The sequence below is a fragment of the Manihot esculenta genome, chromosome 10 (assembly GCF_001659605.2).
Source record: "Manihot esculenta cultivar AM560-2 chromosome 10, M.esculenta_v8, whole genome shotgun sequence".
Classification (NCBI taxonomy): Eukaryota; Viridiplantae; Streptophyta; class Magnoliopsida; order Malpighiales; family Euphorbiaceae; genus Manihot; species Manihot esculenta.
In genome coordinates this window covers 28,840,259-28,962,154 of record NC_035170.2, presented here as the reverse complement: position 1 = coordinate 28,962,154, position 121,896 = coordinate 28,840,259, and the positions used below count along the sequence as shown (strand labels likewise).

At 34.2% G+C, this 121,896-nt stretch overlaps 8 protein-coding genes and 4 non-coding genes across 23 annotated transcripts; 10 read left to right on the top strand and 2 right to left on the bottom strand.

Annotated features, from left to right (window-relative positions):
- The first annotated feature begins 3,410 nt into the window (after nucleotides 1–3,410).
- LOC110624770 (transmembrane 9 superfamily member 1) lies at nucleotides 3,411–12,334 on the top strand. The gene is made up of 12 exons (XM_021770079.1): nucleotides 3,411–3,711; nucleotides 6,200–6,392; nucleotides 6,514–6,618; nucleotides 7,485–7,502; nucleotides 7,601–7,698; nucleotides 8,379–8,531; nucleotides 8,675–8,809; nucleotides 9,159–9,325; nucleotides 9,726–9,820; nucleotides 9,906–10,279; nucleotides 10,863–11,136; nucleotides 11,833–12,334. The coding sequence occupies exons 1-12, from the start codon at nucleotides 3,601–3,603 to the stop codon at nucleotides 11,898–11,900; spliced, it is 1,791 nt and encodes a 596-aa protein (XP_021625771.1). The 5' UTR covers nucleotides 3,411–3,600; the 3' UTR covers nucleotides 11,901–12,334.
- Nucleotides 12,335–12,972: 638 nt separating this feature from the next.
- Nucleotides 12,973–13,654, top strand: LOC110625170 (ferredoxin). The gene has a single exon (XM_021770720.2). It carries the CDS (start codon nucleotides 13,058–13,060, stop codon nucleotides 13,496–13,498), a length of 441 nt encoding a protein of 146 aa, XP_021626412.1. The 5' UTR covers nucleotides 12,973–13,057; the 3' UTR covers nucleotides 13,499–13,654.
- A 297-nt stretch (nucleotides 13,655–13,951) lies between these two features.
- On the bottom strand, nucleotides 13,952–15,645 carry LOC110625169 (DELLA protein GAIP). Its single transcript, XM_021770719.2, has one exon. The coding sequence runs from the start codon at nucleotides 15,439–15,441 to the stop codon at nucleotides 14,077–14,079; it is 1,365 nt and encodes a 454-aa protein (XP_021626411.1). The 5' UTR covers nucleotides 15,442–15,645; the 3' UTR covers nucleotides 13,952–14,076.
- A 24,330-nt stretch (nucleotides 15,646–39,975) lies between these two features.
- LOC110625068 (multiple organellar RNA editing factor 1, mitochondrial) lies at nucleotides 39,976–42,705 on the top strand. Of its 4 annotated transcripts, none has more exons than XM_021770581.2 (6): nucleotides 39,976–40,456; nucleotides 40,535–40,632; nucleotides 40,721–40,786; nucleotides 41,250–41,369; nucleotides 41,436–41,977; nucleotides 42,186–42,705. In XM_021770581.2, the coding sequence occupies exons 1-6, from the start codon at nucleotides 40,074–40,076 to the stop codon at nucleotides 42,195–42,197; spliced, it is 1,221 nt and encodes a 406-aa protein (XP_021626273.1). In that variant the 5' UTR covers nucleotides 39,976–40,073; the 3' UTR covers nucleotides 42,198–42,705. The 4 variants fall into 4 exon arrangements, with proteins under 4 accessions (XP_021626273.1, XP_021626272.1, XP_021626270.1 ...); XM_021770580.2 differs by having other exon boundaries at nucleotides 41,403–41,977; XM_021770578.2 differs by having other exon boundaries at nucleotides 41,250–41,402.
- A 2,346-nt stretch (nucleotides 42,706–45,051) lies between these two features.
- On the top strand, nucleotides 45,052–59,254 carry LOC110624526 (phospholipase D delta). 3 transcript variants are annotated; one of them, XR_006352224.1, is made up of 11 exons: nucleotides 45,052–45,342; nucleotides 47,164–48,428; nucleotides 48,929–49,045; nucleotides 49,546–49,740; nucleotides 55,401–55,673; nucleotides 55,753–55,821; nucleotides 55,987–56,134; nucleotides 56,308–56,456; nucleotides 56,830–57,003; nucleotides 57,971–58,086; nucleotides 58,701–58,840. XR_006352224.1 is itself a non-coding variant. In XM_043960543.1 (11 exons), exons 2-11 carry the CDS (start codon nucleotides 47,469–47,471, stop codon nucleotides 58,992–58,994), a joined length of 2,577 nt encoding a protein of 858 aa, XP_043816478.1. In that variant the 5' UTR covers nucleotides 45,054–45,342; nucleotides 47,164–47,468; the 3' UTR covers nucleotides 58,995–59,254. The 3 variants fall into 3 exon arrangements, 2 of the variants coding, with proteins under 2 accessions (XP_043816478.1, XP_043816479.1); XM_043960543.1 differs by having other exon boundaries at nucleotides 45,054–45,342; nucleotides 57,889–58,086; nucleotides 58,701–59,254; XM_043960544.1 differs by lacking the exon at nucleotides 48,929–49,045 and having other exon boundaries at nucleotides 45,055–45,342; nucleotides 57,889–58,086; nucleotides 58,701–59,254.
- Nucleotides 59,255–59,824: 570 nt separating this feature from the next.
- On the top strand, nucleotides 59,825–59,898 carry TRNAR-UCG. The gene has a single exon. It is a non-coding gene; the product is annotated as a tRNA-Arg (tRNA).
- Nucleotides 59,899–59,983: 85 nt separating this feature from the next.
- TRNAR-UCG lies at nucleotides 59,984–60,057 on the top strand. The gene has a single exon. It is a non-coding gene; the product is annotated as a tRNA-Arg (tRNA).
- Nucleotides 60,058–60,141: 84 nt separating this feature from the next.
- On the top strand, nucleotides 60,142–60,215 carry TRNAR-UCG. The gene has a single exon. It is a non-coding gene; the product is annotated as a tRNA-Arg (tRNA).
- Nucleotides 60,216–60,322: 107 nt separating this feature from the next.
- TRNAR-UCG lies at nucleotides 60,323–60,396 on the top strand. The gene has a single exon. It is a non-coding gene; the product is annotated as a tRNA-Arg (tRNA).
- A 77-nt stretch (nucleotides 60,397–60,473) lies between these two features.
- LOC110624826 (cleavage and polyadenylation specificity factor subunit 3-I) lies at nucleotides 60,474–65,345 on the top strand. Of its 6 annotated transcripts, none has more exons than XM_021770177.2 (6): nucleotides 60,474–60,659; nucleotides 61,131–61,288; nucleotides 61,400–61,497; nucleotides 62,240–62,285; nucleotides 62,372–62,521; nucleotides 63,530–65,345. In XM_021770177.2, the coding sequence occupies exons 2-6, from the start codon at nucleotides 61,139–61,141 to the stop codon at nucleotides 65,168–65,170; spliced, it is 2,085 nt and encodes a 694-aa protein (XP_021625869.1). In that variant the 5' UTR covers nucleotides 60,474–60,659; nucleotides 61,131–61,138; the 3' UTR covers nucleotides 65,171–65,345. The 6 variants fall into 6 exon arrangements, with proteins under 6 accessions (XP_021625869.1, XP_043816886.1, XP_021625867.1 ...); XM_043960951.1 differs by having other exon boundaries at nucleotides 60,474–60,686; XM_021770175.2 differs by having other exon boundaries at nucleotides 60,475–60,659; nucleotides 61,102–61,288.
- A 939-nt stretch (nucleotides 65,346–66,284) lies between these two features.
- On the bottom strand, nucleotides 66,285–69,312 carry LOC110624501 (putative pentatricopeptide repeat-containing protein At5g13230, mitochondrial). The gene has a single exon (XM_021769681.2). The coding sequence runs from the start codon at nucleotides 69,068–69,070 to the stop codon at nucleotides 66,596–66,598; it is 2,475 nt and encodes an 824-aa protein (XP_021625373.1). The 5' UTR covers nucleotides 69,071–69,312; the 3' UTR covers nucleotides 66,285–66,595.
- Nucleotides 69,313–74,546: 5,234 nt separating this feature from the next.
- On the top strand, nucleotides 74,547–79,990 carry LOC110624932 (uncharacterized protein At4g06598). Of its 2 annotated transcripts, none has more exons than XM_021770404.2 (5): nucleotides 74,547–74,722; nucleotides 75,950–76,705; nucleotides 77,232–77,307; nucleotides 77,420–77,546; nucleotides 79,280–79,990. In XM_021770404.2, exons 2-5 carry the CDS (start codon nucleotides 75,978–75,980, stop codon nucleotides 79,486–79,488), a joined length of 1,140 nt encoding a protein of 379 aa, XP_021626096.1. In that variant the 5' UTR covers nucleotides 74,547–74,722; nucleotides 75,950–75,977; the 3' UTR covers nucleotides 79,489–79,990. The 2 variants fall into 2 exon arrangements, with proteins under 2 accessions (XP_021626096.1, XP_021626095.1); XM_021770403.2 differs by having other exon boundaries at nucleotides 74,548–74,722; nucleotides 75,964–76,705.
- The last annotated feature ends 41,906 nt before the right edge of the window (nucleotides 79,991–121,896 follow it).

Below are 121,896 nucleotides of genomic sequence, written 5' to 3'. Positions count from 1 at the left end.
ATCTTATAAATTAAAAAATAATTATTCTTTTATTTTATTTTACCAAAGTATTATTTGTTGTGATATATTATTTTATATGAATCCATCAATTATTATTAATTATTATAATTTATTACTATATTTAGTCATAAATAGGTATCGTATAAAATTTATTAACCTAAATAAAAAAATTAACAATTTTAATTTTAAAAAATTAAACTTTTTAAAACTTATGAAAATATTTAAATAAATTTTTTAAAATAAAAGATTAATTAATAATTTTTTTATATTACTGTGATTAAATAATAATTTTTATATTTTTATTATCTATCAACGGCAAGTTATTTTGAATAAATATAGTGACTTTCGGTTTTAAAAGAGGTAAATTCATTGACTAAATAATTTAATTTTTAAAATGGAGATCAAATCATTGATAAATTTAAGGATAAAATAGTAAAATTTCCAATTTAAAAGGAATAATAATTTATCTCAAAGAAAAAAAAACTCATCATTCATTTAATTATTAATTTGTTTTAAAAACGAAATTATAAGATCAATCTTATTATATAATATTAATCCCAATACAGGTAGTGATAATATCAATATTAATGTAGATATGTTATTTTCTGGAATATGAATATATTGATTATATAATATATAAATACAGGTGTGACTTAGTAGCATTTCTTTAAAAAGAAAAAAATTGTTACACTGTCATTGAGAAATTTTAGATTTTAATTCAGAATTAACAACATTATGATATAATAATAATAATAATAATAATAATAATAATTATTATTATTAATGTGATAAAAAAATGAATTGTCTTCTATTGATTAATCCGAAAAAAAAGGAATATGTGAATAGTCGGCATTTATAAGCGGTCACTCTCCTTAGAATCAGTAAATTAGAACAATATAATAAATGGTTTTAAATTCAGAGTGAATGTGTAAGAATATATATCTTGATTTATGGGCATATTTATTTTTATACTGTAATTAGCTAGAGTTAATTTATCAAATTTTCTGAAAATTCGACTGTTATCGGCTAATAAATAAAGTCTGCAATGAAAATGCAACTACAAATATAATAGAAATCTACTATATTATATCCGCTAATTGTAACTCATCATGAGTACTCAATCTGTTTAGGGCGAGTTTCAGTAAAAATTTGAGCGTTATGGTGTGATATTTTTTTTATAAGTGAAATTTCTATAATCACGCGTAAGTTTATTAGATATTTGCCACATAGTTATATTTTAGATTGATTGTTTACTGTTTTTTTAGTGATTATTATATTACATTAATATTAATTATTATTATTATTATTATATTCAAAATAAAGAATTTATTTTTTTAATTTAGGAAAAAACATTTTAATGGACATCAAGCAAAATTATTTAACAATGGTATTAAACTATTTTCGTACATATTATTTTATTTCAAACAATATGTTAGGAAAATAAATTGTTATTACTTATATTAAAGTGTTAGTTGTGAGTAATAATAATTTTATTAAAAAAATAGCTTCTTTTATTTTAATTAATTGGATGTTTAAACTAATTTATAGGGTTTAATTTTAATTACAATTTCCTTAAGTTCCATGAAATTCAATTTTTTTTTTTAAAATCTACATGTAATATTAAAATAATAAGAGTAATATTAATAAATCTAGACTTATGGGTTAGCCTACATTAAACCAACGAATAGTTTTATGGATATTTTTACGGTTACAAAGTTAAATTTGTCTCAAAATTATATTAAGATTAAAAATATTAAATTTTTTTATTTAAATTAATTTTTAAAAATGTATTAAAAGAACAAATAAATTTAAATAAAATATTAAAATTATTTAACTTTTTAATGATAATTTAAAAATAAATTTAAATTAAATGAGATTTGATATTTTTAATATATTATGGATAAATTTGATATTGTTATCATATTTTTGTCAATATTTCTCTTATCACTGTCCAATGAAAGGTAATAGTAAAGTATAATTTTATAATATACGATTTTTTAATGATTTTTATATATTTTTTATTTTTTTTATGTGAAATAAACAGTTTTTTTAAAGATATTTAAACGTTTTTAACTGAAGATCTTGGATTGAAGATTATCATGAATCTCATAAAAACCTTATTTTACAAGATTTCACCAGATTCAATGTTTTTAAATTTTTAAAAGCCTTCCATTACTTCAAAAAAAAAAAAAAAATCATTTTCGAAACAAAGGGTAAAAGTTTTGTTATTATGTATTGGGCTTTTATGGTTTCTACCTTCAATTCAAGTTGGGTTCATCTCTTTAACGTTTTATGTTTTCTACTATTATCTGTCCAAGAACTTTGCCTCACTTTGAAATCAGCCGTTTAAAATTGAATTAAATTAAATAAATTAAAATTTTAATATTTATAAAAATTAAATTAAAATAATTTTAAATAAAAATTAAATTGAATTGATTCGAATTAATTTAATTGATTAAAATTTTTTAATAAACTTTCTAATTTAATTTTTTTTTTATCGGTAAATATCTATAATTTATTAAATATGTTAAAATACATCTTGCTTATAGAAAAAGAGTAGCAAAGGCGCTGTAGCAGTGAATTGATGGTTTTTTTGTTACATTGTCTGAAAGTTGATGCTGTAAAGGTCATGAGAAATATAAGCTCTCAATCCCTCTAATGGCTAAGAGAATGAATGCTGTTGAAGATAACACTGTGAAAATAATATTTTTGTTGACTAAGAGACTCATTAGTGTTTTTTTTTTTTCAAATATATAATAATAATAATAATAATAATAATAATAATAATAATAATAATAATAATAATAATAATAATATTTTATTAAAGGCCATCGGGCCTAAGAAATACAACCTAGAGACCTAAAGCCCATAATGAAACAATTACATGAAAATGAGTCTAAAGGCCCAAATAAGGAAAACCAAAGAATTACAACAATCCTAGACTCGCAAAGAGAAATTGACCTGAAATCTAATCTGAATGAATTTGCCACTCACCTCCTTTGCAACTCCCAACGTCTTTGTCGATAAAAGATTAAGAGTGGGTAACTCCAGACAATATCTATAGTTCTAACAACACACTAAAGAACGGGGGATAAACCACGTAAGAGCAACCGAATATTAGAAATTTTATATTTTTTAAAATTATAAAAATTAAATAATAAAATAATTAATAATAAAATTAATAGAAATACTAATTAATAAATTTTTTAAAATATCGAGATGTTTTATTATTTAGTGATGAATTAAATTAGATTAGTCGGAATATATTTATTTTTTGGTAGAATTTTTTACTTTGAAGATTTATTTTATTAAATGTTATAATAGTTGGGCTTATTAGGTAAAACGGGCCCATCATTAATAGTACATAAAAATTAATATTTTTAAAAAAAATAAATTTCTATAATTTCAAGAAATTCATAGTCTATGTATGTCCCAAATCTAACTATCAACGCACGAGCTCTCCCTATTTCTCTATCTGATTAAAAAGGAAAGCCAAATCGCAGCTTAGCGAGAGAAATCCATAAATACACCAAAAACTCCAAGCGAGACCTCAGATTGACCCCAATCTACTCTCAGATTCCACTGTCGACGGCGATCGCCATGTCGGCATCATCCTTCCCCGCCGCGGTCCGATCCCCCATCTTCCCTCTCTTCGCTTTCATTTCTCTCATCCTTCTCTCTCCTGCTCTCGCCTCTGAGGCGGATCACAAGGTAAATATTCTAACACTGCCTCTTCCTGGTTGACTCCGAGTTGCTCTGTCGTGAGGAGATTCCTAGATCTCGTAATTGTGGGATTTTTTATTTTCGGAGTTTGGAGTCAGATCTGCATGGTGTTTGAATTGTGCAAGGATACGGTGACTTGATTCGCTCAATTTTTTATATGAATGGGTGCCGTGCTAGAGATTGGGGATTATGGCTTAGACATTGTTTCGGTTTTTCAGTTTTGGTTTTCGCGCGCCCATGCGAATGCTAGAAAGCGTGCTAAGCGTGCTTGTAGAAATGAGATATGAATGAACGGCAATGTTGTGGTCAAAGTTGGACTTTTTTCTCTGGAAATTATGGTGTTTGACCTTGTATGATGATAGCGGGTCATGGTGTGAGTTAAAAGTGCCGCCACCTGTTTATGCTTAAAAACAATATGCTATTGAACTATCACATAATGTAGCACATTTAGTAACACGATCATTAGATTGGCAAAGTTGGTGGTTTGTTACTCTTTCAGTGTGAATTGCATTTGATTACTGTCTCATATATGGTTATCAATTTTGAGAAAATGGTTTTGCTCTCAGTAGAATTTGGTAAGGAACAGTTCAGTAGCTTATTGAATTTTCTAAACTGAAAACTGTGAACATATTTGGTTTTACTGATCCAGTTTTAGATCCCTAGTTGACCTTTTTGAATGTAGCTTGAAGGCGACTTAATGTCCTTCAATAACAGTGTTATAGTGATGGTGGTGCTGACTTGTAAGAGTAGGAGCTCTTTGGAAGGGCCATTATTACTCTAAAACGTGCACAAGGTATATTCATATTAAACACGCATGGTGTATCTTGCATTTGTGGAGCCATGCCTGGCAAAGCTTGGATCTAAATCTTAGTATGATGTTGTCCATTAAGACTCACTGTCAAAATTTGTTTTAGGCATCGATTGATGGAGTGTGAATACCAGTTGAAGGGACACTGCATCTTAGTTGCTCCTAAGACTGGAGAGTAGGGACAACGTCTTCTGTTTTAAAATGTGTACTTGTTCCATGGCAACTCTGAGACTAGGTTGAACACAAGAAACTCATCCTAGGTTAAACTGTGTCAAGAAAGAATTGGAAAACACTTCCAATTATAAGTATGGAATATATCAGAGATATTAACTTTTACATTATTTATTGCCTCGTACCTTCTTAATCATACCTGTGAGACGCATCTTGTAGGTATTTCATTTTATTTGATTCGATTTTTGAATTAAACAAATCGGAAAGAAAGGAGCAAAATTCACTATGACATCGTTTGGTGATTAGGAGAGCAGATTAAAGTATAACAAAATCATTTGGAACATGAGAAAGATAAATTCTCTATAGTCAATACTAGGGATGTGCATGATTCCTTGGGATCCGAATCAAACAGAAGAATTGTATTGTATCATACTGGAACTAAAAAGGAATAGTTATTGTAAGAACCAAAATGACTAAACCAAACTTATATTTACTATTTTGGTTTGGTTTTGGTTTCCGATTTGGTTCTTCCTCAAGAACAAAAGTGGACCTGTCCCTGGCTGTACCAAACTAGAACCATGCTGAAGAACAAATTTTATGCATAAAATTTTCATTTTTTATGTATTCTATAATTTCAATAAAGTTATATATACATATGTATAGCCTAAATTTTTTTTTTTCATTATAAGTGTATATGATTCACTATGATTAATCTTTTTACTTTCTTAAATAATTTTAATCATAAATGTATTACATTACCTTAAAAATCATAATTTTTTGATTAAATCACATGTTAGTTATAGAATGTTTGTATTTGTTATTAATTATATATGTATATTTTAATCAAAGGTTATATAGTTAAGAAATATGCAGAAGATAATACAAGATTATTATTAAAAACTATATAACACGTTTTGATATTGTTGTTTTGAGATTAAAAAATTTAATATATTTTTCCTATTTTAAACTGAATATGAAAAAATTGTAATTTTATACGTAAAAATAAAATTTAAATTGAAAGTGAAACTAAGGTTGAGATTGAAGTAGAACAAAAATTAAAAGCAGAACTGAACTGAACCATACCAAAATGCTTAGAGCTGGAAACAAAGTTTGTTTCCTAAAAAATTAAGAACTAAAGGTTTTGTTTTGGTCCTGGTTCTTGGCAAGAACCATACCAGAATGGGAATTGAACACCTGTAAAATAGCATCTGTTTGCAACTTATGCAATATTAGATTTTGTTTCCTGGTGATATAGGAGAAGACAGCCTTCTCCTCTAACGAGAGCAAAATGACTTTTCTAATTCTTATGTAAATGCAATAGTGGCAACTAACACAAATCTTTCTTGTGTTCTATTCCCATGAGCATCTTTCCCCCCTGTTTTCTTGTTTGTACAGTTCTATATATTTTGTGTAAGACTCTGTTTTATACGTTTTTCAATATCACTTAATAGTTATATTATTTTTCTTCTAATACTTTTATCTTACATTTTTTTACAGTATCAACCAGATGACCCAGTTACTCTTTGGGTAAATAAGGTTGGCCCCTATAATAATCCGCAAGAAACGTATAACTACTACAGCCTTCCATTTTGCCATCCATCTGGCACTGCTGCGCACAAATGGGGTGGCCTTGGTGAGGTCCTAGGAGGAAATGAACTTATTGATAGCAAGATTGACTTAAAGTTCCAGAGTACGTAACGGTTATGTAACGTCTTTAAGTTTTATGCTGGAGTATGGTTAGATATTTATGCTGGAGGGTGGAGTAAGTTCTGGAGTGTGTAATATTTAGTTAACATATTTTTTGTTCACAGAGAACGTCGATAAAAGGACTATTTGTTCACTTGAACTTGATGAAGCAAAAGTCAGGCAATTTAAGGATGCAATTGAGAACAACTACTGGTTTGAATTCTTCATGGGTATGTTGCATATGCTTCTGATACATGTTCCTATTGAAATGTTGAAGACTGTATTGCTAACAGTTGTAAAATATTTAGGAAATTGGTTGAGAAATCACGAGATCTGTGAAATTTAAGATCTGATTATTCGGAGGTACATCTTTGATAAGCTAAGTTACGGACCACAATTGGTGGTGAAGAGCGGATGTTATCTTACAGTGCTGTTGTCTGAAAGAAGAGCAGCTCTATCAATGTTTATATTGATGGCAATGATGATTAACGTATGATAGTATTAACGATTAAATACTTCCTTTTTTAACCTAATTGTAATTTAATAGAAAATAGTGCTAATGGAATATGCATAAACACGACTGAGATCATGATGTACTTTCTGATTATGCAACCTCCAAATTTAATATTATTCTTCACCATGTAATATTATGAATGTCCAAATTTAAAAGGCCATCCATAGATTTAAGACTTGTAGATTTTATGAACATTTGATGCCATTCTAAGTTATTACATAGAGTTGAATCAAACATGAAGCTTTCTATATAGTCTGAAAATATCTGCCTCCCCATTTCTTTAACTTTGGATCATTACAATAAAATAGGATTTTTGCATATCATTGATTGGTGCACTTGTGTTAATTTATTGGCTACATTGCCTGTAATGTTTGCATCAATGGGGGTTTACATTTACATTTTTATTATGTTTGTCTTCTTGCAAGCATTTGTTGCATGTATGAGGGATTGCATGTTTCTCCTTAAGTTGCTTGTTCTTTTCTATGCATTTTTCACTGTTGCCATGGTGATGTGCTTACTAATTTCTTCTATGGTCTCATGTCTTTTGTTGCTTGATCTCTGATGGTTTGGTTGCATGTCCAGATGACCTGCCATTATGGGGTATGTATTCTTCAACCTATACTTTCTCTTTTGCCCATCTCTTCTCTCAATGAGAATTAATAATTCTCCTTGGTTTTATATTCTTATTTATACTTTAGGGTTTGTTGGTGAGTTGCATCCTGACAAGAACAGTGATAATGGGAAGCATGTCCTTTACACACATAAGAGCATCTTTGTCAAATATAATAAAGATCAGGTTTGTGGTTCTGAAACACCTATATGACTATATAAAGGGTATTTTCTAAGGTCTTGAAACTTGGATTCATACGAGTGCTTGTGGACATAGTGGGTTAAGGTTGTCCAACTGGGAATCAACCTGTTCACTGTTCATCATCTATATCATTCAATAGATATTAAATTATGTTATACAATTAATCATCTTTTATATGTTAATATCATTATATTAAATTCATTTCTTACTTCTATTTATTAAAGTAATATATTATATAATGTTAAACAAATTTTAATTTTTTGTTGTGCAATAATAATTTTTTTATAAATTAATATTGGAGATATGGACCTCGCAATTGCATACAAGATGTCAAAGAACATAAAGCGAAGTTATCTTATATTTTTTGCCTTGAGGTTTGCTATGTTTTAGAGTAAAGAAGATCTGTTTTGTATAAATAACTGGCAAAAGAATTGATTTGTATTTGTCCCCACTTGTAACCATTGACTGGGTGACCACTGTAGTTACCTGGTCAGTTCACTGAGATTTGTACCAGTTTATATTTTTTGCAGTTTTTATGGGTAACCCATATTGGGCAAGGGCCTGATTCCAGGTTCTTTCCTGTTGAATCAACTGAGGCAGTCTAGGTTTTAAAACAGTCTTGACTTTATTAGTGTTTTGTCGTATTAAAACTTCTTTTTTTGTAGATTATTCATGTCAATCTTACACAAGAAGGTCCGAAGCCCTTAGAAGCTGGTAGAATACTGGACATGACATATTCTATCAAATGGATTCCAACTAATATCACTTTTGCACGACGTTTTGATGTGTATTTGGACTACCCTTTCTTTGAGCACCAGGTAAATTTCTTTCCTTGTGTCATTTGAATTCCAAGTCCCATACATGATCTTCATTCAGCAATTTTTTTTTCTTTTCCTATGGAAGTTTTGTTTGCATTTGTTTTGAGTTTCACTTAGTGATGAATGCATCTCCTAACATGCAGATTCATTGGTTCTCGATTTTCAATTCATTCATGATGGTTATCTTTCTCACTGGTTTGGTGTCAATGATATTGATGCGGACGCTTAGAAATGACTATGCCAAATATGCACGGGAGGATGATGATCTCGATTCTTTGGTGATGCTCTTCTTCAATACAAATTTTATGAATATTATTTATATTTTTGATGATTGGTTTATTGTGATTTTTATTCTGTTATTGGTTAATAATTCTTTAAAATGGGAAATATTTTATACACCTAGGCATTGCTCTTTCACTCACATAAAGGTGGGATCCACTTTTCACAATTTATTAATTACTCACCTGCATGTGAGTATAATGAGCACTACAGTTAAGTGCTTCAGGTGCATTTAATAATCTTCCCTTTGAATATTTTTTAAGAATGGATCTTGAGGCTTTTGTATGTCAACAATTTGTAATAGATTCTAGCAATAATTTGCTGCTACCATTGGAATATATTTCTCAGGAAAGAGATGTTAGTGAGGAGTCCGGTTGGAAGCTTGTTCATGGGGATGTTTTCCGTCCACCTCGCTATTTAGTAGTTCTTTCAGCTGTTGTTGGGACTGGTGCTCAGCTAGCACTACTTGTGCTTCTTGTCATCTTGTTGGCAATTGTTGGGACACTATATATTGGGTAAGTTGAGATACTACTCCAGAATAATTGCAAGTCCTTATCAACTGCATCTCTATCCCTCCCATGCTATGCAATCTATTTGATTTATTCTCCTTGTTGATGAATAATAGCTGATAAAGTTAGTTTGGTTGGAGCTGTAGCATTTATACTGAATATTGGCATTCATTATTGTATTTATCTTTTCAATGGTGATATATATTATACATATATTGGTCTGGCCCTTTTTAACCACATTTCTCTTAAATATAACGTCTCATGCTACTTTAGACTTTGTAGATTCTGTTGTCTTGTGGATGATTGCTTTCCTTTGTACTTTGGTTCCACTGTGGTGCTCTTTAGAGAATTTCGTTTTCAATCAGAACATTTAGTTTTATTACATCTTGGTCCTCATGTGGCTCAGGAGGGGAGCAATTGTCACAACTTTCATTGTATGCTATGCTCTCACATCCTTCATTTCTGGTTATGTGAGTGGGGGGATGTATTCTCGCCATGGTGGTAAGCACCTTATCCATTGCTAAGACTGGTTTATTTATTTTCTGTTCTTTTCTAATACTTATCAAGGGTTCAATTCTGTTTCCAGGTAAAAATTGGATAAAATCAATGATCCTCACAGCTTCTCTGTTTCCATTCATGTGTTTTGGGATTGGGTTCATCTTAAATACAATTGCTATATTTTACGGGTCTTTAGCGGCTATTCCCTTTGGCACCATGGTGGTGGTTTTTATAATTTGGGCCTTCATTTCCTTCCCTCTGGCACTTCTGGGCACAGTTGTTGGAAGAAATTGGAGTGGTGCTCCAAACAATCCATGCCGTGTGAAGACCATTCCTCGTCCAATCCCTGAGAAGAAATGGTACCTCACACCATCTGTTGTTTCACTTATGGGAGGACTACTACCCTTTGGAAGCATATTCATTGAGATGTATTTTGTCTTCACATCCTTCTGGAATTACAAGGTGAATTTTGATGCATTATTTGGTTGAAAGAAAAACACCTATGATGGCTAATTAATAGTACTTTTTTTGGAATGTTCAGGGAGACTATACAACCATATCATGATTTTGTTGAGCATTTTTTTTCTTTATCGTTTAAAGGCTTGCAGATGTTATGTTATTGCCACAAGTTATTTTGCCTTGTGGCCACGTAAGAATTCTATTTTGCAATTATATGTGCATGCTTAACTAAATCTGACTTGTGTGTTTCAAACCAATGTAGAATATCGGTAAAAGCTAGGTTTATTGTTTGTCTGCATACAGGATAAAGCATCTTGGAGATATTATGAGAAAGCATAAGATTTGTTCTGATGTTTTTTCCTGAAGGCTCTACTATTTTCTAGTAATGAACTTAGTTTGCTGTAGGTTTTGTATGTGGGATGCATAATGACTGGTGGTTTGATTAATAGATACCTTTGCAGTTTTTTTTTTTTTTTTGTGTGTGCATGTGTGAGAGCACACACATAAAATTGTGTTTATCTTACAGTCTATAAGAAATGCTGTGCATAAAAAGTGGGCTAACCTTTCTTCATATGCTCCCTCACAGGTGTACTATGTATATGGCTTTATGCTCCTGGTTTTCTTGATACTCATTATTGTCACTATTTGTGTAACAATTGTGGGGACATATTTCTTGCTCAATGCTGAGAACTATCACTGGCAGTGGACATCGTTTTTCTCTGCTGCCTCAACAGCTGTTTATGTGTACTTGTACTCAATATATTACTACTACGTGAAGACGAAGATGTTTGGCTTCTTCCAAACAAGCTTTTATTTTGGATACACTTTGATGTTCTGTCTGGGTTTAGGAATCCTCTGCGGTAAGTTTTTTCCTGATTAGTATTTGTATTAATGCCTGAATGTTTAGAAGCTTATCTTAAACTGTTTGTTGAAATCTAATTTATTACATAACCTTTGTTGCTTTGCAAGGTAGACAGATGTTATTCTCTTGGGGATTTTATTATTCGTTTTGTTAGTTAACATTGGAGCGTGTACAGGCTTTTTATGTTTATTATTAGAAAGTCTGCTTAGCTTATATGGGCCATGATATGGTTCTTTGAACCAGTTGTTCAGTGACTTCCAACATCATGCTAATGCAATTAGTTGCCAGTTTATGGCAGTATTTACTGCCTTAAAAGAGCATTAATTGTTTTGGTTAAATGCTTGGCCTTCTAGCCCCTGGTCAACTCATTACTCAGAATTACTCAGAATCACTTGACAGGACTATTCCTGTCAGTGGACAACGGTCTTCCTTTTGAACTCAAATATTGTTATGCTGATCTCGCTTTGGGATGCGCTTAACAGTAAACGTGTCTATAAAGTTATGTTATATGGATATCACAAGTGAAGTTTAAAGATACGAAATATCATACAGCTTGGTTTAGGTACATGGCAAATGGTATTCGCTTGGCAATTAACTTACTGGAAACTTGAGATGCTAAGGCTTTGTCACTCCCATGTCCCAACAAAAATTATCTTCTGAACTCTTATGAGATGGTTGTTGTTTCTTGTTGCAGGAGCTGTTGGTTATTTGGGCTCAAATTTGTTTGTGAGGAGGATCTACAGAAACATCAAGTGTGACTAAAATTTCACTGAGGAAGAGAGCTGGGAGCTTCTGTAGCACAATATTGTTGAGAAAATAAAATTTGAGGAAGCTTCTCGGCATGTGGTGGGATCTGTCAAGCTTAAAAATGGATCAAAATGTTAGATTACGGGGATGTATTCTTCTTTCTCTGGACTAGGGGAAGCCCTGAGATTGTTTTTGGTTTTTTCCCCGGCTGTAAGTGAAATTCTTAATTTAGAACTAAGAGATTGTTATAATCAGTGAAGTTAGCAAAATATACCAAACGTCTGCCATTTTTTTCCTCTCATGTTTTACAAATTGGTGCCCGATGTAAGAACTGATGTCTATTTTTTTTTTCTTTAATTTGTTTTGTTATCTACTCATCTTTCCAAGTAGAAAACTTTTCGGGGGCAAGTTTGAAGAAATGAATCGTGTGCTTCAGATTTATGTGCTTACATCATTTGTTTCCTTTTGTTCTTTGATTTGGTATTGTGGTAAAACACGTCTTAAAAGAAAGATTGATAATGGGATTACGTTGTTGATCAAGTAAAAATTTTGTGGAAACGATTTTAATTTAATTTTTGGCTAGCAATTCACTGTTGGACCTATTTTCCTTATTTGCAAGTCCCGTTCATCGAGTGCATTTTGTGCTTTAAAGTTCTCGGCAAAGAAGTATCTGCAAGAATGTGGCCGAAGTTTCCTCCTATTAAACGTCTAGTGTGGTTTATGACGATTGATGTATGGGCATGTGGTTCACATCTCTGTATAAAAGCTTTCAGATCTGTCAAAGGTTGCCGAATGTCATTGATTAAACCACCGTTTGTGATGTCCACTTAAAATGGTGAAAAATGATAATAAGAAAATTGACAAAATTGTTGGTTTTAGTTCGTTGTTATGTGTGGTAATCTAAGCCAGGCAAATATATAGTGCCAATAAAATCTTCGTCGTAGGCCTGTGGCAGCCACGTTCTACCAATTCTCAATGGTGATGAAACGAAAGATAATGTATCCAGCAAACGGTTGCCACGTGGCAGATAGGGTTCCATGCCACTTCATCCCCTCATTTCTCAACCACTCTATCTCCACAAGCCTCCCATTTATCAACACCACCCGCTCCCTCCTACCTCTCTAGCCTCCTAACCAAGAAAGAATCTCGTCTTTAACCCTTCATCTCTGGAAATGGCCGCCACAGCCACGCTCTCTAGTGCCATGTTTAGCACCTCCTTCACCCGCCAGCAGCCTGCCACTAGCCTACGGGCTCTTCCCAACGTTGGACAGGCTCTTTTCGGCTTGAAATCCAGCCGTGGAGGACGATTTAAAGCAATGGCAACGTACAAAGTTAAGGCCATCACTCCAGAGGGTGAAGTGGAAATAGAGTGCCCAGATGATGTTTATATTCTTGACGCATTTGAAGAAGCTGGTATTGATCTGCCATACTCATGCAGGGCAGGTTCTTGCTCTTCCTGTGCAGGGAAAATTGTAGGAGGAACTCTAGACCAGTCTGATGGGAGCTTCCTTGAAGATGACCAGATGGAAGCTGGCTGGGTTCTCACTTGTGTTGCTTACCCTCAGTCTGATTGTGTCATTGAGACACACAAGGAAGAAGAGCTTACTGCTTAATTCAAATTAACCAAAGTCTTCCATTCTTTCTTTATTTCTTCCTTGTTCGTTTTCTAAGTATGTTGCTTTGTGGGTTGGCTTTAGTTTGTTGTTCAGCACAAGATTGTTATGTTTCTTTTTGAAGTTCGCAATGAAAAGGGGAACTCTTTTGGCTTAGTAATGTGTTATATATGTGGTTGTTCTCAGTAAAACTGATTATATATAAATATATAAATTTATATACAAAATTTTAATTTAATTAATTTTTTTTATTAATTTTAATTATTAAATATTAAAAAATAATCTAAAATAACTTGACACCAATTACTGATTAGTATACTTTTTACTTAGAATTTTTCTTTCTTTCTCTTCATTTCTCTTTATCCAAAGAATTGGGTTAGAGCTTTCTGCTCGCAGCCATGTTCAAACTGAAATGCTAAACTTCATTTTTTACCAAACATTACTAAAAAGCGATGAAAAAGAAGTGCTCGACACTGTTGATTCGTGAGGTTTTAGTAGATTAACATGGAGGAATTCATATGAATTAAGAGTGAAGATGAATCGATTGCTGCATGTTACTCAATAAAGCACCATGCAGATTAGATGCCGGGCCGCCAAGCGGAGGTAGCAATTAGCGGCAGATTGTTCCAGCCCACCATCAAACACCCATTATTCTCCTCCAACGTATACCCTTTAGAATTATCACCAGCAAGTAGACACAACAACGTTCTTGCTTCCTTCAACGCGTTTGAACCAGTATGAGTCGGCTCAAACCCAGCAGACCCCAATCGAGCTCGCCACCCAGTCAGCTTCTCATATCTCTCAATTCTGTTCCACTCTTCATAGGCCAGGATATCGCGAATCTGCAAACCGAAATAGAGATCTGAAGTTCGCTCGTCTTGGGTTATTGTCGAACCCTGCAGTGATTCAAACAGTGCCAAGTAATGATGCAAACAGTTGATGAAGCGGTTCAGGAAAATTGGATCATTAGTGTCAGCTTCTTGCTCAGCTATGGTAAAAATCTCTGGTTTCATCTGTTTCACCATTGACAGGACCTTATCAATAGCTCCTGGTTTGCCCAACAATTTATGCAACTCGAAGATCGAATTAACAGCAATGGATTCAGACTCAGTGGGTCTGAGCTCAAGCATATTCGCATCAAGATCATCCAAACTCTGGGCTACAAATCCTCTATATTCAAACTCAATGTCCAACGTCTCCGCCACCTGAGCCAATTTCCAGCCCACTTCTTGAAGATGATCAAAGTCACTACTAACCCGAGGTCCAATCCCGGTTAACCGAAACTTGGGTGGTCCACCAGGCCTCAGCGCAAAAGCTTGCATCAAAGCAAGCCACTGCGTCCCCTGTCTTATGGAGAAATCAATAATGTGGACTCGTGTTTTGCCTGCAAATGCTTCAAGTATTGCTTGATTAACTGTGAAATGAGCGAGTTTGACATAAGGGCATTCCTCATATAACTGATTCTCGAGACGCGTCGAACAATACCAGCTAGACGGTGGGCCGATTCTGAACATTTTGAAAGATAAGGCATTGGCAAATAACACGGCGATCTTACTTACCGCCCCGACCTGAGAGTTTGCAGAGGAACGGATTTGATTGAAAAGGAAAACTCCGAGAACGAAATTATTTTCTTCAGCGGCTTCAGCAAATGCAACTAGGAGATGGAAGAGTTCTTGAGAGTGAACTGGGAATACTGAAGGAAACTCGGTTAAAAGGGCAAGGGAGCCACCGCCAATTGGAGATGATGATGAACACGATGATGATAAAGCTGGAGATGGGTGGTCTGCGTTTGAGGTTTTAAATCGATGAGACTCTCCAGAAGAGGAGGAATCGGCTTGATTATGTTGGGTATAATCTGGGAAACTGGAAGACACGGTGGTTGCCGACGATGGGGCACCATATGAATTATCCGCAGATAAAGATTGCTGAAAAACCCAATGCATCTTCGAATGTGCTTTTAGTTACTACTTGCCTTGTTGGTGGTGGTGGTGGCCGGTGGGGTGGCAGGGGCGAGAGTGAATAGGATCGTTTGTTTGATGATGAAACATATGAAGATTGAAGCCACGTCCTGGAATTTCTCGGAACTGCTTCACGTTTGTAACTGTAAGATATGGTTTTTAAATACTTGTCCCGTTGACTTGAACCAGGCCAGTAGTTGAAAAGAATATGTTCGCCCGTGCTTTCTTCATTCTTCTGTTTTTTTTTTTTCCTTAAAAAATTTATTATTATGTTATTCAAGGCTTGGGAGAGACAATCCTTTATCCTGGAAGACGTCTAAGAGATGATTAGACAAATAATTTTGGCAATTTTTTTATTAATTCAAATTGGTATTATGTCCCTAACAAAGTTTGCTGCTCAATTACGTTACAGCAAAAAATCTCATCAAATAACATCTTAGCAGCAAGAGCATGGGAAGCTTGATTTCCTTGACGATGAACGTGCATGAAAATTTCAACAAAAAAAAAACATGCATAAAATTAACACTTTATACCTGAGATGTTAATTTGATGTTATTATAATAAAATATAAAATTTTAATAATAAGATATAATTTTATAAATTTTAAATATTATTTTTAATTAAAATAATATCATTCAATTTTACTTTAATTTTGATGTGGTCGGCGATTTTGGTGGCAACTTCAACAACAGACATTATTTTATTTTGAAAAGCCATTGTTTTTTTCTTGGTGAGATGTTTCTTTCTTTCTATATATATATATATATATTATATAAAAATGTGAGTGCGATCTGAGGGTGCTAATCTCTTAGCGACGAAGAGGGGTCTTTGATTGTGCGACGATGATATTCGATTTCTGTTCAGATATATGCAACTTAATAATATATTATAAATTATATATTATATTTTATATTGTAAATTTAATCTATTGAGTATTTTTTTAAAAAAATTATTTTGTCTTTTTCATATTTTTTTAAATATATAAATGTGTAATATATTAGTGTATTCTGATTTAAAAAATTTATAGAACAATAAAAAAATTTTAAACATCATAAATATAGTTAAATTAATGAATCGTCTTAAATATATGTATTATTTATTTTTTATATTTACTTTTAAATTATGTGATTGTTGTTTTTAAAAATTTCAATACTATATAGGGTGATTATCGATTCTTTTCGCACATTAATCAAAGCTACTTTTGCAATACTTTGCCAAGAGATGTTTCCTTTCTGTTGCATATATACTTGTTGGAGTGTTTTAAGTTGTCTATTGCTGTGGGTTTGCTTCTAATTTCTTTGTTTGGTGGTAGTTGGTTGTGCTATGCTTTGATTTATAACTATGGTCGTTAGTGGTTGTGAGTCAGTATTGCATATATACTTATTGGAATGTTTTAAGTTGTCTATTGCTGTGGGTTTGCTTCTAATTTCTTTGTTTGGTGGTAATTGGTTATGCTATGCTTTGATTTGTAACTATGGTCATTAGTGGTTGCGAGTCGGTGTTGCATATATACTTGTTGGAGTGTTTTAAGTTGTCTATTGTTGTGGATTTGCTTTTAATTTCTTTGTTTGGTGGTAGTTGGTTGTGCTATGCTTTGATTTGTAACTATGGTCGTTAGTGGTTGCGAGTCGGTGCGAGAGCCGTGAGACAATATTTTTTAGTTATTTGATTGGGTATTTAATTTGATTTAATTTAGTTTAATTGCATGGATTTCTTTTTAATTTGATTCGATTTGTTGCTAATTTATATTCCATTTGGACTTATTTGTTTTCATATTGTTTATTTTTTTTTTTTTTGAAAATATATTGTTTATTTTAGATAGCCTTTGGTCTCTTTTTAATATCCTATTTGTACCGCTCAATGGACCTTGGAAAATACGATAGAAATGCATTGATAAAAAAAAATCTTATTTATTATTATTGTTGTTATTATTATTATTTTATATTATTTTAATTAAAAAATAAATATTTAAAAATAGTGCAAGTTATATTTATTATTAAAAAATTAATATTTGAGTATGATAGAATCTATTTGATTTTTAATGTAAAGTTATGAGTTTATTTAGATAGGGTTGTTTGTTTTTTAATTAAAAATATAAGGGGTGAATTGATACTACATAACAATTATTTAAAATAAGTTGTGAGCTGTGATCTTGGGACTAGAACACATAGTAAATGTATGATAAATATAAAATACAGTCCAATCCAAAGAGAGGTATACTCGGACATTTTAATATTTAGTTTATCATAAAAAACCTGTCCCTCTCTCGATGGAGCGAGTTTCGGCACGAATTTACATTATCAGGTATAGCCCAATGTATTCTCATTATACCTGTAATCGAGAGATTACTAACCTATTAGCTGACGATGTCTCATATCAAGCAGTCAGCTACATCATTGCCGAATTATAAAAAAATACCACATTTCATTTCCTTCATCTTACAATATAAAAGAAGAAGGATCATAGAAAAAAAAGTACGCTATTCTCTAACACTAAAACTTTAAGCAATTCATTACATTCTCTCTATTTTTCAAGATACCGACTTGAGCATCAAAGTGGCTTCCGTGAGCATCCACCACTATCTTACATTCTCTTCCTTGCAGGTTCTAGCCAATCACAACGCAGTTCCATTTCGATCATGTTATCAATCTAATCTCTGCAATATCATTTGGTTCCGTTGTCAGGAGATCCCTTGAAACTTCACTATTCATTTGGATTACGTACAGTCTCTTACTCATTTTCTCGAAGAGAAACCTCTCTCTCCTTTCACTCTCTAAATGGCTGGTAGTTCTCGAGCTGTTGCTAATATTGCTACCAACGAGGGTGTCATCATTTTTTCTGCCCCTGACAATGGAGAAAACATGCCTCCAGTGATCAATGAAGTAGACCTTAATAATTTAAACAACAAACAGATACTCCAGTACATCCAAAGACTGCAGGCTACGGAAAGAGGCATCAAACATGGCTCTCGGAAGAAGGGAGGAAGCCCCTGTAAAAAGGGCTCAAACAACAGTGGTAATGGGGCCTAAGGGAAAGGCAGAGTCCAAAGATGAATCAAACGAAACTCCGAAAGACATTAATTGGAAGCTAGTATGGGCCATGCAAAGATACCAAAAGGAACAAGAGGAGGATTTCGGCCTAGATGGTGCTTCGCCTCTTTGAAAAGAAATTTTAGCAAAAACCTTGCCCACCAAGTTCAAACTGCCTAGCTTAGACAAGTATGATGGAACGGAAGACCTAAAAAGTCACCTGGCAATCTTCAAGATGACTATGCAACTTGAGGATGACTATGCAGTTTCAGGATGTCAACGATCTTGTGTTGTGTCAGGTGTTTCTATCAACACTCAAAGGTTTGAATCAGAAATGATACCAACATATGAGCCCATGTTTAATTTAAAACTTTACATAGTTTGCCACGTTATTTAAGTCCAGATTTATTACTTGCATACCTCCTAAAAAATTTTTCTCTGACTTACGAAAGATCCGCCAGCGAGAGAGTGAGTCTTTAAGAAGTTTTATCTCATGTTTCAATGCTGAAGCCATACAGGTAGAAGAGTTAAATCATGAGATAGCATGTGAAACATTAAAGAAAGGAACCCGCAATGTTAAATTCATTGATTCCTTAATTAAAAATTCAGCAGCGATGTAGCAACAGTTGATAGATAAAGCCCAAAAGTGTATCAGGCTGGATGATGAAATCCAAGCATTAAATCTCACATTTCAATGCTGAAGCCATATAGGTGGAAGAGTTAAATTATGAGATAGCGTATGAAATATTGAAGAAAGGAACCAGCAATGTCAAATTCATGGATTCCTTAATTAAAAATCCAGCCGCGATGTAACAACAGTTAATAGACAAAGCTCAAAAGTGTATCAGGCTAGATGATGAAATCCAAGCATTAAAAGAAAACAAGAGGGCAAATCAAAAGCAAAGTAAAAGGTTTGAGAGGCGAGGACCCGAATGGGATCACATGAGTTATCTCATCTCTCAAAGGAGGAATGATCAAAGTAAGTATAAGAATTATACTCCATTAAATAACTCACAGACTCATACTTTGATGTGGATTAAGAAAAATGATGAAAAAAATTAGGTAGTCGTTCAAGCTTAACCCCGAGAAAGTAGAGAAACGAGACAAGACAAATTATTATCGCTTCAACAAAAATCACGATCATACGATAGAAGAATATCAACAACTAAAGGATGAAATTAAGAGGCTAATAAGGGACAACACTCTTTGAAAATTTACCAGGAAGGGAAAGGAAGAGGGGAGACCCGAGCTTGAGGAAATAACTCTTAAAAGAACCATTGATCGAGAACATGTAGGGTCATACATGTAATAGCGGAAGGACCTAGGGATGATGAGGGAAAGTAAATAGACTGCAGATGCAATTATTCATCTGGTAAGTTGAAAAGGACCTTTTAAGTCTCAGAAGTCATTCGCTTAGAAGTTTTATAAGCTAGCTAAATTGGGAGCCGAGCGGTCCTGCATTCCTGATATATTTGTAGCAAAAGGACATTCTTTTAATAAAATTAATGAGGTATTTTCACATGTGTTCTTCAGTGATAAGGAACAGTGGGAATGTCTTCCTTAAAAAAATAAAAAGGATTAAGGAGAAAAGAAGAGGCCATAAGGCGGGCTCCGCCAGGCCAAGTCACAAAGTGGGCTCCACGTTGGTCCCACTAAATCAGGCCACAAGGTGAGTTTTGCCAGACCAAGTCATAAGGCGGGTTTCACCAGACCATTCGGGCATTGGTTCCACTAAACAAAGTCACAAGACGGGTTCCGCTAGACCATCCGAGCATTGGTCCCACTAAATAAGGCCAAAATATGAGTTCTGCTAGACCAAGTCACAAGGTGAGATCTGCCAGACTATCCGGGCAATGGTCCTAGTAAACAAAGCCACAAAGTGGATTCCGCCAGACCAGGTCACGAGGTGGGTTCTGCCAGATCATCTGGGCATTGGTCCCACTAATCCAAAGTAATTATAAGGGGCCATAGGATAAGTCTTGCTCGGTGAGAATCCCCTATAGAAAATCGTAAGGGATGCCCAAAGCTAAAAGACATGTTTCGCCAGAACTCAATTACTGAGTGATAGCCCTATGTAAGAAATCCTAAGACATTCGAGGCCCAAGCCACATGATGGGTGTTCGGGCCTAAGGTAGGCATGCGCTAGGCTATGTACCCGGGTGTTATCTCCTTTATCCAAAAGATTACAAGTTATTTATTACTACTATGGGCGAATGTTAGCCTTTAACAATTCTTTAAAAGAAACGTATTTAAAGTCTTGAAAAAAGGGTTGTGAACGAGCACACTGTATAAAGATACTCAGTAATGACAAGATAAGTTTTTATTAGTCATAGAAGATTACATAGGAGGAGGAATATTTTCAAGTTCCTCTGTTGAGTCTCCATTATATCAGTATTTTCTACGTCTGTTACATTATCTGTAGAGACCCGGTCGTTGAAAGTATCCTTAGCACGCCCCTCCTCCTCTTCAATCTCATCCTCCTCCTAAGGAAGATGTCCTCTATCCAGGAAAAATCCTTGAAAGGAAACTACTTTACTAGCTCCTTCCTTACTGAATCCTGGCCTTGAACGAACATCTCTCCACCCTAGGCTATCGTCTCCTACAGCTCTTCCTCAAGCTTAGCCACCTTGGTAAAAGCAGCCCGGGTCCCTTCAACTTGAGCCTGTAGCTCCAAGACTTGGCAATGCAACAGGGCCACCTGATCCTCGGTAGATTTTGGCTGATTCTTAAAGCCTAGCTTGGAAGCATTGGCCTCATCCATATTAGCCCGAAGCTTATCCACCAACTCTAGAGTCTCCTTCATGGTGCCCTCAACTTCATTGACTCGAGCCTTCAACCTCGAACATTCCTCGATCAGGAGTTTCCTGTACGTCTCGTGTAACGACCCGAGAATCGGACCGCTACCGGCGCTAGGATCCAGATCGGCTTAAGGCCGCCGGGACCCGTAGCAAGCCTAACATATAACCTGTAAACCTGTATAATCCCATACATGATCAACAACATGCATAAAAATTTAAAACTTTTCCTTCAAACATCCAACTCAACCTGAACATACATGTACATAGTCATGATCATAATCGTGATCCCTCTGTGGGATCTCATCAATGCCCCAACGGGCGATACAACATGAGATGAGTTGGCTTTCATGAACATTATAAAACATTTTTGATCATGTAATAAAAGGGATACCTCATACACAATGTCAAGCACAATATCTAATCCTCAATATCATTACATGACTGAAACTGTACTTTTACATAACATTAATACATTTATCATGTCCACACTATCTATTACATAAACCAGACTTCATTACTCTTGTAAACCTCCTGGTCTACCCTGTACCTGCAATCCTGGGGAAATGGGAGAGGGGTGAGCTACTAGAGCCCAGTGAGCAGAATAATAAAAACATTTAAATCATATGGATCATGGAATGCATCACATCACAGCTAATCACATCAAGGATGAACTTGTCACCAATAGCCCTCTACATAGTCCAACTGTGCCAGAACGTAGAATGGGTCCTGGTCTTTCCCTTACATATCATAACATAACAGTGTCCAACTGTGCCAGAACGTAGAATGGGTCCTGGTCTTTCCCTTACATAGTGCCAGCGAACGTAGAATGGGTCCCACTGGTCTTTCATTCCGTACCGTACATATCACATCGTCATATCATAGATCGAGGGCTATGGATCATCCAACATTCATCCACATCAACATAAAAATATGCAATGCAACATATTTGTGAATTCTAATGCAAGCAACCTAATTCATCACATGGCATTCATGATGCGTGAAACATGCTGAAAGTTCATTCTTTGCTTTAAAACATAATAAGTTATTCCACTCACCTCTGGATAGCTCTGACCAGACACTGGGGCAACAGACTCACTGCTGGGGTCCTCGGTTCCTCGGGTCTGAACCTACACAGGTGGACTCAAGTGAGGGACCAAACATACACGAACATAACTCTAAACTATTCCCCAAAAACCCCCTAAAACATCATAGAATAATCATAGAAAAACATGCAAGAAATGGCTGAACAGGGCACTTTCGGCGGTAGGTTCGGCGGCCGAAAGTCCCTCCAGAGCCGAAAGTCAGGCAGGTTCGGCGGCACCTTCGGCGGCCGAAACTCCCAGACAGAGGCGAAACTCATGCATGTTCGGCGGCACCTTCGGCGGCCGAAAGTGCCAGACAGAGACGAAAGTCTCCTTTCGGGGGCAAGTTTCGGCAGCCGAAGGCTGCCTCCACAAGCATGTTCGGCGGCCGAAAGTCCCTTCGGCTGCCGAACCTGGTTTCTCCCAGAATGGCAGAAACTCAGTTCCCTTATGCATTTTTGCCTCCAAACTCATCCAAACATGCGTAAACCTATTCTACAACATTCATACACAAGCATACAAGTTCCTAGGGGCATCAACTAACTACAACCCCATCTACAACACATCAAACATACATTTGCAAGCCACATTGTTCAAAATCACACCAAAAACCCATAAACATAACTATGACCTAAACATGCATTCTACCCCCATGAACTTCATAAAACTTACTTAAAACATAACATAAGCTAGAGATCAACTCTTACCTCTTGAAGATCGAGAGTAGAGGCGACCAAACTTGGAGTTGGAAGAGATTCGAGTTCTTGAACCTCAAAGCTCCAAAACTTTGCTCAAAAGCTCAAATCTTCAAAACGAAGTTAAAACAAGTGAAAAACTTGAAAGATCTAGAGGAAAAACATCAAAGATCGGTGAGGGGCGGCAGAAAGCTCACCTTGGCCGAAAATGGGGAAAAGCTCGCCCGTTTTCGGCTAAGGGACCCTTTTATAGTGGCTGGTCAGGCCACGTTCGGGGGCCGAATGTGCCTCCGCATGCATGCCATGTTCGGCGGCCGAACCTGGACTTCCCTCACTTGTGCTTTCGGGGGCCTAAAGGCGCTCCCGAAGGCATGCATGTTCGGCGGCCGAACTTGAGGTTCGGCGGCCGAACCTGAGTTTTCCTCCAAGGTTGTTTTTATGCAAAAACTCATTTCCATTTTACTTAAAACCATGAAATACCTTAAAACATTTTATGAAAACATGAGTCTACCCTACTAGAGGCTTCCGACATCCGAGATTCCACCGGACGGTAGGAATTCCGATACCGGAGTCTAGCCGGGTATTACATTCTCCCCCCCTTAAGAACATTCGTCCCCGAATGTACCTCAACTAGCACATAACATGACATAAGACATAACATACATACATAGCACATAAACACATAGGGATCTAACCTTAAAAGAGATGAGGGTATTGCTGGAGCATGGACTCCCGTGTCTCCCAAGTACATTCCTCCAAATTTTGGTGGTTCCACAGGACTTTCACCATCGGGATTTTCTTGTTTCTTAACTTTCTGATCTGGGTGTCTATGATCCGTACTGGCTGTTCAACATAGGTGAGATCCTCTTGGACCTCCACATCAGGCTCACTAAGAACCTTGCTCGGATCCGACACAAACTTCCTCAACATTGAAACATGGAAAACCGGATGGATCCTTTCCATTGAAGCAGGTAAATCCAGCTTGTACGACACACTCCCAATCTTTTGCAAGATTTCAAAGGGTCCGATGTATCGTGGGGCTAGTTTACCTTTCTTCCCGAAGCGAACCACTCCCTTCATAGGAGACACCTTGAGCAATACCAGATCCCCCTCCTGAAACTCGACCTGCCTTCTGCGGATGTCTGCATAACTCTTCTGTCTGCTTGCAGCAGTCTTGATTCTTTCTCTGATTATGGGTACCACCCTGCTGGTAATCTCTACTAGCTCAGGCCCTGCCAAGACCTTTTCTCCAACCTCTTCCCAGCAAACAGGTGATCTGCACTTCCTTCCATATAAAGCTTCATATGGAGCCATCCCGATGCTAGCATGATGGCTGTTATTGTAGGCAAACTCCACCAAAGGTAGATGCTGCCTCCAAGAACCGCCAAAGTCCAGCACACACATTCTAAGCATATCTTCTATGGTCTGGATGGTCCTCTCTGATTGTCCGTCAGTCTGGGGATGGAAGGCAGTACTAAAATCCAACCTAGTACCCATGGCATTGTGCAGACTCCGCCAAAATCTGGAGGTGAACTGGGGCCCTCTATCTGACACTATCGAAACAGGAACCCCATGCAGCCTGACGATCTCATCCACATATACCTGCGCCAACTTGTCCACAGAGTAGCCACTCCTGACAGGAATGAAGTGAGCAGATTTGGTGAGTCTTTCCACAATCACCCATATGGAGTCCACTCTGTTGGACGCCGCCGGTAACCCCACTACGAAGTCCATAGCTATATTTTCGCATTTCCATTCTGGAATAGGTAGCGGGTTAAGCATTCCAGCCGGCTTCTGATGTTCCAGCTTCACCCTCTGACACACTTCGCAGGCTGACACAAACTGTGCCACTTCTTTCTTCATAGCTGGCCACCAATAAACCTTCTTTAGATCTTGATACATCTTGGTGGCTCCGGGGTGAATGCTGTATCTTGCATTATGAGCCTCTCTCATAATGTCTCCTTTTAGCCCTATGTCGTCTGGTACACATAGTCTGCTCCCAAAGCGGAGGATCCCCTTGCTGTCGAATCTGAACTCACTATCATTGCCTGACTGAACAGTCCTGGCAATCTTCACTAACTCCGGGTCCTCATGCTGTTTCTGAGCCACCTGCTCCAGAAACACGGGTGCCACTCTCATCTGGGCCACCAAGGCACCTGTACCAGACAACTCCATCTGTAGACCTTCCTCAATGAGCTTGTAAAACTCCTTCACCACTGGCCTCCTCTCTGCCGATATGTGGGATAAACTACCGAGTGATTTTCGGCTTAAGGCGTCTGCCACAACATTCGCCTTACCCGGATGGTACTGAATCTTGCAATCATAGTCACTCAGCAGCTCCACCCATCTCCTCTGTCTCAAATTCAAATCTCTTTGACTCAGGATGTACTGCAGGCTTTTATGATCTGTAAAGATCTCACATTTAACCCCATAGAGGTAGTGCCTCCACATCTTGAGTGCAAAGATTACTGCTGCCATCTCCAGGTCATGTGTGGGGTAATTCAACTCGTGCTTCTTCAGCTGCCTAGAAGCATAAGCAATCACCCTCTCATTCTGCATTAGTACACAACCCAGTCCCACACGGGACGCATCACAAAAGACTGTAAAGTCCTCATCACTAGATGGCAGAGCTAAAACTGGTGCTGAAGTCAACCTCTTCTTAAGCTCTTCGAAACTCTCTTCGCACTGGTCGGTCCACACAAACTTCTGGTTCTTCCTGGTTAGTCTGGTTAGAGGAGCTGCTATTTTTGAGAAGTCCTGAACGAACCTCCTGTAGTAACCTGCCAAACCCAAGAAACTCCTGATCTCCGTCACTGAAGTGGGTCTAGGCCAGTTAGCCACAGTTTCTGTCTTCTTGGGGTCTACCTCTATACCATTTTCTGACACCACATGCCCCAAGAATGAAATGCTCCTCAGCCAGAATTCACACTTAGAGAACTTGGCATACAAGCCATGTTCCCTCAAAGTCTGCAGAACCAACCTCAGATGATGGGCATGCTCCTCTGCATTCCTGGAATACACTAAGATATCATCTATGAAGACAATAACGAAGTGATCCAGGTACTGACTAAACACTCTGTTCATGAGATCCATGAATGCTGCAGGGGCGTTAGTTAACCCGAACGGCATTACAAGGAACTCAAAATGCCCATATCTGGTCCTGAAAGCTGTCTTTGGCACATCTTCTTCTCTGATCCTCAGCTGATGGTACCCCGATCTCAGATCTATTTTGGAGAAACAACCCGCTCCTGCTAGCTGGTCGAATAGATCATCGATCCTTGGCAGAGGGTACCTATTCTTGGTAGTGACTTTGTTCAATTGCCTGTAGTCGATACAAAGTCTAAGGGATCCATCCTTCTTCCTCACAAACAAGACCGGAGCACCCCAAGGTGAGGTACTCTGTCGGATGAAGCCCCTTTCTACCAGTTCTTGCAATTGCTCTTTCAACTCCTTCAACTCGGCTGGGGCCATCCTGTAGGGAGGGATAGAGATCGGTCTAGTTCCAGGCATCAACTCTATCTCGAACTCTATCTCCCTAGCAGGTGGTAAACCTGGAAGCTCGTCTGGAAAAACATCCTGAAACTCTCTGACAACTGGCACCGAGGCTGGCTCCCTGACCTGACTGTCTAGCTCTCTCACATGAGCTAAGTACCCCTGACATCCCTTCCTAAGCAACCTACGAGCCTGAAGTGCTGATATCAGACCTCTAGGCGTGCCCCTCTTGTCTCCCCTGAAGACGACCTCTGACCCGTTCTGATCTCTGAGCTTGACTACCTTGTCTCTGCAGTCCAAGGTAGCACCATGGGTAGATAGCCAATCCATCCCTAGAATGACGTCAAAGTCTGTCAAATCTAGAACCACAAGGTCGGCGGAGAGGCATCTTCCCTCAACAAAAACTGGACTGAACTGGCAGACTGACACTGCCACTGACGGGTCACACTTGGGTCCACTGACCCATAGGGGACACTCTAACCCAGAGACTATCAGACCCAACCTCTCAACGGCTCTCAGAGCAATAAATGAATGAGATGCACCCGGGTCCATTAATGCATACACATCAGAACACCAAATGACGAGATTACCTGACACCACGGTATTGGATGTGTTAGCCTCCTGCTGACTCATGGTGAAGATCCTGGCTGGAGCTGATGGACCTTCACCTCGGGAACCAGAAGAAGAGGCTGCCCCTCTCCCTCTACCTCTGCCACTGCCCTGAGTTGTGGCTGGAGCTGCTGGCTGTGCCACACTACCGGAGGCTGTCTGCTGGGGCTGGCCCATAAAAGGTGCTCTAGGACAATCCCGAGCCATGTGTCCCTCCTGTCCACATCTGAAACATGTATTAGTCCCAGCTCGACACACTCCCCTGTGCGGTCTTCCACATCTCTGACATTCTGTACCATCTGAGCCTGAGCTCGAGCCACCGCCAAATCCCAGACCGGATTTCAACTTGTTCCAAAACTTATTCTTCTTCGGCTTCTTGGTGGTGTTATCCCACCTCTTCTTACTTGAGCTCTGAGAAGAGAAACCTGGTCCTCCTTTGCCTGGGGTCTTAACCCCTGAAGACTGGGTCACTGACTGCTTCACTGACCCCTCAACTATAGCACTCGCCTCCATCCTTCGAGCCATATCCACCACAGTGTGGAAACTTTCTCTCTCAGCTGATTGAATCAACGAGGAGTACCTAGAATGCAGCTTCATAACATATCTCTTGGCTTTCTTCGTATCTGTATCTAGAGCTTGCCCTGAAAAAGGCAATAGCTCCAAGAATTTATCCGTGAACTCCTCTACACCCATGTGCTCTGACTGCCTCAGTTGCTCAAACTCAATTATCTTCAGTTCTCTGGAACTGTCTGGAAAAGCCCATCCAGCGAACTCATTCGCAAATTCCTCCCATGTCATGCCGTCTAGTCTCGGGTCCACATAACACTTGAACCATTCCCGTGCCTTCTTGCATTGTAAAGTGAACCCTGCCATCTGAATGGCCCTGCTATCATCCGCCCCTAGCTCATCAGTTATTGTCTTCACTACTCTCAGATACTCAAAGGGGTCATCCCCTGACTTGTATTTGGGAGCATCCAGCTTGAGGTAATCTGTCATCTTTACCTTGCTCCCACCAGCTGAGCTAGGTCTAGGAGGTTGAGTAACTGGGGCTGCTGGTTCTGTAGGTGGTGGAGGTGGGGGTGCAGCATTCCCCGAGGTGGGGTTTGCCGGGTTTGGATAGAAAGGTGAGGGTGGATAAGCTGGGTACTGTGTGTAAGGTGGATAGAAAGGTGGATAAGGCATGTAGGTAGGGTAGGGGTTAAAGCTGGAATAGTCCGATGTACCTCCCATCGGATACCCTGAACCCTGTGGGAAGGGTGGATAATGGGGTGGAAAACCATACCCCGAGGCCTGAACGCCTCCCTGAGACTCCCCTGTCCCTTCTTCCTCCATGCTCACATCCAGGTTCCCATCCCTCCTCTGATCCTCTTCCATAACCTCCCTCACATCTGAAGAACCTCCTCCTCTATCAGTCCCCCTTCTGCTAGCATCAAAAGACCTTCTAGGGTCCCTTGACACTCTTTCTCTGTTGGCTCTACAAGACATTGCCCTAGGCAATGTAGGAGGACGGGCGCTCGTGCCCTCATCCTCAGGTGGCACTCCAGTCAATCGTGCAGATCGACGAGTTCCTCTCATCCTGTTTTCTGAAAAACAGTACACATCATACAAACATTAACATCATATGGTTCATGTGGGCACACATGAACCCTCATCACATATACATCATTCATATCATAGTATCAATGCACATGTATATAATCATGGCATTTCACATCATCATACAAGACAGGACTCCACATCCTATCCTAGTGGACATGATCTTTCCTATTGTGCTTAACCTTCTAGAACATCTATGAGCCCGACACTCTAGGTCCGATCCTATGAAACTAGGGCTTTGACATGATCTTTCCTATTGTGCTTAACCTTCTAGAACATCTATGAGCCCGACACTCTAGGTCCGATCCTATGAACCTAGGGCTTTGATACCATTATGTAACGACCCGAGAATCGGACCGCTACCGGCGCTAGGATCCAGATCGGCTTAAGGCCGCCGGGACCCGTAGCAAGCCTAACATATAACCTGTAAACCTGTATAATCCCATACATGATCAACAACATGCATAAAAATTTAAAACTTTTCCTTCAAACATCCAACTCAACCTGAACATACATGTACATAGTCATGATCATAATCGTGATCCCTCTGTGGGATCTCATCAATGCCCCAACGGGCGATACAACATGAGATGAGTTGGCTTTCATGAACATTATAAAACATTTTTGATCATGTAATAAAAGGGATACCTCATACACAATGTAATACCCGGCTAGATTCCGGCATCGGAATCCCTACCTTCCGGCGGAATCTCCTCTGGAATATGGAATGTTGATGGTGCCAGAGTCTTCTAGAGGGGTAAAATGTGACTTCTAAAATGATTTTTACTGATTTCATGGTTTTAAATGAAAAAGAAGTGAGTTTTGAAAGGAAAAGACCAAGGAGGGTTTTGCCAGGTTCGGCCGCTGAAAGTGAAGTTCGGCCGCCGAACATGAGTTGGTTTTGGGAGCGCTTTTGGCCTCCGAAAGCTATGTTTGAACAAACCAGGTTCGGCCGCCGAACCTCAAGTTCGGCCGCCGAACATGGGGGGGTTTTGCATGCACGTTAGGCCGCCGAAGGAGGTTTGGCTGGCCACCTATAAAAGCCCCTCAGACCGAAAATGGGTGAGATTTCTCCCCATTCTCGAGCTCAGGTGTGTTCATGTCCTCCTTTGGTCATTTTCATATTTTCTCTTCATCTCCTTCATATTTTTATGAGTTCATGGTTGTTTTGAAGAGTTTTCAAGCTTAGATCAAAGTTTTGGGAGCTTGGAGACCCAAGGAGTAGTTTCCTCCCATCTCCAAGTTAGAGCTCGCACAAACCCTCGATCTTCAAGAGGTAAGTGTGGATCTATGCTTTCCTTTACGTTTCATGAAGTTTTAAGAGAGTTTTAAGATGGTTTTGATGGTTGAGTATGGGTAGATATGCATGTTAGGGTTTATGTGGGTTTTATGCCCAATGTATGATAATGTATGTTCTTGTGATGTTTGTGTTGGGGTTTAGGTCAGTTTTCAAGCCCCTTGAGCATATGGGAGAGAGTATGCATGATTGGGAGAGAGTATGTGAGGTTTGGTTTGTTTTGATGGTTTTGGCCTATGTGGGTCATAAACTATCTATGTATTCTTTAGATGTTGTTTTTGGGAGTTTAAGCTTGTTTGAGCTCCTTTGTGCATGGTTAAGGATGTATGCATGTGTTTGAGAAGTTGGGTGCTTGTTTTGGGGTGTATGGAAGGTTTGGGAGGCTTGAAATGCTCAAAGGATGAGTTCTGGATGAACTCAGGTTCGGCCGCCGAAGGTGGTTTCGGCCGCCGAACCTGCCTGAGGATGCAGGGATTGGCCGCCTAACCTTGCCCCCGAAAGTTGAGTTTGGCTTGAAAGCAGACTTTCGGCCGCCGAAGGTAATGTTCGGCCGCCGAAAGTGCCTGACTTTCGTCTCTGGAGAGAGGGTTCGGCCGCCGAAGGTGCCGCCGAACCTGTCTGACTTTCGTCTCTGTCTGGGACTTTCGGCCACCGAAGGTGCCGCCGAAAGTGCCCTGTCCAGCCCTTTCATGGGTGTTTTCTATGTTTGTTTTGAGGATGTTTAGGGGGTTTTTCGGGGAGTTGTTTATGTATTATTTAGAGTATGTTTGGCACCTCACTGGAGTCCATCTATGTAGGATCGGACCCGAGGAACCGAGGTGTTTAGCAGTGTTAGCTGCTTCAGAGTTAGTCCAGAGCTAGCCAGAGGTGAGTGGAACTAACCCTTATGTTTTAAATCAAATGTTTTCAGCATGTTCAAACATGTTCATGCATCATGAATACCATGTTATGCAATAGGTTGTTTGCATTAGAATTCACGAATATGATGCATTGCATAATACGATGACAATGATGTGGATGGATACTGGATGATCCTCTAGCCCTCAGTATGTTATGACTTGATATGGAATGATATGATATGGCATGTACGATATGATATGAGGTGAGAAGTTCAGGTGTGGCCGTATCGCCCCTGGCATAGAGCATGAGAAGTCCAGGTGTGGCCGTATCTGTAACGCCCCGGAAATCCGGACCGCTACCGGCGCTAGGATCCAGATCGGCGTAAGGCCGCCGGGACCCGTAGCAAGCCTAACATACATCCTGTTTACCTGTTTAATCCCATACATGATCAACAAACATACATAAGAATTAAAAACTATTCTTTTTCTTCATACACCAAACTCAACCTGTGCATGCACTGTATTCATCATATACATAAACATTAATCCCTCTGTGGGATGTCATCAAAGCCTCAATGGCAATATATATTCTGTGTTGAGTTGGTTCACATATACATCATAAAATAAGATCATGTACGTACCAAGGGATTAACATCTACTATGGTCAAGCACAACTCTATCCTCAATAACATAGTTACATAAACATAACTGTTCAAACTTTACATTACATTCTTATCATCGTCATGTCCACATACTCTAGCTATTACATACATATGACTTTTCTCTTCTTTTCTTCTCTATCAATCCCGTACCTGCAAACCTGGGGGTTAGGGGAGAGGGGTGAGCTAAAAGCCCAGTGAGCAGAAACTAAAAACATTATATTAAAGTTCATGCTTTCATGAAATGCATCATAACACAGACAATTCACATCAAGGGTGAACCTGTCAGTATATTCGTCTACACTCATGTCATCGGTTTGCCTCAACTGCTCGAATTCTATCATCTTTAATTCCCTTGAACTATCAGGGAAAGCCCATCCTGCAAATTCATTAGCGAACTCCTCCCATGATAGGCTATCCACCCTCGGCTTCACATAGTTTTTGAACCACTCACGGGCCTTTTTGCATTTCAAAGTGAAACCAGCCATCTGAATGGCTCTACTATCATCAGCCCCAATCTCCTCTGTGATCATCTTGACCTTCTCCAAATATACAAACGGGTCATCACCTGACTCAAACTGGGGAGCACCCAACTTCATGTAATCTGTCATTTTAGCCTTACTTCCCCCAGAATATCTACTGTTGTGGGCCCAGAGGATGTTACAATTGGTATCAGAGCCTGGGCCTCATGAGTACGGTGTGCTGAGCGAGGACGCTCAGGCCTTATGGGGGGTAGAAGCCCTATGAGGTGGATTGAAAGTATCCCACATCGGAAAGAGGTAAGGAGGGGGGACGCCTTATAAGGGCAAGCCCCAAGAGACCACAGTAGACGCGTTTTAAGGGGTAAGACGGGCTTAGGCTCTCCCTTAGAAACAAAACCGTGAGGGGTAAGATGGGCCATGGGCTCTCCCAAAGCGGACAATATCTACTGTTGTGGGCCCAGAGGATGTTACAGTATCGCCCCTGGCATAGAGTATGTGAAGTCCAGGCGTGGCCGTATCGCCCCTGGCATAGAGTATTGTTGACTTGTTATGGTACGAGATTGATATGTAGAGGGCTATTGGTGACAGATTCATCCTTGAAGTGATATATTTGTGATGTGACGCATTCCATGATAGCATACGTTAAAATGAACTGTTTTCTTTTATGGTTTCTGCTCACTGGGCTTTTTAGCTCACCCCTCTCCCCTAACCCCAGGTTTGCAGGGGCAGAGATAGTCAGGAGATCAGCAGGTTACGTCCATGGTCTTGTTTATGAAATAGAATAGTAGTGGACATGATGTAATGTAAGGTTATGTATTGTTGTAAAAAGGAGTTGTATTGCATAATGATATTATGTTATATGTTCAGAGTTATAGTATTGTGCTTGGCCCGAGTTGGATAATCCCTTTGTACATGAGTTTTATTTTATGTTGTTACATGTGATGGACCGAGTTTGACATAGGGTATGCTGACCCTAGGGGTTCTATGAGTTCAGTCATAGTGCATACACAGGTCAAACTGGTTAAAGGTAAAGTTTTAAATGTTTTATGGATATGTTTGATCATGTTTGGGATTATACCAGCTGTACAGGATGCATAGTAGGCTTGCTACGGGTCCCGGCGGCCTTATGTCGATCTGGATCCTAGCGCCGGTAGCGGTCCAGATTTTCGGGTCGTTACAGTTGTGCATGTGAGGGTTATGGACCCTTTATGCCTATGTATGCTATATGTTGTTGTTTGTTGGAGTTTAAGCCTGTTTTAAGCTCCTATATGCTTGTTGTATGAGTTATGCATGTTTTTAAGAGGATGGAAGCATGTTTTAGGGGTTTGGAAGGTTTGGGAGGCTTGTGTATGCATGAGGCTGAGTTCTGGATGAACTCAGGTTCGGCCGCCGAACTTGCCTGTGGTGGCTTGTTTTAGCTGCCGAACCCTGCCACCGAAAGTTGGACTTTCGGCTCTGGAGGGGAGTTTTGGCCGCCGAAGGTGCCGCCGAAAGTGGCTGAGTTTCGGCTCTAGAGGGACTTTCGGCCGCCGAACCTACCGCCGAAAGTGCCCTGTCTAGCCTTCCTTTGCATGTTTTCTATGCATGATTTGGTGATGTTTTAGGGGGCTTTTGGGGAGTTGTTTATGAGTTGTTAGAGTGTGTTTGGCACCTCATTCGAGTCCACCTGTGTAGGATTGGACCCGAGGGACCGATGAGTCCATCAGTGTTAGCTGTTGTAGAGTCAGTCCAGCGTCTACCAGAGGTGAGTAGAACTAAACTTAATCTTTTAATATGAGAAAGTAAATGCTTTTAGCATGTTCCATGCATCATGATATGTAATAGGTTGAGTGCATTAGTGCCACGAATATGATGCATTGTATTATTTACTGTTAGTGTGGATTGGACCCAGACGACTTCGATAGCCCATAGATCTGTCATGTAGTGAAAGACCTGTGTGAGCTCCTTAGGGGGCCGGATAATATGTCTAGATCAGTCTTGTGTGAGCTCCTTTGGGGGCTGGACGTTATGACATGTAGTGAAAGACCTATGTGAGCTCCTTTGGGGGCCGGGCACCGACAGAGGGAGTTTTGAGGTCATGTCCAATCCGTGATGTGAAATGTTTGTGCTGTGACGCATTTCATGAAAGCATGTAATGAATGAACTGTTTTTAGTGTTTCTACTCACTGGGCTTTTTAGCTCATCCCTCTCCCCTAATCCCAGTTTTGCAGGTCAGGGGTAGTCCAGGAAGACGTCAAGGATAAAGGTTTTGCTTATGTAATAGAATAGTGGACATGATGTATATTAAAGGAATGTTATGTAAAGTAATGAGATGTATAGATATGTAATGTCATGCAATGGATAGAGTTGTGCTATGCCCTGGTGTATGATTAATCCCTTTGTACTTGATCCTATTTTACGTTTCTTGATGAGAAATGTGTTGAACCAGGCTTAACATATGGTTTGTTTTATGAGTTTCCAGTGAAGGTGTTTTGGGAAGAAAGGGTTTCAATCCCTTGACCCTAAGCAGACAGCATTCACTAGTGTAAGCCCTGAGGGCTGTTTCAGATTGGTATATCTGAGTGTATGCTTAGATTAAGCCTGGTAGGTGGTAGAAAAGTTTTATAATTTTTATGTTTATGTTTGATCATGTATGAGATTTATCAGGTACACAGAGTTCAGATAGGCTTGTTACGGGTCTCGGCGGCCTTAAGTCGACCTGAATCCTAGCGCCTGTAGCGGTCCGGTTTCCGGGTCGTTACACCTCTTAACTTACCTACCTATGCATTGAAAGATTTTGTAATGTTGTTGGTGTAATGATCACATTTTACTTCTGGCCAAAAGGCATGTCTGCTCCATTAAGACATTGGAACCTTCATCAGCCAGTCATAGGTTTTTGCTCTTTCTTTGGTTTCAAATTATTCATGTGAAGCCAGAACTCATAGTTGTGGGTTGACTTTGCTGCATTCCAGAAGTCAGCTTTGAACATTAGTCTTGAAATTTTTTTTTTGAAGTTCATGTATAGGTGCCTACAACAATGTTTATGACAAGCATCGGGAAAAATGTCCCTGACAGCATCAATTAATCCTTATTTTCAATAATTTAATAAAAAGTGTTAGTAAGTCAATAAACATGTAGCATGATAAATTAGATTAAGGAAAAAACATACCTTTTGTCTATATGACATTATGATTTAAGGCTTATCACCAGTGCCCCTTCCAATGTAACTATACAAATTCTCTAAAAAGAATTTCCAACTATCAGCACATTCTGATTCAATAACAGTAAAGACTAAAGGCAACACCTCTCTATTTCTATCCATCACTACAGCAGATAGAAATATCCTACTAAATTGTCATTTCAAATGGCAACCATCCAATCCAATAAATGGCCTACAACCATTTAAAAATCCATATTTTATATCTTCAAACATAATCTAAACCCTTTTGAATACCATAGCATCTCCTTCATTAACAATTGGTTCTAATTTGATCTTAACTATTTTCACTGGTTTAAACATTTGTAGAAGATAAACATATTTCTTCAGCTTCCTAACTATCAAAATGAACATCCTCAGTTTGGTATTTAGCCATACTCTAAGCTTTATAAATTTGCCACATAGGAACTTCTAAAACTCATTTTTCAAGCAGTTCATGTTGCATGAGTTCATAACTTATGTATGGATCTGCTCTAAGTTTATCCTTCAGTTCTTCAATAATTCATTTTGTAGTACAATTTGAGTTCTTATTCCTCATAGGCCTAACACATATGTGCTCCTCTTCTAGACTCTTAATCATAAATATCATATGATCTCCCAAAATAGAGGCATGTAACCTCCATGGACAACCCTCAATGCTACATGTCATAGTAAGTCTCTTGAAGTCAGATTTCTTCCTAACTAATTCAGACTCCCCTTGGATAGCATAATCCCTCAATGCATCTCTCACAGCATATACATCTTTAAAACTTTGCTAAACTCTAAAAATAATTTATTCTCTCTTATTGTATTGGAATGTCTTATAATACATTCCTCTGAATGGATCACTATTTGTCCTCCTCCTATTGCTTTGAACTTCATCTATATCAAAACTTTTTATCTTATATTTTTTTATCACTTTCTATGTCAGATAAACCATTTTCAGATTCAATAGATGAATCAATTGATTCATTTTCAGATTCAACTCCACCTTGTGCTACAAACTCCTCATCCTCACTATTAGAAAATGACATCTCACAATTACTATCAACCACATATTCATCTCCTTAATTAACTCTTTCCCTATACATTGTTGAATTACTGCTATATGCACCACCTCTACTACCGCTAGCACTAGACCCCATTCTACTTCTATCTTCACTTCTCAGCCCCCAAAAACACTTCTCATTTTACTTCTAGAAACACTTCTCCTACTGTCCATTTCAGTAGTAACATTAGGGCTGTAAATGAGCCAAGCTATTCGTGAGCTACTCGAGGCTCGACTCGATAAAAGCTCGACCGAGTTCGGCTCGTTTTTTAAACGAGCCAAGCTCGAGCTCAATTTTGAGGCTCGTCACTTAAACGAGCTGAGCTTGAGCTCCATAGTATTCGGCTCGTTAAGGCTCGCGAGCTGGCTCGTTTTTAGGCTCGCGAGCTGGCTCGTTTTTAGGCTCGCAAGCTGGCTCGTTGAGAAGGCTCGCGAGCTGGCTCGTTAAGAAGGCTCGCGAGCAGGCTCGTTGAGAAGGCTCGCGAGCAGGCTCGTTAAATAGACTCGTTAAATAGGCTCGTGAGTAATATTGTTTAAATAAATTGGTGAACCAATTCGTTAAATAAATTTATAAATAAGTTCATATATTATTAAAAAAATAAAAATAACTATAAAGTTATAAAATTTAAACTATTATAAATACTTGAAAATTATAGTATTGAAAATTACAAATAATTAAGATTAATTATTATAATTAATATTCTTTAAAATTAAATTATAAAAATCTTTTGTATATAATTATTATAATAAGATTCCATAAAATTAATGTATAATCACAAATAATTAATATTAATTATTATAATAAGTATTCTTTAAAATTATAGTATTACATGATAAATTGAGTTGTAAAAATTATATACATTTTAAAATTAAAGTATAATTATAAAAAAATTTTTGTATATAATTAAGCATACAATATAAAAGATGATAATAATTATCAAAGTATATTAATAATAATTAATTAAGGTTATATGGATGTTGAAGTTGAAATTCAAGTTAACTAATTGAACAAGCATGAAGATGATTATGAAGATAATTAAATTATATTAGCTTGTTTCAACTGTTGGAAATTGGAATCAACTTTATTTGTTTGATATTAAACTTTGTGTGTAATCTAATTTTATTATGTTGTTGAATTTATATTTATTTGTGTTATTTTAGTTATAAATTGTGTTACGTAATTTTTTTTATGTACACTCTCTTTTTTTTATATTATTTAAATTAATGATGATTAAAAACTGATTAAAGTGTAATTATTAATTCGAACTCGAGCCTGAACTTGAGCTCAAATCAAACTTTTTAATTTTGAGCTCAGTCTCGAGCTTTTTTAACGAGTTTCTTAATCGAGCTTTCCGAGTTCGAGCTCGAGCTTTATTAACGAGCTTCTTAATCGAGCTTTTCGAGCTCGAGCTCGAATTAGGCTCGTTATTAAATCGAACGAACTTTTCACGAGTCGAGCTCGAATCGAGCTCGATTATAATATTTAATTCTCGAGTCGAGCTCGAATCAAATATTAGAGCTCGAGTCGAGCTTCCAAACTTTTTTAATAAACGAGTTTGAGCTTTACAAAGCTCGGCTCGGCTCGATTCGATTACACCTCTAAGTAACATCAACTGATTGCCCCTCATATTAATCTCATTAACTCTTTCCCCATACATTGTTGAACTACTGCTATGTGCACCACCTCTACTACGCCTAGCACTAGACCCCATTCTGCTTCTATCTTCACTTTTCAGCTCCCAAAAACTCTTCTCATTTTGCCTCTAGAAACACTTCTTCTACTTTCCATTTCAGTAGTAACATCAACTGATTGCCTCTCATTATGAATTTGTGTGTTATGTGCTATAATATCTTTATAAATTAGAGTCTTCAGATACATGATCTTGAGTTAATGAGTTTTTATACCAAATGGTCTTGAATTAAATTAAAGGCTCTTCATTGATTAAAGGTCCTCATGTGGCAAAGAGTCATTCGTTGGTTAAGGGTATTCACGTGACAAGAAGTATTCATTCAACGTTGGACGAACATCACCTAAATTACTATATTAAAAGGGCTTTTTACTTTTTCAAGTAGAAAAAAAAAATCTCAAATCTTGATTTCAAAATTTTTTTTCCGAAATCAAGGTGAAAATTCACTTTACTGCGCTTTAAAAGCACGGTACAGTCTACTGCACTTAGGGGTGAGCAGAATCCGGTTCGAACCGAAAAAACCGACCGAACCGAACCGATTTGAAAATTTGGTTCGGTTTTTTATACATTTCGGTTCGGTTCGGTTTTAAATTTCAGAAATTTTGGTTATTTCGGTTCGGTTCGATTTTGATCAGAAAAAAACCGAAAAAACCGAACCGAACCGATTAGGAATAATAATATGTTTTTTCAATAATATAGAGAAATTAAATTATATTAAAATTAAAATATTTTAATTAAATTTTAAAATACTAAAAATAAAGTGTAAAAAATTAAAAAAATATTAAAAATCGAAACCGATTAAACCGAACCGAATCGAACCGAATCAGACCGGTTCGGTTCGATTCGGTTTCTGACCAAAATCGGTTCGGTTCGGTTTTCATAAAATCTAAAATTTCGGTTTTCGGTTTATTCGGTTCGGTTCGGTTTTGAACCGAACCGACCGAATGCTCACCCCTAACTGCACTCTTAGAGTGCGGTATGAAAGAATAAATTAAAAAAAAAAATTACATAATCGCACTTTTAAAAAAAATTATATGCGCGTTAATTCTGCGTTTTAAAATTTAATTTTTATTTAATTAATATTATATTATATTTTATTAATTTAATTTATTTAATTATATATTAAATTTATATAAATATAATTATAAAAATTATATTAATATTAATTATTTTAAGTTATTTATAATATAATATTATATTTATTTTATTAATTATATAATTTAATTAATTATATATTAAATTTATATAAATATAAATATAAAATTATATTAATATTATTATAAATATTAGTTATTTTAATTTATTTATAATATAACATTATATCTTTCATATTTATTATTTTATTTTATTAATTTTATTATTATAAAAAATCTAAAAAATTATACAATTAATGACACCTAAAAAGAAATTTCGGACTTTTTATTATTTCAAAATTTAAAGAAAAAATTTTAAAACCTTTCAAGAATTAAATATTTATAAATTAATTATAATAAAAATAATAAAATAGAATAATAAATATGAAAAATATAATATTATATTATAAATAAATTAAAATAATTAATATTTATAATAATATTAATATAATTTTATAATTATATTTATATAAATTTAATATATAATTAATTAAATTATATAATTAATAAAATAAATTGATAAATATAATAAATATAATATTATATTACTAATAATTTAAAATAAATTATATTAATATTAATATAACTTTTATAATTATATTTATATAATTTATATAATTATATTTATATAAATTTAATATATAATTAAATAAATTAAATTAATAAAATATAATATAATATTAATTAAATAAAAATTAAATTTAAAAATATAGAATACCGCACTTCAAAAATCGGTAATACATTACCCCAATTTTTTTTTAATTTATTTTTTCTCACCGCACTCTATTTTGTAGAATTAATTTTCACTGATTTTGAAAAAAAAAGTTTCCAAACCAGAATTTGAGATTTTTTTTTATTTTTCAACTTGAAAATATAAAAAGCCCAAAGCTTTGCCCCTTATAACTGGAACAGCCAGCTGCTCTCAATCGCTCTGTACTCTTTAGAACACTCGTAAACCCTAAACCCTAGCTCACCACTGTCACAACCTCTAAGCCATGGCTCTGCAATTTGTCCGCTTCCGTCGAGCTCTAACCTCACTTTCCACTCTCCAGCGCTCTCTTTCCTCTCCGATCATTCCCACTTGCCCTCTTCCTCTCCCGCATGCCTTCATTTCTCCCTCGCCATCCAAGCAATCGCCAGCGTTCTTCATCTTTCAGTCGCGGCCGTTCGCGGGATCGCCAATGTCTCTCTCTTCCTCGGGAAAACAGTACAGGGTGTACAAGGAAGGAGACGAGATCACGGAGGACATGGTGCTTTTCGAGGGCTGCGATTTCAATCACTGGCTAATTACAGTGGATTTTCCCAAGGACCCGAAGCCCACACCCGAAGAGATGGTTGCGACGTACGAGCGTATCTGCGCTCAGGGACTGGGCATCAGGTATTCCAATTTTCTAATCGCTGTTTGTTGAATTACTGGAAAAAAAAGTGTGATTTTGGAATTATTTGGTGGGTTCAGTATCGAGGAGGCAAAGAAAAAGATATACGCTTGTAGCACCACTACTTATCAAGGTTTTCAGGCAGTTATGACAGAAGAGGAGTCCGAAAAATTTAAAGGTCCGTGCTTGTAGCTTCCTCTCATTGTACATTTGTAATAGAATGTTGTCTGGTACTTGTGTTGACTACCTTTTTATTATTTAAACAGATATTCCTGGAGTTGTATTTGTACTGCCAGATTCTTATATTGATCCACAAAACAAGGAATATGGAGGTGAGATTTCCTCTTTTGAAATTCTGTTAAAGAAGTGCAGGGAGGGGAGAGGAACAGTTGCTTGTTTTTTTCTTCTTTTAGTTTATATTCAAAGTAGAGGATAATGAGAATGGAGGGTATTAATCAATTTGATTTTCATTCAATATGTTACAGTCCCATGCCTTCCTTCACAAAGGGAATAAAATTAAATTAAAGGAAGATGCACCTTTTTTTCCCTTTTTTGCGTGTGTGTGTGTGTATGTTGGGGGGGGGGGATCGTTGTGGTGGAGGAATGATCTACAATTTTTACCTCGATTTCCTTGTTAAATGTCACAAGGTGTTAACCATATTAGATTTTAATGTGGTATGTATACAACTCTTTAATATAGAAATAGTCCTTTCTATTTAGCAGTTAGATGCGAATATGGCAGCGATATTAAGTTAGTTTAACTTCCGACCCTCATTGCCACCTTATGCTTTCCAGGAGACAAGTATGAAAATGGAGTAATAACACCAAGGCCACCTCCAGTTCAATATAGGAAGACAGGAAGATTCAATGACAGGAACAGGAATCCTGCCCAGCCAAGATATGACCAGCAAGGAGGTCCTGCCCAGCCAAGATATGACCAGCAAGGAGGTCCTGCCCAGCCAAGATATGACCAGCAAGGAGGTCCTGCCCCAAATCAACGTGGGAGTCCCCAATACAATCAACAAGGATATATGCAAGGTGGACGTGCTAGTCCCCAATTTAATCAAGGATATACGCAAGGTGGTGGGAACTATGGACCTCCTCAAAATTACCCACCACAGCAAAATTATGGCCCTCCTGGACAAGGAGATAGAATGCCAATGAACAATTGGGATAAAGCTCCTGGAGGAAGGGATTCATATCAGACAAATAGGGGTCCATATCAAGGCTCCTATGGCCAAGACCAAAGAGGAGGCCAATATCAGGGGAACTACAGCCATGGTCAGCAGGGAAATCATTATCCTCAAGACCAAAGGGGCTTCCCACAAGGAGATCAGAGGAACTTCAGGGGAGATGGCAGAAACTTTTCTCCTGCACAACCTGGAACTCATGGGCAAGGTTCAAATATTGGTTATGGGCAGGGCTACCCAGGTGAAGGTCAAAGGTTTTCGCAGATGGAGCAGAGAAATATGCATGGAGAGCAATCAAATTATGCACCTGTAGGACAAACTGGAGAAAACCAAGTAAGACATTCATTCTTAGAACCTCTTCTTTATACAGTATCCTGCACAGTTTTATTGCCGCTCTTCTATTAGCAGTTGATCTCACCATTCATTTTATCCTTAAATTCTAAGAATTGATGTCTGAAGATGAAATCTTTAAGCACAAGTGAAGTTGTAGCTTCCTTTTGGTATCCCCAATATTAGTCTAACTGTTATCCTTCTCATGCAGGGAAGATATTAGGGGACTCCCAGATAGTTCATCAAGGCAATGAGGGGGGGAGATTTGTAAATGACCTTTATCTTTCACTTGGTCACCCTCATGAACAAGGAAAGGAATACAATATGAACCTTTTTGAGTGTGTGGTAAATAAGTCGTTTGCATTCATCTTTAATTGATAGTCGTATGCCTACAACTTAATCTAAAGTAGGAATAAGACCTGAAATCAGAATTTTGGTACTGCACATATGTTGTGAATGATGGTGCACGAAGTGAGGAAGCTTGCACTTGATGGTGTTGCTCCTATCCGCTTTTCTTTCTTTAATTACTTGAATCAAGTGCCCATCACAATGGCCAGAGAGTCTCCAAATTTGCACTACTTGTGATGGCACTTTTGCTTCGCGGCGTATTGTTTTAGTGGTCTTGTGGAGGAATCATTTTGGTTTTAAGATGCTCAAAAAGCTTGTTCAATGTTTCTTGACTTTCTGACACAAGTATTCAGTTGAGAATGTTGATGCATGATTTTGTTTTATAGACTCTTAGATCCCACCTATTATAGCAGGATATAAAGGCAAGAACAGGATAGAGAAAAAAGGAATAGAAATATATCAATCTGCTTGATATATTTATCCTTCATGGCTGATGATGCTTTTACAAAGATGGTTTTCTCATTTCTGCATTACAATTTTGCATAAACTAGCTAAATTGAGGCAAGAGAAAGCGCGTTTTAAATGAGTTGATATTAACCTGTTGACCCATTTAAAATAAATGGGTCATTGTGCGTCTACTCGATTTCAGCCATTTTTATATATATATATGGAAAGAGAAGAAACACCAAGTGGTAGGCGATTTCAACTGATTAAATCTGCATTTTTAGCGATCTGTTAATGGTTAAATCTAAATTTATTTGACTATTTATTGAGTGGTGTGGCGTAGAAAATTTCCAATTATAAGTATAAAAATATTTTTAAGACACTAAAAAATTTAATGAATGAAAAATATTTTTTTAATTAAAGAAAAAATAAATTAGTTTTAAAAAAAATATATTATTTAATTTTTATTAACATTAATTTTTATAAATATATTAAAATATTTTTATTTTTTTAATCAATAAACTAATCTTTTCGTTTATTTTATGTGTCAATGACACATAAGAATATTTTTTAAAAATTTATCGAATAAAAGAATTTAAATGTTAGTTAATTTATATTTATATTTTAAATTTTAAATTTTAAATAATAAAATAAGTCTTTTTTAATTTTTAAGAGTATTAAATTGAATTTGAAAAAGTTAGTGATTAATTATAATATAGTTTTTAAAATTTTATATTAAAATTACATTTATTTTATATTTATTATATATAATATTAAATAAATATTTACTATAAATAAAATTTTGACTATATAAAATATCACATATAAATATTATATTCATTACAAATTTATACTCACTATTATGAATTATTATATATGTATTTTTTTAATGTATAAAAAATTATATTTTATATTAATAATATCAAATAAAATAAAATATTATATATTTTAGTATTTAAAGTTATTCCATTATGATTTTTATAAAATTTTAAATACGTTTAAATACATTAATCACCTCTCTTATAAATTATTTAAAATATTTAATATTTTTATTTTATTAAAATTTTTTAATTTAATAAAAAAATATATTTTATATCAATAATATTAAATAAAATGAAATATTATATATTTTATACTAATTTTTTTATATTTTAAATTTTTATTAAACTATGAAGTAAATAATGGAATTTACAAGAAAAATTTATTATTGAAATAAAAATATGTATTTTAAAGACTATTTTATTAGTTAAATAAAATTTTAGGGGTTATATTATAATTTTTTAATATTTTTTAGATTTAATTTAATTTTTTTAATTATAATTAAGACAAAATAAAATAAATTTTATTTTTATTTTTTTGATTTTTTTATTAATAGTTTTTAAGGAATAATTAATAATTTTAAATGACATGATATATATATATATATATATATTACAAATTTAATTTTTTAGTTGAAATTAATTAAGATAAATAAATATGAAAAAATTAATTTTATTATTTAAAATTTAAAATTAAAATATAAATATAAAAAATATCAATGTTTATATTTTTTTTATCAAATAAATCTTAAATAATGAAATATTTGATTTTAGTTTTTTAAATAAAAATTAAATAATTTAAAAAAATAAATGAAATTCATAATTCAAATTATTTGATTAATTACTAAATTTTAAATTTTAAATATTGATATTTTGTTTTTCTTTTGAAACGTCGAGAATGTAAAATTTAAAATTTTTTAAATTTATTTAAATATATTTATGATTAGATTAAATCTATGTAATGTGAAAAGACGATTTTATATAATTAATGCTAATTAATTTAAAATTAAAACTTAATTCTTTAAATGCGATTAGAACCTAATTGTTCGTTTTATTTATTTTTAAAAAATTTTGTAAGATTTTTAACTTTTTTCTTTCACATCATACTTTTGAATATTTTTAATCTTTTAAGTAAAATTTAAATTTAAATTATATTTATTTTATAAATAAATATTTTTTATATTTTATGACTATTGAAGCTTTTAAAAATTTAATAAATAAAAAATATTTTTTGAAAAATTAAATTATTTAAAAAAAGAAATTATTTTTCAAATTTTATTAATAGTTTATATATGAATTTATTGATGTATTTTACTTTTTAAAGTAAAATTAAATAACAAAAATAAATTATTTTGTTAGAAATTTTTTTTTAAAAGTAAAAAAAAATAATTTTCACTAAAAATTAATATAAAAACCATATAATATTGCTTTAAAAAAAAACCATATAATATATATTTTTTTGGCGAAAAATGGATGGCTTTATGCAATTGAGCAACACCATCCTAATCAGGCAGGTGAAGAAAATGGCTTCCACTGATTTGCATGACATGTCCCGCCATTTTCGTTGTGGATTTTCTCCTCTCTTCATGGAGATGGTGGTGACGCTTCTAACCCATCTCTCTTTATCTCAAGGAAAGAAAAAACAGTATTCTCAAAAAGAAAAAGGAAAGAAAAAAAGAGTGGGTCTTATTATTTTCTACCCTCCTCCCCTGTGTCCGTCCTCTGATCCGTCGTCTCTTCTTTGCTTCCTTTCCTCAGGTAACCACATGAACATTGAAAATAATAATAATAATAATAAGCATTCATATTTTTTTTATCTAAGGTTATTTTTCTAGAAACGGGTTGATTAAACATATTCTGGTTGTTTTTCTTTTTCTTTCTTTTTTTTTTTTTTAATTTTTAGTATGAGCATTTTGAAATTGCTATATTCTTCATTACTTTGGATTTTCAAATTTCTCTTGAATTCCAGTTGTGGGTTTTGGATATTGCTGATAACAGTTTTTGCTTGATTCTTTTTTAATATGTATAATGATGGTTGTGGAATTAAATTCATGTAATGCATAAGAAAAGGAAGATGAGTACAAATTTAAAAATAATATGGTCAATGCAATGATTTTCCCAGGAAAATCATGAGAAATGGCGCCCCTAGTCTGCAATTTGTTATTGAGTATGTTGTTAAAATTAATGAAATTAAGTGGGCATGCAAAAGTGTCTCATGTATACTTTTAAATGGACGCTTCATGTTCTGAATCATATTGGGTTCACTTTTCTTTTTCTCTCAGATATCAAAGTTTCCCTGATTTTATTTTTCTGTGGTTCTTGAGAGACTTCAGAATATTTATATTCATCGTCATTAACACTAAATAACTTCTCTTGCTGATGATAAAGCAAAAAGAATTTCCAATTTCCATGTCTAGCTATTTTCAAAGCTTTACTTGGGACTAAGCTTGAATGATTCTTTGAATTTTCCATACTATTTGTAATAACCATGCTCTTCATAGTTTTGCACCTTCAAATGTCCTTGCTAGTTGAAAAAACTTTTCTTCAGCTACTTTTTGAGCATTGCAATTCTCATGCTCGTCATAGAAAAGCTCCTTGAACAGATGATACTAATTGGATTTTATGACTCACTTAACTAAACCATTTTAGAAAATTTTCTTTTCCATTTGAGTTGTGGTTTTAAGAGATGCAATTGAAAAAGTATGATTAAATGCATCAAATAAATATTGCAATTAAGAGATTAGGCCCAGTACAAGAAATTGTTTGAAAGTAAACTGCAGATGATTTCCTGTGTGGTCTTTAACAGAACCTCTAATATAAACTGCAGATGATTTCCTGTGTGGTCTTTAACAGAACCTCTAGTATAGAATCCACGGTAATATAGACTTAGGTATCATAATCATGCCCCATTCTGGATGGAAGAACTTGTGGTTATCCATGACAATCGAATCAAGGTAATTATCCCTATAGCATTTTAGTTTGATTGGTAATATAGACTTAGGTATCGTAATCATGCCCCATTCTGGATGGAAGAACTTGTGGTTATCCATGATAATCGAATCAAGGTAATTATCCCTATAGCATTTTAGTTTGATTCAATACAAACATGTAAAAAACATGATAGTACTTGAATTTGTGCATGATGTATACAGGTTCAAATTTTTTATTAATGATTATCATTAGTAGATCAAAATGTGTAGCATTTTTCTTTTTAACCTTCACATATGCACTTCCTGCAGTTTCTTCCCCTTTGCAAATTGAGTGTTATCGTGAAATGGGGATTCATTCAAACCGGTTCCAATATTATCAAAAAATAATAGGGGGTGCTAATTTCATTTTGATACAGTTTGGGGAGAGCAGAAATTTGGCATGTATGAAAATGTATTCTCAATTTCTCATATCCTTTTTTCATAGAATTTTGGCTGGCATCTAAAAATTGTGAACTGTCATTATCAAATTCTCTGTGTGGAGTGGGGTGTGAGGGGTGGGTACAGATTAATGGTAGTGCAAATTGTTTATCTGTTTGTTAAGATGGTATCCTCGTTTTTTGAAATTTTCTTTTCTCTTTGTTATTTTCAGGAAGAGACAATTTGTGGATCAGCTTATGGGGACTCTTACCTCCGGTTGATAACTTCACAAGTCTGCATTCCGTCTGTCTGAATGGTTGACCTTGTCATGAGCATTGAACTTCATGTGCTTCGGGATGTAGATACAACTATGCAAGCTATATTTGAATAACTAGATTAATATTTTTACATGTTTAGAGAGGACATATTGCATCTCTATTCATACATAGTTAGGTTGGGATCTAGTTGATGAGCTGTGGACCTCTTTTAAGCATAACTTAGACATATATTTTATATTTGCCTGTTCAACAAGTTGCAATGGCTAGTGGTAGTGGAAGTCCCAACAAGACAGAATCTAGTGGGGTTCTGGCTTCCATGGAGCCTGTTTTCTTGCATGGTGAATTGGATGTGCGAATCATCGAAGCTAGGTCTCTTCCAAATATGGATTTACCTGCAGAACATATGAGAAGATGCTTTACTGTGTTTGGAAATTGCACAAGCCCATGTGGAAATAAGGAAACAACGCAGTCACGAAGACATTCAATGATCACAAGTGACCCTTATGTATCTGTTTGCCTTGCAGGGGCAACTGTTGCTCAAACTAGAATCATTGCCAACTGTGAGAACCCATTATGGGATGAGCAATTCTGTGTGCCAGTTGCACATCCTGTAGTAAAAGTGGAGTTTCATGTTAAGGATAATGATGTGCTTGGGGCTGAACTAATTGGAGTTGTAGAAGTACATGTTGAGAAAATCTTCTCAGGAAGTATGATTAATGATTGGTTTCCGATCATTGGCACTAATGGAAATTCTGCGAAGTCTGAACCTTTGCCTGAGTTGCATATCTCCATTCAGTATAAGCCAGTTGGTGAAAACTCTTTATACAAAGATGGTATCGGTGCTGGACCAGATTACAGAGGAGTTCCTGATACATACTTTCCACTTCGGAAAGGGGGGAAGTTGACTTTCTATCAAGATGCTCACGTACCTGATGCAATGCTACCTGAAATTCCACTTGATGGTGGAAACGTGTTCCAGCATAATAGATGTTGGGAAGATATATGCCATGCCATCTTGGAAGCCCATCACCTGATATATATTATAGGGTGGTCAGTATTCCATCCTGTCAAGCTCGTGAGGGAACCAACAAAGCCATTACCTTCTGGGGGAGAGCTTACCCTAGGGGAATTATTGAAGTACAAGTCACAGGAAGGTGTCCGAGTGGTTTTGCTGATATGGGACGATAAAACTTCGCATGACAAGTTTTACTTGAAAACGGTAATACTCATGAACTTGAGTATATATTGCAAATCTCATGTGATTTTTAAATTTTCTATTGCATCTTGGCCAGTGCTAATTCTTTTTCCGCCTGATAGAGAGGTTTATGGGCCAAACTTCCAAACTCTTTATGATTAGCAAACACATTACAAGGTTGTACGTTCAGATGATTTTTCTCCTTGTTTACCAAAATTGTTTCTGAGAGTGACCGAGTCCTTATGGTTAGCAAACATGTTAGCTTCTCCTTTTCCTTTTCCTTTTCTTCTGTCCTAGCTCCTTGACAATGTTTCTCTTTCTGTTCGAGAAGATTATTCATTGACAACATTCCATAAGTAGAAAGAAAATGTCAAACTCTTCCCCGTGCTCCCGACTTATTTTTATTTATTTATTTATTTTGTGATGTTAGGGATGCATAACTATTTATTCACACTTTCAAATTGACATTGTTTCAATTCAGCTGTGACATATATTCATTTTGTTTGATGTGAGCTTGAATGCAGGATGGTGTCATGCAGACCCATGATGAAGAAACTAAAAAATTTTTCAAACACTCTACTGTCCATTGTGTGCTTGCACCTCGTTATGCCAGCAATAAGCTTAGCATTTTCAAGCAACAGGTGTGGAACACTTACGCTCCTTTTGTTTCATGAAAAATATTTTTGACAAATTTTTTTTTCACATTGCTCAGAAAATTGGTGAATGGAAATATTTTCCTCCTTAAAAGGAAATAAATTCATTTTTAATGAAATGACTGACTCCTTTTAAAAGAGAACGTCATTTTCTAGACTTTGAGAATCTTATTGTGACCAGATTTCTCTACATAAATTCATCAACATTCTTTGTATTTTAACATTGCAACCAAACAAAGGAAATGAAGTTGTTTTCTTAGAAAATATCTTTCATAAAAAATATTTCCATGTCTAAGTTATTTTTCGCAAAACAAATGGAGGCTTATTTTGCAGTTCAAACTTCCATGTAACTTTAAGTTACTTATTTGTGTATGGCCATGACAGTATGTCAGTATGTCAGACATCTCTGCCATTTCAAACATAGTTGTTTTGCAGTGTGTTTGGCTTTCGATTCTATTCTCTGATTTGTACTTGTCGCTCTAGTCCAGGTCGTAGGAACTCTTTTTACACATCATCAGAAGAGTGTGGTTCTTGACACTCAAGCTTCAGGAAATAATCGGAAAATTACTGCTTTCATTGGTGGCCTGGATTTATGTGATGGAAGATACGACACTCCTGAACACAAGCTCTTTGGTGATCTTGACACAATCTTTGATAATGATTTTCATAATCCGACATTTACAGTAAGTGGTTACTCTGCATCTCTAGAATTCTCTACATGTCTGATCTTTGTTCTAATGCATGGTTATGATAGTGATTGTAATTTAATTTTGATTGTCCAATATAATTATAAATCATGTAATTAGTTTCTTATGATAAAAAGATCATGACAATAATTACAATTTAATTAATTCTAGAAAAACTAAGAGAACAATTATAAAATATATAAATCAAACCCCCTATTCATTGTCCACTATAACTATAAAATCATTTAATTATTTTCCATGTGGCAAAGAAATTATCAAAATAATTGCAATTTAAATAATTCTGGGAAAATAAAGAGTCATATTTATAAACTATTTAAGCCAATATCACGCAGCAATCAAACTAGTCACCTCTTAAATGCACATAGAAGATACAATATCCAGCAAAAAACACATTTTTTCTCAAATCTACCAAATGGCATTTTAGTAACCAAGGCATGAAAAGGAGATGAAAATTATGCGCAAATGTCACTAAGGAATCTTCATCTTGTAAGAATTTATTTATATACATTTTATTTGCATCTTATTCTTTATATTTTATATTCTTTTTAATTTGTATTTATTCTTCGAATTTTCTTTATTTTCATGTTTTTTTAAATATTTCTTGAAACATTTTTTTCTTAAAATTAAATATAAATAGGAAAAATGCTATATATTCTTATTTCGTTCAATTAAATAATATACTAATAATGATTATTTATTAAGTGTGATTAAAGAATTTTGGAGAATTTAAAAGTATTCTTGTATTTCACTCTTGATTTTTATAAGTGATTTACATGACTATTTATATACAGAATTACAACTAAAGAGGAAGCAAATAATTAAAGAATAATTACAGAGATAATTAAGACTTCTAATTTATGCCTAGAATCCGTAATCAAATCATATCATTAGAACCCGCAAATAAGTCAACACTCCCTCTTAAGTTTGTGTATAGATGTCGCACATGCTCAACTTGCAAATCAGATTATGGTAGATTCTATTGTTGAGCCCTTTAGGAACACATATGTAAGTTGCCCAGTAGAAGTTATATGAACTAAGCTCAAGACACCGTCTGTTAATTTTTATTCAATGAAGTGTTGATCAATCTCAATGTGTTTCATTCAGTCATGTTGAATTGGATTTTGTGCTATAATGATGGTAGCTTTATTGTCACAATACAAAGTTATCTTGTCTCTCTCAGGCAACCTCAGCTCCTCCGATAACTTCTGCAACCATAAAAGTTTACATGCACCTTGAGCCATTGCTTTGTATTATGCTTCAGCACTTGACTGAGCAACAACACTTTGTTTTTTGCTCCTCCGGATAACAAGGTTTCCTCTCACAATTGCGCAGTAACTAGAGGTGGATCTCCTGTCATTGAAAGATCCTGTCCAATCTACATCTGTAAAAGCTTTAACTCATAGGTGATTATGTTTGGAGTAAAGAAGCCATTTCCTTGGTGCAGACTTAAGGTATCTCAAGATGCAAAGGACAGCCTGCATATGAGTCTCGCGAGGGTCATGCGTGAATTGGCTGATTAAGCTAACAGCATAGGCTATATCTGATCGAGTGTGTGAGAGATAAATCAACCTTCTTACCAATCTCTGATATCTTTCAATATCTATGGATTCACCAGTTCCTACTTACATACTGTGATTTCTTTCAATGGTAGATTCTGCTAGTTTATACCTCAACATACCAGTTTCTTCTAAACAGTCCAGGATATACTTTAGTTGGGAGTTAAAGATTTATTTTTCTGATCTGGCTACCTTAATGCTTAGGAAATTTTGAAGTTTTTCTAGATCTTTAATTTCAAATTCTTGAGCCAACAACCTTTTTAGTTGAGCCATTTCCTTTTTATTATCGCTTGTCACCACTATCTCATCAACATACATAACAAGAAGAGTGATCTTACCCTTGTGATGTTTAATAAACAGAATGTGATCAGTGTTGCTCTATTGGTAACCAAAAGATATCATGACTCTGCTAAACCTATCAAACCAAGCTCTGAAAGATTATTTTAGCTCATATAAAACCTTTTTTAATCTGCACACCTTTCCTTGTGTCTTCTTATCAGCGATCCCAGGAGGAATCTCCATGAACACTTTTTCCTCTAAATCTCCATAGAGAAAAAATTCTTCACATCAAACTGCTATAGATCCCAGTCCAAGTTGGCTACACAAGATAATAGGGCTCTGATTGAGTTCATTTTTGCAACTAAGGTAAATGTTTCTTGATAATCCACTCCATAGGTTTGAGTGAGTCCTTTAGCAATCAATTTGGCCTTAAACTATTCAATTGTGCCATCAGCTTTGTGTTTCATTGTGAATACCCACTTACAACCAATAAGTTTCTTCTTAGGTGGAGAGTAACAAGCTCTCAGGTCTCATTTTTTATCAGTGTTTTCATCTCTTCAATCATTACTCCCTTCTATTTAGGATCTGCAAGAGTTTTCTTTCGATCTTGTGGAATAAATACAGAGGAAATAGCAAGTCAAAGGCTCTATAGGAGGAAGACAAGGATTCATAAAAAAACAAAGTTAGAAATAGGGTGTTTAGCACAAGATCTAACATCTTTTCTTTGTACAATGGGTTTATTTAAATTATTAGAGCATTCAAGAGTTGTGGGTAACTCACCAGAAGAAGATTCTTGACTCTGAGGAGACTGCATAATGGCTTCTTCTGCCTTGTCTCTCCTTGAATACCTTTTCAAATCTGGCTTGTCTAAACGCCCAATTCTCTCCTCCCAATTGGACATCTTCCCCTGTCTACTAGAACTCTCCCGTTGAACCATATCACTCAGAATCACGGAATTCGAGGTCACCTCTTTTTACTCATTATTCTCCCTCTGAAGAGGTGAGTGGATAGTACTGAAGTAGAGTTTAGTTTCTCGGAAGGTCACATCCATACTGATAAAGTATTTCCTAGATAGAGGATAGTAACACCTGTATCTTTCTGTGTTGGAGAATATCCAACAACATACATTTAAGGGACTTGGAATCTAACTTTCCCACCGTCCTAGTATGGACAAAGCAAACATACCATAATGTTTGTCTCGGTTTTCCATAATAGTCACAATGCAAACATACCCTAATATCTCCGATATCTCAAGCATGTAACTTCCAGCCTCTAGTGGGAAGACCATGTAACTTCCAGCAAGTCTCCTTGGTATGTCTTGATTTTTCATAATAGTCACAATGCAGGTGATTTTTTTAAGAATTAGGAGGTTGCGGTATGCTCAAACTAGTAGCTAACCCAGCCTTTTCAACTGGTGCAATATAGAGTATAGCATGTCGACGACTTTTCTCTTGCTCTTCTAGAGAAGGATTTTTCCCCAAAACTTGGACCCAAATTCGATCATGTTCGTTATTTAACCCTCTGCATCATAGACTCGTTCCTTTTCAATCATTTTCCGAAATTTGACTGCATCAGTTTGCCTGAAAGTCTTGATAGTAATCAAGTTCTTGCCATAAGCCACATAACTCAGAATAAAATTGGGAGATAATCATTTCTTCTTACTTGGTACCATGAATCTTATTTCAAATATCATAAATTTGGGCATCATTTTCAATCTTGGAATAAGTTAAGGACAAAACTTTTCATATGTTTGCAGCAGTATCAGTTAACAAATAGGACTTAGAGATATGAGGTTGCATAGAGTTAAGTAACCATATCATAACAAAACAACTATCTGAGTCTCATTGAGAAAAATTTAAATCACTCTCATCCGATTGCTTATTACCGGTGATATAGCCCTACAGTCCTCTAGTTTGATAAACAACAAACAAGATCTTGACCAAATAAGATAATTAGTTCCATCAAGTTTGATGGGACTAATTTGCAAGGAAGGATTATCAGAGTTAGGAATTGAGACCCTTTTACCTTCTGCCATAGTAAAAATAAATGAACCGTGAGAGAACATGAGGTACCCAAGGTTGTACATACAAAAGAGCCCAACTGAATCACCAAAAGACTAGGTAGCAGCACGGCAAGGCTAGAAAGACAGTCGAAATCGGCGCCAGAGTGATCGGATAGGCGAAGCAGAGTTGAATGATGTCTCACGCGCCGGGAAAGGAGGGGGCATGAGCCTCACGCATGGGACTTTTCAGTCCGAAGCAGAGTTGAATGATGTCTCATGCGCTGGGAAAGGAGGGGGCATGAGCCTCACGCATGGGACTTTTCAGCGTTAGAGTTGGGCGGTCGGGCCGACGGCGGTCCAACAATTCTCCTGGTGCCGGCAGTGAAAGGTGGAAAAGTTCCTAGATAGGATAGTACCAAAAGGTAGATCTGGGATTTTGAAATCCTAAACAGAAAAAATTAAATTTAAACTCTAAAATCAAGAAAAGTTTTGATACCATAAAGAATTCTGGAGAATTTTAGAGTATTATTGTATTTTAATCTTGATCTTTACAAGTGATTTACATGACTATCTATAAATAAAGAATTACAACTAAATAGGAAGCAAATGATTAAAAAATAATTACAGAGATAATTAAGGATCCTACTCCGTTATCAAATGAAATCATATCATTAGAATCAGTAAATAAGTTAACAGCCATAATATAATATAGTTAAGCTAGAAAATTTTTTGTGGGTGTCAATACTATAAACATTTATTGAATTATAATGAGAAATAATATTTCTAAAATGACATGTAATGGGGTCGGAATGAAACTGTGCTGTGATTGGCCAACGAGAAACAGGACGTTAGGTGGTCTGTGTGTCTGGTCGGAACAAAACTGTGTTGTGATTGGGCAACCTGCGAGAAAGAGGACGTGAGGTGGTGGGTGCTCACAGCAGCCACTCCGACACTCAATTCAGTAAAATGGAGAATAGGATGAATATAAGAAATTGCTTAGAGTTTAAGAGTAGTTGTGTAGGAATTGCGTATCTTTATTTCTGCGATAGTTGGCTTTTATACTGTAAGAGTTCGAAATTATTTATAATATTTTTCGGAAATTCAGCAATGATGTGGCCGACTCGTTGATAAGGAATCTCACCGGCTAATTGGTTAGGAATTACGTGATTACAGGCATAAAGAGAATTTGTTGGATTGTAGCCTTTAACCGTAATGTAAAAGGGTCTGCTGAATTGTAGTCTCTAACGGTAACTTTATGTGAAGAGGTCGAGTATTGAGTGTCCAGGTTCTGTTTCGACAAAGAGCCGAACTGAAGCCGACCTGAAGTGTTCAGGTTTTCTGTCTTGACGAAGAGTCAAACTGAGACCGACCTAAAGCGTCCGGGTCTTTTTTTCCCTTGGTGGGATCAAGTATCGTCTGATCAGACTCTTTCCATGTAATCCTGTCTTCGAGTGCCGGTACAAGGCCTTCTTTGGGCGATTATTATGTAATATCAATGAGTAAATTAATTTTAGGGGGCCAATAACTAAAATTATTTTAAGTTTTTTTGTGGGAATCCCTATATATACAAGATCATTTTAGAAGGGTTGGGAGGGCATGGCTCCCACTTCCCCCTCCCCGCCCTCCCCAACCCTACCCCTGCTAATGGTCTATTAGTAGTTTCTATTGTAATCGTTTAAGGCATTTGCTTTTGTAATTTTTTATCCTGTTGATGACAAAAATGATAAGCTACTGCAATAAAGCAGAAGTGACATATTCTTGGATATGTTTTTGACGGTGGGATTTTATCACATGCCCAGTCCAATGTCAAAAGCCCAAGGCAACCATGGCATGATTTGCATTGTAAAATCGAGGGTCCAGCTGCATATGATGTATTGAAAAATTTTGAACAAAGATGGGGAATAGCAGCAAAATGGCGGGACTTCAAGCTCAGAAAGGTTACTCATTGGCATGAGGATGCATTGCTAAGGTTGGAACGCATTTCATGGATACCCACACCCTCTCCTGGTCCTGATGGTGACAAAAATGTGTACGTCACTGATGAAGAAGATCCTGAGAATTGGCATGCACAGGTGGGCAGGTTGAAGGGTATATTATCTGTACTAACCCTTATGGTGATAAAATATGACGAATGTTAATTCTCTTTTGTAGATATTCCGGTCTATTGACTCTGGGTCTGTGAAGGGTTTTCCAAAAGCTACTGAGGAAGCTGTGGCTCAGGTTAGAATTATGTTCATGTAATTTCTGCTTATTACATATTGAGTCAAGCACAGCATTTTCCTTGACTAGTGAAATTAAAGTTTACATTAATTAACTTTTCTGAAGATTTGGAGTTAAACTGTTTTAAATAAAGACTAAGTTGTAAGTTTTGCTACCTTTCTGCAGAATCTTGTGTGTGCGAAAGACCTAACAGTAGATAAGAGCATTCATACTGCATACATAAAAGCAATTAGATCAGCGCAACATTTCATATACATTGAGAATCAGTATTTTCTTGGATCTTCCTACTATTGGCCATCGTACAAAAATGCAGGTATATAAACTTTATGGTCAGTATTTTCCCCTGGTTAAATTTAAATATATAATTTATTTCTGGAACTCTGTATTTTTTACACTTCTTAGTGTATAATGATACAGAAGTGGTTAGTTTCTTTTTCTGAAAAAAAAAAAATCCCTTGGATGCTATTAACTTTTCCTCTTTAACAGGTGCTGATAATTTAATCCCTATGGAATTGGCCTTCAAAATTGCCAGCAAAATCAGTGCAAATGAGCGTTTCTCGGTATATATAGTAATACCAATGTGGCCAGAGGGTGTCCCTTCTAGTTCTGCTGTGCAGGAAATTTTGTTTTGGCAGGTTAGACTAATTTTCCTTGTGTGGGCCGACTATAATTTTTAGGGTTTTTTTTCTGCTTATTACGTGGTAGTTTTCTAGATTCATATAACTTTTATGTGTGGCTGATTTAGGTTGCAGTGATTTTTGTCATTGATATTTGGCTTTTGGTGGTAGGATGAAAGGGAAATTTTTATCTTCTTTTTTTCTTTTCCTCATTGACAAGGAAATTTCTAATCTTACCACTTTTGGCAGCCCACCATTAGATATATAGATCAATTTCCATTTTCTTTTAACATATTTGTATAACCTGATAAGAACTTGTAGATGAGATGACTGCATATTAAGCATCAATTGTTTATGATTCTGAAGCTTACTCAGAAATAAATGACTGCAGGGGCAAACAATGGCCATGATGTACAAGATTATTGCTAAGGCACTTGAAGATGCTGGCCTTTCTGATCAATATCACCCACAAGAATATTTGAACTTTTATTGCCTGGGTAAACGTGAAGTTTCATCTGAACAAAATCCTTCCCAGATAAACCAACAATCTGACAACCGTACACTGGTATGCTTGTCTTATTTATTCTCAGACCATTATATAAGATATTTTTACCATTTATAGTTGAACACTCAAAATTTGGTGTTTGACTTTAATATGTATTGCCTGGTGTACAATGCCTTGATGTGATGAATAATTAACGTTTCATCTTTAGTTAGAGGTGAAATGAATTATAAAAAATGCATTAAATCTACCTGTTATACTTGCATTAGCAGATGGGCAAAAGTTTAGAATATGGTTTTCTTTAATGAATATTATTTGATTACTTGTTTTACTTTTGTTTGATAAGCTTTAGCTATGTTTCCGGCAGAAATCACATTCATCGTGTCAACTTGGCTTTGAAATGAAGATTGTTCTGTCTTAACACTAATATTTTTTTCGTAAAATGGTAATTAGTAAAATATTTAACATAACATGTTCATATGCTTAGTATCACTAGATAAGTAGTAGAGATGCAGATGTTAAGATGAATGTTTGATACTATGATAATGAATATGATTAGGAATGACACATCTGCCAGAGAGTAAATGTAGCATACATAATAATATGAGAGACTGTTGATAAAAATAGTTTGGTGATATCCAATGTAGAGAACTAAATGCTGCAGTGCATGAAAACGATAAATTAGTCGCGAAGTAGAGAAATAGGAAGACCTGAAAAGCATTGGAAGAATGTAGCACCCAAAGATTTCAATTTTTGAATATTGATGTGAAAGGCAAAAACTGAGCTGAATGGCGAAAACTGATTGATGTAGCTGGTCCAACTAGTGTGGGATTAAGACTTAATGTTTGTTGTTATGGGTTGTCAATATGCTTGACACGTACAAGCCAGTCGATCTTCATAATATTAAAATGGTGTCTAAGACTGCTTTTTTTTTTTTTTCCGTATCAGGCATCAGTTCAAAAATACCGCAGATTTATGATTTATGTACATTCCAAAGGGATGATAGTTGATGATGAATATGTGCTCGTAGGATCAGCAAACATTAACCAGAGATCCTTAGATGGTTCAAGGGACACAGAAATTGCAGTGGGTGCTTACCAACCGACCTACACATGGGCTGGAAAAAAATCTCATCCGCGTGGCCAGGTTTGGAACTATTGCTCTTTCATCACTTGGTAGACATAACAAAAACAACAAAAATTGCAAGCAAATCAATATATTGAATTTTCTCAGGGTTTATTTCTGTTATAGTGTTCTTCAAAGAGTATTATAACTTCAAAATGCCACTTGATGAAACCTCTATCCTTATAAGCCTCTTCAATTATTTTTAGTGCATACCATGTGGTATCCAAACTCCACTGGCTCGACTAATTCGGATTCGCGTCGAGTAATCCTATTAGGAGGCAAAGGGCTTGCTCCTAAGTTTTAAAGATGTCACATATTTAAGACTCGAACTCGAGACATCTGATTAAGAAAAGAGGCATGTCAATTTTTATTTTCTATATTCAGTTTCTAAATATAGTTCTATATGGAAAATCCTGTTGTGTTACTTGCGTAGGGTGTTGGAAAACAAGTGAATGGATGGCAAGACGAAGGACATGATTTGAATTGTCATTTAGAGCTACAAAATTTTAGTTGGAAAAACGAGAAGAAGAAAAATGCTTCTGACTACATTTTAATTTTATTCTATCCTATTCTATTTAACTTAGAATGTGATGTCTAATATAATCTTTGTTTGTTTATACATCACATGAATGCAGATATATGGTTATCGGATGTCTCTTTGGGCCGAGCACCTTGGCATCCTCGAGGAGGAGTTCCAAGAACCAGAGACTTTAGAATGCATAAAGCTTGTCAATACGCTCGCCAAAGACAACTGGAAAACATATGTTGATGAGGAGAACAAAGAGATGAGAGGACACCTAATGCAATACCCGGTTCAGATCAGCAGAGATGGAGAAGTTAGTGCATTGCCAGATCATGAAACATTTCCTGATGTTGGTGGCAAAATTCTTGGATCACCCACCAATCTTCCTGATGCTCTAACCACATAACATTCAGTTAGATTTGCAATGAAGTTCACCAGACATGTAAATGAGTTTATACACTGAAATATAATAGGAAGAACGAGTGAGCTAAGCCTTGAAAAGGCCAAAACACTGAGCAGTAATCTGAGCATGGACATTTCTAACATGTAATTACATCTGTGGACCATAAGTTTGGGGAGAAAACTTCCGAGTGATACTAGAGAGTTGATAATATAGAAGATAGTATAAATGAAAACATGCTTGCCATTCATATTGTGATTGCTAATTGCCACTCTCCTCTTGCTAATTCAATTAACTTTTTTTTAAGAGAATGTTGAAGTCTTTGAATTTTAGTATAATTAATAGATTAGTTTCTATAATTTTAAAATAAAATATTTTAATTTTTATATTTTTAATTTTATCAAAAATGAATTTCTTCAAATCAAATATTAGGTCAGGCGATTAAATATCTTAAAAAGAATATTTTTTTTTCAAAATATCATTTATTCTATTCCTTTAAATTATCAAAAACTGAAATGTTTTAATGAATGATAATTAAAGAAAAAAATGTTTAGTAAATTTAATAATCTGGATTCTAGTTATAATATCAAGAATTAAAGTGTATTATGCAATTATAAATGAATGATTAAAGTACATTATAAAATGATAATTAAAGAATTAAAGTGTTTAATAAAAATTATAATTATTTTTAACTTCTTAAATTTAGAAGGGACAATAAAGAAGGGACTAATTTTTGAACGCACTTAAAATATAGGGATTGATCCTTTAATAATCTTAATATGAAAGAATTTCCCTCTTATCTAATTTAATAAAGTATTTGATTGTTGAACATCTGAGACCGCATAGCGCAGTGGATTAGCGCGTCTGACTTCGGATCAGAAGGTCGTGGGTTCGACTCCCACTGTGGTCGTATTTTTGGTCCCCTCTCGTCGTTTCTTTTTGGTTCAACATCATTGCTTCAAGGTAGGAAAGCTGCCGTTTGTACAAACATCTGAGACCGCATAGCGCAGTGGATTAGCGCGTCTGACTTCGGATCAGAAGGTCGTGGGTTCGACTCCCACTGTGGTCGCATTTTTGGTCCCCTCTCGTCGTTTCTTTTTGGTTCAACATCATTGCTTCAAGTTGAAAAGCTGCCGTTTGTATAAACATCCAAGACCGCATAGCGCAGTGGATTAGCGCGTCTGACTTCGGATCAGAAGGTCGTGGGTTCGACTCCCACTGTGGTCGGTTTTTTTTCCCCTCTCCTCGTTTCTTTTTGGGAACTTGCTGCCGTTATTACGCTTCAACATCGTCGCTTGAAGGTGGAAAACGCTGCCGTTTGTAGAAACATCCAAGACCGCATAGCGCAGTGGATTAGCGCGTCTGACTTCGGATCAGAAGGTCGTGGGTTCGACTCCCACTGTGGTCGTTTTTTTGTTCCCCTCTCCTCGTTTCTTTTTGGGAACTTGCCGTTATTACGCTTCAACATCGTCCCTTGAAGCTAGAAAACGCTGCCGTTTGTATAAACATATAGAATGGTTCATATCCTTAAGCCCTAGAATTTAGCTGCTCTCAAATTTTCTCCCCCTTACCCTTACTTCAACGGCATTCTTTCTTTCATTCCCTCTCTCACTGTTCCAATTTCAGAGTTCAATTTATTTCTTTCTCTCTCTCTCTCAGCTAAAACTAAAGGTACACCTCTCTCAGCTAAAACTAAAGGTACACCTCTCTCATCTTATTCTTCCATCATTTTGCAGTTTTCGGGTTATCTCTCTATCGTTTTTGTACTTAATGACTTTATTTTGTATAAATTTTGGTACTTGTTTTTTCTCCTTCTTTTCTTTTCTTATAATGTTATTCTTTGAAATGCTTGGAATTTGGACCTGAACTTGGCAATTTGGGTAAACCGAATTAATGGGTGGGCAATGGGCCGGGTCACTTACTGACATCCCCTTGAGCTCTAGGGTGTTAGGGTTTTAAATCTCTGCAGAATATATCCTTTGAGCTCTCTTGGTGTCTGTGAGTGTTTTGATCCAGGAGTGTTATGTGCTGTATTGCAATTTCCCTGTATATTATAATGGCTTATTTCGCTGTTTAAATAGGAACTTGGTTCTTTGTATTTGCTGCAATTTAGCTTGTTTGGGTTACTCTGGTTTTTGGAAGCTTTGGGAATGGCTTCAACAGGACAATCCCAATCTCTGAAAAGACGGGATGCACCAGTAACAAGAGAAGGAGATCAACTAACTTTAACTCCTCTTGGGGCTGGCAATGAAGTGGGTCGTTCCTGTGTATACATGTCCTATAAAGGGAAGACTGTGCTGGTATGATATAGCTATAGAGGTTTAGCACTTTCTTATGAGATTATTTTGTTTTATATTTGAATAAATAGCTAATGAACGTATTCTTTATTTTATCTGTTGCGGGTGAAATAGTTTGATTGTGGAATCCATCCAGCTTACTCAGGCATGGCTGCATTGCCTTACTTTGATGAGATTGATCCTTCAACTATTGATGTACTTCTCATCACCCAGTATGTATTTCTTTCTCATATTTTAGCTTAATTTAGTTGCTTATCTTGGGTCATTTTTCATTTGCTGCACCAGAGGATGATATTTTAAGTTTATATAATTGATTTCTATTTCTTGTTAGGGTGTGTGCTAGTGTCAATAATTTAGCTAACATAAATTAGTCATTGGCAAAAGGGTTCCTTCTCATAGTGACTATGTTGAATGAAACTTAGTACTGCACTATGCCTTTTGAGGATGACACTTTATTTTTCACATGAATGAATATTTGCTGGATGTAATGCGATTTTGATGTAACAATTGCATTAGATACTTAGTTCCATGAGAATATGTAAAAGCAAAGATGTACAAGGGTCTCAGAATTAGAATATGTATGTATGTATATGTTTATGTATGTAAGTGTTGTGTGCTTGCTCATTGGTTTTGTTGCCTCCCCTAGAAGCTAGGCATATGAGGTTGGAAGAGTTAGTAGTGGACAGGTAGAAAACTTGGGTGAGGTGTAAAGTTTTATGGAAGCTAATTCTTTTGGAATAGCACTTAGCCCCCCCCCCCCTCCCCCGTGGCCGGAAAAAAATCTCCCTTCTTTATTCATCCCTTTTTTTATTCAATTTGCAGTTTCCAGATCCACTTTCTGCCTTTGCTTTCTGAATCAAAATTCTTTTTTCTTCTCTTTCTTTCCTCCCTCATCCTCGTCTCTAATCTCTATCTTTGCCACTTAATAACTATAGTGATACTTTTTTCTTGTAGCTTTCACTTGGATCATGCTGCATCTCTGCCTTATTTCTTGGAGAAGGTTTGATTTGTTCTGGATGATTTAGTATGAGTTCCCTTGTACAGGTTTCTTTATAGTTAAACTAATATTTATATACTTCCTATCAGACCACATTTAAGGGCCGTGTTTTCATGACTCATGCAACGAAGGCCATCTACAAGTTGCTTTTAACAGATTATGTTAAAGTCAGCAAGGTTTCAGTTGAAGACATGTTGTTTGATGAACAAGACATAAACCGCTCCATGGATAAAATTGAGGTTTGTGTTCTCTAGTTGTTATCTTCTTTTCTTCTTTTCCCCCTTTTCTCTTTTGGTTTCCATCCATCTCTAGGCAGTATCCTTTCCCAATTCTGTTGTGATACGTTCTAAAATTACCTTGCAGCAAGCCAGTGCTTGAGTTTTATTTGGCTGTGCATGATGTTGTCTCCCTGAGTCACGACTTCAACATGTTGGCCATTGTTCCTTAGCGTTCCATCTATTCTTATGTTGTTTCTGTTTATGTCAAATTGATTCCACATTGCAGACAGTAGATGAAAGAAATACGGGCATTATAATATGGGAGTTGATTCGTATCTTGCAAGTTTTATACTCCTTATTATGAATCTTTTAGCTTGAGAGTATATTTGGGATTTATTACTTGCTTGGTTTCTCATTTGGTGTCCAGAAGTTTAAATTGTGAACTTAGCCTAAAGTTTTGTGTCTGATATGCATAAATTTTTATCTGTTAGAAGTTTCTGAATAATATTATGCTTAAGGGGGAAAATGTCTCTGCAAATATTGCTTTTTTTTCCGCCAATCTTTGTAAGTTTCTTTTTCCTCCTTCAAGTTAAATTTAGAAGTATCAATTGCTTTGTGATGCCAGAGTGTGCATTCAAGCAGTTGAGTTTGATGTGTCACAGTAATTGATAGTATTCAGGTCATATTGTCAGTGCCACCTCTATTTTTGTGCTTCTAGCCTCTTTTTTTTCCTATGATAAGGAATTTGTGTTCAATACTAATTGGACAAAGCCTAATGGCTTCAGCATTTTATGTGTTTGCGCGGCAAACTTTCATCTAACTATGAATTTATGGCTAGAAAACTCATTTTAGTCAGGTATTAGTAGTCAACCTCAGGTCCTCAACAGTAAGAATTTCATTTTATTTTACCGGCCTGACATTCTGATACTGTTTGCCATAAACTTGTATCTGTCTTGGCATTTTCGTGGTTGAGAATGTGCAATACATATCAATCTAAATTTAAATTTACTCTCCCTCTTGTAATTGCAGGTTATTGACTTCCATCAAACGGTGGAGGTGAATGGCATTAAGTTTTGGTGCTATACTGCTGGCCATGTCCTTGGTGCTGCCATGTTCATGGTTGACATTGCCGGTGTTCGAGTCCTCTATACTGGTGACTATTCACGTGAAGAAGATCGGCATCTCCGTGCTGCTGAGATGCCACAATTCTCCCCTGACATATGTGTAATTGAATCCACTTATGGGGTCCAGCTCCATCAACCTCGGCACATTCGGGAGAAGCGGTTTACTGATGTCATCCACTCAACTATTTCTCAAGGGGGTCGTGTTCTAATCCCAGCATTTGCCCTTGGTCGTGCCCAAGAACTTCTCTTGATCCTTGATGAGTACTGGTCAAACCATCCTGAACTCCATAACATTCCCATATATTATGCTTCTCCCCTTGCAAAGAAGTGTATGACTGTCTATCAGACATATATCCTTTCAATGAATGAGAGAATCCGCAACCAGTTTGCAAACTCAAATCCTTTCAAATTCAAGCACATATCACCACTAAATAGCATTGAGGATTTTACTGATGTGGGTCCATCAGTGGTCATGGCTAGTCCAAGTGGATTGCAAAGTGGGCTGTCAAGGCAGTTATTTGATATGTGGTGCTCTGATAAGAAAAATGCTTGTGTTCTACCTGGATATGTTGTTGAAGGCACACTAGCTAAGACTATCATTAATGAACCAAAGGAGGTCACTCTAATGAATGGACTAACTGCTCCTCTGAACATGCAAGTCCATTATATTTCATTCTCTGCCCATGCGGATTATGCTCAGACTAGCACATTCTTGAGAGAGCTGATGCCTCCTAACATAATTCTTGTTCATGGAGAAGCTAATGAAATGGGAAGACTCAAACAGAAGCTTATCACAGAGTTTGCAGATGGCAACACCAAAATCATCACTCCTAAGAATTGCCAGTCTGTTGAGATGTATTTCAACTCTGAAAAAATGGCAAAAGCAATAGGGAAGCTAGCTGAGAAGACCCCAGATGTCGGTGAAACCGTCAGTGGCATATTAGTAAAGAAGGGCTTCACCTACCAAATTATGGCACCTGAAGATCTCCATGTATTCTCCCAGCTATCAACAGCAAATATTACTCAAAGAATTACCATCCCATTCACTGGTGCCTTTGGTGTGATAAAGCATCGGCTTGAGCAGATATATGAGAGTGTAGTATCCGGGACCGATGAGGAGTCTGGGGTTCCGACATTGCAAGTGCATGAGCGAGTGACTGTGAAGCACGAGTCTGATAGGCATATTTCACTTCATTGGAATGCAGATCCGATAAGTGATATGGTGTCTGACTCGGTTGTAGCTCTAGTTTTGAACATCAGCAGGGAGGTTCCCAAGGTGGTAGTTGAGTCAGAGGCTGTGAAATCAGAGGAAGAAAATGGGAAAAAAGCAGAGAAGGTTATATATGCGCTCCTTGTTTCACTTTTTGGAGATGTAAAGCTTGGAGAGAATGGGAAGCTGGTCATAACTGTTGATGGGAATGTGGCGCAGCTCGACAAACAGAGCGGGGATGTTGAGAGCGAAAATGAAGGTCTCAAGGAAAGGGTCAGGACTGTGTTTAGGCGAATTCAAAGTGCAGTGAGGCCAATTCCGCTCTCTGCATCATAAGCTTCTTCCAATTTTCTGCCCATGTTTCAACATATTTCTATATTGCTAGGATAAATTTTGTTACTGAACTTTAATTCCTTGTTTGTATAGTTTATTACCAAAGCAGATTCATGTCTCCTTTGTTTTTATTTACTTTCTAATCATCAATTTTATCATCTAATATGCTTCATGGTAAGTCTCATACTCTTAATGTGTTGAAGACACTGAACTTTGAATAATGTGGTAGACCATCTGAAGGATTTATATATTTATCAGAAGATGGAACTTTGAATAATGTTGTAGATCAGAAGCTCTGGATCAACCATGGAACAAAGTACTTTCCATCACCTCTCTATCTCGCTTACAGACATTTCCATTTAACCATCCAGAGTCATTGCCTTTTCATTTTGATTCTTTGAATTCATTGTTATTAAGATCTAATAGCCAGTTACTCATATGCTTGGAGACGTCTCCCTGAAGACCTTTTACTTAAGAAAGCCTTTTCATTTTGGATTCAGTGTCTCTTCTCCTCTTGTTATTAGTTAGTTAATTCCAGTTTGCCAGTTGGTCACAGGGAGGCTTTCCTAAGGTACAACTCGTTTGAGAGTCCCTTGTTTCTTCAGTTAATACCTGGCTGCATATTGTAAAAAAAAAATGTTTCAGCTTTTCAAGGTATGCACCTTCTCCCGCTTCTTCATCTTTCCATTAGAAAATTACGAAAATGTATGCATCACCAGGCTTTCACTATTCAGGCTAGTGAATTCAAGGAGATAGTTAAATGTTAGTTATCATTTGGGGTTATATATGCTTTTCCTAGATGCATTTGATCTCTACCATATTCAATAGTGTATAATAGTGAAGTTTGAGAGAGAGAGAGAGAGAGAGAGAGAGAGAAGAGGAGGAGGAGGTGGCGGCCTTTGATTCTAGGATACGCTAGGTGGAAGAAGCTGCCAACTACAGATGTAAACTAGCAGGGCTAAGCTTATTTTCATAAAATTATACAAGATTTCAATTTTTTTTTTTAAATAAAAAATTTGAAAGTTAAAAAAAAAAAAAAATTAAATTCTTTCATTTTAAACAAGAAAAATTGTTAAAAAGGAAACCAATTCTTGGTTCAAACAGAGGGGAAAAGATGTCAGCAACTGATTTGTATCAAATTGGCTTTGACTTTAATTTTGAGAGAATATAATGCTGTGTACATGGCAATGAAACTCTCCAGCCTTTTCTTTCTTCTTTTGTTTTTCCCCTTTACTTTTTCCACATTCTTTGAGATGAATCCCTTAAGGTCTCAGGACTAGATGAATTCCATGAATCCTTCATAGTTCTGGTACTCACCAAGAAAGCAGCCACTGGTGGCCTGCTTCTTATAATTGACATTCATGTGTTTTATCTCGGAATCCCATCCTGAAAGATCTTTGAACAACAAAGAGTAAATTACCTTGATAATCACCAGTAGTCACTACAAGAGCATATTCCATCATGAAAGTGATGAAACCGATTCATATCCCTGATAATTATATCTCGCTGAACAATCTTTGATGTGAACTTTATTGCGGAATGACAGTCTGCACATATTCGGAGATTTTTAATGATGCGAATGTGGCCTGTAGATGGTGTTCTAATTAGACCAAAAGCTAAAGCCAGTCTTTCACTGTGTCCCCACAAACGGCGCTCCTTTTCATCATCCTCGACATCAAGCAAAACAGCATTAAGATTGGGAACATAACCTGCCTTCCTGGTTTTCATGTTCAACCACTCGAGCATCCCATTAATTAACTTCATGTCAGGATGTGAAGTATCTCCCACAGAGAAATAGTGAACACTGCCTTGGTTTTCAATCCAACTTAATCCTGGTTCTTTTTTTACTCCTTTCTTTTTCATACTTTTCCTAACGGAAGCTACGTTTTCCCAGCTCCTTGCCGTGGCATACATGTTTGATAATAGCACATGGGCTGCCTCATCTTGTGGGTCAATCTCAAAAATACGTTGTGCACATGCACTTCCAAGCTCAACATCATTATAGATCACACAAGCCCCCAGCAATGCACGCCACACCATAACACTGGGCTCAAATGGAATTTCTTCAATCAACTTTGCAGCCTTATCAAGATGGCCTGATTTCCCTAATAGCGAGACCATACAAGTATAGTGCTCCATGCATGGTTCAATGCCATAGTCCTGTACCATAGATTTGAAATAAGTTTGTCCTATATCTAACAGTCCTGCACTACTACATGCAGATAGGATACTGATGAAAGTTAACTTGTTAGGTTTACAAGCTGTTTCCTGCATCATCTGAAAAACTTTTAGAGCTTCTCCACTTAGACCATGCATGGAATATCCTGAGATCATAGCATTCCACGAGACTTCATCCCGTTCATTAAGCATGTCAAATACTAAGCGTGCATTCTGAATGCTTCCACACTTGGCATACATATCAATCAAAGCATTGCCAACCACAACATCCTTGTCATAGACAGTTTTCACTGACAAGGAATGAATCTGAACCCCCGGTTCCATTGCTGCTAAACTAGAACAAGCACAGAGAGCACTAGAGTATGTCACTTCAGTAGCCTGGACTTCAAATGCAAGCATATTTTTAAATAATCTTAATGCCTTCTCTACATCACCAGACTGCACATAGGCAACAATCATTGTATTCCAAGACACCTCATTTCTATTTGGTGATTCCATAAATAGTTCCATTGAGTTCTCCACCCTTCTACATTTAGCATACATATCCATCAGGGCATTTGAAACAAATATATTAATGCCGAAGCCAGACTTAAGTACATAGGAATGTATTTGTTTCCCTAAGTCAAGATTCTCCATAGCTGCACAAGCTGGCAGTACACTAGCAAATGTAAACTGATTAGGAAGGATAAATGCTTGCCTCATCTGACAAAAAAGCTCCAGGGCCTCTTTGCTCTGGTTGCTCTGGGCATATCGTGCAATCATGAAACTCCAAGGAATCACATCAGTTTTGGGAATATCTTCAAATGCCCTCAGAGCAGCATGAGATTCTCCAGAGTTAGTATACAAATCAAGCAAGCCAAGACCCACATAAAGATCAAGCTCATAACGACTTTTTAAAGCACAACCATGAATGCCTTTCCCCACATCAAAAGCCTCTAGTCCAATACAAGCTTTGAGCACACCAGTAAAAGTGAAATGATTAGGTCTGAAACCAGACATTCTCATCTGTGAGAAGAGCTGCAAGGATTCTTCAAAATGATCATTCTCAGCATAGCAAGCTACCATTCCAGTCCAAGAAACCATGTCCTTGTAACCGATGGCATCAAAAACTTGTCTTGCACTGTCAACATAACCGCAAATAGTGTAGACATCAATTAGAGCAGTCCCAACAAAGGCATTAGAGTCATGACCAAGCTTACATATGCAAGCATGGATGCAACAACCCAACTTTGGCCACTCCACACTAACTATCAACTTCAAAATTGTAGTAAAAACAAATGGGTTAAGATCATGACCTTCTCTATGTAACCCAAAAAACAACTCAAATGCCTCAACCAACTGAAATGACTGCGAGTAACCCTGAATTAGAGTAACAAATGATATCGTATTTCTGTCAGGCATTTCGTCGAAAATTTTAATCGCATCGGGTAATGCATCCGATTTGACATAGAAGTCGAGAAGAATATTGCGAGCAAACAAGTCTAGGAAATTACCCTTCTTTAGAATCTCACAATGGAGAGCCTTTCCCACAAAGACATCACCGGTTTGGATACAATCTCGAATCATGGCACCATAAGCATACGAATCGAACTGAGAAGGAGAAATGCATGGTGGTTGGGTGAATTGGGCTGCTTCGGCCGTGAACACACTTCGCCGGAAACATCTCCAACAATGCTTCGTGGAATTTTCAAGTGCATTAGCTCTTCCGGAAAATAATCTGATCATGCAGATTAAATTACGACAAATAGCAATTTAACTTTAAAACTTAGATATTTGAGAGGGAAATTTTAAATTCTGTTAGTACTTGCATGTCAAAAACCGGGTAGGCTACAGAAAAACGCTGCGTTTTATGACACAGATCTATGGCACGGTACAAATCACAAAAACGCTGCGTTTTATGGCACGGATCTCTGTAAATTTAGAAATTATCTTGTAACCTTAAGCCTTTTATTAGTGAATTTTATCTTTGAAAACAAATTTTAATTACAGCTTAAAATTTCAATTTCTTGTTGATGAACAATATATTATATAATATATAGATATTTTTAAATTATTTCTTCAATATGTAATTTTTAATTATTTTAATCAATTCAATAATTAAAAATTAGTTGTATTCAATTATAAATTGTCAACGGATAATATTTGATGTGGCACAAGTCAAAAACGCGTTTTATCATATGATTAGAAATTGACGAAGGTCCATACATACTCCCACAACTTTATTTATCCTTTTCAAGTTTTAGCACGAAATTTATTAAAATAGTATTTATGAACTGAGATCCAGAGAAATAGGGTTTTTACAATGAATTCTGTAAAATTTAGAAAAAGATTCTACATAGAGAGGAGTATTTCTCCTTTTATATGTTTTCTTTAGTCTGCTAGTGACTTGCCAACAGAACGAGTATCATTAGACCACCTGTCCCTGCTATGCTGATACGGACGTACGAGGGAATCAGATCTCTGCTTCATGTGTAACGGCCTCTGATTCTATCTGTGCGAGTGTAGGCGGGTCTACGAGGCGAATGGATGAATCCTTCTTCGGGTTCCGGGTTGGGCCGGAGGATAGGAACAAAGCTGGGCCCAAATGGAATCGGCCCGAGGTGCAGTGAAGACGAGGCCGGCCTGCTGGAGAAAGTCAGATGAGGTCCGGTTGTGAGGCTGAGCGGACTGGACCCTGTTCGCGTGAGTGGCTTGAGGATTTCTAAGTAATGGGCTATTTTCATGGGTCTGGCCTTAGACTGGGGTGGGGTGAGTCCAGAGGTCACCAGTATTTAATTAATACATAATCATTTAAAAAAATAAATTAATTAAAAATTAAAATTTTCTAAAAAATCTAATCCATCATGAAAGTAAAATATGATTTTTTTAATAGAAAATTTTATATTCATGTATTTTAAATAAACTGAATTTAGATAAATTTTTTTAATAAATTAATTATGAAAATTTTTATAGTTAACAATAATATATATTATAGTGTAAAAAAGAAAATAAATAATAATTTTAAAATAATAAAAAATAAATAAAAATTATGGAATAATTTTCCTCCAATATAATCATTTATTTCATAATACAAATAATTTCTCACTATAAATAAATTCTAATTGATACTTCTTTAGCAAGTTAGTATTTATATATTATAAATATTTTAATTGAATTTTTTTCATTTTAAATAAAAATTTATTTAAAATTTTTTTCTTTTAAAATGAAGTATGCCTAACAAAGAATAAAAATTAATTAATTATGATTTCATTTAAAACTATCTATTTTACAAGAAAAAAGATACAAATAAATTCTTATTTAATCATGCATATATAATTTTAATTTATTTGAAAATTAAATTTTTTAAATTAAAAAATTGAATTAATAATTAATATAAATACATATTCTTTATTTTATTTCTCAACAACAATCTTCTTTAAGATCAACTAAAATTTATTAAATTAATATTACCTTTCTCTCACAATATTTATCCATAATATTTACGCTTTAAATTTTATGCATTTAAATTAATAATTTTAATTTTTTAAAAATTATAATAATTTATCTAAAATATATAATATTATTTTTATATATTAATATTAAATAACTTAAAAACTAATAAAGTTATATATGAAAAATAAAATTATCTTGCAATTCTCAAAATTATATAATTTGAGACAAAATAATTTTTGAAAACGATAAATATTGGAGAAGGAGATAATAGTTCAATAGTTTCAGTCATCTCAAATTTTCAATATCTTCTTTTATAACATAATTTATAGTATAGTCCTTGAAATTTAGTAGAATTTATAATTTAATTCATACTATTTAATAATAAATAATTTAGTCTTTAAATTTTTATTTTATTAATAAAATAACTCTTTTATTAAATTTACCATTAATCTATTATTAATTACAAAAATCAACACATATTAATAGATTAAATTAATATAAATATTAAAACTATAAGTTTTAAATTATTATAAATTTTTTAAAAATAAAAATTAGGGATTGAGATAGTAAAATTTAAGACTTCTCAAATTTACTCACATGCAATTATTACCAGATTAAGTCAGTGAGTGTAAATTATTATAAATTATTAAAACTAAAAAGACTAAACGATTATAATTCGAATAGTAAATTATTGTAGTCTAATAATAAATTTAACAGAATAATTATTTTGTTAATAAAATAAAATTTTATAAACTAAATTGTTTCTCATTAAAATAATATAGATTAAATTGTGAGTTTTTGCTAAATTTTATAAATTATATTGTAAATTTTTTTAATCCAAAGAGTGGGGTGCCCTATAATTCATCTTGGAGGCATAGGCTTGGTAGATGGGGCAATGAACAAATAAAGCCCCACATCTAAAGAGACATTGAAGGATGTATGTTGGATTTTATATGTATGGAATTTTGTTGTCTCCTTGTGCACTTTATGCTTTTGAGTTGGTTGCTTCTTCCACTTTTTCATTGAAACCCAATTATCCTCAATTGTTTTAACCTACTTGCTCACACTTTACTTGTACTCCAAAAAAAACTCAGCCTTCAATCCAATCACTTTCCTTCTATCTTTCTTTTATTTCTTAAAAGAATCCTAAGAAAAAAAATCTCATCATGTCTTGATTTGGTATCTCATAAACTTGAAATCGTGATCAGGATGAGTCTCAAAATATGATAACACGTGGCTAAAGAGTTTGATTTACAATGAAATTAATGGATTTTATTGGATAAGTGAGGATTGAGACTGAATCGAATTGATTTTTTCGGCTTTTAAATTGTTGAAAGCTTTTTAGGATTTTTTTTTATCCGTTCTCTCATATAATTGATTAAAGAGTATTAATATATTTACCATTTTAGGATATTCTGACGGATTGTCCTTTCGGCTATAACATTAGCCTGCTTGCTCCGAATATGGGTGAAGTCGGAGAGATAGATGATCTATCCTAAATTCTACAACGATCCTTTCGTAAGGTGGTCAAACCGAGGACCCTTTTCATTTTTGTACACATGTCACAATCTTTAAGGAGTGAATTATTATTATGTTATCGATATTTATTAATTTTTTTTTATATTTATTTTTATTTACAGTAAGATAGATAATCATAGCATAAAATTTTTTATTACACTCTGTTAAATTTGAAAACCCTTTAGATCTATTTTGTTATTGAAGTGCTTAATCCAATAATTTTTAAGCAAAAAATATAAATATTTTTGCATTTTGTTGGTCAACACTTTTAATTTTATCTAATTTTATATAATTTCAAAGTTAACTAAAAATATTAACTGAGATATAAATATTGTTGATTTGTGCAGTCTAATCAATATTAAAAAAATTAACATCAACCCAAAATTATTTTAATTTTTTTATGCTAATTATACATATCAACAAAATTTATAACTCAAAAATAAACTATTAACTATAATTAATACTAATATTTGAAATTAAACAAAATTAAAAATATTGACTATAATTGATAAAATTAAAAAAGTTGGACTATTTCAACCACTTTCACTAGTTTTTAATAAAAAAATACTTAGGGATGAACAAATTAAACCGAAAAAAATCAATTGAATTGAAATAATTTAAAATTTTAATTCAATATTTTATTTATTTTAATTCAGCTTAATTTTTAATTTTAAAAATTTTAATTATTTTAATTTAATTTAATTTTAATAAAAATTTTAAAAAATTAAACCGAATCAAATTATATAGTAATAATAATATATCATTTTTTATAATAAAAAAAATACTATAATTAAAATTAAAATTAAAATATTTTAATTAAATTTTAAAATATTAAAAATAAAATATAAAAAATAAAAAATATATTAAAAAAATTAATTTAATTTAATTTTCACAATTATTAAAATTTTAATTTTTTATTTATTTAATTCAATTTAATTTTAAATTAAATTATTCATTCTAAAAAAACTGATTTTATAGAAAATTTGATTGTGTTTTCCTGTATAACACGTAATCCATCAAATGACAGACATTTTGGCTGTTATAATCACTATTTCAGCAAGTAAAAGCAATCCAACTGTCATTGACAGCTAAGATAGCTTAGAGCTTATTGGTCCCTTTTATATCAATTACCATTTGTGGACCACTATTTTATGACATAAAAAAAAGTTTCCTTTATTACCTTTTTTAACATTTTATTATTTTTTAAATTTAATATATATATTATTTTTTTATTGCAAATTTTCAATTTATTAATCTAATAAATTACTTGGGAACTATCAATAAATATCTGAGCTCTTACCAATAGGATGTTTCCAATATATCTTGCATAATTTTTGTAATAGATGATGCCCTACTACTTGTGATAAATAATGAAAGAATACATTATAATTTAAAGTTGAATATTCCATCTCCAAATCAAAAGGAGAATTCTATGAAAACGAAGTTATAATTTTGCTATTTCAACTTTGGCCCCTTAATTTTCAATTTATCTCCAATTTACCTCTTCAAAAATAGATACATTTAATAGAGATAAAAAAATTTAAAAATAAATTGTTATTATTAATGTTTTGAGATTTAGAAAATATGATTTTCGGTGATTGTGTAAACTTAAATTGAAAATAAGATTCTCCTTCTCTTTTATCATTTTTTCTTTTGTCTATTAGTCTAATCACGGATATGTCAAAATTTCTCTCTATATTAGATGGCTATTTAATTCTCCTGGCGCGCATACGGATGAAACTGCGATTTAGACTGGATCCGTTATTTTCCTTCGCATCACGTCACCGGACTGGATTTCCTCCTATCGGTCCCAGACTCATGATAGGTTCAGCCTACTTCATATGTCCAGATTAAGATTTGCGATGATGGATTGGTCTGCCTAAGAAAAGCCCGATAGATTTTGAATCTGACTTTATTATATGGTAAAAAATTAGGCGGCTATTAATTATAAATATTAAATAAATTTGAGTTTGTCAAAGGAAATAAATTTGAGTTTCCAAAAAAAATTCAATATATTTAAATTCAGATAGAATCATTTTTCCCATGTTGATGATTTTTATGTCCTATAAGGGGCAATTTGTGAAATTTAAATTTCTTTAGGTATATGAAAACAATATATGGTTAATAGAGGGGGACATGTAGTATAGTTGGTTTCATAGGGGTAGAAATTGTAAAAACTAAAATCGGAAGCTTCATAACATGAGAACAACAATGTATATGATTTTTATACTTTTCCAATTAATTTTTTTCGTTCAAGTCCTTTTTCAACCCCAGGACTTCAACGAGAAGAGAGAGAGAGAGAAACACAGACAGAGAGAGGGCTTCATTGAGAGGAAACAGAAACCCTAAGAGAGAGAGCAGAAACTGTCCTCGATTATTCTACTTTTTAATTGCATTCCGAGATCTTAATTCTTCAATCTATAAAAGGTATAAACTTTCTTTTTCCTCTGTTTTTTTCTAAAACAAAAACTTCTTTTTGGTGTTTCAGAACGAATCTGTTTCCATTTTTGCTTCTAATTTCTTAAAGTGAGCTCAGATTCTTATTGGGGTTAGTTCTTTTATCGTGCATTGCTATATTTTGTTTATACATATCACTGATTTTATATCCATCTCCTGTTTTATTTGGACAATCATGCTTCCGATATACATCTGATTTTAAACTGTTCGACTTTTCGTTTGGTTGCTGGGAAAATGCTGGAAATAATAGGGACTTGTAAATTTGAGCTTTTATCCTTCTTCTTCTCCTTCCGGACCTTGATAAATACGAGCATATACTCGACTAAAGTCACTTATTTATTTACTTATTTTATTTTCTCCTTCTCTTGCTTGTCTTTCTGTTAGTAGCTTAAGTTTATGAGAACATCAGGATATACGTGCTTTACTTTTATCTGATTTCCTTTTTTCCTGTTATATTACAGCCTTGCGCTTTCCTTTCTAGTCTGTAAAGAGTATATGCACAAATTTCGGGTAGATGTGGTTAATCTGAAGTTATAGTGACGGTGTGTGGTTCCAACTTTCGACTGAAACCGGTCATTGAAAATTTAGAAGGATTTTGAAAACGAGCACATTCACATATTGTAATCACAAACATTTGAGAGAAAAATTTAGATGAAAACTATTAGAAAACCAAATTCGCTGGTGGATATTGGAGAACGGCCTAGAGTTTCCAGGACACAAACACACACGAAAAATGTACAGCTCATGGAACCAATGTAAAGAGATCAGAGATATGTTGTTCATTTCTTAAAACTTAGTTTCCACACAATATTATTAATTAGGATTAGTAATGGGTTTTGCATAACAGTCAACATTGGGTCGGTAGTGAGCACATGAGTTGCTTTTGAGCTCTGAAGCAAAAGATAAAGGCGTTTTTTCTTTTGGCTCATAAACTAGACTTTGAACTAATTTTATTCTGAAGAAAATGTTGGTCTGTTGGATCAGTGAAATCCCATGGATAATAGTAATGGTTTTCTTGCACAACTATTATTGATGTCCTGTTACATGAGCAAATAGAAAGTGGATATGCTTAAATATAGTTTCTGCATGTTCTTTGTTTATGCAGTTATTATTGCATGTTATGAGCGTATTTATACCTTGAAATTTTTGAGATGATTAGAATTTATATTGATAAATGTCATGCTCTTTCATGATTAGAATTATTACTACAGGTTCTGTTTTGGCTATGGCAAATTCCAAGGACTCATCAAATGTCAGAAATTTTATGTACTCTGGAAAGCATGCATTACTTCCTCCAAAAATTCCATTTCCTAGTGTTACCCCATCATATGTTGATTATGTGCCTAGTGGTGTAATTGGATCAAAAGCTGTTCAAAGGCCTAGAGATGGAAACAGTCATCACCAACGAACATCTTCTGAGACACTTCTCATAGAGGAGCAACCATCTTGGCTTGATGATCTCCTTAATGAGCCAGAGACACCTGTTCGTAGAGGAGGTCATCGGCGTTCATCCAGTGACTCTTTTGCATATGTAGATGTAGCTAATGCTTCTAACATGGATTATGCTGCACAGGATGAGTATAGATACAAAAATATGATGTCAATTCCTTCTTGGGCATCTCAAGACTTTGATTTTTACAAAGATGCTCGACAAGCCTCTCAGTCCCTCTACGCTGACATAAACATGACAAAACAGAAAAATAGAGCTTGGGATTCATCTTTAAATGTTGCAACACGTACTAGTGGGCTTCCTTCTGGAAGGGAGATTACTGTTTCACAGAGCCTGGGCTCATCAGGTGCTCCACAGGAAGCTGATGGTGTTCCAACTTCAGTGCATGAAAAGCAAGATTCAGCTGAATCTGGTCAACACGATTCAAGAAATTCATCTGAAAAAAAGGATAATTCTCATGCTAAGTCTTCAGCATCAGAGACTGATACAAAACGTGCTAAACAGTATGTACTTTATAGAATTATCTTTTCTGTAATTTCCTTGTCCACGTCTTGTTATATTACTTTATGTGCTGCATGGATTAAACTGCACAATACTGCCATTTATTTATTCGCATGTTTATTGTCTAAGAATGCTTGATGCGCTGTTGTTGTAGAGTTATGTTTCAGTTTTAACCTTTGTGATAAGCTATTTTTTAAATTTTCAATTATGTGTTGTTGAAAACTGTCTTAAATTTTAGGTCTTATAAGAGGGACAAACTGGCGCATGCATGAGAAAGAGTAACAACTCCTATCCTAAATAACAATTTCTGCTGTTTTTCACCCTAATTATTTATGTCCTACTCAAGTTTTAGGCTTGTGCTTCTGTTCGTTCTTTTTCAAGTATCATGGCTTTACTTACTTTTGTGGTTTTAAATACTTATATTTTGTAAAAAAGCCTAATACACAAATATGCATAGTTGAAAACTGTGTATGCTCTGGAATAAATTGAAAAGTGATAAATGGATGCTAAAACTGTTATCCAATGTAGGCAATTTGCTCAACGTTCCCGTGTTCGGAAACTTCAGTACATAGCTGAGCTAGAAAGGAATGTACAAGCTTTACAGGCAAGTATTTATGTCTATAAAAACTAAAATGTTGTATTTTTATAGTTCATGTGAAAGAGTATGTATTTTGCATTACCTAAACCAGTCTAAGTTTACATCTTGTACTCCACAGGCAGAAGGCTCTGAAGTTTCAGCTGAGGTTGAATTTATCAACCAGCAAAATCTTATTCTAAGCATGGAGAATAAAGCCCTTAAGCAACGTTTAGAAAGTTTAGCTCAGGAACAGATTATCAAATACTGTAAGTTTTAGTTCCCAATTTCTAGACTTCTAGATGTTGAACTTGAGTTTGTGCACACTGATGTGTGTGGGAATGTCTTTTCTCTTCTTGCTTTGCCTTCGCACAGAACACCCCTGGAGCCAGTCTCCGTAAGTGGCATTCCTAGTAGCAGTAGAAGTATCTAGTATCCCTAGCTTTTCACTTCGATCTGTTACAGATCCAGCCCCATAATAAGGGTATATTCCTTGAAAATATTATCATTACCCTCTCCATGTTTTACTCTGCAACTCAAATGTGTTCAATTCATACAAGTCATAACAAGGTCACTGTGAGAAGCTCATTTGAGTTAGGTCTACATTCATATCTTAATTACCAGGAAAGTATTGAAATAATGTTTGCCAGCTTCTATGCAGCTGAGTTGAGCCTTGCATTATTTAGCTTGCAAGATATTTTAATGCAGAATACACCAGCCCTAATTTGACTACCTTTTTTTCGTTATGAGTGCCTTGTTAAGAGGCTAAGTTCCATTGTTTCTTTTGATTGAAAAGCAAGGCTGTTGTGCATCTTTCCCCTGAATGCTTGAGCTTATTGACGCATTATAAATTTTCATGTCTTCGTGATTTACATGGATTTCTTCATGAACACACATTGGACATTATTGTTCTGGACACTTTAAGAAGTCAGTGTGGAACAATGATGATGGGCTGGGATATAGAACATCAAAGTTAATGTGTGGAATCCTTTTGTTCATACATGAAGCTGCTGCATGTTATGTAATAAACTTAATAAGTACTGAATCTAATATTGATTGCTAGCAATCTATTTGTTGCTTTTGATTTTACTTGGACTTTGGTATGAGTATCAAATAGAGGTGTATGCCTATCTCTGACTCGACTATTTTTTTTCCTTTTCAAATTGCAATAGATTTTACTGATTTGAAGTGTCATAGCATTTTAAGGTGAACACATAAAATTACTGTGGTTCTTTATCTGAAAACTTGAAGATCGTCTGTGGTTGGATTGTGATTTGTGGTTTAGTTTTTATAGTGATGATGATGCTTCACGTGCTATAGGCTATAGCAAGGGGTTTTTGGTAACCATAGTGACACATGAACACTCTCTCTCTTTTAAGGGGATGAGGTGGAAAGTGGGTAGGTAGGAGTCAGTGGGTTTAGAATCATGTGGAGTCATCTAATTACACTTGTAACTGATAACCATGTTGTGTGTTGAAAATTGATTTTCTGCTTTCTGAAAGCGTAAGTTTCCTCTTCATATATGTTGCTTTTCCGAAAATCTTAGGTATAGAAAGTGCATGAAGGTATTAAAAAAAGGCCAATCTAGTCAGGGGACGTCCTTATATCAGTTCGAAGTCTTAGGACCCTTCTAGCCCAGCCTGAAAAATACCCTGGCTTAGGCTAGGAGTCTTAAATCCAGGCCCACCGCAACCAAGGCCTGCATCTAAGTTGGATTGGGCTTGAAATTTGTATACATCACCTGACCCAACCTGAACTGCCTGATGATAAAATATGTTTAACATTTTATGTTTTCTTGCATTGGCTGGCCAGCGCCCAGTGCTGATTCTAAAAATTTAGGCCTAATTGGACTTGGCCGGCACAATGAATAGGTCCTCAATGGAATTTTGCTTATTGCTTTTTTTATTATTTTTGGTTGCTAAACTTTTAGGTCCTCAATGGAATTTTGCTTATTGCTTTTTAGATTATTTCTGGTTGCTAAACTTTTAGATGATGTTTTCAGTGGAGCATGAAGTTTTGGAGAGGGAGATTGGAAGGCTGCGAACCTTGTATCAGCAACAACAGCAGCAACCGCAGACACAGCAACAATCATCTTCCAGCCATCGTCGAACTAACAGCAGGGAGCTTGAATCCCAATTTTCAAATCTTTCCCTGAAACACAAGGATGCCAATTCTGGCCGAGATCCTGTAACAGGTCCAGTCCGCACTTAGATAAATGAATTAACCAGAGACTTGTTGTGCCACCATTTTGCCACAGTTGGGCTGCCACATTAACCGTCATTATTTTCTCCCTGAGTGGGGTAAAGCCAAGTTCCTATAGTCTTCATCCCATCTCTCTGCCTGATTTGCACAATTTGTTTTTCTGCTATTTATTGCCTCTTTCAATTTGATAAAATTAGTATCTTCATGTGCACCTGGTAGTCGTTGCTGGAAATCTTGTTTCCAGGCAATATGACTTTACCGGAGGTGGTAAAACTTAAAAAGAGGTACCATATTTTGGGCCCTCCTGTATGCTCCCAGTGATTATATTTCAGGAAATTTGTGTTGCTCCACTTATACATTTGGAGAATGAGTATCCAGTATGTGGAGTCAAAAGTAGTGAAGGATCTTTAGGGCCTATTGGATATGCATAATTTGTAATGACCCTTGTCCAAAGGAAATGGTTTCTTGTACAATCTGTTAAATGAAGTTCATGTCCTTATATTTGGATGAATGATTAGTAAAGTGATGGAATGCTTATTTGGTTGGGAGGAAAATAACTTGTAATGCTGCTGCTTCTTTGTAATGCTACTGCTTCTGGTTATGGCTGTTGTTTATGGTTCTGCAATTGATGCTCCTGTAATTTCCTCTGAATTGTCTCCCGAGGGATTGCGTTGTTGCAATGCACCATATCACCTACTGCCCTTGATGCTTACCATTGAATTTAACAAGTTGATCATGACTTGCGGGTAAATCTTGCCCAAGAGAAGACACATTGTTTAAAATTATAGTGAGTCCTATTAAAAATCATGGTAAAATTCACTTTCATGTTCCAGAAACCAGTGTTTTCAGGCTACTCTTATCTCCTCCAAGTTAATTTGAAGGGAAGGATGCTGAGCATGATAAAAGAGAAACCCATTTTTAATTCAATTAATCATTTTAGGCAACAGTTGGTGGGTCAAATCAAATCCATTAGAGCCTCGTTGCTTTACCTGCAGAGTCGGGCTGAGCTTGCGTAAGCACTCCCGACGATGTGCTCCGGTGAATCCAAGGCTTCTGTTTCTGTTGCTTGCTTCTTCTCCATCGGCAGTTGAATTTCCAAGAGGCGATACTGTGTTGTCTTGTTAGGGGTTGCTTTCTGTTGCTTGCTTCTTCTCCATCGGCAGTTGAATTTCCAAGAGGCGATACTGTGTTGTCTTGTTAGGGGTTGCTGTGTCGTCTTGTTGGGCGGGGTTTATTTCAATTTGATTTGGTTGGTTTACTCTTTAATTGATTTGATCTTTGGATTTGGTTTTTGGGTTGGGCTGAGCCACTTGGTGGGCCTTGTTTTCTTCCCTCTGTTTGTACTCTTACTCTTTGAACCTTGGAAATAATATACTTATGTTTATGCATGGTAAAAAAAAAAGTCAAATTCATTTCAATTTTTAAATAAAATATATTTTATATTATTTAATATTAAAATAATACTAGAATCTGTTTATATTCATATAATTTAATTAATCATTATGTAATATATATTTTTAATTTATAGTTTATATTTAAAATTTTGAGATTAAATATTTAAATTTTAATTATTTAACACATAATATGAAATTTTATAAAATATTATTTTTCTATTTTCATTATTATTTATACGAACAAGTATCTAATACTTATAATTTGAATTTGATTTACACATTATTTTCTAAATTTGAATTGAATCCAAACTCAGGTATCTACCACTTGCACCAATCTCAATAAGGTCCAACTTCCAAGTTTTAGAACTCAGCCGTGGGTTGGCCCAGCGAATTCGACAAAACAAATAAAATAACATATATGGAAATCTGCAAGCTCGATCCACCTCAGATACAGGCCTTGATTCGTCAGGGGTTGAAGACCTCTACTCTGTGCCCAACCTTTCATATTTTTTAAGGTAACTTATACCATGAATTTTAGTATATTTAAGGCAGCGATATTTATATTTTAAATTTTTTCATAATCGGTCCATCCAAATAAAAAGTTATTTCATCCGTAATTTCAATAGTGAACAAATCATAGAGAAAATGAATATTTTAAATATTTAATATACTCTTATAAACACTTAAATCCTTACTGGCATGGGTGACACATTTTATATTACGTAAATTATACTTTAATACCTAACTTTTAGCGTCATTAACATATTAGTTCATATATTTTTAAAACTGAATCTTTCGATCCTCGATATTTAATCCATCCAAAGTTACTTTTTTTTTTCATCCATTATAGATATTAGTTTGAAATTAGTTAGTTATTAAACTTTTGAAAGAAAAATTACAATTTATTTAAAAATTATTTGATATCACTTTAAAATAGCTGAAATTGTAGGTATGTTTTAAAAATTTTAAAAAGTATTTTAATGAACGAAAATTAAAGAATAAAATTTAATGGAGACCTACATGTTCTTTCATATGAAAAAAATGATAAAAAAGTTTACATTTTAATAGTTGAAAAAAAAAGGATGAAATCCTAATTTCTTAATATTTTTAATTTAAAAAGGGATAATAACTACATTTTTCATGTTTTTAATTGTAAAAAATGGATTGATTGTAAAGGGAAAGGGATTTAAGTATCTTATTTTAAAAATATATGAATTAAACTGTTTATTATGCTAAAATTTAAAGATTAAAGTGTAGTTTACCTATTGAAAAAGAATAAAAAAAATATTTCTACATTTTTAATGGCAAAAATATTTTTGCCAGAAGGACCTCCCATTTAAACAGACTAATTATATAAGAAAGTGTTTGATTTTTAAAATACATAAATTAATCTACTAATTATGCTAAAATTTAAAAATTAAAAATACTTATAATTTTAACTATTTTTAAGTAATATTAAGTAATTTTTGAATAGATTATAAACTTTTATAAAGGGTATTTTAAGAAGAAATTATATTTTTAGAATAAATTTAATTATTCAATAATTTTAAACTAATATTTATAATGGATAAAAGAACTGTAATTTTTTAAAAATTTAATTTTAAAAATATAAAAACTGATTCATCAATTATGCTAAAATTTAAAAATTAAAATATAGTTTACACTTATATAAAATTTTTATTTAAATTAAAAAAATTTAAATATCCATAAAAATATTTTAAATATTTAAAATATTTATTCTCTATTTAAACTGTTGACTAACAAAATTATAAATAAGATAACTTTTGATTTAGACAAAATAATTATATAGAAATATAAGTATTTGATTTTAAAAATGGAAAATTACTTTGTAGTCCCTGAGGTTTAACGTAATTAACACTTCTGTCCCTCTATTTTGGCGACCCAACACTTAAGTCCCTCACTTTCTTTTCTGTCCAATTTCGTAGTCCTTCCGTCCAAAATAGCCGTTTGGGACACGTAAATTGACAAAATTAACCCTCTTCTTCTTCTTCTTCCCCTTTCTGCAACTTCTTCTTCTTCTTCTTTCTTCTTCTTCTTCTTTCTTCTTCTTTCTTCTTCTTCTTCTTCTTTCTTCTTTCTTCTTTCTTCTTTCTTCTTTCTTCTTTCTTCTTTCTGCAACTTCTTCTTCTTCCTTCTTCTTCCTTCTTCTGCAAGTTCTTCCTCTTCTTCTTTTTCTTTCTTCTTTCTTCTTTCTTCTTTCTTCTTTCCTCTTTCTTCTTTCCTCTTTCTTCTTTCTTCTTCTTCTTCTTCTTTCTTCTTCTTCTTCTTCTTCTTCTTCTTCTTCTTCTTCTTCTTCTTCTTCTTCTTCTTCTTCTTCTTCTTCTGGGATTTCACATGGAGAGAAGGGCATTTTTGGAAAAAATTATCACATCTCACCTTTGACTCTTTGACCAAACGGTTTAAATGGACGGAAGGACTACGAAATTGGACGGAAGCGAAAGTGAGGGACTTAAGTGTTGGGTCGCCAAAATAGAGGGACAGAAGTGTTAATTACGTTAAACCTCAGGGACTAAAAAGTAAATTTCCCTTTTAAAAATATTTAATTACTAATCTGTTAATTATATTAAAAATTTAAAAATTAACGGGTAATTTATTCTAAAATAAAATCTCATTTGAAAACTACCCCTATCCTAGTTATATCTCAAGCCATTTCCTCCAACCAAAAACCCTAAAAGATTAAAATTCAAGTGAAGAAGCCCTATGACTGCTAGTGGCTTTACTATAAAATATTTGGCCGGGATATAACTTGAAAGATAAAGTATAAAATATAAAATTATTTAAAACCAGAAATATTAAATAATTATTTCAAAAAAAATTTGTCTCTCTATCATACAACATTTATTAAAAAAACAAATAAAATATAAAAAAATTATATACTATAGGGTTTTTTATATTTTTAAATAATAATATTTAATATTTTAATTTCACAATTTTAATTGGATGGTATATAAATGTGAGATTTTTTTTATTTTTATTTAAAAAAATAATAAAATAATAACATCTGGTATTTTATGTGGGTCCAATTGAGTAGACTTGCCAGATTCTTGCTGGTTCGTGAATCCGCCGACAAAAAGTTTCATCAACGGTGGGCCCGTCCGAATCGAAAGGTTCAGAGTTGGTGATTACGAGGCTGTACATTGTCAAGCACTTTACAGTAAAGAAATGCGGCTGTGAGCTCACCTCCAGCCCATAGTGCTTACGTCAGCCTTTTTACGTCATCCCTAAAGGACGAAATAACACTCGCTGGATTTAATTTAAAATTAAATTAAATAAATTAAAAATTAAAATTTTAATATTTATAAAAATTAAATTAATTTTAATTAAAAATTAAATTGAATCAAATTACTATATTTTTTAAAAAATTATTAATTAGTCTATACCATTATATTTTTAAATTAATATATATAATTTTTAAAACTAAAAGAGGAGAAAATAAAAATTTTTTTAATTAAGTAATTAAAATAATTGAAAGCATTTTAATTTTTTTAAAAATTTTTGATGGCTAAAATTTATTAATATACTAATTATTAAATTTTGAAAGAGTTTTTTTGTTAAAAACAAAATTAATGAAATAAATTAATTAATATATAATATTTACTTAAAATTAATTTTAAGTGATTTTTTATAAACAAAATATTAATAAGTTTAAGAATCTGTTGGATACTTTAGGAAGTTTGAAACAGGGAAGCTTGAAGACTTTACTTTTAAAAAAAATTATTACTTTAAGTCTTTCAATATTTATAGGGATTTAAATTTTCAATACTTAGTTATTTAAAGATTTTAAATTATTTTTTGGGATTAAGTTTGATGGTCCAAAGTGTTCAAAAAAGATTTTGAAATTCTATTTTGGAAAATAAAAATTTGAAATAATAATGAAATTGGTTAGTTGATTATTAAAATCAATTAGCAATGAAATTAGTGACGAACTTAAATCCGTCGCTATAATTTAGCGACCAATAGCCATAAACAGCAAATTTAGCGACAATAGTAAAAATTCTATCACAAATTTAACGGTAATGGTGTAGGACAAGGATTTAATAATATATCAAACTGAAATCAAATCGAATCATCAGTTTAAACCGATCGATTTTACTTTTAAGAGAAAACTGTAATTGATTTCTCTGATTTAATATTTTAATTTAATTTAAAAATCGAAATCTTTCGACTAATCTAATTTCAAATTTGAGTGATCCACCTTCGATTCAATTTATGATTTGAATCAGACTGTGATCATATATAGCATTATAAAAAAAATGGAAAGAAAAATATCCCTAACTTAGCTAAAAAAATTTCTTACCAATAATTTCAGCAGTATGTTAAATAAATATTAAAAGTAAAAAAATTAAATTTTATTATTTTTAACACTATAATATAAATTATTTTATTAAAAGTAATTTTTATATATTTTTAGTTAAATTAAATCTATATAAATATATAGAGTTTTTTTAAAGAATTTTTTATTTTCAATTATTTGTTACAGTGCATCATTAATTTTTATTTATATATATATTATTATTATTATTAATTTTTAAATTATTTAATATTAATATATAAAAAAATATATAATTATTTAAAAATATTTTAAAGAAATTATTATAATTTTTTAAATTAATACTATTAATTAATTTTATTTATTTGAGTGAATAAATATTAAACGATAGATATTGTATTATTTTAAATTTATATAAATTCAGTTTTAAAATATTTAAAGGATGTTTGTAAAATAAGTTGGTATAAACGCGTAGCCTGTGAAAGAAAAAATTAATAAGTTGGGTGAAGCACGCGTCAAAGTCTTTTGTATTGTAGACAAGGTCAAGGTCAAGGTCAATAACGCTTCATCTCAGTTTCTCTTTTCAAGTTTCATAAAAAGCTGGTGGCTGTCTCTCTCATCAGCAACGTCCAGTAACAACAAACATAACCACCAGGACTGGAGTTTTTTAAATATTTAATTTTTTAATTAAATAAATTTAGATACCCTTTATTTAATTTTATTTATATTAAATAATGATAGACTAACTAATTATAGTTATTTTCAGTAAAATAGTTGAATTTTTTCTATTTTATGTGAGATCGAATTTGAATAAAAAATATTGATTCAAAACCCATCAAATCTTTTTTAATCAGATCAATTCATTTTAAGTTTTGATCCGAACGATGCGAAACAAGCTGATCTACCGTAAATTTAAATTCAACAGAAAGTAATCCAATCTAGTGATATAACATGGAGGAGAATAACTGGCCTATTCACTTTGCAGTCCTGTCTGCATATGTATCGAAATAAATTAAATGGATATCTGACGTGGAGAATAGTTCTGACATATCTGTACGTACGACTTAAGTGACAAAAATAAGTGATATTATAGTAGAGAAACGGTTAGATATAAAAGAGGAGGAACGTCTTATTCTACCCACTGTAAACTCTATTTTTTAAATTTCAGAATATTAATTATAATATTTTTACAGTCAGCCAGTTTAAATATAAATATTAAAATTATTAAAATTTAATGGCAGAATGATTATAATCTAATAATAAATTTTAATAAAAAGTTATTTTATTAATAGATTCTCATTAAAGATGTTATAATAAATTACCTTAAAATAAAAATTACATCATATTTTATGAGAAATATAGACTTCACACTGCAGCCCAAATATCAACACCGAACAATCTGATCTTCCTCTGAACTCGAATCTTCATCAAAGTTGCTGGAACCTCGCTTTTTGTGACTTCCTCATGAATATTAACCTGATCACCAGCTCTCAAATCCTTGAAACGAACGAAATCAAGCCAACCCACAGAAAGAAAACGTCCCACATTTTCATCTTCTTTGATTGTGCATGGGAAGATCCATTCTCGTCCACCTTCGTCGTGGACGTGCATGTTCACCTGTTGCCCTTCGTCGAACGGCAACTGACTTAAAGAAGAAGTAGAAATACACAGACCACTCTCAATGTCTGTTCTGGTTAGCATTTTTGAGAACAGCACTAGTTTAGTTGTAGCCATTGAATTCTGAATCAGCTTGGAGAAATTAATGATGTTTATATGTTGGTCTCTTAGTTTTCTAACATGATGTATATATATAGACTTGTTGAAGCAATCATGTATAGGAAGGTTCAACCGGGTTGCAATGAAAAGAAAAGACATGCAAGTTTTCATTGCCAAGAAAATTCCAGGGAATTTATATATGCGTGTGATGTGATTTACAAGATTTTCTGCAGGAAGAAAATTCGATGGGTTTTCCTCTGAACGAACAACAAATTTAAAATATATGTTTTTTTTCTTCTCTTCCCTTAGAATCTACTTGGAATTTTGAACCTAATTGAAAAAGCTTATTTATTAAAGATAAAAAATTTATGTTAATACACGTTTTCAAGCACAAGCAGGAAGTTACAGGAGATATCTGGTCTTCTTTGCTGTCACTATCATGGGTGCTTGAGAGTGGTGTCAAGGGACCTTGATGTATCGAGTCTATTTAAAAATTTAATATTAAATATAGAATAATTTAAATAGAAAATTTTTAAATAGATCTACCCATTATAAATTAGAACATATAAATGTGGGTTTACGTTATTTTTTTTTATAAAGCTACTAATATTTATATATTTTGAATTCATGTGAATCAAATTTACACAAATCTTTTTATAATTTAAATACGTTACCTCAATTTTAAGAGAAATTCTTGCCTAAATCAGTTCATATAGATCCATTGTATAAAATGAGAAGGCTGGGTATTAAATTCTATATATTTACACTATAGATTAATTTATATTATAAATATAGATGGACATTTAATCAGTTCGATTTAAAATTAAATCAAATTGAAAATTAAGATGTTGATATTTATGAAAATTGAATCGAATCGATTTTGATCAGAAATCGAATTGAATCAAACCGATATGATTCGGTTTGAACTTTTAATAATTTTTTTTTATTTTTTACCCTTTATTTTTAGTATTTTAAAATTTAATTGAAATAATTTAACCTTAGATCTAATTTATTTATATTATTGAAAATAATATACTATTATCACTAATCGGTTCGATTCATTTTTTTAATTTTTTTTATCAAAATCGAACCAAATCGAAATAACTAAAATTTTTAAAATTAAAAATCGAACTGAAATAAATAAAAAATCGAACTAAAATTTTAAATTAATTCAATTCAATCGATTTTTTCAATTTGAATCAAATAGTGTTCCTCTAATCCATACAAATCGATTTTTTTTTTCTTTCTAACTTTAAAATTTGTTATTTGGCGGCTTTAGTTTGTATCATAAACTTCTACAAATGTTACATTAAAATTCATCATCTTTACACATGTTTTATTAAAATTCTTCATACTATTTCTATTTATTTATCATATAAAATTAATACGTATAAAATATCAGAGTGTAAATAATAATAATAATAATAATAATAATAATAATAATAATAATAATAATAATAATAATAATAATAATAATAATTTATATGACATTTTTTAATTTTTATACTATAACACTGTCATTGTCATTCTTGGATTCTGTCGGATAAATTGATAGAAAATCATTCTCCGTAGCACCTTGATAACACAGCTGGTTACACGACTGTGGTGGAGTTGCTTATTTTAAAGCATTACAATATATGATTAGCAGCCATCGTCTCAATATATAGTGAGTGTAATTTGCACTAAATAAAAATTATAAATAATATTTTTTATAATTAATATGAGAATTCATCTAAGCCGGATTATCAAACTCTCCAATTATACTCTGCCTAAAATCGATTATGTTAAGTATATAAAAAATTAGTAGTGAGAATACATAAGGCGATGCATGAAAGGATCCAAAAGCTATTCATCATTTTGAAAAATTATAATTATGTTAATGATTTATATATAATTTACGTAAATATAAGGGTATGTTAACATTTTAAAAAGTTCAAACAACCTTTTCCCACCGATACTTTTAATTTTACTAAAGCTAAAATTATATATGCATGCGGAGAATAATTTTATTAACGCTAAAATTATATATGCATGACGTTCACGATAGGCGCAGTGGATTTAATATTTATTATTTAGCTGTCTATCATTAATGAGTGATCTCAAAAATCTGTCAAAAAAAGCCATTGTTCTATTCAATGGGACGAATTGCAGAGGAGTATCAGCATACATTGGGGTATAAATATCCCTGTTAAGACCCGATCTGATGAAGCATAGAATAAGAATCACATAAAAACCTCCCCTTCGCACTTTGAAGAAAAAACTTTAATCTCTTCAAACATAAACTCGACTCAATCATTCTTATTTATTGTTAACATTTACTCTCGTTGACTCAATTTTAATTCATTGATTTTTTCATTAAATCAAACCATTCTCAAGTGTCTAGATCCCGTGTTTCCTCGAATCTCCATCTCAATAAACTAGCTTTATATTATCTTGAAGAATCATCTTTCTTTAAATAAGAAAAAATAAACAACATTAACTTCACTTTAATTTTGCCCATTAACTTCCTTCATGCTTTTAGATTTTTCATTTAATAATATCTTATCCATTAAAATTTTAGATTTGTCCCTATTAATTTTTTTTTGGGATATATCTTCACACACACTTATTTATATATATATATATAGATGAAGGAGAGCTTGCATGCATACTGAAATCTAAAATTCAAGCATGGCTAACAGAACCACAAGCAAGCTATTGACAGAAGCTGATCTAAAAGATTGCCAATTACTGATCTCCACTGGAAGGCCACCTGTCGAGGAAGAAGGCCATGCTATGGGGATGAAAATCTACGATAAAGATGGCACATATCTTAGCCTTCCTTGCTCAATATACCAGAGAAGTGACAACTTAGAGATTATTCTTGCAGTGAATTGTAATGATTTTATTCGTGAAAAGGGTCTCGCAGTAAATGATAAGATTATCTTGTCTGACGAAACAATGCAAGACCAAGCTCCAAGGACTTACAGAGTCAGAATTGACGTTGAGAGGTATGCATTCAGATTGTTTGGGGTTGATATTTGGCTAAATCTCTGAAGTTATATATATAGCATTGTTATTGCCGAGCATTATAAGGTTAAATAAAAATCATAAGTTGGATGAGAGAAATGAAGTATATATAGAATTTTTTTTTAAAAGTTATGTAAAATTAAAAAAATAAATTAAAAATTGCAAACAATAAAGTTATTTTAGAATTCAGTATCAAACTTATTTGTTCAACCGTCATGTAACGAATAAGCAAATTTGGCACTATGAACACCGAATGAACTAGTTATTCGATATTTAAAATTTCGAACAATTATATTAATTTCTTTGCTATAATGACATGTAAGATGCCGAACATACAAGTACTCAACGGTCACTTTCCATCGATCATATTTTTGGGCTCCTCTATTTATTCAGCAGAGAATTTATTTGAAAAATTACTTTTAAAATAATTTTTTAAAAATTTTCATCATTTGTTTTTGAAATGAGAGAAATTTTGTAAGAGGAGAAAATAAATTATGCAGTAGATTTGAGAAAAAAATTATTTGAATCCAATTGATTCAACTGTAATTAAAAAAAGAACGGTGGTAAGTTTTATGTATATATTTTTTAAAATATGAATAAATTTATTTTATATTTTTTATTAAATTTAATTATTAAAAATAAATATTTAAAATTAATTTTGTAATTAAAAATTTCATTTCATTGATTGAACTTGTTGAAAAAAAATTATCTAGTGATTCATCTAAAAAGTAAGTATATTGAAAATTTTTATACCTAAAATCAAAATAAATATTTTATAACTATTAAATAATTAATTATAAATTTTTACTACACTAAATCACAATAAATTTATTCTACTACACTAAATAATACTTATTAATTTATTCTATCTAAAGCATATTATATATTTTAACACTAAATTAAATCATCAATAATAAATTTTTTCTATTAAATTACAATAAAAATTTTACCACTACACTAAATTACAATTGCTAAATTTTTTCAATCCAAAATCACATAAAATATTTTATCATTATATTAAATCATTAATTATAAATTTTTTACTACACTAAAAATTATATTTTTATATATCTAAAAAAAATAAGCATACACATTTTTTTTTAAATTATATATTTAAAAAAAAGAAATTTTAGAATATATCTGATAATAAGATGGAAGATGTCTAAAAATTTATAGGAGTATATTAGAGAAAAAAGAAAAAGAGAAATGTTAAAGAGCACAAATGGTGAAGAGTACAATTGCACTGAAGAAGAAAAGGAAGGGGGAAAGAGTAAAATTGAACAAATTCAACCTGTGGAAAGAAAAAAATTTGGCATTTTAAAGCCAAAAGTTCTAACTCTAGCCTAGTTAGAGTAGGTATATGTAGAGAGCTCCGCATGCACCGTTGCATGTAGGGGCCCAGCTGGCGTTTGCATGCACAAAGCGTTTGGCATTATAAGTGTTCAACTCAGCCACTATGTCCTGTGCTATGTGGCATGTGGCACAAAACGAACTTGTTCGACATTGTTAGTTCAAGCTTGTTCGACACTCAAATTGTTGAATATGCTGGTTGAGAACTATGATTTCAAAAATCTAAAAGTATTTTTTGAGATTTTAAGGTTTTCATTGTATTTTTTTATCATCTACTCCTTTATTAAACTCACCTATCGAAGGTGAAATATAATTTTTATATATATCTGTGACGTAAGAAACAATAAGCTTTGTACTCGTTTAAGAGCATAAAGGGGAGCAAAGTCCAATCTACTATGCCAGTCAAGTATTAAAGAGGGCATAGTTGAATTATTCTTTTCAAAAAATTGATGTTTGGAGTCCTAATGTCTATCATGAAGTTGTGTCCTTATTCTGAATCACATACCATAGAAGTAAATTTAAAAATTAAAATGTAGTTTATATAATGTAAAATTTATTTATATTAAAAAAATTTAAGTATTCATGAAAATATTTTAGATATTTAAAATATTTTAGATATTTAAAATATTTATTTTCTTTTTAATTGGTTGACTAACAAAATTATGAATGGAATGATTTTCAATTTGGATGAAATAATTATATAAGAATTTAAATTTTTAATTTTTAAAATATAAAAATTGATTTATTAATTATATTAAAATTTAAAAATTAAAAAAATAATTATATTAAAATTTAAGTGTTTAATTTTTAAAATATAAAAATCGATTTGTTAATTATATTAAAAATTAAAAAAATTAAAATGTAATTTGTCCTAAAATAAAATCTCTATGTGAAAACTAACCCTGTACCCATCAATGCACCAGAGATAAGGGTTATCTAGATTTAAATTAAATCTATGAATAGAAAGTGAAATAAAATTGTTATATCTCAAGCCATTCCCTCCAACCAAAAACCCTAAAACATTAAAATTCAAGTGAAGAAGCCCTATGACTGCTAGTGGCTTTACTATAAAATATATGGCCGGGATATAACTTGAAAGATAAAGTATAAAATATAAAATTATTTAAAACCAGAAATATTAAATAATTATTTAAAAAAAATTGTTGCTTTATCATACAACATTTATTAATAAAAAACAAATAAAATATAAAAAAATTATATACTATAGGGTTTTTTATATTTTTAAATAATAGTATTTAATATTTTAATTTCACAAATTTAATTGGATGGTATATAAATGTGAGAGATTTTTTTTTTATTTGAAAAAAAAAAAAAAATAACAACATCTGGTATTTAATGTGGGTCGGACTGAGTAGACTTGCCAGATTCTTGCTGGTTCGTGAATCCGCCGACAAAAAGTTTCATCAACGGTGGGCCCGTCCGAATCGAAAGGTTCAGAGTTGGTGATTACGAGGCTGTACTTTGTCAAACACTTTACAGTAAAGGAATGCGGCTGTGAGCTCACCCTCATCTCATCATGCTTACGTCAACCTTTTTAATCATCACACCTTCCATTTGTAATAATTATCAATTAAATTATTATTATTATTATTATTCCAAATTTATTATTTTTTTTATACTTTTTATAGATTCAAAGAGTTCTTTTGTTAAAAACAAAATTAATAAAATAAATTCAATTAATATATAATATTTACTTAAAATTAATTTTAAGTGATTTTTTATAAACAAAATATTAATAAGTTTAAGAATCTGTTGGATACTTTACGAAGTTTGAAACAGGGAAGCTTGAAGACGTTACTTTAAAAAAAAATTATTACTTTTAAGTCTTTCAATATTTATAGGGATTTAAATTTTCAATACTTAGTTATTTAAAGATTTAAAATTATTTTTCTGGATTAAGTTTGATGGTCCAAAGTGTTCAAAAAAGATTTTGAAATTCTATTTTGGAAAAAAAAATTGAAATAATAATGAAATTGGTTAGTTAATTATTAAAATCAACTCTCCAATTTGGGTCATGCTGTAAAAAAATTCCTTAGCAATGAAATTAGTGACGAACTTAAATCCGTCACTACAATTTAGCGACCAATAGCCATAGACGGCAAAGTTAGCGACGATAGTAAAAATTCTATCACAAATTTAGGGACGATGGTGTAGGCCAAGGATTTAATAATATATCAAACTGAAATCAAATCGAATCATCAGTTTGAACCGATCAATTTTAATTTTGAAAAAAAATCGTAACTGATTTCTTTGATTTAAAATTTCAATTCAATTTAAAAATTAAAATCGATCGATTAATCTGATCACTCATCCACATTCAATTCGATTCATGATTTGAATTATACCGTGATCATGTCTAGCATTATAAAAAAATAAAAAGAAGAATATCCCTAACTTAGATAAAAAAATTTCTTACCAATAATTTTAGCAGTGTATTAAATAAATCTTCAAAGTAAAAAATTAACTTGTTATGATTTTTAACACTATAATATAAATTATTTTATTAAAAGTAATTTTTATATATTTTTAGTTAAATTAAATTTATATAAATATTTAGTATAAATATATAGAGTTTTATTAAAGAATTTTTTATTTTCAATTATTTGTTACAGTGTATCATTAATTTTTTTTATATATATATATTATTATTAATAATTTTCAAATTATTTAATATTAATATATAAAAATATATAATTATTTAAAAATATTTTAAATAAATTATTATAATTTTATAAATTAATACTGTTAATTAATTTTATTTATTTGAGTGGATAAATATTAAACGATAGATATTGTATTATTTTAAATTTATATAAATTCAGTTTAAAAATATTTAAAGGATGTTTGTAAAGTAAGTTGGCAGAAACGCGTAGCCTGTGAAAGAAAAAATTAATAAGTTGGGTGGAGCACGCGTCAAAGTCTTTTGTATTGTAGACAAGGTCAAGGTCAATAACGCTTCATCTCAGTTTCTCTTTTCAAGTTTCATAAACAGCTGCTGGCTGTCTCTCTCATCAGCAACGTCCAGTAACAACAAACATAACCACCACGACTCGAATTTTTTAAATATTTAATTTATTTTTTAATTAAATATATTTAGATGCCCTTTATTTAATTTTATTTATATTAAATAATGATAGACTAACTAATTATAGTTACTTTCAGTAAAATAGTCAGATTTTTTCTATTTTAGGTAAGATCAAATTTAAATGAAAAATATTAATTCAAACTCTATCAAATCTTCTTTAATCAGACCAATTTATTTTAAATTCTGATCCGAACGTGCGAAACAAGCTGGATTTACTGTAAATTCAAGTTCAAGTTCTGATCTGAACGTGCAAAACAAGTCAAATTTATTGTAAATTCAAGTTCAACGGAAAGTAATACAGCCTAGTGATATGATGTGGAGAAGAATAATTGGCCTATTCACTTCGCAGTCCTATCCGCGTGTGCACCGAAAAAAATTAAATAGCCGTCTGGCATGAAAAGAAATTCTGTACGTATGATCTAAGTGACAAAAATAAGTGATATTATAGCAGAGAAACGGTTAAATATAAAAGAAGAGGGATGTCTTACTCTATTACTGTAAACTTTATTTTTTAAATTTCAGAATATTAATTACAATATTTTTTAATTTTATTTTTTTATTACAGCAGAATATTTCGGTCATTTTAGATATAAATATTAAAATTATAAAAATTAAATTATTAAAATTTAATGGCCGACTGATTATAATCTAATAATAAATTTTAATAAAAAGTTATTTTATTAATAGATTCTCATTAAAGATGTTATAATAAATTACTTTAAAATAAAAATTACATCATATTTTATGAGAAATATAGACTTCACACTGCAGCCCAAATATCAACACCGAACAATCTGATCTTCCTCTGAACTCCAATCTTCATCAAAGTTGCTGGAACCTCGCGCTTTGTGACTTCCTTATGAATAATAACCTGATCACCAGCTCTCAAATCCTTGAAACGAACGAAATCAAGCCAACCCACAGAAAGAAAACGTCCCACATTTTCATCTTCTTTGATTGTGCATGGGAAGATCCATTCTCGTCCACCTTCGTCGTGGACGTGCATGTTCACCTGTTGCCCTTCGTCGAACGGCAACTGACTTAAAGAAGAAGTAGAAATACACAGACAACTCTCAATGTCTGTTCTGGTTAGCATTTTTGAGAACAGCACTAGTTTAGTTGTAGCCATTGAATTCTGAATCAGCTTGGAGAAATTAATGATGTTTATATGTTGGTCTCTTAGTTTTCTAACATGATGTATATATATAGACTTGTTGAAGCAATCATGTATAGGAAGGTTCAACCGGGTTGCAATGAAAAGAAAAGACATGCAAGTTTTCATTGCCAAGAAAATTCCAAGGACTTTATTTATGCGTGTGATGTGATTTACAAGATTTTCTGCAGGAGGAAAATTCGATGGGTTTTCCTGTGAACGAACAACAAATTTAAAATATATGTTTTTTTTTCTCTCTTCCGTTAAAATCTGCTTGGAATTTTGAACCTCGTTGAAAAAGCTTATTTATTAAAGATAGAAAATTTATGTTAATACACATTTTCAAGCACAAGCAGGAAGTTCCAGGAGATATCTAGTCTTCTTTGCTGTCACTATCATGGGTGCTTGAGAGTGGTGTCAAGGGACCTTGATGTTATAGAATAATTTAAATAAAAAATTTTTAGATAGATCTATCCATTATAAATCTAAAAAACATATAAATGTGGGTTTATGTGAATTTTTTTTAAAATGACTCATATTTATATATTTTGAGTTCACGTGAATCGAGTTTAAATAAATATTTTCATAATTTAAATACCTCAATTTTAAGGTCAGTTCATATAGATGTATTATATAAAATGACAAGGTCATATTAAATTTACACCGTAGATTAATCTATATTAGAGGTGAGTTTTTGGTTGATTCAATTTATAATTAAATCGAATTGAATAAATTAAAAATTAAAATATTGATATTTATAAAAATTGAATCGAATCGATTTTGATTATAAACTAAATTGAATCACACTGATATAATTCGGTTTGATTCAATTCAATTTGAACTTTTAATAAATTTTTTATTTTTTATTTTTTATTTTTAATATTTTAAAATTTAATTAGAATAATTTAATCTTGATAAAATATAATCTATTTATATTATTAAAAATAATATACTATTATTATCAATCAGTTCGGTTCATTTTTTTTAATTAAAATTGAACCGAATTAAAATAACTAAAATTTTTAAAATTTAAAATTGAAAAAAATAAATAAATAATTAAATTAAAATTTTAAATTAATTCAATTCGATCAATTTTTTCAATTTGAATCCAACCCCTAACATTTAATCCATATAAATCAAATCTAGATAATTTTTTTTCTAATTTTGAAATTTGTTATTTGGCCACTTTAGTTTGTATCATAAACTTCTACAAATGTTACATTAAAATTCAAGGACTTTACACATGTTTTATAAAAATTCTTCATACTATTTCTATTTATTTATCATATAAAATTAATATATATAAAATATTTATTAAATTCCGATTATGAAAAGAATAATGTGCCCCCTTATATAAGTTATAGACACTCTCCCCCTAAATTAGCTTTTGGGGTGAATTAGGTCTTACCCAAATTTAATATAATATAATATATCTCTTATATGGGTTATAGCTACTTCTGTTTTAAGCTAGTTTTTGGGTGAATTAGTCCTGATTTAAATTTAAGAATACAGTATAAATAATAATAATAATAATAATATTTTATATGATATTATTGATAGAAAATCATTCTCCGTAGCACCTTTGATAACACAGCTGGTTACACGACTGTGGTGGAGTTGCTTATTTTAAAGCATTGCAATATATGATTAGCAGCCATCGTCTCAATATATAGTGAGTGTGATTTGCACTAAATAAAAATTATAAATAATATTTTTTATAATTAATATGAGAATTCATCTAAACCTGATTATCAAACTCTCCGATTATACTCTGCCTAAAATCGATTATGTTAATTATATAAAAAATTAGCAGTGAGAATACATAAGGCGATACATGAAAAGATCCAAAAGCTATTCATCATTTTGAAAAATTATAATTATGTTAATAATTTATATATAATTTCAAATATTAACGAATCACATCTATAATATAATGAGTAAATATAAGGGTATGTTAACATTTTAAAAAGTTCAAACAACCTTTTCCATTTAATTTGATATACCGAATCAAACCACCGATACTTAATTTTAATTTTATTAAAGCTAAAATTATATGTGCATGCGGAGAATGTCATAACGTGACATTCACGATGAGCGAAATGTGAGTTAGCTAATTCAATATTTATTATTTAGTTGCTTATTATTAATAAGCGATCTCAAAAATCTGTCAAAAAAAGCCATTATTTTATTCAATGGGACGAATTGCAGAGAGGTGTCAGCATGCATTGAGGTATAAATATCCCTGTTAAGATCCGACCTGAAGCATAGAATAAGAATCACATAAAAACCTCCCCTTCGCACTTTGAAGAAAAAACTTTAATTCTCTTCAACATAAACTCGACTCAATCATTTTTATTTATTGTTAGCATTTACTCTCATTGACTCAATTTTAATTCATTGATTTTCTCATTAAATCAAACCATTCTCAAGTGTCTAGATCTTGTGTTTCCTCGAATCTCCTTATCAATAAACTATCTTTATATTATCTTGAAGAATCATCTTTCTTTAAATAAGAAAAAATAAACAACATTAACTTCACTTTAATTTTGCCCATTAACTTCCTTCATGCTTTTAGATTTTTCATTTAATAATATCTTATCCATTAAAATTTTAGATTTGTCCCTATTAATTTTTTTTTTTTGGATACATCTTCACACACACTTTTATATATATATATATATATAGAGAGAGAGAGAGAGAGAGAGATATGAAGGAGAGCTTGCATGCATACTGAAATCTAAAATTCAAGCATGGCTAACAGAACCACAAGCAAGCAATTGACAGAAGCTGATCTAAAAGATTGCCAATTACTGATCTCCACTGGAAGGCCACCTGTCGAGGAAGAAGGTCATGCTATGGGGATGAAAATCTACGATAAAGATGGCACATATCTTAGCCTTCCTTGCTCAATATACCAGAGAAGTGACAACTTAGAGATTATTCTTGCAGTGAATTGTAATGATTTTATTCGTGAAAAGGGTCTCGCAGTAAATGATAAGATTATCTTGTCTGAGGAAACAATGCAAGATCAAGCTCCAAGAACTTACAGAGTCAGAATTGACGTTGAGAGATATGCATTCAGATTGTTTGGGGTTGATATTTGGCAAAATATCTGAAACAATATGAATAAATTTATTTTATATTTTTTATTAAATTTAATTATTAAAAATAAATATTTAATATTAATTTTATAATTAAAAATTTCATTTCATTGATTCAACTTGTTGAAAAAATTATCTAGTAATTCATCTAAAAAGTAAATATATTGAAAATTTTTATATCTAAAATCAAAATAAATATTTTATAACTATTAAATAATTAATTATAAATTTTTACTACACTAAATCACAATAAATTTATTCTACTACACTAAATAATACTTATTAATTTATTCTATCTAAAGCATATTATATATTTTAACACTAAATTAAATCATCAATAATAAATTTTTTTCTATTAAATTACAATAAAAATTTTACCACTACACTAAATTACAATTACTAAATTTTTTCAATTCAAAATCACATAAAATATTTTATCATTATATTAAATCATTAATTATAAATTTTTTACTACACTAAAAATTATATTTTTATATATCTAAAAAAAATAAGCATACACATTTTTTTTAAAATTATATATTTAAAAAAAAAAAGAAATTTTAGGATATATCTGATAATAAGATGGAAGATGTCTAAAAATTTATAGGAGTATATTAGAGAAAAAAGAAAAAGAGAAATGTTAAAGAGCACAAATGGTGAAGAGTACAATTGCACTGAAGAAGAAAAGGAAGGGGGAAAGAGTAAAATTGAACAAATTCAACCTGTGGAAAGAAAAACTTTGGCATTTTAAAGCCAAAAGTTCTAACTCTAGCATAGTTAGAGTAGGTATACGTAGAGAGCTCCGCATGCATGGTTGCATGTAGGCGCCCGGCTGGCGTTTGCATGCACAAAGCGTTTGGCATTATAAGTGTTCAACTCAGTCACTATGTCCTGTGCTATGTGGCATGTGGTGCAGAATCAACTTGTTCGACATTGTTAGTGTTGAAAAAGTTTTTCTGAACAAGCTTGTTCCACACTCAACTCGAATTGTCGAACAAGCTTGTTGACAACTATAGTCTCAAAAATTTGGAAATATTTTTTGGGATTTCATTATTTTCATTTTATTTTTTTTATCATCTCCTTTTTTGCTAAACTCACTTATCGAAGACGAAATATTATTTTTATATATATCCATGACGTAAGAAACAATAAGCTCTATACTTGTTCAAGAAAATAAAGGGGAGCAAAGTCCAGTCTACTATGCCAGTCAAGTCTTGAAGGGAGTGGAGTTGAATTATCCCCTTCAAGAAATTGACGTTTGTAGTCCTGATGTTTACCATGAAGTTGCGTTTCTATTCCGAATCGCATACCATAAAGGTAAAAACAAATTATCCCACGCGGTAGATAAAGTTGCGTCCCTATTCCGAATCGCATACCATCAAGGTAAGAACAAATTATACCATGCGGAAGGTACTCCACATGCTAGAATTGTCAGGACGGTTGTCCACCTGGACGGTAATCCTGACAGCATACGACATTAGGCATGTCCTGAGAAATACTATGAAAGTTTAGGTGGTAGCTGATTTCATTGTAGAAATGACTCTATTTTTAAAAATCTTATGATCGCCCGTTGAGAAATGGAAAGTTTTGACGAATGGTGCCTTGTAGAGTCAGGGGCTCTGGAATTGAAATCCTCTCAGAGTATTAGACGGGAATAAGACTCCACTACATAGCAAAACTTACCTTCAGTGCTACCAACAATGTGACTAAGTACGAAATTATAATTATAACGCTGAAAATTATCGTAGAAATATATACACAAAAGTCTATTATTTTTAGTGATTTATAATTAGTTGTTAATTAGTGTCATAGATAGTTTAAAGTCCGATAGCCTAATTTCATCAAATATGAAGAAAATATTTATTTTTTAATGGCGAGAATCAAAGATCGACTGAACAATTTACTTATATATTTATATTTAATTTTTATGTAGACTAAGTTTTTATTAAAATGTATATTAATAATATTTAGTATCAAATACAATTAATAAAAAAAAGTTTAATAAAAAATTAAATTGGAAAAACAAAATGTGCCAGAAAAAATTAATTGCTGCTATAAAAGTGATAAAAAGCATGCGGAAGGTACTCCACATGCTAGAATTGTCAGGACGGTTGTCCATCTGGACGGTAATCCTGTCAGCATACGACATTAGGCATGTCCTGAGAAATACTATGAAAGTTTAGGCGGTAGCTGATTTCATTGTAGAAATGACTCTATCTTTGAAAATCTTATGATCGCCCGTTGAGAAATGGAAAGTTTTGACGAATGGTGCCTTGTAGAGTTAGGGGCTCTGGAATTGAAATCCTCTCAGAGTATTAGACGGGAATAAGACTCCACTACATAGCAAAACTTACCTTCTACCAACAATGTGACTAAGTACGAAATTATAATTATAACGTTGGAAATTATCGTAGAAATATATACACAAAAGTCTATTATTTTTAGTGATTTATAATTAGTTGTTAATTAGTGTCATAAATAGTTTAAAGTCCGATAGCCTAATTTCACCAAATATGAAGAAAATATTTATTTTTTAATGGCGAGAATCAAAGATCGACTGAACAATTTACTTATATATTTATATTTAATTTTTATGTAGACTAAGTTTTTATTAAAATGTATATTAATAATATTTAGTATCAAATACAATTAATAAAAAAAAGTTTAATAAAAAATTAAATTGGAAAAACAAAATTTGCCAGAAAAAATTAATTGCTGCTACAAAAGTGATAAAAAGCATATTTGTAGTATTAAAATTCAATTAAGCAAAGATGATATTAAGTTAATAAAAATAATTTAATAGTCTAAATTTTGAAAATATTATTTTTATAAATTTCAGTCTTATTCAATATTAGTTTATTGAAATTATCAATAATTTGAAAAAAGAATTATTTTTTTATATTATATACATTAATCTTGGGGTTATAATAAAATAACTAATATGATTATATTATTTCGTTCTATAAATGTTAGTTGTTAAAATTAAATAATATCATCTTGTTAGTGTTGGTAATAAATTTTCGTTATTAATTTATTATGTTTAATTCAATGATTTTAAAATTATTTTTAATCAAAATAAAAATTAATTTCAATTATGCATGTGTCATCCCTTATACCAGTCAAGATTGCAGAACTTAATTTTATTTTTTTTGTGATAATTTCGATTTCACTTAATTTATAAAAAATATTTATTTATATGTATAAAATTATTAAATTAAAATTTAATTTTAAGTGAAGAAAAAAATAGTTGGCCACGGTAAATCCAAGTCTAACGGTAAGTAATTCAGCTCAATGATATAGCGTGAGAGAGAATAACACAACCCTTTTTACATGTGTGCCGAAAGAAATTAAATAGTTGTTTGGCGTGAAGATAGATTCTGATATATCTGTATGTACGGACCTAAGTGAACATGTGACATTATATTAGAGAAACGATTAGATATAAAAGAGGAAGAACGTTTTTTTAGATTTCTGAAGATTAATTACTCTACCACTATAAACAATTAGGAAGAACATGCGACAAAGTCTTTTGTATTGTAGACAAGGTCAAGGTCAATAACGCTTCATCTCAGTTTCTCTTTTCAAGTTTCATAAACAGCTGCTGGCTGTCTCTCTCATCAGCAACGTCCAGTAACAACAAACATAACCAACACGACTCGAGTTTTTTAAATATTTAATTTATTTTTTAATTAAATAAATTTAGATGCCCTTTATTTAATTTTATTTATATTAAATAATGATAGACTAACTAATTATAGTTACTTTCAGTAAAATAGTCAGATTTTTTCTATTTTAGGTAAGATCAAATTTAAATGAAAAATATTAATTCAAACCCCATCAAATCTTCTTTAACCAGACCAATTTATTTTAAATTCTGATCCGAACGTGCGAAACAAGCCGGATCTACCGTAAATTCAAGTTCAAGTTCTGATCCGAACGTGCAAAATAAGTCGAATTTACCATAAATTCAAGTTTAACGAAAAGTAATACAGCCTAGTGATATAACACGGAGGAGAATAATTGGCCTATTCACTTCGCAGTTCTGTCCGTGTGTATACCGAAAAAAATTAAATGGCCGTCTGGCATGAAAAGGAGTTTTGTACGTACGATCTAAATGACAAAAATAAGTGATATTATAGCAGAAAAAACAGTTAAATATAAAAGAAGAGGAATGTATTACTCTACTACTGTAAACTTTATTTTTTGAATTTTAGAATATTAATTATAATATTTTTTAATTTTATTTTTTTATTACAGTAGAATATTTCGGTCATTTTAGATATAAATATTAAAATTATAAAAATTAAATTATTAAAATTTAATGGCAGAATGATTATAATCTAATAATAAATTTTAATAAAAAGTTATTTTATTAATAGATTCTCATTAAAGATTGATCAAGCATAATTTAGCCACATTTTTATTATCTTCTTTATTGCTTATTTACACATTTTTCAGTTTAATTTATGGTTTTTATCTTGTTTTTACAGAAAAGGAAGAATTTGGAAAATGGAAGAAAAAGTGCAGAAAATTTACAAAAGGATGGTTTGCCCAGTGATTTGCCCAAAAATCTGCTCCAATCACTGCCCAGATCAAGCTAAAGCAAATACCCAGAAGCAACAGACAGCAGTGATATGGGCAGGTGATTTGACCAAAACAATCGAAGATCACTGGCCAAAGCACTCGCAAAGGCATAGAGGACTGACTCATAGAGATGCGATTTGCCCAGTGATTTGCCCAATCACTTGAAGAAACTGGTCAAATCGCCGGGCAAATCACTTTGACAGCAGAAAATTACAGCAGAGCGGGAAAATGGACAGCAAACAGAAATCCGAATTTTCAGAAGTCCAAATCCAATCCAATCACTTCCAACACTAATCCAAGAGCCACGAAAGAACTTCTCATCCAAGGAAATCCAATTGCAATCAAATTCAACATCAAAAGAGGAGTCCAACATCAAATCAAAAAGGGATTTCAAAACCCTAGACAATTCTTCAGCTATAAAAGGGGAGTCTCAAAACCAGCAAGAGGACTATCTTCTGATCAGGAACTCAGCACCTTCTCCCTCGCCAGAAACTCTTCAGCTGTTCTTTCTTTTCGTTCTTTTCATCTCTTTTGTGTATTTTAGTCACCATGAGTGGCTAAATTCATTATTTTCTAGTTGAAGTTGAGAATATTCAGATTTGTTATGAATTGGGAGGTTTAATACTCCATTGTTGAACTCTTATTTGTTTCAATATTTATGCAATCTGATCTTTTCTACAAGTATTACTTTGCTTTTAGAATCAATAAGGACCCATTGCTTTTAAATTGCTTGAGTAATATTGTTTGAATGGTTTAGGTCCGTAATTGCTTGGATTGTTCAAATACACATTCAATCAGGTTGCATAATCTAAACTTGACCACGCGGTTGGCAAGGATAGAATTGGGTTTCTTTAAGTCTTAATGCAATCAACAGTTGTTCGATGCTATAATGCCCCAAGGACGTTCCTTGGCAACTTGTTGATTAGTGTTTGATTAGCGAACGTTTCCTAATCAAACTAAAACTAAGGAGGAATTTGGATTGTGAGAAGCGTCTTCCACAACCAAAACTAATTTATTGAAATCAAAAAGGAGTCTTCAAATAATCAATGACCAATTCTGAACAAACTGAATTAGACTCATACTTCAACTAGAAGTTTTTCTCTTATTGATTTATTCATCTCTAAATTACTGCTTTCTTTTACTATTTAGTGTTAATCATCAACTCAAAAACCCCCCTCTTTTATTTACTTGTTATTTACTTTACCTTGGTCATTATTAGGAAGGTCTTTAGTGTCAATTCCCTGTGGTTCGACCCTATTGCCACTATCTGCAAATTTATTTGTTGATCGTTTAATAGGTTTATTTTTGACGGCTTCGACAACCGCCTATCAAAAATTGGCGCCGTTGCCGGGGATTTGATTTAAACTAACGTATTTTCCCTTTATGACCAGGTCTGGCCGTAAAGACACTCTTCTTTACGACCCGGAGATTGAAAAGACTGCCAAGAGCTTAAGGAAGCAAGCAAATTTGAGGAACCAAGCCTCAAGACCATCTTCATCAACAACTCCACCTCACAGACCACCTACTGCCCCTGCTGAAGAAATTTCTGCACCAGCAGAAACTTCCATCACCGCACCTGCTACAGCAGAATTTTTACCAGAAACTGAATTCCTGGTCATGGCAGAAAATCCAGCAATGGCGGCACCACCTGCTGCACATGTAGAAGCTGAAAATCAAGCAAGAAACATGCCCATCCAAGCACCTCAGCCACGGGAGAGAACTCTTGGAGAGTTAGCTGAACCAGCAGGAGATCTAGCACCCTTATGCATTGCATATCCCCCATTGACAGCACCTTTTGAGCTAAAAACAGGTCTGATCCATCTCCTTCCCAAATTCAGAGGCCTTGAAAATGAAGATCCTCACAAGCATTTGAAGGCATTCCATGTTGTGTGCTCAACCTTGAGACCCCAAGGTATTCCAGAAGAGGATATCAAACTTAGAGCCTTCCCTTTTTCCCTTGACGACTATGCCAAAGAATGGCTATTCTACTTACCACCCGGAACCATCACATCATGGACTGATATGGTGAGAGCATTCTTGAAAAAATTCTTCCCTACCTCAAAAGCCATTGGCATCCGTCGAGAGATAAGTGGCATAAGGCAAAAGCACTCTGAAGGCTTGTATGAGTATTGGGAGAGGTTCAAAAAGTTATGCACAAGCTGCCCTCAACATGATATTTCTGACCAATCTCTCATTGAGTACTTCTATGGAGGTTTACTACCCTCAGAAAGAAAGTTTATTGATGCAGCCTGTGGAGGATCAACTGAGAGAAAATCACCTCGAGAGATGAGGGACTTAATTTCCACCATGGCCGCAGCTTCTCAGCAATTTGGAGATCAAGAGCTGCCAACAAGGAATGTAAATGAGGTGAGTAATTCCACTTTATCATCCCAACTTTCTGAACTCACCAATGCTGTCCGTAGCCTTGTTGTGAGTCAAGCCCAACAAGTCCAGCAGATTCAGCAGCCCAAGACATGTGGAATATGTGCCAACAACCACCCAACTGATCTATGTCCTTCCCTTCAAGAGGAGGACCAGCAAGTCAATGCTGTTGGAGGCTTTAATGGGCAAAGAAGGTATGATCCCTATGCAAATACTTATAATCCAGGCTGGAGGGACCATCCAAATTTCAGTTATGCAAGGGGACAGCAATATCCAAGCTACCAGCAAAGGAACCAAGCTCAAGCTGCACCTCAAAATTCTAATGCATCCCTTGAAGAGATTGTGAAAAATTTGGCAAATACTGTGCAGAATCTTGAGAAACAAATGGGGCAAATGGCTTCATCCTTAAACAAAATTGAATCACAAGGAAAGCTACCTTCCCAAACTGAGATAAATCCAAGGCAAAATGCTAGTGCCATCACATTGAGGAGTGGAAAGGAGTTGCAAGACAATAGGGCTGAAAAAGTGCAAAAACAGGGCATGGAAGAAATTCTGCCAGAAAGTGATCAGGGCAGTGATTTGCCCAGTTTGCTTGTAGAAACTGACCCGATCGCTGGGCAAACTAAGCTGTCCAGCAGTGATTTGCCCAATTCTCCAGAGAAGGCAGACAGTGATTTGCCCAAATCAACAGACCAGGCAGAATCCAGCCAAAGGCAGAAACAGCAACCTATGGAGAAATTCAAGGTACCTCCTCCCTTCCCAAAGAGATTTGCAAGGTCCCAAAAGGAGAAAGAGGAAAAAGAGATATTTGAGACACTCCGCAAAGTGGAAATCAACATTCCCCTACTTGATGCTGTAAAACAAATTCCAAGGTATGCCAAGTTTCTCAAAGAGCTATGCACCAACCGAAGGAAACTTGCTGAACGTGAAAAGGTAAGTGTGGGGGAGTGTGTTTCAGCTGTCATCCAAAGGAAACTACCAGTCAAATGCAAAGATAGAGGAATGTTCGCAGTTTCTTGCAAAATAGGCAATGTGGGAATAAAGAAGGCCATGTGTGACCTTGGAGCTTCAATAAATGTCATGCCTCTGTCTATTTTTAACTTGTTAAATGCAGGTACACTCAAGGGCACCAGCATTATGATCCAATTGGCTGACTGATCCATTGTCTACCCTAAAGGAGTGCTTGAAGATGTGTTGGTGCAAGTGGACCAATTAGTCTTTCCAGCAGATTTTTATGTTATTGACATGGAGGAAGACAAGAGCAACACCACCTCTGATATCCTACTTGGGAGACCATTCTTGAGCACAGCAAGAACAAAAATTGATGTGCATGATGGCACATTGACTATGGAGTTTGAAGGGGAAGTTATCAAATTTAATGTTTATGATGCCATGAAATTCCCCAATGATGTTTCTCATGTTTATGGACTTGATGTTATTGATAATTTAAGTCAAGAAGTTTTTGATTTTGATCAAGAAAACTTACTTTATGAAGGTCTTTGTAGGAAAGGAAAAGTGGACAGCAACATCTCTGAAGAAGACAAAACAGCAGACTGTTGTAACTTGCTGGATGTGGGTGATTTGCCCAGTGATTTGCCCAGAACACCAGAAAATCTGCTCAAATCACAGCTCAAATCAGACAGCAGGCAGACAGAAAACCAGCAGAAAGAAAATGCACCAGAACTGAAACCCTTGCCTAATCACCTCAAATATGCCTACTTGGGAGCTGAAAATACACTTCCAGTAATCATCTCCAACCAGCTCAGCCAAGAAGAAGAGGAAAAGCTCCTGGATGTGTTGAGGAGACACAAGAAGGCAATTGGGTGGACATTGGAGGACATAAAGGGTATCTCACCCTCAACATGCATGCATCGGATACTTATGGAGGATGAGTGCAAACCTGTTCGTGAGGCACAAAGAAGGCTGAATCCACCTATGATGGAGGTTGTAAAGAAGGAGATTGTGAAGCTCCTGGACATTGGGGTAATCTACCCCATTTCTGACAGTAAATGGGTGAGTCCCATCCATGTGGTACCAAAGAAGACCGGGATTACCATTGTCCCTAATTCTGAAGGAGAGCTAGTACCCACTCGTGTACAAAATGGGTGGAGAGTTTGCATGGACTACAGGAAGCTCAACGCGGCCACAAGGAAGGACCACTTTCCCTTGCCCTTCATGGACCAAATGCTTGAGAGACTTGCTGGAAAAAGCCATTACTGCCTCCTTGATGGATATTCTGGATTTTATCAAATCCCCGTTGCACCAGAAGACCAAGAGAAGACCACTTTCACATGCCCATTTGGCACGTTCGCATTTAGGAGGATGCCCTTCGGTCTTTGCAATGCACCAGCCACTTTCCAAAGGTGCATGATGAGCATTTTTTCTGACTATGTGGAGAGGATCATTGAAGTCTTCATGGATGACTTTACGGTGTATGGCAACTCATTCCATGAATGCCTAGCCAACTTGGAGAAGATACTTCAAAGGTGTTTGGAGACAAACTTGGTTCTCAACTATGAGAAGTGCCACTTCATGGTCAGCCATGGCTTAATCTTAGGCCATATTGTTTCAGCAAAAGGGATTGAGGTGGACAAAGCCAAAATCGACACCATCAAAAATCTGCCCTACCCAACCAGCATTAGGGAGATTCGATCGTTCCTTGGACATGCTGGTTTTTACAGGAGGTTTATCAAGGATTTTTCTAAAATAACTCAGCCTCTTTGCAGATTGTTACAGCAGGATGTACCATTCAACTTTGATGACAGCTGCAAATCAGCCTTTGATTTGATCAAATCACTCCTAATTTCTGCCCCAGTCATCCAGCCACCTGATTGGACCCTTCCATTTGAGATCATGTGTGATGCCAGCAACTTTGCTGTAGGTGCGGTATTGGGACAACGTGTAGGTAACTCTCCTCATGTCATTCACTATGCCTCACGCACCCTAGATGCTGCACAATGCAATTATTCCACCACGGAAAAAGAGTTGCTGGCTGTTGTGTTTGCATTGGAGAAGTTTAGACCCTACCTACTTGGTACAAAGGTGATTATATACTCAGATCATGCTGCACTAAGGTATTTAATCAAGAAAAAAGAGTCCAAACCTAGGCTGGTGAGATGGATATTGCTGTTACAAGAGTTTGACTTGGAGATCCGTGACAAGAAAGGCAAGGAGAACCTTGTGGCTGATCACCTCAGCAGAATTCTGACCGAGATGGAGACATGCCCCATCAATGAGACCTTCCCTGATGAGCACCTCTTTGCTGTCCAAGAAGAGGAACCATGGTATGCTGATATTGTTAACTTCCTTGCCATAGGTGATTTACCCACTGATTTGCCCAAACACATAAGAGACAAGATCAAGAAGGAAGCAAGGTATTATGTGTGGGATGAGCCTTACCTATGGAAGCATTGTGCAGACCAAGTCATAAGGAGATGCATCCCAAACCATGAGATCACATCTGTCCTAATTTTCTGCCACTCTTACAGCTGTGGAGGTCACTTTGGGCCACGCAAGACAGCCTTGAAAGTCCTTGAAAGTGGATTATTTTGGCCTAACATATTTAGAGATGCTTATTTATTTTGTAGGTCATGTGCAAGATGCCAACAAACGGGAAACCTTGGCAAAAGAAGTGAAATGCCACAAGCACCCATTATGGTGTGTGAAATCTTTGACATATGGGGCATTGACTTCATGGGACCATTCCCACCTTCCTTTGGCAACACCTACATACTACTTGCTGTGGATTATGTGTCTAAGTGGATTGAGGCCAAAGCAACAAGAGCTGATGATGCAAAAACAGTGGGTGACTTTGTAAAATCCCACATTTTCTCAAGATTTGGACTGCCCAAAGCCATAATCAGTGACCGAGGCACCCATTTTTGCAACAAGGTAGTAGAAACTCTCCTCAAGAAGCACCACGTCATCCATAGAACATCTACTGCCTATCATCCTCAAACAAATGGGCTGGCTGAAGTATCAAATAGGGAGATCAAGTCCATCTTGGAAAAAACGGTCTGCCCAAATCGCAAAGACTGGAGTACACGCCTCAATGATGCCTTATGGGCATATAGAACAGCATATAAAACTCCAATTGGGATGTCTCCATATAGGCTGATTTATGGGAAAGCATGCCATCTACCTGTGGAACTTGAACATAAAGCCTATTGGGCTGTGAAGAGCTGTAATCTTGATGAAAAAGAAGCTGGAGTTCACAGAAAATTACAGATTCAAGAGCTTGAGGAGATTAGGCGTGATGCATATGAAGCTTCATGGGATTATAAAGCAAGGACCAAAGCCTTCCATGACAAGCACATCTCCAGAAAACACTTCCAGGTTGGTGATAAGGTTTTGCTCTTTGATTCCAGGTTCAAATTATTCCCTGGAAAGCTTCGGTCTAGGTGGATTGGGCCATTTTTGGTTGAGCATGTTTATCCACATGGAGCTGTTGACATTAGGAGCCCACAAACAAGCAAAGTTTTCAAAGTTAATGGGCATCGTTTGAAGAGATTCTATGAAGGTTTTACTGTCCATGTTGTGGAGGAGGTTTCCTTGGATCCCCCTTCCCAAGACTGCTGAGCAAGACACTGAAGTCCAGCCCAAGACAGAAAACAGGGCGCTACTGGGAGGCAGCCTAGAAGCAGTGATTTGCCCAGTGATTTGCCCAATACTTGCCCAAATCGCCGGGCAAATCGACTGAATGTACCATAATCACAAGTGATCGGGGCAGTGATTTGCCCAATTGCCCAGATATTTTGACCAAGATCATCGGTCCAATCGCAAAATCAAGCACATCATCAGAAAAGGGCGTGAACAGTACCAGCCCAGCAACTGCAAAGGAGAAGCGGTCTGGCCAAGTGATTTGCCCACTGCTTATCCAAATCACTGGGCAAATCACCCTGTCAAAAATCCAGAGGGCCAGCATTTAATGATCAGGGCAGATCACATTCCCTAATCACTTTAAGTAGTCTTTTCTTTTATTTTTAATTTTTACGCTAAACTACTGTTTTTTTTTATCTCTTCTTCTTCTTCAAGCTTTCTTCTCTCCGACCACCACTCACCCACCGGCAAACTCAGGACCACCATGGTAAGAATCAAGATGAGGGCCACCGGCGTACCATTCATGTGGAAGAAATTAGGGTTACCCAGACCACCCAGCCCCTCTGACAGTGACGATGAAGCGTGGGACACACCACCAACAACCACCACCAACACCGAGACACCACCGGCCACAAGTACAGAAATAGGACGCACCGACTCACCGGCCGTCCAGATATATCGCCGGCAAACGAAACGGCAAAGAACGCCGCCATCCACAATAGCCCCGACGGCAGACCCTGAGGGCAAAAAGTTACCCGAAGCCACCACTCCCACCGGCCACAGCCAGAAACGGCCAAGAACTCAGTCGCCACCGAGGTCAGAGCCAGAGTCGGAACCTACCATCGCCAAAGAAACTGATGCGCCCACGGATCTGCCATGTGATGTGCCCACCGATTCCACCACTGATGTGCCCATGGACACGACTACTGATGCGCCCAGCAATGTGCAAAGCACTATGCCAAGCGCTATGCCAAGCGCTGATATGCCCACTGGTATGACCAAGGATCTGCCAAGTGCTGCGCCCAGCAATGTGCCACACGCTGTGCCCAGTGATACGCCCACGGACTTACCAAGCGATACGCCTGGCGATGTGCCCAGTGACGCACTAAGCGATATGCCCAGCAATTTGCCCAGCGATTTGCCCAGGCCAGCATACCCAGATCACATCGTCAAAGCACTGACATTCAACAAAATTTCTGAGCGCACCAGGTTGCTTAAAATTTCATCTCTGCCATACCACCCAGGTAAGTATATCCACCATGCCACCCTTGGAGCACTGAGACTCCATTCCCAGGTACGTTCTCTGATCTCTGCTATTGGCTGGGACACTTTTTTCCTCCTGCGCATGCTTTCCTTCCTTGAACTCACACAGGAGTTCTTCACCACATTCTATTTTGATAAAAATGCCATGCATAACCTACACACACCTGGCACAATTGGATTTAGGTTATTAGGGAAGCGATTTCGCTTATCCCTGCAGGAATTCGGCATAGCCATGGGCTGTGAATGCCCTCAGTCCACCTGGGACTTCCCTGCTGAGTTTGATCCAAGCTCTGTGTACTTGGAATTAAGTGACAATCCACCAGACTCTTACTCTCCTACTAGGTCCAAGGACCTATACCTCAGTAACCCAAGTCTGAAATACCTTCACAGATTCCTGGCCTACACATTTTCTGGGAGGAAGGATGCTTCCAACATCCTGACCAGAACTGAATTGTATATCCTTTGGTGCATGCACAGGGGCAGAAAAATTCATCTTGGATATTGGGTTGCCACCCAACTATCCAGCATCATACAATATAATAGGCCCTTGATTTTTGGTCCTTTGATCACTACCATTGCAGTGAATCTCAAACTATTGCACCCCGCACATACTGACCTCTCCCCCACCCCCAAAACAACCCCCTTGGACCTACGCACATTGGATGATATGGGGTTGCTTTGCAAGGTGGGGGATGTTTTTTCCATTGCACCTGCAGGTCCAGTAACACCACGCCATGAGCGTGTTTTCAGAAGGAAGAAAGCCACCATAAGCACCACCACCCAGCAGCCAGCCATTATAGCAGATACTGCAGATCAGGCAACACAAGCAATAGGGCAGGAACCAGCAAATGAGCCACCTCCAGCAGCCCACCAGCAGGATGCTCCTCAGCCACCTGAAGACGAAGCCCCCAACCAGACAGTAGAGGCTCGTCTTAGAAGGATTGAAGATCGAATGCAAAGGATGGAGCACTTGTTGGACCTGCTGGTGGACCATTTTCTGCCCCAGCACCGTGACAGATAGCGATTTGCCCAGTGATTTGCCCAGTGCTTGCCCAAGTCACTGGTCAAATCACCCCCAGGCCAGGAAATATCTTTCCCTTTTCTCCTTCATTTTTCTATATGTTTATTCACACATTGAGGACAATATGTGGGATAGGTGTGGGGGTACTGGAGGAGTATTTATTCACTGATCACACCACATTTTTACCTTTTTGATTTCTCTTTGTTTCTTTTTGTTTCCTTTTGCATTATTTTTACCCCTTTTTGCACACACCAGAATTTTTTCACACTCCTAGCACACACACACAGAATTTTGTAGCTAATTGCTTTACTCAACACAGTTAACAAGGTTGAAAGAGTGCCCTTATCTCATGACCCCATTGATTTGCCACCCCTTTAAGCCTAAACTGAATCATTCACAGTATGTTACCTTCACTTAGGAAGTTCTTTACTTGAATTGAATCCTTAAATTTGTTGTGGTCAAGGGAAATAAAAATAAAAATGCATGCAAATAAAAAGCTAGTGTAACTCCCTATGAACTGATTTGCCCAAACTATCATGACAAACCAGCACAAATCACAAACTTGTTCCAATGGTCTAAGACTATGAACTGAGCCTAATAGCTACTTGGAGAAGTAACTGACTGAGTAACCGGGGGTGTATCACCCATGTACACAATCGCGTAAAAAGTTCAGTAACTTTTTCAAGCAAATAAGTTTCGATGGTCTAGACTATGAACAGAGCTAGTAGCCACTTGAACAAGTGACTAACTGAGTAACCGGGGGTGTATCACCCATGTACACAATCGCGTAAAAAGGTTAGTGACTTTTTCAGGCAAGGATAAGAATAAGTGCTGCTGAAAATAAAAACAAAAATAAAAAGAAATAGAGAAGAAAAGGGGCAAGTCACTCCTAGGGGTTGCATTAAAACTAACATAAAGGAATAAGCATGATTGAGCCAAAAACCTTTCTCTTGACCATGGTAGGTGAAAGGAAACAAGGAAAGGAGAGGATGACCTTAGTGCATGTACTCTATACTGTGATAATTCAAATTAGGAGTCTAGGGGGGGTTGATTAAGTGGTACTTAGGCTCTAAGGAAAAAGGGGGCTTGATTGGCTAAGTTATTTGTTGCTTGAGGACAAGCAAAAAGCTAGGTGTGGGGGTATTTGATCAAGCATAATTTAGCCACATTTTTATTATCTTCTTTATTGCTTATTTACACATTTTTCAGTTTAATTTATGGTTTTTATCTTGTTTTTACAGAAAAGGAAGAATTTGGAAAATGGAAGAAAAAGTGCAGAAAATTTACAAAAGGATGGTTTGCCCAGTGATTTGCCCAAAAATCTGCTCCAATCACTGCCCAGATCAAGCTAAAGCAAATACCCAGAAGCAACAGACAGCAGTGATATGGGCAGGTGATTTGACCAAAACAATCGAAGATCACTGGCCAAAGCACTCGCAAAGGCATAGAGGACTGACTCACAGAGAAGCGATTTGCCCAGTGATTTGTCCAATCACTTGAAGAAACTGGTCAAATCGCCGGGCAAATCACTTTGACAGCAGAAAATTACAGCAGAGCGGGAAAATGGACAGCAAACAGAAATCCGAATTTTCAGAAGTCCAAATCCAATCCAATCACTTCCAACACTAATCCAAGAGCCACGAAAGAACTTCTCATCCAAGGAAATCCAATTGCAATCAAATTCAACATCAAAAGAGGAGTCCAACATCAAATCAAAAAGGGATTTCAAAACCCTAGACAATTCTTCAGCTATAAAAGGGGAGTCTCAAAACCAGCAAGAGGACTATCTTCTGATCAGGAACTCAGCACCTTCTCCCTCGCCAGAAACTCTTCAGCTGTTCTTTCTTTTCGTTCTTTTCATCTCTTTTGTGTATTTTAGTCACCATGAGTGGCTAAATTCATTATTTTCTAGTTGAAGTTGAGAATATTCAGATTTGTTATGAATTGGGAGGTTTAATACTCCATTGTTGAACTCTTATTTGTTTCAATATTTATGCAATCTGATCTTTTCTACAAGTATTACTTTGCTTTTAGAATCAATAAGGGCCCATTGCTTTTAAATTGCTTGAGTAATATTGTTTGAATGGTTTAGGTCCGTAATTGCTTGGATTGTTCAAATACACATTCAATCAGGTTGCATAATCTAAACTTGACCACGCGGTTGGCAAGGATAGAATTGGGTTTCTCTAAGTCTTAATGCAATCAACAGTTGTTCGATGCTATAATGCCCCAAGGACGTTCCTTGGCAACTTGTTGATTAGTGTTTGATTAGCGAACGTTTCCTAATCAAACTAAAACTAAGGAGGAATTTGGATTGTGAGAAGCGTCTTCCACAACCAAAACTAATTTATTGAAATCAAAAAGGAGTCTTCAAATAATCAATGACCAATTCTGAACAAACTGAATTAGACTCATACTTCAACTAGAAGTTTTTCTCTTATTGATTTATTCATCTCTAAATTACTGCTTTCTTTTACTATTTAGTGTTAATCATCAACTCAAAAACCCCCCTCTTTTATTTACTTGTTATTTACTTTACCTTGGTCATTATTAGGAAGGTCTTTAGTGTCAATTCCCTGTGGTTCGACCCTATTGCCACTATCTGCAAATTTATTTGTTGATCGTTTAATAGGTTTATTTTTGACGGTTTCGACAACCGCCTATCAAAGATGTTATAATAAATTACCTTAAAATAAAAATTACATCATATTTTATGAGAAATATAGACTTCACACTGCAGCCCAAATATCAACACCGAACAATCTGATCTTCCTCTGAACTCGAATCTTCATCAAAGTTGCTGGAACCTCGCGTTTTGTGACTTCCTCATGAATAATAACCTAATCACCAGCTCTCAAATCCTTGAAACGAACGAAATCAAGCCAACCCACAGAAAGAAAACGTCCCACATTTTCATCTTCTTTGATTGTGCATGGGAAGATCCATTCTCGTCCACCTTCGTCGTGGACGTGCATGTTCACCTGTTGCCCTTCGTCGAACGGCAACTGACTTAAAGAAGAAGTAGAAATACACAGACAACTCTCAATGTCTGTTCTGGTTAGCATTTTTGAGAACAGCACTCGTTTAGTTGTAGCCATTGAATTCTGAATCAGCTTGGAGAAATTAATGATGTTTATATGTTGGTCTCTTAGTTTTCTAACATGATGTATATATATAGACTTGTTGAAGCAATCATGGATAGGAAGGTTCAACCGGGTTGCAATGAAAAGAAAAGACATGCAAGTTTTCATTGCCAAGAAAATTCCAGGGAATTTATATATGCGTGTGATGTGATTTACAAGATTTTCTGCAGGAGGAAAATTCGATGGGTTTTCCTGTGAACGAACAACAAATTTAAAATATATGTTTTTTTTTAATCTTCCGTTAGAATCTGCTTGGAATTTTGAACCTCATTGAAAAAGCTTATTTATTAAAGATAGAAAATTTATGTTAATACACGTTTTCAAGCACAAGCAGGAAGTTCCAGGAGATATCTAGTCTTCTTTGCTGTCACTATCATGGGTGCTTGAGAGTGGTGTCAAGGGACCATGAATTTGTGTTTTAATTTATAATGTATTGAGTCTATTTAAAACATTTAATATTAAATATGGGATAATTTAAATAAAAAATTCTTAGATAGAAAATCATTTTCTATCAGATAAATTGATAGAAAATGTTTCTCCGTAGCACCTTGATAACACAGCTGATTACACGACTGTGATGGAGTTGCTTATTTTAAAGCATTGCAATTATAAATAATAATTTTTATAAATAATAATTTGCACTAAAAATTATAAATAATAATTTTTAATAATTAATATGAGAATTCATCTAGACCTGATCCTAAAATCGATTATGTTAAATATATAAAAATTTAGTAGAGAGAATACATAAGGCAATACATGAAAAGATCCAAAAGCTATTTATCATTTTGAAAAATTATAATTGTGTTAATGATTTATATATAATTTCAAATATTAACAAATCACATAATTTTAAAAAAAATTTAAATAATCTATACCATTGATTTCATATACCAAATCAAATCATAATACTTCAGATTTTACTAAAATCAATATTAAATATGCATACAAAAAATTACATCAATATGACGTTTACAATAGATAAAGTATGTGTTAGCCGGTTTAACATTTATTATCTATCTGTCTATTATTAATGAGCAGTCTCAAAAGTTCAACATTTATTATCTATTTACTTATCATTAATGATCAGTTTCAAACATAATATATAACTCGATCATTCTTAGGGATGGCAACAGATTGGATATTTTCGAGTAATCAATCCGATCGAACCTTAATAGAACGGATTTGAATATTTATAATCGAATTTGGGATGGATTTAAATTAAAAAATAATGTTGGTTGCGGATTCGGATCAAGTTCGAATTTTATGTATAGAGTACCCACTACCCGAATCTGTTTATATAAATAATTAATTTAATATAAAAAATATATTTTATAATAATATTTATAAATTTTTTATATATTTATATTTAAAAATTTAAATTTAAATATATTTTAAAAATATTGAATTTTTTAATAAAAATTATTAATAAAAAATATTTTTTTATATAAATTATTAATTAAAATGTATAATACTAAATAAATTCGAATTTTATTGAGGTAATAGATGGATTCGAATAGCTTAAATTAATTTTTAATTGAGTTCGGAATGAATTAAAATATTTAATATAAATTGGATTCGGATTAGAATAGTTTAATTTTTACGATACTCTACCCGTCTACCCGTTTATAGCCTTAATCATTCTTATTTACTGCTGGCATTTATTCCCCTTTACCCAATTTTAATTCATTAATTCTCATTAAATCAAACCATTTTCTGAGTGTCCAAATTATGTGCTTCCCCAAATCTCCGTATCAATCAACTATCCCTATATTATCTTGAAGAATCATCTTTCTTTAAATAAGAAAAAAAGAAAATAAACAACATTAACTTCACTTTAATTTTACCCATTAACTTCCTTCATGCTTTTAGATTTTTCATTTAATAATATCTTATCCATTAAAATTTTAGATTTGTCCCTATTAATTTTTTTTTTGGATACATCTTCACACACACACACATATATATATATATATATATATATAGATGAAGGAGAGCTTGCATGCATACTGAAATCTAAAATTCAAGCATGGCTAACAGAACCACAAGCAAGCTATTGACAGAAGCTGATCTAAAAGATTGCCAATTACTGATCTCCACTGGAAGGCCACTTGTCGAGGAAGAAGGTCATGCTATGGGGATGAAAATCTACGATAAAGATGGCACATATCTTAGCCTTCCTTGCTCAATATACCAGAGAAGTGACAACTTAGAGATTATTCTTGCAGTGAATTGTAATGATTTTATTCGTGAAAAGGGTCTCGCAGTGAATGATAAGATTATCTTGTCTGAGGAAACAATGCAAGACCAAGCTCCAAGAACTTACAGAGTCAGAATTGACGTTGAGATATATGCATTTAGATTGTTTGGGGTTGATATTTGGCAAAATCTCTGAAACAATATGAATAAATTTATTTTATATTTTTTATTAAATTTAATTATTAAAAATAAATATTTAATATTAATTTTATAATTAAAAATTTCATTTCATTGATTCAACTTGTTGAAAAAATTATCTAGTAATTCATCTAAAAAGTAAATATATTGAAAATTTTTATATCTAAAATCATAATAAATATTTTATAACTATTAAATAATTAATTATAAATTTTTACTACACCAAATCACAATAAATTTATTCTACTACATTAAATAATATTTATTAATTTATTCTACCTAAAGCATATTATATATTTTAACACTAAATTAAATCATCAATAATAAATTTTTTCTATTAAATCACAATAAAAATTTTACCACTACACTAAATTACAATTACTAAATTTTTTCAATTCAAAATTACATAAAATATTTTATCATTATATTAAATCATTAATTATAAATTTTTTACTACACTAAAAATTATATTTTTATATATTTAAAAAAAATAAGCACATACATTTTTTTTAAAATTATATATTTTAAAAAAAAGAAATTTAGGATATATCTTGATAATAAGATGGAATAAAATGGAAGATGTCTAAAAATTTATAGGAGTATATTAGAGAAAAAAGAAAAAAGAGAAATGTTAAAGAGCACAAATGGTGAAGAGTACAATTGCACTGAAGAAGAAAAGGAAGGGGGAAAGAGTAAAATTGAACAAATTCAACCTGTGGAAAGAAAAAAAAATTTGGCATTTTAAAGCCAAAAAGCAGGTATATGTAGAGAGCTCCGCATGCACCGTTGCACGTAGGCGCCCAGCTGACGTTTGCATGCACAAATCGTTTGGCATTATAAGTAGGGGTGAGCATTCGGTCGGTTCGGTTCAAAACTGAACCGAACCGAAATAACCAAAAATTGAATTGTAGAATTTTACATAAATCGAACCGAATCGAATAAGAGAAATAACCGAATCGAATCGAACCGATTTAGTTCGGTTCGATTCGATTGGTTCAATCGGTTGAACCGATTTTATCAAACAAGAGAATATCGTATTGACTCTTTACTTACCTTTTACAGTTGCTACGAGGACTGAGAACTAAGGAAGACTGAGGACTGAGGAAGACTGAGGACTGAGGACAACCAAGTTGCTGACGGTGCGGAGAGCCGATGGACTGGAGAGCGATGGCCGACGATTGCGTGGAGAGCGATATCCGACGATTGCATGGAGAGCGACGACCGACGCCGACGATTGCGTGGAGAGCGATGACCGACGCCGACGATTGTATGGAGAGAGAGACTAGAGAGCGATAGTGAGGTGAGGAGGAGTCGGCGTTTTTAAGTGGCGCATCCGCGATGACCTGAGTTAGCCGCGATGGTTAATCGTTCGATGTCGGAGGACTGTTTGCACTCTTCCGTTATCATCACCCGAGCTCAACACTGTTTGCACTCTTTCGTTATCACTGTTTGCACTCTTCTGTCCCGGAGGAGAGTGGAGGTTGGACGGTGGACGGTGGACCCGCTGGAAGAGGTGGAGCTCAGAGCTCAGAGAAGAGAGAAGAGGCACAAACATGTATGACGTGAGGCGGCGTGGAATGGAGAAGCACGACTTTTAGATTTAGGGCAAATAAGGGTACATTTCAAAACGACGTAGTATAGGTGATTTCGGTTCGGTTCGGTCTAATCGAAATTTTTTAATATAAAACCAAACCGAACCGAAATCACCGATTTTTCAGAAAATTAAATTCGAACCGAATTAAAAATAAAATCGAACCAAATTTTTAAAATTAATCGGTTCGGTCGGTTATTTCGGTTTAAACCGAATACTGCTCACCCCTAATTATAAGTGTTCAACTCAGCCACTATGTTCTGTGCTATGTGGCATATGGTACAGAATGAACTTGTTCGACCTTGTTAGTGTTGAAAAAGTTTTTCTGAACAAGCTTGTTCGACACTCAAATTGTCGAATAAACTTGTTGAGAACTATAGTCCCAAAAATTTGGAAATATTTTTTGGGACTTTATGATTTTCATTTTATTTTTTTTATCATCTCCTCCTTTGCTAAACTCACCTATCGAAGGAGAAATATTATTTTTATATATATTTGTGATGTAAGAAACAATAAGCTTTGTAATCGTTTAAGAGGACAAAGGAGAGCAAAGTCCAATCTACTATGCCAGTCAAGTCTTGAAGGGGGTAGAGTTGAATTATCCTCTTCAAGAAATTGACGTTTGCAGTCCTAATGTCTACCATGAAGTTGCATTCCTATTCCGAATCCCATATCATAGAGGTAAGAATAAATTATTCCATGCGGTAGGTAAAATTGCGTCCCTATTCCGAATCGCATACCATCGAAGTAAGAACAAATTATACTATGCGGAAGATACTCCACATGCTAGAATTGTAAGGGCAGTTGTCCATCTGGGCGGTAATGCTGTCAGCATAGCATAAGACATTAGATATGTCCTAAAAAATACTATGAAAGTTTAGGTGGTAGCTGATTTCATTATAGAGATTACACCATAAAATCTCATAATCGCCCGTTGAGAAATTGAAAGTTTTAACGAATGATGCCTCTAGAGTTAAGGGGTTTGGAATTGAAATTCTCTTAGAGTGTTAGACAAGAATAAGACTCCACTACGCAACAAAACTCGCCTTCAGTGCCACCAACAATGTGGCTAAGTACGAAGCCATAATTATAACGCTGAAAATTGTCGCAAAAATATATACACAAAAATCTATTATTTTTAGTGATTCATAATTAGCTGTTAATTACTATGAAAGTTTAGGCGGTAGCTGATTTTATTGTAGAGATGACTCCATCTTTAAAAATCTCATAATCGCCTGTTGAGAAATGAAAAGTTTTGACGGACGGTGTCTTTAGAGTTCGGGGCTTTGGAATTGAAATCCTCTTAGAGTATTAGACGGGAATAAGACTCCGCTACGCAGCAAAACTCGTCTTCAATGCTACCAATAATGTGGCCAAGTAGGAAGTCATAATTATAACGCTGAAAATTATCATAGAAATATATAAATAAAAGTCCATTATTTTTAGTGATTCATAATTAGCTGTTAATTAATGTCATGGATAATTTAAAGTCCGATGGCTTAATTTCATCAAATATGAAGCAAATATTTATTTTTTTATGGCGAGAATCAAAGATGGACGGAGCAATTTACTTATATATTTATGTTCAATTTTTATGCAGACTAAGTTTTTATTAAAATGTATATTAATAATATTTAGTATCAAATACATTAATAAAAATAAGTTTAATAAAAAATTAAATTGGAAAAACAAAATGTGCCAGAAAAAATTAATTGCTGCTATAAAAGTGATAAAAAGTATATTTGCAGTATTAAAATTCAATTAAGCAAAGATGATATTAAGTTAATAAAAACAATTTAATAGTCTAAATTTTGAAAATATTATTTTTATAAATTTCAGTCTTATTCAATATTAGTTTATTGAAATTATCAATAATTTGAAAAAATAATTATTATTTTTATATTATATACATTAATCTTGGGGTTATAATAAAATAACTAATATGATTATATTACTTCGTTCTATAAATATTAGTTGTTAAAATTAAATAATATCATCTTGTTAGTGTTGGTAATAAATTTTCGTTATTAATTTATTATGTTTAATTCAATGATTTTAAAATTATTTTTAATTAAATAAAAATTAATTTCAATTATATGTCTCATCCCTGTGGCTAATGTAGAAATTTAAGTTAGAGGACATAATTTTATTTTTTTAGTGATAACTTCGGTTTCACTAAATTTATAAAAAACATTTATTTAATGTATAAAATTTAAAAATTAAAATTTAATTTTAAGTAGAGAAATAAAAAAATATCACACATATAAAATTTTATAAATTAAATTAATTTACTCACTATTAAATATTTAATATAAAA

Excerpts from the sequence above, each read along its gene's own strand:
- LOC110625170 (XM_021770720.2), top strand. The coding sequence starts at position 13,058 with ATGGCCGCCACAGCCACGCTCTCTAGTGCCATGTTTAGCACCTCCTTC.
- LOC110624826 (XM_021770177.2), top strand. The coding sequence starts at position 61,139 with ATGGCTTCAACAGGACAATCCCAATCTCTGAAAAGACGGGATGCACCA. Across the intron at positions 61,498-62,239 it reads GATGTACTTCTCATCACCCA|CTTTCACTTGGATCATGCTG; the intron begins GTATGTATTTCT and ends TTTTTCTTGTAG. Across the intron at positions 62,286-62,371 it reads TGCCTTATTTCTTGGAGAAG|ACCACATTTAAGGGCCGTGT; the intron begins GTTTGATTTGTT and ends ACTTCCTATCAG.
- LOC110624501 (XM_021769681.2), bottom strand. The coding sequence starts at position 69,070 with ATGATCAGATTATTTTCCGGAAGAGCTAATGCACTTGAAAATTCCACG.
- LOC110625169 (XM_021770719.2), bottom strand. The coding sequence starts at position 15,441 with ATGCATTGGGTTTTTCAGCAATCTTTATCTGCGGATAATTCATATGGT.
- LOC110625068 (XM_021770577.2), top strand. The coding sequence starts at position 40,074 with ATGGCTCTGCAATTTGTCCGCTTCCGTCGAGCTCTAACCTCACTTTCC. Across the intron at positions 40,457-40,534 it reads GCTCAGGGACTGGGCATCAG|TATCGAGGAGGCAAAGAAAA; the intron begins GTATTCCAATTT and ends TGGTGGGTTCAG. Across the intron at positions 40,633-40,720 it reads GGAGTCCGAAAAATTTAAAG|ATATTCCTGGAGTTGTATTT; the intron begins GTCCGTGCTTGT and ends TTATTTAAACAG.
- LOC110624770 (XM_021770079.1), top strand. The coding sequence starts at position 3,601 with ATGTCGGCATCATCCTTCCCCGCCGCGGTCCGATCCCCCATCTTCCCT. Across the intron at positions 7,699-8,378 it reads TCAAATATAATAAAGATCAG|ATTATTCATGTCAATCTTAC; the intron begins GTTTGTGGTTCT and ends CTTTTTTTGTAG. Across the intron at positions 8,810-9,158 it reads ATGATGATCTCGATTCTTTG|GAAAGAGATGTTAGTGAGGA; the intron begins GTGATGCTCTTC and ends TATATTTCTCAG.
- LOC110624932 (XM_021770404.2), top strand. The coding sequence starts at position 75,978 with ATGGCAAATTCCAAGGACTCATCAAATGTCAGAAATTTTATGTACTCT. Across the intron at positions 77,308-77,419 it reads GGAATGTACAAGCTTTACAG|GCAGAAGGCTCTGAAGTTTC; the intron begins GCAAGTATTTAT and ends TGTACTCCACAG. Across the intron at positions 77,547-79,279 it reads GGAACAGATTATCAAATACT|TGGAGCATGAAGTTTTGGAG; the intron begins GTAAGTTTTAGT and ends TGATGTTTTCAG.
- LOC110624526 (XM_043960543.1), top strand. The coding sequence starts at position 47,469 with ATGGCTAGTGGTAGTGGAAGTCCCAACAAGACAGAATCTAGTGGGGTT. Across the intron at positions 49,046-49,545 it reads TTAGCATTTTCAAGCAACAG|GTCGTAGGAACTCTTTTTAC; the intron begins GTGTGGAACACT and ends GCTCTAGTCCAG. Across the intron at positions 55,674-55,752 it reads CTGAGAATTGGCATGCACAG|ATATTCCGGTCTATTGACTC; the intron begins GTGGGCAGGTTG and ends TCTCTTTTGTAG.